This window comes from Macrobrachium rosenbergii, chromosome 43 (genome assembly GCF_040412425.1).
Source record: "Macrobrachium rosenbergii isolate ZJJX-2024 chromosome 43, ASM4041242v1, whole genome shotgun sequence".
Classification (NCBI taxonomy): Eukaryota; Metazoa; Arthropoda; class Malacostraca; order Decapoda; family Palaemonidae; genus Macrobrachium; species Macrobrachium rosenbergii.
Window position 1 is genome coordinate 43567437 of NC_089783.1, and position 129188 is coordinate 43696624.

Below are 129188 nucleotides of genomic sequence, written 5' to 3' on the forward strand. Positions count from 1 at the left end.
CTTTTCTTGGTAATGTTAGCATTGGCCAAGATGTTACATATGCACAACTCAGGAATGCCTATCATGCTGTTGTCTTGGTTAGTATTATTGCTTGATTTCCTTTCTTTTCCTTATTGTAGATGGCATTAGTATTGCAGTGTCTAAGTTTTCATTTAATCATGTACTGTCATTGATAATTTTAATGGTACAGGTATTTGACTTGATTTCCTTATTGCTGTACAAAACCTGTACATGGTAAAGAAAAAGTTTATTGAATTTTCTTAAGTCTTTTTTACTGGTGGCGACTCTAATGGTTTCATCTTTGTTTTTTACCACATTTTTTCAGCTGCCAGATGATGAATGAGTACATAAAGTAAGGTATATGTTACCGTGTACAGTATTTTTATTTACATTTCAGGCATATGGTAGTGCTCAAGACAGGAAGCTCAATATTTCAGGTGAATCACTTTCAAACGTTTGCTCTGCAAGACGCTTTGTGGGTTGGTACAATGGTTTGCCTGAAGATGCTGATCTAAAACTTAACTTGGATGTAGAATCTGCAGCTGTAATTGGTCAGGGCAATGTTGCTGTGGATGTGGCCAGGATATTGCTAAGTCCTATTGATATTTTAAGAGTAAGTAGCAAGAAAACATGAAACCTTTTGCTTTTTTCCTATTTCTGTTGTGCCCAAGTCAGAAGTGGATGGTATGAATACCATTCAATAGAATGTATTAGTAAAAGCATGAAGTGTAAACCCCTTTTATATTTCTTATGATATAGTGTTAGCCCCTGAATGTTTAGATGTAGAAATCATTGGATAAAAGAAACCTTAAGTTACTATCTCTGGTGAATATTTTATGACTACAGGAAGCCCCTGCTAATGTATCATAAACCTCATTTGAGCTCTTCAGATTTGATTGCATTTATAAGTGTCAGGATGTGCATGCAACATACCGGTCATCTTTTATGTACTGAGCTTAAAGGTGTTGGTACAAGACAAAGTGGAAAATAAGGCCTACCACTTTTATGAAGCCTACTAATATCTTACATAGGTTCATATCATTATCGAGGATAAGATGAATTTCACAAGGTGAAAGGTCAGAACAGATAAAAGGCTAAGTTTATGATGTTGTTGGAGAATCTTCAAAAAAATTTTTGAGGAGGACAGTAGGGCATTGAAAAGTAGTGAGGCTGGAAAAGGAAATGAGACTGTTGTAGCTGATGTTGTTGAAGAATATGAGAGAATTTTAGTAATCATTGAAATACAAGGAATTTGTCATCCCTACCAAGAGAGCTTGGTTTCACAAAGACTTAGAAGAGATTCAGCTCACCGAAAATGAGGACTGAACCAAGACTTCCCTGAGTCAACAAGGAGAGGTCCTTGTTGATGTGCTGGATATACACTAGTAACAACCCATGTTTACCCCTTAGCTCCTCACCCTTCTAGACCCCCATCTCAGATGAGTTAAAAGTGATTGGTTGCTCTACCTATGTCCACTACCCACTTCCTGGGATGAGGGTTCTTGCCAAGGCGACTACCTTTTCATTATTATAAATGCTTCTCAGAGATGCTTGTGATGTTCAGTTGGCAGGAGTGGGTTTGGGAATCTCTAATACTCACCTCTCCTGAGGCTCATCCAACAACTTGGACAAGGTTTGGTGTTTCATTGCATTCTCAGGAAGAGCCTCCATACTCCATTTCTAAGAGACTTTTTACCTGATTGATTATTTACCCCCTCTCCAACTCCATTTTCAGGAAGAGGGATGCTTTCCCTCAAGCCATTCCATCCTGTTGTCTTCTGCTGACATCCAGGAATTCACGTCTGCCAATTTCATTGTGCCCCATCTCTTTCCTGCCAGCCTTATGAAGTAACTCACCGAGAAGTCAGGCTTTACTAACCTATGACATCTTCATTGCAACCATAACAGAAGAGGAAAATTATGAAATGTACCACACAGTGAAGCAAAAAAAATCTTAACTGCAGGTACTTCCAAATTTTATGGTTACATAGGACAATGTCAGCAATGTCATAGTCATATAGGAAAATATCTGCTGTGCTCATCCCAAAGATGAACCAAGTCACTGTCAAATACTTAATAACTGCAGAATTCACTCTTTTATCACTTACTGAGAGCACTGAAGTGAAAAAGGCCTAAAAGGAATGCTGATAATTTTGAAAAAAATGAAGATGTATTACTCACAAACAGTGGAATAGATAAGGATTATCCACAAGGACAGGAATAGCAGTCTTTGATGCAAGTACTTGGGAAACAGGAGTAAGGGCTGTTTTCAACACTAGCTTAAGAAAAGTGAGGTTATTGACTGAGACAGAAAGGATCCACAGGTTACATGCATAATAAGACTACTGTTATTTGTTTATCTGACAAATGATTGTTAAACCTTAGAATTCTTGCAGAATACAAATATAATATTCATATTATTGGGCAACCAGTAGGTATGTGACATATGTTTTAATTATGTTTATTTAAATATGAGTTTTGTTATACCCATTTGCAGAAAACAGACATACCTGAAAGTGTGTTAGACAGTCTAAGTAAAAGCCGCATAAAACGAGTAGTACTGATTGGTCGCCGTGGTCCAGAACATGTTGCTTTGACCATAAAAGAATTGCGAGAGATGATAAAGCTTGAGCAGTGTCGGCCCAACCTCATACCACAAGATTATCAACATCTGAAAGCACTTTTACCAAGTGAGTAGGATATTCATCATTCATTATGTAATGATAGCTAATTTCTAAGTTATTCTCTTAGTAGATTTTACTGGTTTTCCAGGAAAATTCATAACTTGTGTTACTACTTGTTTATAGTAAACAAACTGCTGTACTGTAATGTTCACTTAGGGAATGTTGGGGTTTAGACATTTTTATGTACTGATACAGATTATTATTGCTGTGCAGTTACACTAGGACTCACTAATCTCACTAATGCCCCTGAAATATTAATTAATTGTTGAATTTTTATCATCGGATTGTTTGCAGTGTCAGTCTCTTACAAAGTTAGAACATTGATGTTCACAGGAAGCCTCAGAAAATAGTACAGTAGATGAGTTTTTAGCCTAGTAGCTATTAGTGCAAATGATGATGTTACAGTCAGATAAATTCACTAAAATAGAGTACTGTATTGAGCAGATTTGGGTAGCTTTATAGCTTTAAATGTGAAACCTCTAGTCAGAATGTTAGTGGAAGTTGAGAATAATGGAAAAGTTGCTTATACTGTTAGTATATTGAAGAGTTCATTTTAAAAGGCAAACAACTAAAGTTTATATGTAAAATGACAAATTTTTAATTAATTTGTATTTTTCATAGCTAACAAACCTGAGGTCTTAGCATTAGGATGAATCTTGTGGCGCCAGCTGGAAACTGGTTTAAAAACAATAAAAAATTGTATATGCAAGGAATCTGTGGCATCTGGTATGCAAATGAGGTGGAAGCAGGTCAGAGACCCAGCTGGAACCTCATTCACATTCAGGCTTTCTTCCAATCTGGGATAATATATAAGAGGGGTGGTTAAGACCTCAGGTTTGTCAGCTATGAAAAATACAAAGTAATTAAAAATTTGTCATTTGTTCATATGTGGAACAAACCTTCGGTCTTAACATTAGGATAGACTCACACCTGGAGGGAGGTATGAGAGTCCTGAACCGACTGGACTGCCTTGAACCTCTCTATCCTCTGGTCTGACAGGAAAACTCTCGACGAGGCTGTGTCTATCACCATTCCTAAGCACAGAATCCTCTGGCTGGGAAGAAGATTGGACTTTTCCAGATTTATCACAATACTTAGGTTGTGACAAAACTGGAGAAGACGTTCCCTGTCCCGAATCAGCCTTTCCTTGAAACTTGCTAAGACCAAACAATCTTAGAGATATTTCAACAGGCGAATCCCCTGAGCATGGACCCATGCCAATAATAGGGTAAAGACTCTTGTGAACACTTGTGGAGCTGTTGTCAATCTGAAGCAAAGGACCTTGAACCGGAACACTTGCTCCCCAAGACTGAAGCAGAGGAATTTCCTGGACAAAGGGTGGATAGGGATCTGAAAGTAGGTGTCTGCCTAGTCTATGGTTAACATGAAGTCGTCATCCCTTATGGCTGCTAAGACTGTGCGGGGAGTCTCCATTCTGAACTTCGTCTTTCTGACGAAAAGGTTCAGAGTTGAGAGATCTATCACTGGTCTCCAATTGCCAAGGCTTTCGGTACCAGGAAAACTCGACAGTAGAACCCCGGAGGAGGACGAACTACCTTTTCCACCACCCCTTTGTCCATCATCTTCCTCATTTCCTCTTGTAGAGCTTGGTGCTTCGGAGAGCCTTGGGTCTTGGGTGTAAATCAGGTGCAGGAGAGGTTGATCGGAGAGAGGAGGAGGGAAGTCAAAGGAAGTAGATACCCTACCCAAAGGACATCTACTACCCATAGTTCCGCTCCGTGCATCTGCCACGTAGCCCAGTGGCTCACCAGGCATCCCCCCACCAGTGACAACGGGTGGGGGGTGGTGCCCAATCTATCGATGTCCTCCCCTGTCCTTGCCCCTACTCCCCCTCCCTGGTTTCAAAGGATGAGATTGAAAGGGACATTGCTGAGGCTGCTTCCTTGGTGCTGGAGTCAGCTGAGAAACCTTGGTCGAAGCCGCAGGTCTTGTAGACTCTTTGGGAGGAGACTGCCTATTCTGTCTTGGAGCGGAAGGGCGAGACTGAAGGAGGAATATCCCCTCCCAAGAGAGACGGGGTACCATGATACATTAAATCACCTTGACCAACTCCCGATGCTTCCAAAGACGAATCAATGGAAGAAAATGAAGGAGAAAAGGCATCAGTGGATGATGAAGCAGATGGAATAGGCCTGGAAGAAGGGGGAGTAGAAGCGTCCACTTGAGGAGGAGGAAATCCTTCCCAAGATGGAAGCTTCGACTTCCTTTCGTGTTCCCTCTTCTTGTAGAGCTTCTTCCACTGCACAGCAGGCCAGGAATGACATCCTGGGGATGGACTGGTGACATTACAAAAATTAGAACTGCACCTACTGCAAGAAGAATGGGGATCTATCTCTGAAGAAACCAGGAAGCTGGAACATAGAAACCCTCGCACACCGGGACACATCGTTGGCGCTCACAGGGCTTCTTAGATTGATTAGTGGAAAGCATGATAACACCAAAAACACCCACAGACACCCAAAAACACAACACAACGGGTAGGAAGGTATCACAGTCTTAGGACAAAAACCAGCTTGGGGAAGGGAGAGCAAAAGTGAACATCCACTCTTCAAGGTGGTTGAAGAAAGACTGAATGAGTCATGAGGTTCCAGCTGGGTCTCTGACCAGCTTCCACCTCATCTGCATATCAGATGCCAGAGATTCCTTGCATGTACGATTTTTTATTGTTTTTAAACTGGTTTCCAGCTGGCGCCAGAAGATTTATCCTAATGTTGAGACCGAAGGTTTGTTCCGCGTATGAACAACTTACAGTTTATAAAAGAATTTCAAGTTTAAAGCTAAGATAACAAAAAATAATTTATTTAACCTTCAGTAGACCACTGTAATACTACATATAATTATTATTTCTTTTTCAAAATTATTTTCTTTGTGCTTTTATCAAAATTTGGGGTTTCCAGCTGTACCAAGATCTCGCAAGAGGTTGATTGAGCTTCTTGCAAAAACTGGCTTAGATGATCCAGACCCAAAACTGGCTTCTGCTCATGCCAGAGCAGAGAGGGAATGGCAGCTACGATTTCTGTTAAGTCCTGTAGAAATTTTACCTACAGAAGATGGCCAAGCTGTAGCGGGTATAAAGTTAGCCAAAAACAGGTTTGTCAACCATTTGAATGATTTTGTTTGTTAGTAAAATTCAACATGAATAAAAGTAGTCACTTCACAAAAACATTACTCTTTTCTCTGTCTTTCTCACTTGTTTAAAGTATAGTACAACTGATAATCAAAACTAATGCAGTGAAGTGAAGCTGATGAAAAGATGTGATAGTCTTAAATACTAAAATTTATTAAGCAAAGTAAGAAATGATACAGTGCTTTATTTTAATATTGCACAATAATGCTGCATCTCAAATAAACAGAATTACATTAACAGTCACTGTATTACTGTTATAATGTTTTTTAGGTAGATGATTCAAAAGTCTTAATTCTTCTTTGACTTTGACCAGCTGCTTACAGATTTTAATTTTTCAGGTTAGAAGGTGAGGGGCTAAACCAAAGAGCTGTGCAAACTGAAGAACATGAAGTCTTGGAATGCGGTCTTATTCTCCGAAGTATTGGTTACAAGGGTGTTAGTATTGACCCATCTCTGCCCTTTGATGAAAAAACCGGAACCATAGCCAATGAAAATGGAAAAGTTGTTGGCCAGAAAGGTATTTTCAGTAATGTTTTGACTTAGTTTGGCACACTGCACCAAGAAGCTGTTAATGTTTTCATCCCCTTATTATCTCTTGAAACTTTGATGATTGCTTTCTTTACAACTATCTTCAATATTATCATTGTAAGCTGAGAGGTCTTGCTGAATTAATCTCACCACTTTTGGAAGGTAATGCTGAGACATGAATTGGTAAATTTCACATTCATAATTCTCATTAGCTTGATGTAAAGACTTAGATAAAAGATGATCACATTAACAATTTTTTTTGCAATAAGACTTAAAAAAATGAGTTGTTTTCTGGTTAATTATTTTTGCTGGCAAATAGCTGGTGTTGAAAAGTTTAAGAGAGACAGTAAAATGTCTTAAAAATTTTTAATTAAAAACTCCAAAGTCTAGTTATGTTAATAGCATATTACTGTACTATACTGTAACAAAAAATTCAGATCTTTGATTCCTAAAACCATTTACTTTGACTAGGTTTGTATGCAAGTGGTTGGATAAGCACTGGACCAATAGGAGTCATTCTTTCAACAATGACAAGTGGATTTAATACAGGCAAGATTATAGTATCTGACATAGAGTCTGGAGAGCTTGATACTTCAGAACCAAAAAGTGGAAAGGTTGAAATCCTTAAGATGTTAGCTGAGAAAGGTAAGTTCAAAAGTAATGTAAACCCTTCTTCAGAAAATTGGTACCAGCACATTTATTTCTATTAACCCTCACTGGACAGGCATGATCATGTGAGGCATAATAATAGCTCTAGAGTGAGGAGCAGACTGCCTCTGGTTAGAATCAATATTTTGCACCATACAGTTTGAATGAATTTTGCAGGAAAAATGTTCAAATCACTTCAGTGGGCCATAAATGACTTACGGCAACTCTTGCAGCAACACTGGTAGCTCAGTACAGGATAGAGGGAAGTCAGTGTGACTTGAGATTTCATGGGGGGAATGTACTGCACCTCCCCGACTGCACCTCCCGATCCCAGGACGTTTTTTTTATACATTTGCTCATAAATATACCCAGAGATTGCTGTTGGTTTTAGTTCTTATCTTTTATGATAGTATGCCAGCTATACTGTAATTGTAATTTTGCAAACTAAAGTGCTGTACAAAGAAATATTGGAGAAAACATGCATACTTCACTAAAAGGTACTGCATCATCCCATCTCAGTACATCTCACAAATATTTTACCATAAATATATTCAGAATTTGTTACTGATTTTAGGTCTTGTCTGTTATAATACTGCATGAGCTGTAATTATAATTTTACAAAATAAAATTTTAAAAATTATTAGGAAAAATCATGTTTAACTTGGTAAAATTAGCATATTTTTACAAGTGTCTTGGAAAAAGGCCTTCAGAAAATTTTTTTTAATTTTATTTCTTATACCATGTGCATTTACATATCTTCCTCTTGCCTTGTTTTGAGTCACATAATTACTCCAGAAGTGTCTCCCTTACCCATAAGAGATCTTGGGTTTGCACTTTCTCAAGTGGTAACTGCATGCCAAACTGTGATTCTTCTGTAATAGTGAGGCATTTATGTGATTTTTTCAACCTTGAGGTTAATGACAGAGTCGCACATCTCAAGGAATTTTGCATACCAAGGATTTGAACTCATTACATCTGTCATTTCTGGACAATTTGTTGGTAAGGCAATTTTCACAGATAGCCAATGATACATGATTATGGTGTTTGTGTTTCCAATATCATCATTCTTATTCCATACTAAGGATAAAGAATGCCTTCTCTTCCCTGCCAGAATATTTCATCTGTACTTTTAGGGACCGCATCCAAAGGAAGTACTTCTAGATTTTTCCTGTCTAAGAAATGAACCATGAAGTAGGAAACCTAATTCCATCACCCTCTGACTCATCCTCATAATGGATTTCTACTAATGTCAAACAGTCATATTATTTGGTCATGAAATTACAACTCTGATATCTCTACTCTTTGAATACAATTTCTGTTTGAATATTTTTTCTGGCAGTCACATGCGAATTTCATGCAGAGTTGATGAGCTAGTATCTCAGGGAATGTGATGCACAAGTGGTTGGACTCAACTCTTGCATCCTATGGTAGCAGTAGGACATAAAATCCATATTTAAGATAAGGTATGGAACTCTCTTTCTCTCTCTTGCCTTGAAAGCAGGTGGCACAAAGACTGATTTTGATAAGTGTTAGGGACCTGATGCCACATGTGGACTGTAGCATCCAAGACAATATTTTAACCATGAAATGGGCCAATTGTACAATGGTTTAGTATTAAAAAAATTTGTAGTTAAATTTTTCAGTCTTTATTCCTGGTTTTATTATTATTATATTATATTATGTATTTTTACAGGGTTACTGCCTGTGACTTTTGATGACTGGACTCGTTTAGATGATTATGAAATAAAAGCTGGAACTGACCTTGGAAAACCTCGTGAAAAAGTCACAGAAGTGAGAAAAATGTTGGATTTGCTCAAAAAATAACAATTTAGCAATGCTCAGAGTCCTTTGATTGTCTTAAATTATTTGCGAAGAATTATTTCTTAACTTCTTTTTTTTTGACATTTTTCCTAATTCATCAACAGCATTTTTTAGAGATATTAGATATACTTCTAGTTCCTTCAGTTTAAGGACTGTAATACTAATGTTCAACGATTTTATCATATTTGCTGTAAATATTTTTATTAAAAATTATGAAAACCAGTTGTATAATTTATCCTCGTTTCATTGACCACATTTTTTACTAAATTATGAACTAATTACAAATACCTGCACCAGATGAAACTCGATTCCATAGGTACAGTACATAATTTAGAAATGGGTAACAAGCAAGAAACTGAAAAGCCAGTTTGTTGTGACATTCACTTCTGTCTTACTTTTTCCTTCCTTTTATTCACCCTTTGGAACATTTACTAAATTTATCTATTTACTAACATATTATACTAGTCATATAAGAGGTAGTTCCTTTGAATGGAATTGTATCTGGGCATTTTCAAACATAAAGTAAACTTAGTACACTTAACCAGACCAGCTGCTGATGAGACACAACAGAACAAGTTGACAGGTCCTTCAGGGATGATTGTATTGCAAAAAATACCACTACAATCAGTGATAAATGAATGCCATGTTCATTGACTTCCTTTATAATGCAAAAATTACAGAAGTTAGACTTCTAGGACTTCACATCAAAACTACTAGGACTTCTTTAAAAATGCACAAGTGAAGAGTTTAAAGGGGTCCTACAAAGACCTTTAAAAGGCAATGCTTGACAATGGATTCCTTCAAGAATCTAAAATCAGGCCATGAGTCTCAAATGCTTCACAACAGTTCATTGATACAATGGTTTCCAAACAGCAATGTAATAATTTGAACACAAGAATTACCTCGGTTACACTCCAAGAAACATGAGAAAATTATTTATATAAGGTTGATTGCCACCACACACTTAACTCTCAAAAATTGTGTACTTCCACGTTACTGACGGAGTGCACTCAAGTTACTCCCCCACACATAATTTATGTAACACCTATGTACAGTATTGGCTTTCTTTACTCAACTTGGCTGTGCTTCTGTGCATGCCTTGTTTATTATCTTTGCTGTGGTTTCATCGACATCAAATTTCTCAACATTGGAAACATAGGTTGGTAGGGAGTGCTGTCTCAGGTCCTCAAGCTGTAAAAGGAGCAGCAAAGGGCACCTTGAGGAATTAGTCTTTCTTGTTCTGCTTTCCAAACAGCTATTGACAGTCATGTCACATGCCCACTTGCCTTAGGCCTATTTAAACAACAGTGAAGGACTAAGGAAATCAGGACGGCCATTGGTCACTTTCGTAAAGAAGGGCATGTAGGCCCATGTGAGGTATGAGTCCTTGGTTGGATCCAGAGGGTCATCCCATCATAGATGGTATTTAGTCTTTGATGTTATGTCATTGAGCATTTTGTGGGAGAGAAGGAACCAGTCACCACGTGATAACTGGAGAAAGTCTGCAGGTGTGAGCTGTTTTTGGCTCCAAGTTTCTTGATGACCCATCCACCACAATTATTACAGTGGAGGTCCACATCTGTCATCTCTCATTCTTAAGGAATATCTGTGGAAAGAACGTGGGGAAACAATGGAGGTGTTTCTTGAAGGGATTAGAAAGGGACAGAGAGCAAGACTAAAGGAGTCAGTTGCTGAAGAAGAAAGGCTTTGTTCTCCAAGGGGAATCAACACCTTTTGGTTAATTAAAAAGACTTTGTAGGGGGATAGTTTTGTCGGTGCACCTCGCAGTGCGCTGTAGGCCTTACTTCAAGTTCTTTGCAGCATCCCTTCGGCCCCTAGCTGCCGCCAAATTGAATTTTTAAAAACTGTGGTAGGTATTAATTCTTTTTCATCTTCTAGACAATAAATGGTTCCTGTCAGGTTGGAGTTGTGTGTGTGTGTGTGTGTGTGTGTGTGTCTAGCCAGGGCATGGTTTAGAGATCCTGCCAAAGAGGGAATGGTTGTTCATCGATTGAAAGGCTAAAGTATTGTTACAAATAAAGATAATATAGAGTTCAGAATGTGGCAAATTTACTTTTTATTAGTATATCATCTTCAAAGAGCTTCTTTAATTGGATGTGATTTTTGTTTCATAGGTGATAATTTTAGAAAATTATAAAAAAAAAAACTAATTTTTTGCAAATTCTTATCATCTTGGTATATTTTTTTAACCACTTACAAATGCGAACCGTTTGTCAGTATGTGATTGTATATATATTTATATAAATAATAAAGAAGTACGTATTTCAGTTTCCTTCCTGTTATATAAAAGCAATTCTAGTTTGTTTATGAGAAACATTTCCTAATTGTAGTAGGTAGATATTATTCTAGAGGGTGCTATATAGATAGCTTAACATTGTGTGTGCATATTGCAGAGTACTTGGCTAAATGTTGCTTCAGGCAATTCTCCTAAATTATCCTTATTCTAGCGCCTGTCCTATAATGCCATACTAACCAATCCTTTTCCCCATTCCCTCGCTTACTTTAAAGTATTACTAAAGGTCAGTGTAATCTGGTAAGTCTGTACTATGTACATTCGTTAGTCTATATAATGTTATATTAAATTACCCTATGTAACCACTTACCGGTGTTACTTGAAACCTCTGGTTGCTGTCCAACGAGTGGCAGCAGACTAATCACCCAGGGGAGCGTGTACTAAGACATAATATATCCCTAACTGTTCCCTTCCACAAAGTGATCAACAGTATCAATATAACCTAAGTAACCTCGTAAATTTTAAGTAATGCTTGTCGGCCAAGTCATTACACCTACGATACTTTATTATTATTATTATTATTATTATTATTATTATTCTCGATGTAATATTGGCTGCTCTAAGAAAGGAGGAACGCATATTAAACGAAGTTAAATATGTCTGTAAATGACTAATCAGTATGCTGTAACTCCCAAGATTATAATTATATATATATATATATATATATATATATATATATATATATATATATATATATATATATATATATATATATATATATATTTTGGATCATCTCCCCTAAGTTGATCTCATTTTCCCAGTTTAAATATAAGTGGAATGTGAAAATTATGACTATTGGCAGGACATTCTGACTGAAACAGAAGACTTGATTATTATGTTCCAGAGGTAATATACTTCAAGGCACGTGGTCTTCACTGACCAAGACCCATGAAAGGATTTTACAAGGATCGGTGGAAAGTGTTCTGTGACCTTGAATGGTGTTTAGGGTAATTGAGAGGATATCTACCAGCCATTCACATCCTGCAAGATCGCTCATGCGTGGTCAATGAATGTTAGGCATGAGTATGATTCTGGTGTGCTGAATCCCTTTCCTTCTCTGATCTATGGAAGTCTCAAACTTGCTTCGGCCAGTTTGGGACACGAAGGCAGTGTTGCCACATTTCCACACCACTGACTTCCACGCTCGCCTAAATTTTAAATTCATTCCACCTTCAGTAAAACCTAACGTATGTAAAACGATATATGCTTTCCCTCACAGTCTAAAAATAATTTTCCTTAGACTCCCCTTATTAAGTTAATCAAAATCACTTTTTACATTTATTAAAACAATTTTACATAGATTTAAGTTAAATTAATTAGATGGAAACCTAAAGCTGTCACCTGATGTCTGCATTCGGCCTATCAATCAAGACATTCCTCGATCAACTTCTGTTGCTTTATGATTGGCGTAAACAACCATTCTTTGATGGCTCTTTATTCACACATTATTACATAAGCATTTATAAATATGCAAATGACCGAGAATATAAGAATATATATAAAAAATAATATATCTGACCACAATAAACCCCTGAGTGTGGAAATTTTTTCCATAGTGCGAGAGACGTAAAATGAAGACCCCACTTCTGCACCCCATTTATCTTGTGCATCAAAACTTCCACACTGAAGGCCACATTTCCACGTTTCGGCATCATTGCACGAGGAATCACTGCCACCACCGGACAGGAGTTCTAGCATGACAGACTGAATTGCTTAAATATCATCACGGTAGCTAAGCTTGGCAGATCGTTACTTTCGCTAAGATGACCTTCAGTTGAGAACATCAAATAAGTTCTTAAAAATATAAATACTAATTTGCTTTCATCATGGACCTAAATCAATGGATAGAATTCACGTTATTTTCTGTGCTACAACAGCACATGATGGTAAAAATACCAGATAGCAAAAGAATATTGACGCATGAGTTCAAACAATGGCCTCTAAGAAATACATTTAACACAAGTGAAAGACATGATGATCTCAATCCAGCAACTGAATTGAGTTGATCGCGAACATTAGTAGAGAAATCTATAAAAGGATACAACTAAGGATACTGTGACTACCAGTTAAATAGGATATAATAAATACAATACTGATTTGTATTACATGCGAGAACTTCAGCAAGATCTCGCGTAAGTTACTGCGCTAGTTTTGTGTTTACAGGTACAGTACCACTTTATCATTGCCATTTAATTCACTTGAGTCTAGAAGAGCCAGTTAGATCAGCACATTTGGGATGATGATTTTCAAAATACGTTGAACGTTTTACACTTTCCTCTTTAAAATAACTGTTCGTCTATGAAAAAAGTCGCATTTTACCGTGTGTTTTGAACAGCGATCGTTTGTCCTTTATCCATAACCTCTTTTGCCGAATAGCAGTCAATCAGAAGGTTGTAAAAGAACTTGAAACAGTTCCGTTCATTCCAGACTTTCTGGAAACTTCTCAGTCTCCAGCTCCCGGAATGCAAATGCATGGAATAGATAACCGCTAGTAGTTCTTATTTTTTGTTTTAAAATAGATCTTTGTTTTAAAATATATAAATATATATCGTTTAAGCTATAAATTTTTATGCCTTAACGTTATATTAAAATTTCCTCGGCAAAGAAGGCCGAGATATACCGACATTATCACTAACCACATTTTTCGGCTGTGGTGGCAAATTAAAGAGAAATCAAGTAAATATATCATAGATGTACGTTATATTAGTATAGGAATTCATTGCTGACGTTTTAATCAGAAAAAAATCTTGATCTACAATACATTTTGCAAAAATTATCAGCATCGAACCGACGTTTGTTTTCATTTTCTTATGGTTCTATTTGACAACACGTTGCGCGCACTGCGTGACAATTCCAGAGCCTCTCTACGGTTGTTACCGAGTTATACGAAAGAAAATACGGAAGATTTAGTATTACTGCCTTTCGTGATATAGTGCGTACATTGTTACGTTAAAGACCTGACTGTTGGAAGTGATATATCCTAAATATCTGCTAGTTCCTGGCATCTGTAAGTTCAGACACCTCATCATAGGGTAGGCCTAATCAGCCTTGTCTAGAGTAGGCTATTTGAAGTCCGAGTTTAAATAAGTTCTGTAGGGAATATAGGTTAGGTTAGAGGGCGTATGAATTATGAATTAGGCGTTTTACCAATAAAACCAGGAAGGTTTGACTGTTAAACTCTTCAAGGACGAGGACCTTATGTCTAAGAATTAGGCTGGCTTTATTAAATTGCATCTGGAGGTCACCTGGATGCGTACCCATAGGCCTATTTCTAGAAGGATGGTTGATCCCAGCCTAACCTTGGTAGAACTATGGGTAATTCTGTATATATTACCTTTGTGCCTGTTTTTACCTTTTCAACTTGTTTTTTTTTTACACTTTTAGGGGTTCTGATACTGGCGGTGCATCTGTTTGTTGTCGGCCAAGTGGAATGCCCCTTTGCCGTGTTTAGTACTAGCCTGGGGGATGTTGGGTACCCATATGTTAACAAGTTATTGCACTTGCCGGACGGGATATGAACCGTCCGAAACAGACGTAGCTGTGCTGTGTCTTGCGAAGATCGCGTATGGAAACCCCTTGTTGGATGGACTTCAGGACTTAATTACAGGTTAATTACACTCGAGCGCCAAAAATTAAAGGTAAATTCATAATTAGCAACCAAAAAACTGTAGAAAAAGTTAAGTTAGAAGGCAGTCGCCGGTGCGGAGCTACTATATAGTTCAACCATTTTGTTTCTTAGCCTATCAAGAGTTTACCGTTATTTTTTGGCGGTCGACTCTAGGCTAATTAACCTGTAATTAACCTCAGAACTGGTGTGTTATTGTATGCTGGTGATCCTGGAATGTGCAGTGGTAAAGGGACCTTTGGCAAAAAGTGGAGTTTCATGGCCTACTAGGCTAGGTTAGGTTAGGGTACATTGGGTTAGTGTAGTTCCTTTTATAATAGGTTAGGTTTTCTTAGCCAATCCATTCTTGAACATTTGGCTCCCATATCCCTTGCATGGGCACGGAACCATTCCAGGTTGACCATCATAACAATAACGTGTCTGTTCCCTCTGTGTTTTACCCCACCCAAAACCCTCCCTCCCTGCTCCCAAAGGGACCCCGATAGAGATGTGAGGTTATTAATAATAATTCACCTCCAATAAACAACACCACCTCCTTCATTAGCAACAATAAAAGTATACTGAAACTCATTTTCCAAGTTGAAAAGCCGTGCGGAGTTCTATAGTTTTACCCTAACCTTAGGCTGTATATGGTGCTGTGCGCTGATCTGGCCTGGGGCTTCTCCCCCTTTAGAACCCCCCCCCAGGTGACATAGTCCATAGGCCTAGAACATGGTCCGAACTACATATTGCCTTAATGATTAATGTATTGGCAATTTGGCTGCAAGATGAACTTTGGCCAAAGTAGGCTAGATGTAGTCAGTTATTGGGATTGGGACCTTAAGGTATGGAATACCTTAAAGTAAAGGAATGAAAAGGTGGTGTGCTGTAGGCTAGGTGATTTTGGAGGGGGTAAAACTTAACTTTAGTAGCGCAGCCTGAGTCCCACAAGTCGCCACCCAGGACAGGTTACAACCATTTTTGGGGGTCCATGTGGGACAACCCCTCCCCCTCCCATGACCCCGTAAGTTAGGTTAGTTAGGTAAGATCTGGTTAGGTCAGGACCTAGCATTATAGGAAAGGTTATGCCTATTTATGTATGAGGAACCTGTCCTGGTCGATGACTGGCGGGGATCAGGCCGTGCAACTAAAGAAAAGGGAGGGTCTGTGTCTCTTAAGGTCAAACATCCATCTCTCTTCCCTTACGGATAAGGACTTAGAACTTTAGGTTGGGTTAGGCTAGGTTATATTCTTTTATGTTAAGGGGTCTAGACCCCCATCCCCAAACATGTAAAGACCTGTTGGTGTAAGTTGATTTAGGTTAACCCTAACAATCTGGGCTAAAATATACATTAAGCACACCCTCGAGACTGGTCTAAATTTAAGGATGGCCAATTTAGAAAAAGCACATCAGTGGAAAGAGGAAGATATGCAAATGCACATGGTTTAAGAAAAAAATTCTAAAAGAATTTCTGTACCTCTGTGAGAATTTAAAAGTAAATATTTCCAAGACAGTCGTAAAAAATATGCTAATTTTACCAAGTTATAAATGTTTTTTCTAATACAGTTTGTTTGTATTTTATTTTGTAAAATTATAATTACAGCTCACAATATTATAACAGATAAGAACTAAAATCAGTAACAAATTTGAGTATATTTATTGTAAAATATTTAGGAGTCATCCTGGGATGGGGAGCTGCAGTACATTCCCCCCCATTCTCTATCCTGTACCAACTCCGTTAGAGTTATTATAAGAGTTGCCATGAATCAATTTTAGCCTATGGAAGTGATTTGAACACTTTTTCCACAAAATTCGTTCAGACAGTATGGCGTGAAATACTGATCGTCAGAGGATGATAGCCGGACTTTACTCTAAAGCTATAAATAGTTGTCATTTGACGATGCCTGCTCTCAAAGGGTTAAAATACATGTGTGCAACTGCCCATGCTTCATTTTCATGTTATGTAATTTTTGTTTGATAATTGTTATGGTTGATTGGCATGAACTATCTATATTTTTACTGAATATGTTGTGATTTATGCATTTCCTACCTTTCTAACTAGAGCATTATATTCATTATTATTGGTTTTCCTTTGGCCAGAAACCCTTGTTTCTAGTTTGGGTGGGGGAGAGAGAGAAATAGTATACTAATCTTCACACACTAATGTATATTTATGTCAACCATTTATTTCTTTTTTAAGGTAGTGTATCAAGTTAACGTTTAAATGAAATTTAACTTTAATTTCATTTAAAAGCTAGTTTGATACTGAATTTCGATCATTTGATATGTAACGTAAGAATACCTCTCTCTCTGATCTCTGAATCTTCTCTCTCTCTCTCTGATCTCTCTCTCTCTCTCTCTCTCTCTCTCTCTCTCTAATTCATAAATAATTTAATTTGATATTTCAAGTAAGGACAATATCTCTCTCTCTCTCTCTCTCTCTCTCTCTCTCTCTCTCTCTCTCTCTCTCTCTCTCTCTCTCTCTCCGTAATAATTGATAAATTATTTCACTCTCTAAGGAAGGACAACCTCTATCTCTCTCTCTCTCTCTCTCTCTCTCTCTCTCTCATAGTTAGCACTCTGACATTTTTACAACTTATTATTTCTCTGTATGTCTTTACCTGTACAATAGATAGTTTAAATTGATCTAATTTTACCTGTACTGTCTGCAGAGTGTAAATGCGCTAGTGTGGCAAATATGTTCTAAAATATAAGAGACATAATAACTAAGAGTTGTATTAGTCAAAATAAAAAACACTTGTTTGATTCATGAAAAAGCATTTCAGAACAAAGAGAAAGAGACGCAGAATAAAGAAGTTATTAAAAATAGGTTGAGAAGACTTCTAAAAATAGATCGGTCAGAAAGGGAGAGAGAGAGAAATTCTCTTCCAACTCTCTGTTTTTATGCCAACCATTTATTTCTTTTTTAAGGGTAATGTATTAAGCTAACTTTTAAATGAAATTACAGTAACTTTTATTTCATTTAAAAGTTAGCTTAATAACTTGGGAGCATGATTAGGGTCATATTTAGTGTTTAAACTTTAGAAATAAGCATTTATTAGCATGTTTAGAGACCATGCCAAACTTATGCAAAATTCGCCTTGCGCGAGGGGTTCTGGAACCTAACCTTCATAAGTTTGGGGTATGACTGTAATATTGTTTTTAAATTTAATGTTCAGCTATTCAGCTCGGTTATGTAAGAGACCAAAATGTAGTAAGGATTAAAGATCTTTATATTTAAGTTTGATAACTATTATGTATTTCAACAGATAAGAGTAACCAATGACTCACTTCACAATATTGAGAGAAGCAGCAGACCCTAAGGAATTTTTTACGTTAAGTTTATGTGATAAATGTGGCGATGGCTGTCATCCTACAAGAAGCCATTACCATTGTCCTCTTTGCTCTCCATCAAAATTCAAGTCAAAATTGGCAGAGGATTTGGTTAAAAAACATTTAGATGACCATTTTGGTGGAAAGAAAGTTATTCACATTAAAGGTAAGATTTAAAAAAAAAATTTTTGTATGTTACTTACCCAGTAATTATATTGCTGTAGTTTCCACTCGCACGGCAGCTGGAATTTCAAAATTTGCGGTAACACTTCTTCTTCTCGCTAGAGTAGAGTAGGTGACTAGACCCCGCCCACTTTCTGGGGAAGGAAAGGAACAACTTAGCAACTGGCCTCAATTTGTTTCTGCCATCCTAGGTCTACACACGGTTGTAGGAGCGCAGTTTGGTTTCGGATTTGCTTGTTACCTTCCCATTTTGGTGAAGTATTTTGCTTATCGTTGCCTTCGGCAAGGTTATTGGTTAGGGTTATTCATTTATCTTACTATTCTGAGCTTTGGTTTGACTTTTTCTAGTCATAGACTGAAAGAGTGAGACCTTGAGTAGACTGGCTTTTTCTTCAACGAGAATTGCCAATCATTAGATGTTTGTGTTGTTCAATTGTTCTCTAATGAGAATTACCGACTGTATTGTTTTTCTAGGACTTGTATTTTCTCTGCGTATTTGTAAATTGATTGATTTTTTATGATATCTGATTCTAGCTCGTCTAGTTTTCGGTGTTGCAGCAAAGGCTGCAATACCAGGTTAATTGAAGCTTTGTATGACTCTCACTCTGTTTGCACTTCTTGTAGAGGACAGGTTTGCAGCATTAATCTCATTAACATACATATGGAAGCGAGGCGGCACTCACTTATTTTCTCTTTGCCGGACAGCTAGAGACCTTCTACTATGGGCAGATCAAAATTAAGCGAATCTAGTCACTTGATTTATTCAGGGCAAACTAAATATTCTGGTGGATGAACTGAGCCGCTGGAAGTAGGTCCTTCCCACCAAGTGGTCATGGGATCCCTTGGTCTATCGGAATCTGTGAAACTATGGGGCAGGCCGACATTGGACCTGTTTGCCACTTGAAGAAACCATCCCCTTTCTCTCTTTTGTTCTCTGGCCCCAGACCCTCTAGCTTGGGCAACAGACACCAGCCTGCAGGATTGGTCCTACTTGGATCTCTACGCCTTTCTGCCCTTCAGCATGGTCAGGAAGAGCTGAACAAGTTTGGGCTCATCACAACGTTTCGATGACTGTCATAGCCCCGTTCTGGCCCATGAAAGAATGGTTCCAGGACCTGCTATGATTGTGGGAGAACTTTCCGAGACTCCTTCCCCAAAAACAGTGTCTACTCAGACAACCTCACCTTAAGAGATACCAAAGGGTTGTCCGTTCTTGCCCTGACAGGCTGCAGACTGTCCAGAAGCCTGTCAGAGCATAAGGGTTTTCAAGATGCGCTGCAGAGGCTATTGCAAGATACAGGCATCAATTTCCTAGCCACGTCTTCCAGGCTAAGTGGGCGATTTTCTGAAGATGGCGTCAGCAACACTGTCTCTTCTTCTGAGATGTCTGTGACCCAAATTGCAGATTTCCTTCTTTATCAGAGGAGATCTAGGAATCTCTCATCTTCATCATTAAGGGGTATTGAGCTTTGTTTAGCTTGGTGTTTAAGCACAGTAGTCCTGAATCTTGTGTCAATTCCAGGTCTTAACGACGTCATCAAGTCCTTTCATACGTCTGAGCAAGAAAGGAAGATCTGGTCTCCTGGAACCTTGATGTAGTGTTGAAGTGGCTGACAGGTCCCTCGTATGAACCCCTTAGTTCCTCTTCTCGGAGAAACCTTACTCGGAAGACTGTCTTCCTCATGGCCTTTGCTAACATATTATTGAGTTCCAAGCCATCGATAAAGGGTTGGTTTTTTCACAAGGAGATGCAGTTTGCTACTTTCCTCTTGGATTTTTAGCCAAGAACGAGGACCCTTCCAAGCCCTAGCCCTGTTCTTTCTCCATTAAGTCCTTAACGGATGCCTTGGCTCTGAAGAAGAGAGAGTTCTTTGTCATGCTAGGGCTTTAAGTTACAGTAAACCCCTGCATTCGCATTCTTACAATGCGTGGACTCATGTATTTGCGGATTTTTCTGTGGAACGTATCTACCTGTTATTCGCGGAAAATTCTCCCATTCACCGTATTTTTCACTGAGAAATATTCACTAATTACTGTATTTTCATATTTTCATGACTAAATGCACTTTTTGGGATAAAACTATTAAAATACTCGGGTATAAGCATTTTTAGAGGGTTTTCTTGCATTTAAACTATCAAAATAGGCAGTTATAATTTTTTTAGAGGGGTTTTAATTATTCGCGGATTTTAGCTATTCGTGGGGGTTTACTGTATTACCTTAGCAGGACCAAGATCAGAGGACCATCCAGTAACCTCTGGTGCTCTGTCAAGAACTCGGCGCGCCCTCTGACTAAGAATGCATTGTCCTTCTTTGTCAAAAGCTTAATTTCTGAGGCGCACTCTCAGATTCAGGAGGACATTTTGCTCACTTTTTACCACGTTAGGAAACGACAAGCACTATTTCAATGCTAGTAAACTTTTCTATTTCAAATTCACTACCATTACTTAATGCTTTGGAATACAGGTATTCCCCTACTTACGATGGGGTTAGGTTCCAAAAAACCCATCGTTTGTTGAAAAAATCGTAACTCGAATATGGCCTAGCCTACACTAGGGTAATCAGTACCATCTATATATATATGGTAGCCTAGCCTACACTACACAGTATACTTTATACATATATGGTATAATTATTAGTGTCAGCTAATTCTGCAGGTTCAATGCAGACTGACATGATAAGTCAGTATAAAGAGAAATTGAATAACAAACAAGGCCTGGCCTGCACTTTCGTATATCATATACGGTATCCTAGCCAACATTATAATGTATTCTATTTTCACATAACACCGCTGTATTATACAAACATCAAAATAACGAATGTGCATCTTTTCCATGGATCTTTTAAAAAGTTATGCTTTACTACACTGTATCCAATCATAAATATTCTTATACTGCTTTTGCATTATAAATTCCGATCATAGCGATCAAATGTTTTAGTTTTGGAATCAATCACGCAGTCTTTATTTCGATGCATTTAACTCGGTTCAGAGGGCATTTCTTGCTTCTAGTAAGCGTAAATGAATCTCTAGATACTTTATTTATAAGGGACATATGTATTTTTCGTTATACGAAATGTTTTTATGTCGAAATATAACTTAAATATGTCTCGTTGTGAAATTATTTTAGCCAATTTTTTTCGTTAGTAGATGACGTTGGCGGCTGGCCCTTTGTTTTGTGTAAACAAAAAAAATCAAGATTCCGTTCGCTATTTTCTCTTGATTTCATCATCATACCACGAGCTTTTGGTATGTATCTTTTATCGGCGTGAAAACAGCAGTAATATGTGTTCTTTCATGTCCAGTAGTTTTGATTAAAATACTTTCCAATTTTATTTGCGGTCGAGTTTCATCCATGTCGCCAGTGTACGATAATTTATAGTCATTAGCAGCTTGAACATTCTTTCCTCAGCGTCAGCTACAACTTGCAGCTTAATTTTACTGCAGCAGTATATTTCCTTGCCGATCTTTTCTCCAAAGCGGATAAGGGTAGTGTAAAAACATATCAGTACTTAACGTCATTTTTAACATAACTACGATAATTGTTTAACCGTACAGTGGTTGAAATACAAGCAAAACAGTTGTTATCCGATTCGGTTATTAGCAAAACAACAGAGTCTCGTTCGGTTGTTTATGGCTGTACGCATTTTCGCAAGAGTATAAGGTTACTAACAATGCTTTTATTATTCTCTTACTTTTTAACTAGAAGATGGAATAAAGAGATGGAGAAAAAGAAGTTGGTCTATTGTAAGTTGGTCTTTCTTGCTGCCTGATTCTACGGCAATTGTAGTGTACGCTGTTGCTTGTGCGCTACGTCGAAATTTAAAAATATTTTCTAAATATTGTCGCATCGGTATTAATTGCTAACTCCATCGTGAAACTCGAATTATCGTAAGATGAATTATCGCCACTGCACTACCTGTATTCACAAACGCACAAAAATTGCAAACGAACACTGACCTATTTTAACTTCCGACACAACGAGGGCAAGTGAGGTCAGCTCATTGAATTAATGTACCTATTCCAGCCTCTCGGCCAACGTATCGCATAATCGTGACGCTGCCTGATTGTACGTTGTTGCCTGCGCCAGTCGCCCGCAAAATTTAAAAATACGTATTTTCAAAATATTGTCATATCGATATTAATTGCTAATCCCATCGTAAAAAGCGAATTATCATAAGTCGAATTATCGTAACTCGAGCACTACCTGAATATGTCCATGTATCCCACCTGTCAATGTGGGTTTCAGCCATGTAATTACTTGGTAAGTTACTTAAATGAAAATGTTATGTTCATGATAAAATTAAGTTTCATATATACTTACCAAGTGATTACAGAATTGTAGCCCACCCTCCTCACCTTTCATGGACATAAGGGCACAAACATAATGAGGTTTTCTGCTAAGTAGCTTCCAGTACTCCCGTTAGTGGGCAGGGCTTGTCACCTACACTTAACTATTGAAGTGCTACAGTAAACCCCCCATATTTGCAGGGAATGTGTTCCAGACCCCCCCTGCGAATAGTTAATATCTGTGAATACTTAGAAACCACCCCCCCCTCTAAAAATGCTTATGATTATCTATCTGGAAAGTTCAGATACCAAGTGTATACTTGAAGTATCATCCTACATCAGATATACCTTAATTTATTTTTGTATTACTGTATTAATCTTTGAAATTATAGTATTAATAACATCATTTCAAAGTCATCTTAAACATTAGTATCCTTAAGAATATATACATATGTACTTCTAACCCTTCCAGTCAAATATACCTTAAATTATTTTTGTATTACTGTATTAATCTTTGGTATTAATAATGTCATTTCAAAGTCATCTTAAACATTAGTACCCTTACAAATGTGTACATACATACCTCTAATCCTTCCAGCCAAAACAGAGAGAGAGAGAGAGAGAGAGAGTTACCACTAATTTATATTAGTACGTAAAGGTAATACATCTTTGGAAGACAAAAAACGAACAAATTTTTGTTGTTGTCAGTCAATTAAAGAGAAATGGATTAACATTCCTTGAGAGAATAAAGAGATAAACTCTCTCAAACAGTGGGCAATTAAAGAGAAATGGATTAACATTCCTTGAGAGAATAAAGAGATAAACTCTCTGAAACAGTGTGCATATGTGCTAATACCAGTTGGCTAAAGAGACTCAAATTAGCAGTAACTTTTCCTGAGAGAGAGAGAGAGAGAGAGAGAGAGGGCTGAACTAAGTATCTGTTTATCTATCTATCTATTTATTTCTTATATTCTACCCTTTGGTGAGAGAGGAAGGAAGGAAGAATAAAGAGAAATTGATTTGATCGCTTTATGGCAACATTTACTCTTGGTTAGAAATGTCGAGCAATTTGACATATTTGACAGGTTCACCCTCCCCCCTGAGCTCCAAGACTCAGGAAAAGATCGGGCTTGAAATTTGTTTGTTTAAAATTTTTATATAGAAATGTATAAATGTTTAATTACAGTATATTATTATTATTATTATTATTATTATTATTATTATTATTATTATTATTATTTGAAAGTTAGTATTAGTTAAATCATTTATTTATCATATAAAACAAGTAAACATACCGTAAAAATTCTCGTATCTCAGTAAGAGAAAGAGTGAGAGAGAGAGAGAAGTGAGATAAGAAGGGAGAAAGATTTAAACAGGTTCCCTGAATGGAGGGGAGGAAACCCCTGTTTCTTACCATCTTTTTCTCTTTGTCTTTGAGTTCCGTATTATTTCATCTTATTACATATTTAATCTTACAGTATTATTAATATTCTTAATAATCCTAATAATATTTGAAAATTAGTTAATCATTTTTTTATCATAAAAAATGTATTTAGTCATGAAAATAGTATCAAAATACACTAATTAGTGAATATTTCTTGACGAAAAAGTCCGCGCATTGCTGAATTTTTCGCAAATAATTTATAGATATGTTCCACAGAAAATCCTGCGAATCGGTGAGTGCAAATCGTGAGAACTCGAATATGGGGTTTAGTGTACCGTGATTTTTTAAATTAAGGTTACTGTGTGAGTTGAAACTATAGCTATGTAATTACTAGGTAAGTATATATGAAACTTGAAGATAAAATCCACGAAGGAAACAGAAACACTGGTCTTTTGCTGTATTTATAATATTATTATTTGAAAATTAGTAAATAATTTTTTTATCATAAAAAATGTATTTAGTCACAAAAATAACATGACAATACCATAATTAGTGAATATTTCTCGATGAAAAAATCTGCGAATTACCAAATTTTCTACTTTTTATTGAAAAGTGCATTCTGCAGAAAAATCGCACATAACTGAATCCGCGAATGCCGAACTGCAAATAAGGGGGTGTCCTCTGTATACTCTCTGTCCAAAGGGAGTGGAGAGGGCATTTGAGCATGTACAGTTGGGAAGATGAGTGATTTTCTTGCATTCTTGTCTGGTGGTGAGTCAGATATTTGTGCTGGGTTCTCCCTAAGTAAGGCTTTGGCACATGCTTCACCAGTACCACTTACTCCCTACTATGTCATCAGCTCGGGAGATAATTTCGTTTTGAGACTTTCAGAGGATGTGGCTTTCCCTTGGTATTCTGAGCAGCTCATGTTTTTCAGCATTCCTTGACCACTTATCGTTGGTTAATTGGGAGGATCTGCACGTGCTTGTGCTGCCCTATAAAGGAGCTCAGTGCTGTTTAGCCTCCAGTAGTGGTCATCATTCCCATGAGATATTCCCCAGTGGCATCAACTATGGCTGCTGCTTCATTGTCTTTATCCAACAAATTCTCCTGCTCTTGAAGAGAGTAAGACATAAATAAGGAGGGAGTTGAAGAACAAAGACATTTTTCTTCTCTCTGTCATTAACCTCTTCCTCTTCCTCTTTGTCATCAAGCCCTTCCTCACTCTCCTCCCTCTCCTCCCTCTTGTGCTTTCTCTTCCCCTCATGGGAAAAAATCCAGGAAGCCCTCTCACAAGTCTCACTGGGCTTTGAGTTAGGGCCTTCCCCATTCTAGAGGGGTAACAATGGTAGTTGTTCGCCTCTTTATACTACATCTACTGTAGGTAGAGTATGGACAAGCTGTTGGGTCGTTGAATGTAAAGGTGCTTGCTGAGTTATGATGGTGTTATGTTCCAATAAGCCTGTTGTGTGGTGAAAATACCATAAGTAGACCTACTGTAAACATGCATAGAAGACTTATGTTAGTCTACATTTGGGCTAACTCCTTAACACTGAGCTTATTTATAATAGTGTTTAATGTATACAGGTAAAAGCACACTGGGCCAAAAAAAAATGCTTGAAGAATTATGTGATAAATTTAATTGCTTGATGGTGAGAAAGATAATCAGTTAAATTTAATTACTGGGTGGTGAGAAAGATAATCAGTTACTCTCTTCTTAAGAGACTCGGGAATAGCTGTTGGGAGTTACTGTGATATCAACAGGTTTCTTTAGGAAGATGTAAACTTTAGATTGTGCAGTATGTTCCTCCCTTATATTATAATTTTTTTTAATGGGCAGCAGTATAAAGAATCTGCATGTCAGTCTCATGCAAACCTCTTATAATTGACCCCCATCCCTTTTAACATCTGCACCCCCTGGAGATAGCAAACTCCACAGCCAATTTCTTTGCTGCAAACTTATTTGGTGCCTCAGGTACTATAACTTCTTTCTCTGCCCATGCCTATTTCTTTCTCGTTTCCTCTGTTTTGATAAGCTTCTCATTTGAAAACTTTAGCCTTAATGCCCACAGTCTCATGGATGTCATCTTCATCAATGTACAGTTAGAGCTGTATCCCAAGCACTAGTAACTTGTTAGTGATTTCATCAACAGCAGAATCTTGGTAAAGTGTTTTCTCATATGTCTTCATAATCTTCTTGCAGATGCCATTCATGCATTACTGTGTTACTTCATCCTGCACTCCACTGATGTTCCAGATACTGTTGACAATGTTAAATTCCTTCAGAAACTTCAAGCATTTAAGGAAATTCAGTTTCTTCAACGGGCTACGCAAATGTATGGCATAAATAGTAGGCTATGAATGCACACATCACTCCTTGGTTCAGGGGTTGAATAAGTTAAGTTGTGTTTGGCATCATGTAAATAATGTTCACACTGGGGTTCATGTTGTCAGTGTGCTGTGGATGGATTGCTGCATTATCTAAAATTCAGAAGAATCTTGGATTGGATAGTCTTTTTTGCCTGTGGAATAAAAGTTAAAAATCCATTACTCAGAGAATGTCAGTGTCATCCTTGCTTTCCCATTATATTGATGGAAAATGGGAAGCAAATACTTGCTCACATTCTTGAATGTTCCAGGGCTCTTTATGTCAGTATGCTCTGGCATAACTTCCATAATCAGCTTGTTTCATCAGCATAAGATAATTCTAGAAACTTCTTTCTGTATGGACAAGCACTTTCATATGTAAAAGTGCTTTTCCATATAGAAAAAAGATTCTGGAATCAACCCTCTATCCATCTAAGACAAAAATGTAAAGTGTGATTAATAAGGAAGGGAGATCTAGTGGCCTGTAAAATAAAAGTCCTGATTTTCCGAAAGAAGATGTTTCAGTTCAAATTGTGAACTCATAAGAGAAAATTCAAGTACAAGTACTGCAATTTTGAAGTTTTTAAAATCCAAATGGTAGTTTGGATGTAGAGATATTTTATCTATGAAGAGACAGTGGTACATACACCTACTGTAGTGTGGTGTTTAATGGTCCTCATAAACCCAGTGGTAGGCTGAGTACTAAATACCATACATCCATTCTTCTTGTTTCAGTGTTAAAAATTTTATAGTTTTCTTTAATAAGCACTGGTAGGGATATTATGTGACTTTCATGTACATTTTCATGCAATAGAGGCCCTCAGTTGGAAAGTTGGCACTTAGATAAAAATTTTCTCCAAATCTCTTTAATCAATATAGAGTATGCTGAAACAAATCCTGTTTTATTCCTTTACAAGCTTGGAATTTAATCTTGCTAATCATTTAATATTGATGTTCCTATGATTATTCTTGTGCACAGAACGTAATAAAATATTTTGTAGTGTAATAAAGTGTATTGTTAGTAATTTCTGTTTGTCTTGAATATACAGTATATTTTTACTTTTAAATGATTATTCATTTTTTTATAAACGTTTCTTTCAGGTTATAAAATTGCAATTTGCTCTCTGCCTTGTTCAGGCCAAGATTCTTTAGAGGGGCAGAACCACTTTCATTGTCCTTTCTGTCCAGAGCTCCTCAGAGGAAGAAAAGGGTGTATTTCACATATTGAGGGACATTCCCCTTCAACACCCAGTTCTTGCAAAAAAGAAAAACCACCCACTCGTCAAAAAACCAGAAGAGAAGTACAATTTTATGACGAAATATCCAGGTAAGGTATCCTAGAATCATGTTTATGATTTGATATCTTGAGGTGTCGCCTTTAGAAAAACAGTGGGACCACAGACATAAATCTGAACATGGACTTTAGGCTGAAAAGAAGCTGAAATGAAGGATATTGAATACTGTGTAGAAATTCAGTGAACAAAAGATAGAAATGTAGAGTTGTTGTATGAAGAGAATGCTCTCTGTTGATGCAGTAGTCAGAAGAGGTGAAGAATGTGGAGGATAGAAGAGAGGCATTTTCATATGATGCTAGAGTGAAAGTGGCTAGTGTTAAGTTGAGAATGTTTGTCAAAATGACTCTTGAGGATGTGAGGAGGCCAAATAATTGGGTTACAAGTTACATTCTGCAATATGGTGTTGTAACAGTGTGACTGAGTGGCTAATTAAGGTGTAAAAAATGTGCAAAAAATGTCTGGAATATGTTAGGGGTTTTTATTTAAACTATATTCATCAGAATATAGAATTATTGTAGCAGTTTGGTAGGATTTTGATTGGGAAATTAGAACAAGTTCCAGGAAGCAGAAAATTTTGCATTAAATAACGAGGGGTGTCTTGATGTAGGGCTTGCTATGAAATGGTAGCTCTTCTTTGGGTGAGTCGGTAGAGCTGTGGACTGGCACTCGCTAGACTGGAGTTCGATTCCCCGGCCGGCTGATGAAGAGTTAGAGGGATTTATTTCTGGTGATAGAAATTCATTTCTCGCTACAGTGTGGTTCGGATTCCATAATAAGCTGTAGGTCCCGTTGCTAAGTAACCAATTGGTTCTTAGCCACGTAAAATAAGTCTAATCCTTCGGGCCAGCCCTAGGAGAGCTGTTAATCAGCTCAGTGGTCCGGTAAAACTAAGGTATACTTAACTTTTTTGCTATGAAACAGTAATGTTAGAACTTCATAGGCAGTAATGTGGGAACTTTAAGAGTACAGTAACTCACCGAGGTAATGGATTAAAGTGTCTGAGCCTACTCCACTATAAAAGAAACACCGATATTTTGTATATATACGTTGAATGCGTGTGTTTGCTATAAAGTACAGGTATATGTATACCCTGTACCCCTTAAACTACTGTCAAATAATTATAACTGCCTATTTTAACAGTTCACTGCCTAATTTGATAGTTCAAACAAAAATATACCATAAATTATCATACTAAAACAATTTAAAATCATTTCAAACAAAAATACACCCCAAACCATCCCAAAACACCCAAGTCATCATATATTAGCAACTAATTAAGTTAACCCTTTATACGCAAGCATGGCCTTTTTGTTTCAAAGTACCGTTTTGTTTCTTTTTTGCAATAAGCGTTTACTATTTTTATAAAAAGTACCCGTCAAGTAAGATAAAACCTTATTGTGAATATGAACTGCAGGACACTAAAAGCTTTAGCATAATTTTTAGAGTTGAAAGCAACGTAAATTAATAAAGAAACGGTAACAGAAACAGCTTTACCTAGCTGTACAATAAATATGGAAAATATATCGGTAAAATAACAAATAAAAGTTACTGTATATACTCGTGATTTTATCATGTATATCTTGTACTAACCTCTTTTCCTCCATCTCTTTATCCATCTTCTAGTTAAATAAGTTAGAGGTAAAAGAGAATGATGATGGTATTGTTAGTAGCATTGTACTCATTGCATAAACACATACAACCATCAACAACTGAAGGAGAAACTGCTGTTTTGCTAAGAACAGCCGAATCGGATAACAACAACTGTTTTCCCTGCTTTTCAACCATTGTATGATATTAAACAATTACTGTAGTTATGTTATAAATGACATTAAATAGAATAGGAGTGATATATTTTTACATTTATTCCTTATTTGCTGTGGAGAAAAGATTGGCAAGGAAATATATGTGTACTACTAAATTAAGGCTGCAAGTTGTAGCTGAAGCTGAGGAAACAAGGTTCAACCTGCTAATGACTATAAATTATCGTGCATCAGCAACATGGATGAAATTCCCTTAAACTTCGATATGCCATCAGACTCAACCGTAAATAAAAATGGAGAAAAGTATTTTAATCAAAACTACAGGGCATGAAAGAACACATTTTACTGTTGTTTTCACGCCAATGAAAGATAAATACATAAAGCTTGTAAATATGTGATGAAATCAAGTGAAAATAGAAAAGGGAATCTGTTGATATTTTTACACAATCATCCATAAGCTGATTTCAGACCAAAACATTGATCGCTTTGTTTGTATTTTATAATACAAGAGTAATATGAGATACATACAATATTATTGGATACGGTGAAGTAAAGCATAAGTTTTTAAAAGAGCCATGGAAAAGATGCATATTTGTTTCATTTGTATTTTATAATATGATACTAATATGTGAATATTACATAGGCCAATTTTATATCTTGAGTCGCATGATAAGCGAGTATATACAGTAGTGAAATTAGCCTAGGCCTAGGCTATTTTATAATGGCTGTACTCACTTTGAAAGTGGAATGAAGATCTTAGGTCACTCTACAGTAGTGGCAGGTGAAGGACAAATTCCCATGTGGTAGTGGCAGGCAAAAGGCTGTGATTTATTCAGAATCACTGCCCTCAGAGTACCTGAAGCGTTTCAGAGAGGGCCTCACATCTTCTTGGGTAGCAGCCATTGCACAAAGCACTATAAATCACAAAAAAGCTAACAAACACCACTTGCTACACACAAAGGGTTGAGATAAAGCGAGTGCAAGTCAGACGTGTTAACACAAGGGATGCTGGCAAGCGAGTGACCCATTGAGAGCGTGGTTGATGTGCTTTCTCCCTCACTCCAACTCCCAGTATTCATTTTGGCATGTAATTTGAAAAAAAGAGTTTGGTGCTCAATCCGGAAGCGAAACTCCTCAAATTGACATCTCCATTTTGCACCGATATATCCAGACTGTAAATGGGGATAACTCTAATATTGTGTCAGTGAATGTAAACATATGATATGATAGAATTGATTGTGATGTAATGAGGAGGGTGAAGAGGATGCATGGTGTAAAGGATAATTTTGTTGAGATAAAGAAGTTTTTATGGTGAAAATGAATCGTTTATTAAAATATGATGTGAATTTGACTGATATGATGTAAAAGTTTAAAATAAGATTGTGCTATTTATTTATGGATGGCATAATGAAATTAGAGAAAAACCAGGAGATAAGATGCAAAGGTATAAGGTCGTGAATAGAGTGGAGCGGCTGATAATACAGTGGTAAATGGTTATTATGAAGAGGGCCAGAATTTAAAAGTATTTGTAAGGAAAATATGAAAGTGAATGTTATGAAGAGTAAGGTAACTGATAAATGGGAGCCAGGAAGACTTAAATGATTGTCAAAATGTTTTATGTAGGTTGTTGAATTATATGTTTTGCACTATGAATTTGATTTGCTTAACATTTTTATCGTAATGATGTCCATGTTTTGATTTTGTTTTTTCAGATTAAATGATTCGAAAGTAAACATCGTGGAAGATCCTCCTTCACAAAATATCACACTTAATATATCCAGTAAGCAAGATGTTTGCCAGGTTGTCAGTGAATATAAAAGGACTGGTATCTCCAAAGTTTTTGAAGAGATATTTGGATTGCTTTCCAAGGAAGGGGATTTTACAGCAAAGATGGCCTGGATAACTGGAATGACAGAATGTGTAAAATTGCTCGATAGGAAAGCAGATAAAATTGTTATAACATTTATGGTAAGTTTCAAAACGATCATGCATTTTACATGTATGTAGATTTTAGCTGATGTCCTGTGTATGGTGTGTGGACTTGGCTTTTGTTAACATTTATCACACACTTATTCACCATTAAATAGCCTTTAACTGTTAGGAACACATTCAGGTGTATGAAGCCAGTGTTTCTGAAAGAAACAGTTCCATTGCAGGTGGCAGATGCACAAACTGATTTTGTATGCTGCTGCTGAAGTTGAAATTCCAGCACAATTTTAAATCATGGACATTTGTATCTGAAAGTTTTGAATTTGAAGGTTCCTTTGTAGGGGACTTACTTTATAGTCCATGGAGCCTTCAGTTTAAGATCTTACATTATAAGCAGTGTTTAATTCACTTGTCTTCATGGCTAGGATTACTTCTTTGCTTTCCCTTTTGCATATTCATGATGTTATTACTTCTCAGCTGATGTGATTGATGAGCAATCTTCCCAGATAACATATCATCAGGTCAGTTGACTATGCTGCAGACATAGGTGTCAGATTACGAGTGTGTGGTTCATCTGCTTCTCACACCCCTTGAGATCTTCATTCTTTCTCCATCAGCTTTCACTGTAGCTTGGATATTGCCTGTCTTCTTGAAGTAGGACTTGTTCTACTGAAGCCCTTCATTGTTCAGGATACCAGTTTCCTAACTGTGATTGATAATATTTCCAGACAGAGCAGCAAAGATTTTTCTCAGATTGTTTCCTCAGTGGGTCAGTGTGCTAAGCTCTTAATGTTCGACTTCTTTGCCTTGATGAATCTGTTGCCAACATTGTCTACAGTTCAGCAATTCACTGCTGCTGCATCTTGCTTCATCTGTAGTGTCTGCACATTATTTTTCAAGGTGAGCTGCAGACTTTCATGTTTGAAAATGCTGCTTATCAGATCTAAGAAGTCAGCAGCATGAGTTTGGTCAGTGTTCCTAAATTATTTTTCTGACCCTTTGCTTCTGTATTTGCTCTGGTATCTTAGCTCCATTGCTATCACACGCCTTAAGCCACCCCCATATGTCCAGCCATTCCAGTTTGGTTTTCTGCTTCAGTCACTGCAATCAGTACTCAGTTTTTGAAGCCATGTGGGTCCTCTTTCATGGCCTCAAATCTTTTTGTATTCCTGACCTTGTTGCTTTCCACTTTTGTTGCAGCAAGTGATGCTCACTCCTGCCACTCATTTTTGGTTTTCTGTGTCCACAGCTTCATGGACTTCCATGTCCTCGGCCTTCTTAGTGGCTATTTCTACCTGTACTGCTGTGCCTCTAGGGCTGTCTTGCCCATGCCTTCCATGATTTTGACTCCAACTTTTATCCCCTGCCCATCAGTCTGCTTGACTTAGGCATGCCTCTGTAAGGGTGTCCTCAAACCACAGTATGGGCTTCATCCTCCCTTTCATCTTAGATGACACCTTGCCTCTATCCCACAGTTCCACCCTTCCTTGCTGGCTTCCTTTGTTATATTCAGACAACACCAAAAGTGATGGTGCCTGTGGATCCAGATGGTGCTTGCACAGGTGCTCCACCTCTTCTGTCAGTAAGATAAAATTAAAAATTATAGTTTCTGGGTCTTTAGAATTGAGTACTGTAATAGGTTTCACTGGTACTGCTTAGCTCAAGAGAGCCCAGCCAATAAGAGAATTTCATATTTTGTAAGGTACAGCATAAATTTGATGTTTGGTCATTCATATTAATGCTTGTGACAGTGCACTTATGTGTATTTAAGATTGATGGTACATTTTTTTTTACCATTTTGTTTTCTATTTCAGTTTTAACACTTTGGTGTACTACATTTGATACTAATATATATATATATTTTTTTTTTTTTCAGAAAATGTCTTTGTTCTCATGTCAAGAACTGGCTAATGCCACCTACAATTTCATTCGTACTCTAGTTGCCCAGCACAATTATTATGCACATCATGTTCTGAAGATCCTGTTCCAACACTTGGTACCACGTAAGTCTTGTATCATTTCAGTCTTTGTTGAAGGCTATACTGAGTTTTTCAAGTGATGTAAAAACTATTTTTTTGTTGCGTTATCTTCTCCAGTGTGGTGTTGTGTTAGATAGGGAATAAGTTCTCATTGTAATAAAAATATCTAGTCTTTCTTTGTTTAGCATTCCCACCACTGTAGAATCTCTCGGTGATGAACTGAGTGGATATATATATTTATTTATCACACACAAGTATACATATTCCTGTCCTGTAATTTAGCTAGATTCTTTTTTGTTTTTCATCTTAGAGATATTTTACCTTTAACCACTGAGATAAACAAAATTATGGAATATAAAACCAGTAATGCTAGTGAAGAGTAGGCTAGTGCAAATTAGAAAAGGTATGATAATATTGCTTATTGTGCAGTATTATTGTTTACACTGTCTCATTTGCAAGTACAGTCATACCTCAGTTAATAGACATTACCCATTCCAGAAGGCTGTCCTTTAAGAGATTTGCTCTTATACTGAACTAACCTATTTTACAAGAAATAGTGGGAATTGGATTGAATTATTTCAGGCCCCCACAAATAAGCAAATAAAAGCATTTTAACACTGACTTCACAAGCCTGACGTGGAAATCATACAGTAGATATAAAAAAATGAATAGATGAAGTAAATTTGTTCTCACTTTACCTATAAAAAAATGAATAGATGAAGTAAATTTGTTCTCACTTTACCTGTAATTTGGAGAGTTGATGGCCTATGTGTTAGGTGGTGAAAAAGTGAAGAGGAGGTTATTTTGTGGAAGTGGAATGCCTTCCTCAAAAATGATAAGCAACTATGCATCTGAGGTAGTTTCCTTTTTTGTCTGTTTCTGCTGTTTTACTCTTGAGAGTCACTTTCTCACTAAATATCTTTCCAGTGATATTTGTTTTTGCATGTTTCAAAATATTCCTAAAGAGAGAAACAGAATTGCCATTCAGCAGGGTTATAACAGTTATTTAGTTTTGTCAGGGTGATTTTCAAGAGAACTTTGCTTTCCCCCCTCCCCTCTCACTTTGCACACATTTCTTTTATTATAGTACTAGGGACATCTTCCATTCCCTCAACGTAGTACTTTGAAGAGCAGTTTCTCCACTCTTGTTTGTTGCTGCTTTCTCAGAAGGTCCTGGAGTTCTTCATTGGTGAGCTCTGAATTGTGCTCCTCCACTAACCATATATCAGCATCACTGACCTCCAAGCCCATGTACTTGGCCAGAGACACAATATCCTCCATAACAGGCTCAGCCTTGCTGGCATTTCTAGCCTTCTTAGGAGTAATGATGACTTGCTGACTGTATAATTACTTTGCAGTAGAATTGCAAATATGCAAAGACACAGGAGACAGTTTAGCAAAGATGAGCACTGAATAAGACTCACACGTGCACTGAACCCTTCCCTTTGTTTCAGCTGGGAACTACACACAGATGATTCACCCAGTCCCATACATGTTTTACCTAATTATCTTTGTACAAAATTTCATTAAAGGGGTGAATTTTTCCTAGGACAAAACATCCTTGACAGAATTTTCCATTAGAGGAGATGTCCGTTAACCAAGGTATTATTTTACTATAATTTTAATTGTTAAGACCCGTAATGTTAATGGCCAGAAGTATTAATTTTATTAATGTATTTTTGATGTTTCAACAGAAATTGAGGAAAAGCATCAAGATGATTTGCTTGGTACTGGTGGATGTATTAGCAAAGAGGAATCTACTGTTTACAACCGAGTTATTTGTGCTATCATAATGATAAATTCTGACATTCCAATGTAAGTAGAAGAGCTTTATGTCCTGTGTTAACCTGTCTGCCATATCTGTAGATAGAAATATATATGCAGTATGTTCTTGTTTGCAAGAATTAGTTTTTTCATCAATAATCATGTCATAATTTACCTACAAACACAGTCACCAAGTGCCCCAGAAGCAGTCTTCTCTGAGAGAAGTGGTATGGTAATCTAACAATACATACACCATCTGTAGTCAACAAAATAAATAAAAGAATAAAACATTCCACAATGAAATTCAACATGAAAGATGAACAAGATCATGTCACTACAGCGACGCACAGCTGACTTGAGATAGCAGGAGAGAGCATTAAACTGTTGAGGAGAGAAGAAGAGACAGTAAAAACAGACTTGAGATAGAGGGAGGGAGTATTGATACTGTTGAGGAGAGAAGGAGAAGAGACAGTAGAAACATTACTGTATGTACGTAAAAGCAGTAATAATTCACATAAAAAAATAAAAAGGGAACTCCACAATAAATTTAACATAATGATACAATATAAAAACAATCAAATGATACAGTAACAATAAAAAATCGAAAGTGGGTCATACTTGAGTGAGTGTTGGGAACTGCACTGAGTGAGTTATTAGAGAGGAGAGGGAGGGGATGGTGGTGGGTTATTGGGTGGGAGACAGGGGTCCACTGACTCCCAGCTGTACCACTGGAGCCGGGCTCAAGTGATTGTTTTCTTTCACTACATTTCTCCCGTTTCCTTCACTTACACTCAATTCACTCAAATAATTTCTTTTTGTTATGGTAAAATATCTATAGAATGATGATTTTTACAATTTTTAGCACTGTAAAAGTAACTTATCCTCACATCATGAAACATGCTGCAATCATGCTTCTGCACATCTTGGATTGTTTGTTTAAACGACTTCCACATGAAAAGTTATTTGATCTCTCTTTCCTTTTCTTGCATTCTTTACTTATTACTTATTTGTTTGCAAAATCCTCATGTTTATTAGATTATAATTTAAATTCTGCTTTTTGCTAACAGTAAGTTGATGGTTTGTGGCATAATTAATCTCCTTCTTGCACTAAAGATCCAAATGTAAAAAAACATTTCAACAAGTATACTGTATACATGTGAGGGATTGTTTTCACATCTGCCGGACACTGATCTCTCTCTCTCTCTACACGCACACAGACAGACAGTCAGACCACACACAGTATTCCTTTGATTATCCTTGCAAAATGTGAATAAAATTGGTTTGTTATCAACCTTTGCCTACTGTGACCATTTCAGTTTCCTTGAGGGGATCCCATCTCTCCTCCCTCAATTCAGCCGGCCACGTGCCATTTTCCACCAAACAGTTTGTAAATAGAATATTTAGCTTGTACACGGAAAGAAAATTTTTCAAAAATTTTACTTTGTATAATGAAAATAGGAATATTGAATCATTGGTATGTCTAGGAACCACTTTATTACAAAAGTTCACTGTGTTAGCATTCTACATTTCCTTTTGTCTGATGGTTCATTGTGTGTTTCAAATTATTTTCTTAAATTTCCAGGACTCAGGAGAACTTGTTAATCCTAGCTAGGAAGAGTGTACCCTATTTCCAAGCTCATGTCCACAAACATGCAGTCTACACTCGCAATCTTCTCCTCCTCGCCAGTTATTTACCACATTTGCGACTTTCTGTCCTGGAAGTCATTATTGCCAAGTAAGTATTATTTTTTGTTATACACAGATACCTCAGCTTAATGAATGGACTACAACTTGACAGGTTTTTAATACTTTTTTGATATGTGCGAGTCTGGTATTATTTTGTACCTATGAGATATTCTGGAAAGTTTGCTAAATTAATAGATGCTCAGATGAATGAAACTAATGGTTTCCTGTAAAGCATTGGTTCTCTGTTCCCATAAGATTACAGAGTTACTGTACAATATGTATGCATCACTATTTTTGGTAGTTGCTGTGTGTCCTCCAGGAATGAACTGTTTTTGGTAGATGCTAAGTCATCCAAGAATGAAGTATTTTTGGTAGATGCTGTGAGTCCTCCAAGAATGAACTATTTCTGGTAGATGCTTTGATTCCAACAAGAATTAACTATTTTTTACTATTTTTGGGAGATATTATTAGTCCTTCAAGAAGGTGCCATTATGGTCTTGCTTGGGGCTCCTTACGGCAGACCAACCAGTATCAAGAATTCTCTGATAGCTGTCATGGTTGGTCCTTGCCAGAATAGTTCCTATTGACACAGGAAGGTGCTTCATGCCAGCTTTGACTACCTGGTATTTCCTATTCACCTTTCTTACACAACTTTTGCAACATTGCTTAGTTTGGCCATTTTCAGCACTTTCTACTTTGTCTGTGAAAGAAACCACCCACCTCAATTGTTGTCAGGGAAAGTGGCTTGGTTTGAGGACTCGCAGAAGCTACCAAAATAGGTTTTTCCTATGCCCAAACCTGCTTTTCTATAGCATAGCACAGTATACTGAATGAAAGAGGAAAGGGTGATGATGATATGAATACAAGACAACCCTTGAGGAAATTGATGAAGTATACAAAGAATCTTTTGAGAATTGAACAGGTTCAAAAACAGTACAAAAGGGAACCATTTCTGTGAAACCCAGGAAATGATTAGGGGATGCTGTTTGTTGGTTGTGTTTTGACTACTTGCTTAACTACTTTTCCTGTGGATGAAATGGGGTCATCTGAGGCATTGAATAGGCCACAAGTGGGGTAAATTATAAAACAAATGTGTTTGCTGTGAAACAATAGAAATTTGTTAGACAAGATGAAAGATCAAACCCTTCATACACCATGCCAATGAGAGCCAAAAATTTTCTTGCGAGTGGTCAGGTTGTACTGTATAATGACGCTATATTGTAATTAAATACTCCTGTCACATTAGTGGAGTTAAGTTTAAATATGTTAAAATACTTCTCTACTAAGCTAAAATGGTTTGTACAATGGTAATTAGGTTCATCATATACAAAATAAGTCTTAATAAAAAAATCTAATGCTATACTGTGTTTCTATTTTGCATCACACTGTAAAGATATATGTATTAATAAATTCTCCATGTTATACTCAAAATTTTTCTTGCTGGCATGTGTAAAATATGTTTTTGTTTTTCAGTATGATCACCATTGATGTTCATGCACCAAGGTCAGAACTGGCAGAAGAAGATGGCGATGAAGACCTAATGGATTCAAGTGATGATGAAGATGTATTTGATATGGTACTATATACAATTCTTTATTTTGGTATTAATTCATTTGTGATATTTATTAAAAAATGGGAGCATCGTTTAGTTTAGTTTAATTATATTTAGTTATATGATTTTTATATCATGCAGTTTGCTTATTTCACTTTTTGACTCCAGTTTGCCTTGGAATTACAGGAAGTGGAGGATTCTGAAGGTAGGCAACGAGGTTCTGCAAAGAAATCAGTTGATGACAATTGTCCACTTGATAGCTGTCAAGTTCCAAAGCCAATGACACACAAAGCAGGCAACACACTGGATGTTCTGATGTCTATAATGTTGCAGTATGTTCATGATGTCTCACATGGTATTCATAAACCTAAGACTCCTGAACACCTTCGAGAAATTGAAATGGAAGCTAATGAGAAAGAGGAATTAGATTGTTGTAGACCAGGAATTTTAGGTTCTCCAGATTTTGATCCAAAGCGAATGGGAAGATGTGAATGTGATGGACACAGACAAGATGTTGATTCTGTCAAGAAGTTGTACAACGACCTTAAAGTTGTTTTTTCAAATCTTATATTGCGAACCCATGCTTCCTCACATGTGCAGTTTCTCTTATTTTATATTATATCACTTCGACCTGGACTTTTACCATTTTTTGCAGATTTTCTAATTAATAACAAGTTTAAAGACATCAATACCTCAGTATGTATACGGAAGAATGCTATGGCCTACATTGGTAGTCTGCTTGCTAGAGGAAACCACATTACTCTTCTAGATGTACATGCGTGTTTAGAATCTATAAGGGATTGGTGCAACGAATACCTAGATGCTCAGGTATGTATAATTATGATAATTTAATAGTCAGGTCAGATTTTTGGGATATTTTCCTGTAAATACATTGGATGCTACCTTATTCTTGTCTTTAGGAAGGGGCATTACATTTCATATGTGTGATCTCAAGAGAAGGCTCAGACGTATAATACTGTAGTTATTTAATTTTTCATAACTCTTCTAAATGACAGTAATCTGGTTTAAGCTGTATACAGTAATTTTAATTTGTTCTTACTTGAATACAAACCATTAGTCTTTACATGGGAATTACCTTCAGCGCAAGCTGGAGCGGGTTATTCTACACAACAAGGTTGTCCGGTAGTTGCACTACCGATGGAAGAGGCAAGAGGTACCCTCACCACCTCCTTTCTCAAAACTTACTTTTTTCAAAACTAAATACTTATTTCTCCAAGAAGACTGAAGCAAATTCAATGAAACTTATAAGTCATCGGGAAAATAATTTTGAGCGCAAATTTTTTTTGCATGTTATTTTTGAAAAGTGATGCCATAAATTTTTTTCAACTGCATATAAATGAACTTAGAGGTTGAATTTCTAAATTTCCCCTTGAGAGAATTTTCTTTATTAGTTGTAGAATAAGTGGTGAAAATTTGAGACGAATCCCTTCAGTCATGAGGGAGAAACAGTTATTTACTTTATAATGGGGCCTTATGGCGTAGGCGCTTAAAGCATTATTGTTTTAGATATGTGTCACTAAGTATAACATTGGAATCTTAATAGGCTATGGCACTTCTATTACTGCATCTCACAAAGTGCCTCTCATTCTTCTTGTTTGTGGTGAGTAAGCCAGCCAATGATTTGTCTTAGGCTGATTGTGGTCTTTATAACCTACAGGCTGTATTCCAGGCGTTAGTATTTCAGTACTACAGCCCTTTCTTTCATACATATAAATCAGTCTGGTACTATATGATTGTGAATTTTTTTCAGGAAAGATTGCCAGATTGGAATTATGAGGATGATTGTAAATTTTTTTTTTCAGGAAAGATTGCCAGAACGGAATTATGAGGACTTGATGCTTCATGGTGCTTTTTATTCTGCTTGCCAAACAATGTTTTATGTTTTCACCTTTAGATATAAACAGTATACCGAAAGTAAAAAGGGTAAGCACAGGTCACTGCAAAAAGCAGATGGTGCTATTGATGAAAAGATATTTGTTAATATATTGTATTTAGTGTATGTTTTGTGATAAACAGTATAAGAAAGTAATCCCTGTGAATAACATGGAAATCAGACAAATTAGGGTGAGGCATACCTTCCTGCCCTGTTAGGTGAATGTAAATACTGTATCATTAATGAATTGATGTCACTGATTGTAATTCTTCTTTTTCAGCACTGTCTCTTGCAAGAAGCCTCAACTTTGATAGAATTATTCATAGTAAATTAAATCCCTGAATGTTTGTGCTCCAGCTGTTGTAAACAACTTTGCAGCAGTGGCTCACCATTTTCAGGTTGTCTACTGTTATTCGGTTATTGAAAATAACAAACGTCTCCAAATCCCAGTTGCTAGAGTTGACGAATACTTAGAACCAGTCACAGTACTTGAATCATTTTTCCCATTCGACCCTTACTTACTGAACAGGTTAGTAATGCCCAAAGAGTTTTAGTCTTGAATATTGAATTACCTAGACTTTCTTTTTAACAAGGTTTAACCAGAGGAAACAGTTATTGTTAAGGAGCAATACACTAGAGGGCACTAAAGATTCTTAAGAATCCCTTGGCATCCAACTGGGTTAAATTCCTCCTTTTACTTTTTATCCAGTCACTTTGCTCCATTGTCATGTCTTATTTCAAACCATGTCCATGGGGCAAACCTTAAGTGAGCCTACAGCTGTGACTCTGTGGTCTTGTTAAACTAATTTATGATATTCGTAACTGTAACCAGTGAGTAGGATGAAAAGTTAATTACACCATCAGCCTCCCTTGCTTTTCGAGAGCTCTCAGAAGTTAGGGGCATGGATCTGCCTTTTGTTTTTGGGAAGAGCTTTTAGGTTTTGAGGTAATAAGGGCAGGTGTATGGCATAGTCAGACTACCTTTACTTTATGCTGTTGGAGTGAGATCACTGTCAAGTCCCTAGACACACTCCCTGGGACCTTTGGTGCCTACACAACAGGTTGTGTAGGCACCTGAGCTCCATTTCCTCGAGGGATACAAACATGTATCTTGAATGCTGATGCATACACCTCCATGTTTTGAAAATTATGTTATGGAAGAGTAATATCACAAGTTTAATGAAGCTTTCTGGTGGACATCGTATTGCACGTTTATTTATTATCACCTATGGTCTTTCAAGATCCCAAAAAATATTTGGCATAATATTTCCCCCCCCCCGCATGTTTATCGTATAGTTACTTAATTTTAAAAGCTGCTTCTGTAGTTGATTTTTATGGTATGTAGCCCAACTGACAGTCATTAACAGTTTTTTTTATGCCTTTACCCTACAACGTTTCCAGTTTTTCATAGCTTGCTCAAGCGGCCATATTCCTCTATCATTTTCATGTTGTAATTCCCCCTTTTCTTTTTCGTATAGTTATTGTTAGGCTCCTTTTCCTTAATAATGAGCAGCATGTACAGTATCTAGGCTTTACCAATTATATAATGCAGTCTGGGGTACTGCTATTGCATGACTTACAGATGATGTTAAGGCATTTTCTGATAATGATAGAGTTTTTGGATACCTTTTGAATTCTGAGATATTCCATGATATTGAGAAAACTTCATTGAACAAGGAGGCTTCCAATAACAGAGTTGTCCTCCTTGAATTGTTTTCAGTCATGTTGGAAGTTTTGCTTTTTGCAAGTCAAGCCCATTAATTGTTTTTCCATGCTAGAAACAGGTTGAGTCAGGATCAGAAACTTAGTCCAGATAGTCTGAAATGATGGAAGATGTTATGCATGTAAAGTTGACTTTCCCTAGGAGATCCTTTTCTACAGATATTATTTGTAAAGTATTTTTCATAGCTGATGTTCCAGAGGAAAGCTATGGTTGTACCTTGCACAAGGGAATTATTTTTCTTTGTTTTCAAATGTAAAGATTAAAGGCAATGAACAAGCCATTCTTACTTTAGAATCATGAGCCATTCAGTTTGTTTTAAAGTGTTCACCTTCTATTCCAAGTGACAGGTTATTTTCTAGTATTGAAGTAGATGCTGTCATGCTGCCACTGTTTATTTGATGGCCAGATTGTGCCAAATTGGATTTTAACCAACAAAGCTCCTGAGAAAACACCTTTGTAAACGATAGGGTAAGATAAATATCTGCTTATCTTGATATCCTGAAAATGAATTATGTTCAGGTTGCTTTATCTGATGTACATTAGTACCTCATTTATTGAATGTTGCTAATGCTGAACATTCCTTTTTTGACTGAAATTTTCTAAGAAATTTTGTGTTGTTTGTTGAACAAATACTTGTAATTCAACTTGACCGATTGTCTTGTTTACACTTGTACTTGATGTACTTCTGTGTCCTACAAGAAAAACAAAGGCGATAACCCACATGCTTTTTCCTTCACAGGTATGCACATAAAGTGCAAGCACAATATGTAGTTTAATGATAACCATATTCAACCAAACAAATGAAAGAATAAAGCATTTCACAATAAAATTTAACATAAAAGATGACCAAAATCATATGTCACTGTACTGGCGCACAGCTGACGTGAAATGGAGGGAGCATTTATAATGTTGAGGAGGAGGAGGAGGAGAAAAGACAGTATAATCATTACTGTATGTATTTAAAAGCAGTAACAACACACACAAAAAAAAATAAAAGGGAGTTTCACAATAAATTTAACATAATGATACAATATAAAAGTAATCAAATGCAATACAGTAACAATGAAAAATCAAGACTCTTACTTGAGTGAGTGTTTGGGACTGTGCTGAGTGAGATGGTAGAGAGGAGAGGGAGGGGATGGTGGTGGGTTATTGGTGGGAGACAGTGGTCTGCTTCCCATAGATTTCCCGGCTGTACCACTTGGACCAGGCTCTGATGATTTTTCTCTTTCACGGTAAAATACCTATGGAGTGACACCTGTGTTTTACAACTTTTCAGCACTGAAAAAGTAACTCATCCACACATCGTGAAACACACTGGCGCCACGTTCAGCTTCTGCGCGCCTTGGATTGTTTGTTTAAATGACTTCCATGTGAAAAGTTTCTTACTGGCATTCTTTAATTATTTGTTTGTTGGAAAATCCGTATGTTTGTTGGATTATAATTTCAAATTCCATCGTTTGCCGGCAGTAAGTTGATGTGTTGTGGCATAATTAATCTCTATACACTCAAGATTCAAGTGCAAAAAAATACATTGACAATCATACACGCATCAGGGATTGTTTTCACATTTGCCGGACACTGATTACTCTCTCTCTCTCTCTCTCTCTCTCTCCCTCTCAACATGCACACACACAGACACACAATCAAACACTCTCTCTCTCTCTCTCTATATATAACTTTTGTACATGATTCATTTACCACACATTACCACAGGTTTCCTTGGGGGATACTGTCTCTCCTCCCGCAATCTTGGCCAGCCGTGTGCCATTTTCACCAAACAGTTCGTAAATTGAATTTTTAGCTCATACACAGAAACAAAATTTTTCAAAACTTTTACTTCATGTAACATACTATTTTATTACTGTTTTAACTTTGAACACATTAATAATAGAGAAAATTTTAAAAAGGGGATCTTTTCTGGCGGGCTGGAACGAATATTCTGATTCCCTTTATTTCTTATGGGGAAATTTGTTTCATACTTCGAACAAATTGCATTTTGACTAGCCTTCCGGAATGGATTAAGTTTGTAGTCCGAGGTACTACTGTACTGTATCTGCAAAATCAAGTTGGTTTGCTTTTTAAGCCTTCATCTGCCAGGGTATTTAAAGAGAAATTTGATTCTTGGATTCATGGTCTGCGCAGGATCTTCCTGCCTCCAGAGTGGCCTAGAGGACAGTTAAGGTGCATATCACTTACTGCTCAAGGTGATTTTATAACACCCATACTCAGTACTAAGTGCTCTAGTTTCTTTGTAAGTTGATGGGCATAACTGGTAATGTTTGAATTTTTTTTTAATTACCAAGAAAACTCAGGCAGAACTGTGAGGCGGCTACTGGTTATCTTGTGGAGCTAATTCAAGCCAAGGACATTCCTCAAGAATTGTCTTTTACAGAACCCAAATCCTTTAGGCTGTGTTTCTACTTTATTACCTCATCCAGTTTGTTTTTGGATGAACATAGGTCATTAGATTGCAAGGTATTTCAGTGTAACTAGAATTTTAAACTGGAATACTATGTGGTAAATCCTGTATGTTGGGGAATGTTTAGGACACAGATATGGTTATATATATGAAATTAGCTGAATGAAAAATCAAAAAAACTGTTTAGTTTACGTTTTTTGTCATGTTGCCAACTTCAGATTATTGAGAATAGGAAAAGTATATTGTCGCAAACTTTGTAAAGGCCACTGACATACTGGATAATACATTATCTAGAGTTAATTTTTTATAGCATTAAAAAAGGCTAAACTATTAAAACAACTAGTGTTACTTCTGTCTTCAGAGAATGTGCTCGTATATTAAAAATGTTATCTTAAAAGTTCCCTGAAGAAATTTTGAGTTGTATCTTTTTCCTTGATTTTCAGTCGTAAGTATATTGAAACCAGTTCCATTTATCAAGTTGGTAGTTTTAATAGATATTAACAATTTCAGTAAATGAAAAAGAGTTTGTTCTTCATAATCTTCAGCATAATATTTGTACAACATATAATGAAATATTGTTATTGTTACTGATATTGGAACTTCCATTACAGGTCAAAGCTTTATATACAAAACCATTATAGAGAATTTGAAGGTATGCCAGAGAATATGTGTAACAATGAGGGCATGGATATAGATGCAGATGGACCAAGGATCATGTCACCAGAATCTTATGATAGTTTATGTGGCATTTCTCCTGGATTTGTAAGGTTCTCAAGATTTAATGAAGGCGATTTATCTAGTTGAAACTGTACTATGGTAGGTATATAATTTAATAACACCTGTGATCTATCAAATTTTTGTGGTATATATTCCATGTGTACAAACCTTATTTATTATGTGAGAATTTCATGCTTTTATGTTGAATTACACTTCCAAGTATAAAATGTGCTTGCTAATAATTTTACTTTGACTCCAGTCACTAAAGATTTTGTAAATATGAATTAAGGTTCCATTTGAGATACAAAAAATGAGTTTGTGTAGTCTAAGAGTGATCAGAGTTGTCAGTATGCTCATGTGTGAGGTATTCATCTGTAAATTTTTATAACTAACTAAAGATGAGAGGACATGAGATGAAGAATAATTATTTAAGCAAAATTTTACAAAATGGAAAATGCAAGAGTGCAAGAAAGGAAGTAAAATTTGTTTTAAACAAAAATTCATTAGTGCATACAAAGTGATACAGGTAGCAAGGGGTAGAGATTCAAATTGATGACAAATACTTGCAGACAGACCTGTATTTAAAACCAGGTTGAAGGTCAGGGGCTTTACAAGCACTTGCCTTCTTCACCTCATGCATTCTAAGCTTTTTATATGCTGGTAGGTCAGAAAAGCAAGGACTATGATGAACTGCCATGTGCAATAGAGAACTGGTGCTTGCTGTTACCTTCCATCATTGTGCTTGCTTTTGTGGCTAATAGGCAGTAACCCAAGGGACATGGTAAAACAAAAAACAGTGATTGCAGTACTACGATGATGAATATGAAGTGTAATGACACATTTACTTACAGTATTACAGTAGCCTAATACCTCTTGTTACATCATTTTGCTTTCAAGTGTTTTAGACTTTACAGCGATTTTATTGAAAATAAAAATAGATATACATCACTTTTTGCAACTTGATGTCATTTGGTAGTAATTTTACACCATAAAAATACCAAAATTAATTTAAAATTGCAAAATCACAGAAGTAAATGTTAAATTATATTAAATGTTTAATGTATAATATTTTAAAGCTTAAAAATTTGTATTGTCGTATTTACATGATGTTCAGCTATGTGGCAACAAGTGGTTCTGGGCAGTATATGCAAACTTGCATACATTTTATTCACAGTTTCATTTGCATTGAATTTATGACCTTAATACTATTTGTTCCCATGGTTTCAAAGGAAGTCCATACTGCTGAGTGCCAATGGTACCAAACATCTCGCTACACTTGGAAAGAAAGGTGGCTACGTTAGAACGTCATGAAAAGGTAAAAAGGTTTTTGACATACTTTGTTCTTTTGAGTTGACTCTACCAACACTATCAACAGTTGTTCATGATATGGCACAGATTTTAGACCATGTCAAAGATAATACTCCAGGAATGAGGGACACAGTCATCAACAAGAAAAGAGGCAAGAACTACCTAGAGTTGGAGCATCTTTCTCTTGAGATGAATGACAGACTAGCTAGCCTATTCCCATAAGCCAGCGGCTGATTCAGGAGCAAGCACTGTTAGAAGTTTCCTGTTGAGAAAGACAGAGAATTCAAGGGAAGTCGAGATGGTTTTTGCAGTTCAAGCAGTGATACAATCTTCACAACATGAAGGCAATGAGTATCAGCATCACAAAGAGGAATGTGAACCAGAGCCACTACACTTCACTGTCAACAAGATGTAGCGGGTCTTGCATGATATGAGATGTGGATCCCAGTGCTGAATCCTTTGCCAAGATTGTGGCGCATATCAAAATTCAGTTGTTCCATGAAGGATGCATTTGGATGAAAAGAAGAGCAATAAAGTTAGAGCATTCTTGACCAGTTCTTACAGTGACCCACAAATCCGAAAGAAGATTCAGCCTTTAACATCAGTGTAATTCCACTGGCCCATCGAGCATGTCGATATCACCCATGTAAATATTGTTTTTGTTTTTTTACTTTCTTTACAAATTATAAATAAGTTTTTGAAAACAGTAAAAATGTTGATTTACTGAACAACTTAATGTATTAATGATGTTATGGGAATGCTTAAAGGGTTCAAAGGGTGACTTGATCATTTTTTAAGAAGGTTATTAAATTTGAGTCTCAAGCCTCGAAGCAAATTAATGATGCAAAGTGAGGTATTACTAAAGTAAATGCTCATTATATTTAATGTACAAGTATTTCACAAAGCACACTCCAGTATTCCTCAGGAATAAGTGTATAACTTATTTATACATAAATAATTTTTACATTATATACTTGCATTAGTTTGAAGGATATCTAAACTCATTACATATACTAAATCAAATCATAAAAGTGGAATAGATATTCAAGTTCTTTTGCAAATTTAAATATAGCTTATGTGTTTTCCTATATTCAGATTTAATACATTCTTGATGCCATTTTTAAAAAGCTTTGGTTAAATTTCTTTGAAGTTTTGGTTAAATATAGTTCTTTCCTGTTCAAATATTAACCAATCTGTAAAATAACAAGCAGATTACACCTGATGTCATGCTAGCTGGTTTATTAAGAGGAAAAGCTATACGTCCTAGTACGTATATCAAAATTAAAATTCTTTGTTATTGTTACCTTATAGTAAAATCCCTAAAAAAGTGTATTCCTACTTGCAATTCATAATGGCTCTTGTTACCATAAAATGTGTTCAGTCCAATCATTGGAAATTGGTCTTGCTATTTTTATTAATTTTTTTAATTTAACAGAATTGGCTTTTATTTAATAATCTTAGACCCAGATTCCATTGAATTGGATTAATCATATTTCCTGTACATAGACTGTATACACTTTTGTACAATGAACCATTGTTTTAAAAAGTAAAGAAATGCTTCAGAATTCCAAGTTAGGACACTAGTGTGTTTGATGGGAAATGACAAATCAGAATTCCCATTAGGAAGCTTTTATTGCTAATTAATGTTAGATTGTTTCTGACAGAGCTAGTTGTATAGCTTTATTTGAAAAACCATTGTTATTGAATAGTGAGGTCAGTAGTTCAATACTTTTTTTATGTATGGTGTGTGACACTTCATTTTTGTGTTCTACCTCTGCTCCTTTATTATTTATTGAGTAATGTTTTTGCATGTAATGTACTGTATTGTTATAAAACAGTTTATTATAAAGACAAAGTACTTGAAATAGTATATACTATTCAAGTATTATTGATTGCTAGGGGGGTAAAAAGATGTAAATTTAATTTATTTCAGTGCACCATGAGTTTTCTCATTTTTACCTTCTATGTTCTGCTGTTTCAAATTTCAAAAGGAACTCTTTTATCAGAAGGCTCTACATACTTGAAAATTTCCCCCTTTAAGTATAGTATATTATGTCTAATCACAAGAATAGTCATTAATAATGATCACATTGTGTTAACTGTCACTTCACGAGTTATGTATAAAGCAGGCATGCACATCCTATCATTACTAAAGGTTATTCATATTATCAAGGATTACATTTATTTTTGAGGTTGACTGTTGTATTATTGAACAAAATTGTGTGCAGAAAATCATATTTTGGGGGAATCCACTTGTCAAAATATAGGATTAAATTTTACATTTGTATTGCTGAATAAATTACTTTTGTTAAAATTGTTTTTTACTAATCTTGATTTTAAAATTTACTTGTAAACTGATTTCACTGGAACTTGATCCTGTTACTGGTAAAATGTCCAAGGGAAAATGTAAAAAAAAAAAAAAAAAAAGGCAGAGAAATGAAAATACTAGTAACATAGACAATAAGGCTATGGGTAATTACATGAAATTAAAGATAGAGTTTTACCCATAGGTATACAAACCAAGAGCCTTTCAAGCCTTTCATATATGGAGAAACCGTCAGTGCAGCTGGATAGTCACTGACCTTGTAAACAAGAGAGCTAAAATGGTGAAGATAGGGGTAGCGGGGGTTACCCAAATTCTCTCTCACACGCCATTCCACTTTCCTTCAGCCATCAGGATAGAGCAGGGTGGTTGAGGTGGGTATAGCCTATACAAAGGCTCTGGTTTGTATACCTAGGACAAATACATATTACTTTAAAAATGTGTTTTGTTACTACAGGGATACAACTATTAGCTTTTTGTATATGGAGACACCCTTTTTGGTGGGGGGGTAAGTCTCAGGTCAAAGAAGACCAAGTCCCACCAAGAACATAAATTTGGAACAAGTTGTATTTTTTTATGTATATAAACCAGAGCCTTTCATTTAGGAGTATCTTTCAGTGTGAGCTGGAAACTCATCAAAACTTCGTAACAAGCTGGTTAATAGGAGATGGGGGTTGAATGGAGGAGTATCCCTCACTAACTGATCTTAGCACTCACTTTCCCTATGTCTTGAGGGACCAAGCCGTTCCCTATTTCTTGAGGGACCAAGCCAGGCATTTGAGGTGGGACTACATTTGAAAGGCTCTGGTTTACATACCTAAGAAAAATACAAAGTGTTATTCAAAATTTATTTGTTCCTAGGGGCATACAAACCATTGCCATTTATATAGGCAACTTAATCCTTACCTGAGAGGTCAGTCTCCTTGAACGGACTGAGTTGAGAACCACCAAGGAATTGTCATGATCCTAGTTACGTTGCAAGCAAGGTAGGTCATGACTCCTGAACCCCTACTGGTCTGGATTGGCCTCAGTGGTAGTGCCATGGGTCTGAGTGCCCCTTCTAAGGTGGGAAGGGGTTATTCTAAGGAACCATACGGAGAACTATAATGTTTCCTATAGGGGACTTCATGTGGAAGGCAGTTCAATCCCAGTAAAACCCAGAAGTGGGTGTTGGATTAAATTTTACATAGTCCCCTCTCCTTGTTATAAGAAAGAAAATGGGAGATGTCCCAGTCATTGACTGGGAGAGGATGCCCATAGTGCGATCACCTATACCCTGCCTGACTCCAGTGTACTTCAGTAAAGATGTTGCTCTCCGAAGAGGGAATGAGGGTGGAATGAAATCCAGTCATTTCGAAATACTTCCACCTCTAGACTTAAACCAGGCTTAGGTACTTCGGACAAGGTACTGCCCTCATCCACAAAGGAGCTTGGGTGATTACACATGTCTTCCATCACAGGTCCTGAAGAAAATGTGTTCAGCACTTGAGTGACATCCATCAGGTAGAATGAGGAACAGGGAGTCTGTGAGGAACAGGGAGTCTGATGTGTCAGACATTTGCCCTCATTACCAAGAAACCTTAAATGTACAACTAAACACTGAGGAACAGGCTGATGCCCTTGACTTCAAGAACCCTCCCTCCCATGGAAAGGGAAGCAACCTCATCCTCAAAGGAGGTGATCATCCAAAGAACTGATAGGAAGCAAAAGAAAGTTCCTAGACAACTTGTTCCATTGCTAAAGATAACTTCAAAATTAGTACTGAAGAGCACAGTTTAGCAAAGCAGTTTCTTATCTGGATCTCCACCTTAGATTTGAGGGTAAGAACTGAAGAGAGACTCAACCTATTGTCAAAAGAGGCAAGACTTGAGTCACCATTCCTACTGAGGAATGATGTAAAGAGAGTGGTCCTTGCCTACTGAAAGCTGAATGCCTTACAGAAAGCCATAGACTTCCCCAGTTACACTGAGGCCAGGAGGGAACAGTCTTAAGTGTAACACTAACAGCAAGAGTCTTAAAAGGTACAATCATAATGCCTAAAACAGAACATTCTCAGGACTGAAGTTCCTGAGATACAAAGACTGTTCAAGACTTAAGTAGAGGCAACTCCACTGAAGAGAAGAGGTCTAACCCAATCAGCAAAAGACTGTAAAAGCAAACCCTAGCCTTTACATCACATACTGAGAGGGGACCTGACTCAGATAAGGTAAATGGGAGAGTCAGCTATCTGCTGAGCATAAGCTCTCAGCAGAGAGATTCCCCCATTCTATGATACTAGTCATATTAGATGCTCCTCCCTGTGATGCATGCTCGCAAGGAAAGTTAAAAGGTACACTAATCCATTCCTTGCTACCCTGGGAAAAAAATCATTCTCTCGGCAGCCACTGGCAGTTACTGTTATAACCCCCATGCCTCAAGATCTGTAAAAACAGGAGAAAAACAAGCCCTGGCACTGCTCCTTCAAACCCCTATCATATCATGCCCAAGAAAGGTGGAAAAATAATTTCGAAGAACTCTCCTTGGAGAAGAATTGCTCAAATCATACACACTCCAGAGAACTTGAATGTTTTGCGCACAGAAACAATGCAGGTTCACCCACACACTCATGAAGAAGGCTGGGAAGAACCTTCCCTGCTGCAAGCGCAAAACCCAATCTGTAGACCAAGTACGCTACTAGTGAGATCTTTCACATTCACAATCGATTCCTGATCCCCTTCTGCTGAGAGGAACCAGGTTCACTGAACAGCAGCGGCAATATGCAATAAATGTGCCTTGCTGTTGAACTTCTCAGTTCCAGAGGTCCTTTATTCCTCACACAATTGGACTGTGGAACAGCCTCCCAGAGGATGTCATGCAATTGACAATAATGATAATACTGTAATAATAGTGTACAGGTCGTGATAACCCTACAACAAACTGGCTAGTAAACCTGTGTGTGTGACCCTGACAATTCCAGGTGAGAAGATTCACTTTGCTCCCCTGTACACCACAATCATCCTTCTATGGATGGACTGAGAGAGCAAAGTACCCCGTTGCTAGCATTAAATCTGATCCACAGATCAGGTGCAGGTTTAGGAAATGGGCACAAACCACTCAAACAGTGGATCACACAAACCCTTCCCTATGCAAACCCAAGGAATTGCGGTGAGAAGAGCCACCTGCTTACCTGTCCACCACCACTGTACAACAATGGATAGGCTGAGAGAGTAATATATCCCTTGCTAGTGGTGAACCCAATCCACAAACCAGGTAAGTGAGAAAATAGGTCATGCAAGTCCTTCAATGAGTGGGCCACAAAACTCAGAAGACGGTGAGAGGTAGGATGACTCATGCACCAGGCAAACAAGCCAAACAGCCTCAGCTTGATGAGAGCTTGAGAGCTCACTTGAGACACGAAATGAGCTGGCAATGCAGTGCAAACCCTACTTGGGGAAAGCTGATCACTGCTGGTGACCAGTAACCGTGCCTTCCGCTGAGGTGAGAGTGCGCAAAAGCAGTCTATCAAGCCTTTGTACATGAGGAGTAGACTTTTCCTTTCTCAATGTCCACCTGCGATGGAAAGAGCATGGTCGAGGTGGAGGTAGATGTAAAAGGGCGCTAATGGCTCTCCTACTCTTCCCTCCGCTGTCCTTACTCACCTCACACTGCAGGGCTGGTCGAGTCAGCAGTCAATAAAGCTGAGCCCATCAGTAACCACTTTGTAGAGATCATGAAGGCTTTCTTCGTTCACCAGGTTAAATCAGGAAGGCCACGAAGGACTAACTAATCCTAGGTAGATCAAGCTTCTGCAGGAATTTCCATAACTACTAAGTCTTACAGACACCTGAAAAGTCAATGTGATTAGTATGGAAGTCAGAGAAAGACGCAGCTGCTCTTAAACTCTTCATTACAAGCTGCTATGTTCCCAGAAAATTCCAGGCAACTTTTAGCAAGATGCCTTTAACAGGAAAGTCCCTTGCAACAAAATGAATCAGTAAAGTTATTACCAGAGACAACTGCTGACAAAGGCAGTCACATGGTGTAAGTTTTTATTTTATAAGAATACAAAAACCAATAAGCTACAAGAAATGTCATTAAGCAAAAAAGAATGGCAAAGAAAGAATACTCCTTTTTACCAAGTTCTGACTGATTTCCAGCTCATGCTGAAAGATACTCCTAGGTAAAAGGTGATGGTTTATATTCCCTTAGGAACAAACTAAAGTTTTCCAGTTGCCTATGTAAGAAGAGATCAGAACAACCTCCTACTCCTCTGATGTAAAAGAGACCAGAGGGGTAGGGCCCTGAGCCTAAGTTCCCCAAAGGGAGTAAGAACTTCGGTATGAAAGAAAGTATGGAGAACCAAGCTGACCCCACAGAACTGTTAAACTGGCAGGCAGCCTTTTCCTGGCTAATTAAATGTGATGGGTTAGCAAAAAGCTCTACCTTTTTCCTATTCTTCTTTGTTACAGGAGAGACAGAGGGAAACACATTCTAAAGTAAAAGAACAGGTGCTTGTAGTGCTCTTACCCTAATCTCATTTGGTTCCAGTGTCTACATCGGCCCAGGTGCACTCAGGAAGGGAAAAAAAATAACTTCTCAGGGGACTGATAGTGGAGTAAAGAAAATTATCCATACAGCAAGACAAATTGATGGCAAGGGAGTCATACATATGATGGAGGAAGATATGAAAGATCATATTGAAGAACATCTTGAATTTCTGATGAACAAGGAGTTTTAAGACTTCTTCAAGCCATCGAAGGAGGAAGAGGAAAAAGAAACTGAAGCTGAACCAGCAACTGGATATTGAAAAGATGGGCAAAGTGCTTCACTGGACACACCATAAAGGAGAAGATAATAGCTATGACCCCAAGAAGGAATGCAGACTTAAATCAACATGTATGATAACAAAAGTGTTTAAATTTCTCTTGCTCATACTTGAAAAAAAAAGTTTCCAGTATTGGCAATCCCCAGCCACAAAATTGTTTTCTTCTGATATCATCCAGCCATCTTCATCTTTGTCTGCTTTGCCTTTTCCAGTTGTTCATATGCGGAACAAACCTTTGGTCTTAACATTAGGATAAATCTTCTGGTGCCAGCTGGAAACCAGTTTAAAAACAACAAAAAATCATATATGCAAGGAATCTGTGGCATCTGGCATCTGATACACAGGTGAGGTGGAAGCGGGTCAGAGGCCCAGCTAGAACATCAAGACACATTCAGTCTTTCTTCAACCGCCCTGGAGAGCGGACGTTCGCTTTTGCTCTCCTTTTCCCAAGCTGGTTTTTGTCCTAAGCCTGTGATACCTTCCTATTGGTTGTGTTTTAATTTTGGGTGTTTGTGTGTGTTTCGTGATGTTATCATGGTTTCCACTAATCAACCTAAGAAGGCCCGTGAGCGCCAGCGCATGTGTCCCGGCATTCTAGGGTTCCCATGTCCCCACTTCCTGGATTCTTCTGAGATAGACCCCCATTCTTCTTGCAGTAGGTGTCGTTCTAATTTTTGTAGCATCACCAATCCATGCCCAGACAGTTGTTCCTGGCCTGTTGTGCAGTGGAAGAAGTTCTACAAGAAGGAACACAAAAGGAAGTCGGAGCCTCCATCTTGCGAAGGATTTCCTCCTCCTCAATGGACACTTCTGCTCCCCCTTCTTCCAGACCTATTCCATCTGCTTCATCATCCACTGATGCCTTTTCTCCTTCCTTTTCTTCCATTGATTCATCTTTGGAAGCATCAGGAGTTGGTCAAGGTGATTTTATGTATCATGCTACCCCATCTATCTTGGGGGGGGGGGATATTTCCCCTTCAGGGAGAGAGGAGGTAGCACCATCTTGTTCCTTTGTTTTAGATTCTGATGCACAAAAGATGTCGTCTATTTGGGATTCCTTAGCCCTACCCAGGGTACCCTCTCTGGATGGCCTTGTTGTCGCATTTCGTCTCTTCACGCTTAACAGTGTCGGCTCCCCTGGAAATCCCCCCAACTCCTGACCTCCACTTCTTTGGTTCTTGCGTGATGCCACCTAGTGGGACACCTTCGATACTAACTATGCATCATCCTGGGTCGACTTTACCCTCAGCAATTCCATCGACTCTGGGTCAGACTCCTGCGCCCATGGTGTCACACCCTGCATAGTCTCTCCCTGTGATGGAAGTATCCGTGACATCATTTCCTCCAACTGCTCCATGACATCACAACTGTCTAGTGCCTTGATACCATCTTCTGCAGTTGGCGATCCTTCAGAGGTGTTTGTACAGATTGTGTTGGACAGACTGGACTCTGTTTTTCGACAGAGGTACATCAGTTCTTCTGTCAAGAAAACGCGTAGGCTTCCGTCTACATCATCTTTGTGGTCATCATTGTCTTCATCTCCTCCTACTTGTGTTGAGTGAGATGTTAGAGGATTAAAGACTTTGTCGCTTTGCCTTCTAAGAAGCCAAGGACTGTTTCGTCGGCTTCTTTCCACGGACGTGTATCTCCAATTCGCGTAAACGGACGTAGTTGCATCCATGTTCCTGTGGATGGTGTTTGTTGTTCTGCAGCCCTTCAGAAGTCAGCATTCATTCTTCTCCTCATTCTGTGCAAGTTTGGCGGAAAGATGATAAAGCTCTGATTAAGAAGTCGAAAGTGGTGGATCCCCCTATCAGAAGCCCAGTTGTTCTGAGGCCTACAAGACGTTCTCCTTCAAGGATCTCCTGATCGTATCATCTGCAGACGTGTTCTTAGCCACGTACACGATGATGGGAACGGATGTTTAGCTTAAAGGAGTTTTGGTCCCCAGCAGGAGACTCCCCTCAGCTCCAGGTCCCTCTGTCGGCAGAGGTAAGAAGCGACCTCCTGTGGTGGTTGGACGACCAGAACCTGACAGTGGGAGTTCCTCTTCATTCACCCCCTCCGGATCTTCTCCTGTTCACGGACACATCCTCTGAAGGTTTGGGTGCTCATCTGGAAGAGCTCCTGACTTCGGGGGTGTGGAGCTCACAGGACAAGCAGCTCCAGATCAACATGTTGGAGTTGAAACCTGCCTTTCTGGGTCTTCAGAAGTTTCAGGAGAGGGTAGTAGGTCACTCCATCGTTCTGATGTCAGACAACACTACGGTGGTAATGTATGTCAATAAACGGGGCTGGTGTCATGCCAACTTCACTTGCTGATGGTCGAATTGCACCAGTGGGCGATCAGCAACTCGGTGGAGCTCATGGCCAGGTACATTCCAGGCGAAAGGAATATAATGGCCGACAAGCTAAGTTGTCAGGGACAAGTTCTAGGTACGGAGTGGTCTCTGCATCAGGACATAGCGGACAGGCTGTTTCGTCTGTGGGGAAGACCCATGTTGGTCCTCTTCGCTAAAAAGTTCAACAGAAAGCTAGAGGTCTATTGTCAGTGGTCCCGGATCCGTTCACTGTGCAGAGGACGCCCTTCAACATCCTTGGGACAACCTGGAAGTTTACGCCTTCCTTGCATTTTGCCTGATCCATCATGTCCTGAACAGAATACAGTAATGAATTCCAAGAATCTCAGGATGACCCTAGTAGCTCCTTTGTGGCCCCAAGCAGAGTGGTTCCCAAATCTTCTGTCTCTGCTCTCAGCAGTGCTGAGAGAGATTCCCCCTTGGCATAATCTTCTCTGCCAACCTCACATAGAGAGGTGCCACCAATCAGTAGGGTCCCTGTCTCTTCATGGCTGGAGGTTATCCAGTATCTCTTACGAGTGAGAGGTTTTTCTTGCAGAGCAGCAACTCAGATGTCCAGCTACCTCAGGAGATCTTCGTCAGCCATGTATCAGGGCAAGTGGGACGTCTACTGTCATTGGTGTCGCTGACAGGGTCTCTCCACTCGGAACTTCTGTTCAACAGATAGCAGACTTCCTAATCTATCTCAGAACAGGGAATGGCTTTCTGTTTCTGCTGTCAAGGGATACAGGGCTGCTTTAGGATTAGTTCTCCGTCTGAAAGACGTGGACATCTCTTCATCTTGGGAAATCTCTTATGTTATTCAAGAGCTTTGAGCAGTCTTGTTCTCCAAGGGAACTCAAGCCTCTTATATGGGGCCTAACTCTGGTGCTGAGTAGTCTCACTTAAGTTCCATTCGAGCCACTGTGTCAATCGTCAGACAGGGATCTGACTTTGAAAATAGTTTTCCTCCTGGCCTTTCCTTCCTCGAAGAGAGTTGGTGAGCCCCATGGTCAAGATTATGATGTTCAACAAACCAGGGGTTGGGGGTCTGTGGCTTTCAAATTTGTCCCTCAGTTCATGATAACAGGTTTGCCTTGTTTTCCATTCCTTCTCTTGGGGATTTTGTTAACGACAATCCTCAGGAGTTACTGCTTTGCCCCATCAGGGCACTGCATTGCTATCTGACAAGGACTCATCACCTAAGAATTAGGTGCCGTAGACTTTTTGTTAGCAGAGGCCAAGCCAAGAGAGAAGTGTCCAAGAATACCATTTCGTTTTGGGTGCACGAGGTAATTAGGCAAGCCTATGCCTCAGCATAAAGTTCTGTCTCCAATACCATGCATGCTAAGGCACATGACATCAGACAAATAAGTTCTTATCCGGCATTTAAGAAGAACTTGTCTGTTTATAGGACTTTGAATGCTGGTTCTTGGCTCCGTCAGACCACTTTCACCTCCTTCTACCTGAAGGACATTGCCCACAAGTCTTTGGACACTTTTCCCTTGGGTCTGATGGTGGTTGCTCAACAAGTTGTGTAGCTCATCCAGTGCCCTGGCAGGAATGTTTGTATCTTGTGTAAGATGAATCTTACATGCTGCATTGTATTTTAACCCAGTGGACTGGGTGTTAGATACCCACTTATCTAGCAACTCAGAGGCTTAGGTCCCTTTCCTTAGAACCCTTATTTCTAGGAAGAGTGATCAGGTGTGCCAAACCAGCTGATTCAGGATTCTCATACCTCCCTCCAAGTGTGAGTCTATCCTAATGTTAAGACCGAAGGTTTGCTCCGTGTATAAACAAGTGACAAATTTTTAATTAATTTGTATTTTTCATAGCTATCAAACCTGAGGCCTTAACATAGACTGCCTACCTCTAGCCACCCCTCTTATGTCTTGTCCTGGGTTGGAAGAAAACCTGAATGCGTCACGAGGTTCTGGCTGGGTCTTTGACCGGCTTCCACCTCACCTGCATATCAGAAGCCACAGATTCCTTGCATATACGATTTTTTATTGTTTTTCAACCGGTTTCCAGCTGGCGCTAGAAAATTTACCCTAATGTTAAGACCTCAGGTATGTTAGCTTTGTAAAATACAAATTAATTAAAAATTTGACATTTTTTAAAGATAATGATCCTGATGATCACTCTAGCATTTTGTAGGAAAGATATTAGCCTAGCACATCATCATGATGCCTACACAATCACTCAACTATCATCTAATCATCACCATAAGCACAGTAACAAATCATCATACATCATCATGGATCATTCCAGCAACAATGAAGAAGGGGAAAGCTAGTGAGTACATACAGTAGGCAAAGGCATTTATAAACAAATTTTTAAGACTTTCTAATTTCGTTCAGGTATACATACAGTATAACACAATATTTTTCATCTGAAAGTACATAATAGTTGAGTATTTTTTCTTGGTTCTTTTGTCTTTAGAGTAACTAAACTGTTCCTTTTTCATTGCTTTCAAGCCTCACTGGGATTATGGTTAAACATCAGTATCCCCGTCATTAGATAGAGGAAGGAAACATTTTGTAGAATACTATATTATAATGTAAATTGTTCTTTATTAGTTGAGTATATCAATTAAGCTTTAGTACATACAGTACAATATTTGTTTATACACTAATATTATGTTACATATAAGGTCTGTGTATGGTTCACTATATACATGGGTAATGCAGTGGGTCTGTAATGAAAGAACTTTTATGTACTTTCAATACAAACCCATAACTTTTAACCTAATTTGACTACCTCCAATGAAACTGGTCTGTTTCAGTTGCTCAGATTACACACGTGAGACATTAGCTACTGCGGAGCTTGGGGAAACCATATGGCAAGCACCAACCTACTGGGAGTGAAGTTCTCTTTTATTGTACGGGGGGTGTCTGAGTCTTGTGCAGACCTTTGAATATGCTATGTTAAAAGTAAGGTATATACATTGAAAGCTTGTATATACTGAAAGTTTTAAAATCAAATGTTAAAATAACTAACACTTACATTTAGACTTGGGTAAAACAAGGGTTATATTCATATATGAATATCAGATAGGTTATAAACATGTAAGTAACCAAATTTTGATTTTATTTAAATGTGTTCCATGAGATACTGTATTATGCAAACAATATACATTTCAATTTCTAATTTTTCTGCTAAACACTTAGATACCACAATGTATAAGAAAGTTAAGTTGTACTTCCATAAGAAATCTATACAAAGTTTAACTAAATAATTAAAAACTGTATCTCTCATATTACAGCGTTTTATCACAGCTCTGATAATCAAGTTCTACAGACATTCAAACAGACAAATCAAAATAAGTTACTAATTTCTCATATAGCTTGAGATGAATGCAATCCATCCAACTTTCATTTCTAAGACTTAAAATGCCTACCTTGACCAAAATAAAAACAACAGGTTAAAAATACTCCTGTCTATATGTATAAATACTGGTATGAATACTATATATCCGGCTAAAGCTAATATACAGAACTGCAAAAACCTTATATTAACATTAACTGTAGCTAATTAACAGACCTATTATAGTAATGTAACAATGGAAGGAACATAAAAATAAGATACAATCAGTGAGATAAGTTTAGTGACAATGATAATACTGTAATACATTATGTGAATGAGGTAATATAAGAAAAAAAAGCCTGTGGAGAGACATAAACATGACTACTAGCAGTGCTGAGAAAAATTATAATAGGTCTGAAAAAGTACTGGTGTCAATTTTAATTATGAAAAGTAAGCTATCTCTACATGTGTAGGTTGGCTTTGAGAGGTAAGGTATAAAAACAGTTTTAAATAAGAGAAGTTTTTCACAAGTGATAAAACTGATCAAATCTTGTGCTTGGGTCTTAATTCAATGCTACCTAGTTGTCAGAACAACACTTTAAAATTCACTACAATGGGTGGGTCATTGCATAATTTGTCTTTTTATTTTTTTTAATAAAGTCTTAGGAATTTTTAGAAAAAAGTTTCACTAAAGTTTTCCTTAATTTTTGCATTAACATCACGGGTCTTTTCTTTCAATATGGTTTAATCATAGTGAAAACTTACAACTGAGTCTGAAAAAAAAAAAAAACAATGAACAAACCAGTGGCCCTACTTTGCAAGTATTTGTTGTTCATCTGTTGTCGATTAAAGTTTGTCATGACCTAATGAGTGCATGCATAAGGGACCTCATCACTGAGAAATACCAGGAATTACCACATTTCCCAATGTCAAACACTTTTTTCTTAAAATAAAACAGAAATTTGCCCGTGCATCCTAGAGGCTAAAGTTTATGTTTTCCATCGGCCTAATCCAAGGGGAAGTTTATCTTTGCCAGAGAGTAATCAGAACTTCTGTATATAACCTCTCAATGAAGTGCATAAATCATTCTTAGTTAAAATAGTAAATTAATAAAAGTACTGTATCATAAGAAAATAAAATACTATATACACAGTCACAAAGATTCCTTTTCATGTTGCCAGATTACAGTTATCTAGTTAACAGCCGAGTAGTAACCTAATTATTATATATCAATATTACCAGTATTTTCCATTTCTCCAGTGTCCCTGACTTTAAGGAAACTTTACTAATTGACAGAAGTACAACTGCGACATGTTACAAGGGCTTATGGGTAAATTTTACTTTGGCAAGAATATCATAATCAAAGTGGAAATTTTGTAATGCTTGCTATTCTATGATAGTTTCTTCAAAAATTCACTCTTTTATACTTGGAAACAATGTGTAAAATATTTTTACGTTTTAGAAATTAAAATTTCCTTTATTTTTTTATAGTATTTATATTGGCAGGATTTTAGTCTTTATTCTATTTTTATTTTGTTTTGCAGTTTCATATTTGTGCCATGTTTTAACAAAGTGAAACCTTGCAACAAAATGTTATTCCACATTTCTAATATTTCCTATTGCATGAACTGAGACACCGTTGGTTAAGAAATTTCTGATGCAACACGAATGCGCAGCTCATATCCTTTATGTTCTTTGTAAATCTGTTCAAGGTTTTCACTTTCTGGGCTTGCCAATCTTCAGAAAAGCTTGTTTAATATTAAAGTCAATGAACTTGAAAAAACATAAAACAAAGTATTTTTTAAATAAATAATAAAACTACGGCACTGTAAACAACATGCTATACTGGTCATGGTTTTTCAATGCTCTGAGAAAATCAAATGTGTACAGCACACCAATCAAATCAAAGCCATCATCTCATGTTGCCATATTTTTGTTCTTTATTTTTTAAATTTTGCTGGTCAGAAGCAGGGTGCGTCTTCAAGGTTGAAGCATCCCGGTGCATCCCGATGCTAGGAAATATAACAAATTAAATAGAAATTTTTTATTTTTCATAACATAGGAACCTACACCACATATTGGAGATATTCCCATACACTTCATGTGATTGGCTGACTGTGAACTCGTTTTACTGAAAACCACTAGCTTCCTGAACCTGGTCTGGTCTAGTCGCCCAAGTATAAGACCGTGCTTAGTTGTAGAAGAAGGGAGCGAGATCAATTTCAGAAGGGTGGAACAAGGAGGGCAAATTTAACTATATGAAGGTATAGGTTTGTATGTCAGGAAAAATACAAACTTTATTTTTAATTTGTTATTTATTCCAATACGAATACTCCCTACAACTTCATATATTGGAGACTCACAATTAGGAAGGAGGTAGACCTCTCAAACAATACAGTTTAGTAAAAATTTTAAATGAAATTATGCTGAAAAAGAATTAACTGAGAATAGTACTCACTCCTAGACATCCAAAGCTGGATGAAGACAGTCTCAAAATAGTGGAGCTAAGGTCCTGCTCTACATCTATCACAGAGCTTAGGATCTGCTTTATGCCTTATACTACCAACTGTGCTGCCACAACTGGGCCTAAGGTGAAAGTGTCGAAGGGTTCATTTGCTAACTCCTTAAGGCAGAAAGAGGTAAAGGTTGTTTGCCTCTTCCAAATTCCTGCTTGCAGGATTTGTCCCACAGCGTAGTTCTTGAAGGCTATAGAGGAACCCATACCTCCAATATCATGAGCCTTGATTCTGGTAAGGACAGGACTAGCACTACCTCCCAGACTGTAGGCTCTTCTTATCACCTCTCTCAACCAGGAGAGTGTGTTTTTGGATACCTCATTCTTTATTCGACTTGTACTGATGAACAGCCTACATTTTACAAGTCTAAAAGGAGCGGTTCATTTCAGGTATACTCTGACACCCTTAACAAGACATAGTAACATTTCATCTTGATCATCTCCCACGAAGTCCTTGAGAGAGGGACTGGAACAGCCACTGAATCTTGGGTCATATGAGGATGGATTCTGAATTTTTGCTACAAACTCTGGAAAAAAGGTGAAGCCTAGTTCCGTCTAACCACGGGTATGGGTAACCTCAGGGGAAATGCCATGTAACACTCCAATCCTCTTCGCAGAAGCTAATGCCAATAGGAACACAGTCTTCAACATTAAGTCTTGGTCCAAAGAAGTCTTGATAGGCTCATATGGGGACTTTGTCAAAGAAGAAAGGACTTTGATGACATCCCACTCTGGGGTGTCAAAACTCTGGGCGAGCAACTTTTCTCAAAATGTTTCACCAAGTCAGACAATTCCCAAGACATAAACAAGTCTATGCTACTTGTTTTAAACACTTTAAACAGGGCAGCTCTATAGCCCTTAATTGCTGAAACAGAGATTCTTCTTGTGTCTTAGGTAAAGGAGGAAATCTGCTACATCCTTTACAGCTGTTTTGAGGGGATGTATCTTCCTCTCATTACACCAACCCAGGAAAATTTTCCTTTTTCCCTGGTATAGGTTGAGAGGACTGTCTGAGCTGGCAATGACTGTTGAAGCTTTTCTTGAAAAACCACTCATTCTGAGCAGTTGCTTGACAGCCTCCATGCGTGTAGTTGGAGGGAGGCTACTGCTTGATGTACTCGGCTGCTGTATTATTGTCTTAGGAGATTCTTTATTAGTGGAAGTCTTGGAAAACCTAGCAGCAAGTGGAGAAGATCTGCATACCACTCTACCTGTGGCCACTTTGGAGCTACCATGTCACCCTGAGGTCTTGGGAAATGAACAACCTGTTTAAGACTCTTCTGATTTGACTGAATGGGGAAACATGTAGACATCCATGTTGTCACAGTGATGCTGAAAGGCGTCCTGGAGAACGGCTCTTTTGTCTTGGACTGGAGAGCATTACAAGGATAGTCTGTGATTCACTAAAGTGACGAACAAATCCAGAGTGGGACCCTCCCACAATTTGAAGAGTATGTTCGCTACTGCTTGACCCAATGACCATTCTGTCCCCACTACCTGGTCTGGCCTGGTCAAAGTGTCTGCAAGAATTTTGTTCTTCCCTGGAATGTACCTGACCCTCAGTATTAGTCCCTTGGGCTCTGAACATTCATGTATCCTTACTGCCAGAAGACTTAGTACACAAGAAATCGTCCCTCCTTGTTTGTTCAAGTAAGAGACAACTGAAGTGTTGTTGCTCATTACTATTGTGATCTTGCCCAAAAGAGTCTTCTGGAACAACTGTAGAGCTCACCAAGCTGCTTTCATCTCCAAGACATCTATGTGTTGTCGATATTCCTTTCCAAACCACTTGCCTGGGACAATCTTCCCTTTTAGGTGGGCACCCCAACTCCTTCGAGATGCATCTGTGAAAAGAAGAACTCCAGGGCTGGTTGGCTGAGTCAAAGTCCTCACAGATGATTCTGTGGTTCTCTCCACCACTGTAGATCTAGAATGTTCTTTGACACTGGTATTAGGTCTTTCACTGACTTTGTTTGACTCTTGCTCTCCTCTTTTAACTTCCACTGCAAGGAACGAATGTGAGTTCTGCCCCTTGGAAGCAGTTTCTCTAAGGATACAAGGTGTCCTAAAAAATCTGCCATTTCTTTTTTGATTGTAGAGGTTTTGGAGAGGAACTGGCTGAAGATTTCTAGGAACTTGGTTATTCTCTCTTGAGATGGATAGGCCATAGCCCTCTGGGTGTTGACTATTATTCCCAGGTATCTTTGGTGTTGATTATTATTCCCAGGTATCTCATCTCTTGAGTCAGAATAAGGTCCAACTTTTTTGAGCCTGACTAGGATTCCCAGAGTTTTGCATAAATTTAAAATTAAGTCTCTGTGCTTGAGGGCATGCTCTGCTGCCTGAGCAAAAATGAGGCAATTGTCTAATTATCTCCATGGACGAATCCCCCTTCTGTGGGTCCATTCTGAGATTAGTTGAAAGACTCTGGTAAAGACCTGGGGAGCTGTCGCTAGGCCGAAGCAGAGAGCCCTGAACTGGTAGGTGATGTTTTCTGAGATGAACCTGAGAAACTTCCTGGAGGAATGATGTATCAGGATGTGGAGATACGCATCTTGAAGATCTAGGGAGACCATGAAGTCTCTAGGTTTAGGTAAGTGTTCAAAGCTGACTGGTCTAAAAGAGGTCTCCAACCTCCCGATACTTTATCTACCAGGAAGAGGTGGCTGTAAAAACCTGGTAATTTGTCTCTGACTATTTCCATAGCACCTTTGCTTAGCATGCCTCTCACCTCTTGCTGTAAGGCTCTCTGTTTGGCAGTCTTTCTTGTAGGATGGGAACTTGAGTGGGGTGGATGACAAAAGTGGTTTGTTACTGAAGGGGAGGATATACCCTTTCCTGGGAGTTTGAACTGTCCAATCCTCTGCTCCTCTGTTTTGCCAATCTTCCCACTTGTTCCCTAGACAGTCCCCCAACCCTGGTCTGAAAATGTTGAGGGGGGAGCCTCTCCATCTCATCTACTTCCTCCTCTCTTTCCTGCTCCAGAACATCTGCCTGACCAGAGGGGAAAAGAGGAATGGTAAGGTTGTCTTCCTTCTTCTTTAGTTCTTCCGCTGAAAGACTGGGAGCCCTGGCAAAATTTATGCTGAAAAGGCTGTCTGCCAGATCTCGTCTGTCTGTTCTGAGGGTAGGGTTGTCTTCTAGGGACTGACTTACAAGGGTTGAGGATAGCCTGTCCTTGGCCTCTTCTCTTCTGTCTGCAGCAGTTTGTTCAAAGGTTCTGGGAGAAAGCAAGTTGGGACTTTAGACAAAGGGCTATTTCTCAAATTCAGCAAAGAATCTGAGATTTGTCTCTGGGCTAATGACAGGAATGAGTCCCTTCTCTTAGGAGAATATTCGCCCATATATTGGAAATGTGTTACGTGACGTATCTTAAAGCCCTACCAGATGGGGCAAAGAAACCTTTAATTGCCAGCCAAGACTCAGGGGGAACTACTTCTTTAATCTGTCTGTGCACAGCCCCTTGGCAATTGTCTAACCACAAGACAGCCCTCAATGCCCTTCCCAAGACCACTTCAAAGTTAATCACTGCAGCACTGGAGAATTTAGAGCTTACTTGTCTCAAGGTCTCTCAAAATCCTGGGAAGAGGCAAATTCTCAGTGACAGAATTTTGCCTGCCATGTTAGAGGAGGTGGTAGTAACTTCAGAGATCTGGAAGAGGCTAGTGAACCTTCTTCCCCTGCAATAAGTTTGTCCAAGTCTTTTAAGGCAGACTTTACCATAGGAGACCAAGGCAGACAGAAGGAGTGTTTGTCTCTGGAATGATCTCCACTACTTGTTCCATAAAAGAGATGTTGGTGATGTCTTCAGCGATTCCCTCTCAGGTTCAGGAAGATTTAAGTCCTCTCTAATTTTTAAATTAAAATCCATAAAACTCAGATCTTCTTCAGGCAGATCTTGGAGGGCTCAATCCAATTCATACATCTCAAGGGTCTAACAGGCTTGAAGGACCGGGTCTGTTCCATTCCTCGCTATGATGATGGGACCGGTTATCTTGTCTCCATTGGCTGATTGGCTCATCCAAGGGAGAAAGAACTCTTGTTCTCCATCGGAGTCCCCACACAAAGAACAGTGCATTAACTGCTGTCAGGAACAAAGTGTTGCCCTGCGGATCTTCTCTCTGTACCACTTAAAGTTCAAGGGAGTAGCGTGCTGTGTTACTCTTCTAGAACGTGAGGGGGAAGCATTCTCCGAACATCACCAAGAGGAACAGCTCTTCTCTGTATGTCGTTCAAGTTTCACGGCATCATGCTTCTGGAACGTGAGCGGGAGGTGTGACTGGAAGGGAACGGAGACAGAGGAGTGGCAGACCAGTGTACTGAATGATGTCGAGAGCGATGGCTTTGGTCTCCAAGTCTCTCATACTTTGAGGAGGCACCGTGCCGCGTTACTCTTCTAGAACACATGCGGGAGGTGTCCTCGGGAGGGTATGAAGATTGACAATCCTGGAGTTTCTTGCTCCATCTGGGACCCATTTCAGTAATGGAATGGTGAGCTTTCTTCTGAAGAATCTTCTTCCCAGAGGGTGAATCAGTCAGACAATGTTTCTGCTGAGTTGGGTGCATAGGAGAATCTGGATCTGCCGGGGTTGTCCTACGTCTCTTCTGTTGAAGACCATTAGGTCTTCAAAATCTCCAAACGAGCTACCCAGTTGCATCTTTACTGACTTGGTACCAGTTACAATACCATCCTGAAATTCTTTATTAAGAGTTTGCCAAAGGGATAACAAAATCTTCCGTGGAAATTCCTTTGGAGCGGAGTACAAAGACTGAGAGAAAACGGTCCTCTGGGAGCGATGGGAAGTGGAGAAGGGGTGAGGATGGGTAGTGTCAGAGACAGAGATGGGATGCAGGTGATGAAGGGTGAAGTTTCTATCAAGACCGGTGTCATCTTCTTTCTTTGCCTTTTAGTTTTCTGGTAAAGAAAGCTATTGGGATGGCTTTGTCTGTCCATCTGCACTTTTTCTGTCTGCCCTCAGATCTTAAAAACTGGTGAGCCTAGAGGGCTGGTATGTTAATCATCCACCCTCCAATCATCATACATACCAAATTGCAGCCCTCTAGCCTCACTAGTTTTTATTTTATTTAAGGTTAAAGTTAGCCATAATCATGCATCTAGCAATGCTATAGGACAGGCCACCATCAGGCTGTGGTTGAAAGTTTCATGGGCCGCAGCTCGTACAGAAAACTCAGTTGTGCCGAAGAAACTTTGGTGCAGTTTTTACTTGTTTTCATATTTCTCCTACTGAGACGGCCACTCTTTAAACTCACTACAAGTAATTTCATGAGAGCATTCAAAACCGCTGCACGATACTATACACACCGTATGGGGATCTACTGTCACCGAAGACATAAACTTCCCACAAGATTTGTTTTTTCCCGTACAACAGCATGATTCGTGTTTTCCCATATCTTCCATAATGAAAAAGTAAACACAAAAATCATTGGAAGATCTGGAAAAACAAATAATAACAACTCAATATTAAACAAAGTTCCGTCTAAAGCACGGACCAAAAGGTTCATCGATCAATGAGCAAGACTGAACAAGCACACCCACTCTAACTCTAGATCACAAGAGCAAGTCAGTGAGTATGGCTCAAAAAAGTTAAAATCTGAATCTGGAAGCTAGAAACAACACCAAGTTTCATCAATACAAACAACAAAAGTTCAGTAAGTAGTAACGGGTAACGAATAAACCTACAAAAATTGCTCAAAATTAATTGCAACACTACGAACCACAGAGAGAGACAAAGTGCGTCTTAGACGATGATGATTGGGAAACAATTGAGGAGATAAGATAGGTTCAGACTAGACCAGACTGGGCAGAGGAAGCTAGTGGTTTCCAGTAAAACGAGTCTACAGTCAGCCGATCACGTGAAGCGTATGGGAATGTCTCCAATATATGAAGGTGTAGGGAGTATTCGTACCAGAATAAATGCTGGGCTTAGAACACATGTTATGTATACAGTGACTTTACTGTCCTTTGGTAACTGCTAGGAACTTGCAGACGAACTTTTCTTGAAATATCATATCCTTTTTTCCTCATCTTGAACTCTGATATCCATTCTCAGAAGTTTACACTTGTACTACCTGTTTCCAAGAAGGGCGATTGATTTAATCCGACCTATTGTTTTCCTACTGTTCTTGATGTTATCAGAGCTGAAATCTCTAATATTCAATTCAGTGCTCACCTTCTTAAATAACTAAAAATTTACAGCCTTCTCTTTTTTACCAGTGCAGATATGGTAAAGAAAAATCAATTAGAGATTTTTTTACTTCTGGACTTCCTCTCGGGAAATATTGGAAATCACATCACTTCTCATGACAGGATTTGCAATAAAGTTATCATTTCACTATTCATTCTATAAACTCATTCTAAGCTGTTCAACAAGCTGGTTTGTTTGTTGAAAGTGTAAGGTCATACATCTATCCTCGCCCCTACCTCCAGTGTAAGATATGTTTTCTCAGTATTTTTCCTTCTCTTTATCAATGACCTCCTCCATAAAACTTCCTTTACCCAATCAGGTGTAGATGCTTCTTGGCATCTACTCACCAGAAAGCCTACTCAACAATTTACATTTCTCTCAAAAGCTGCATCTCAATCTGTTAATAGTGTTATGACATAAATTCATATCTGTGGAGAATTTCTTAATGGGCTAATGAAACTTTGTTTTGTTGCTTTTACAACCAATTTCTTTTAATCTCTCATCATTTCTTTCTGCTACATTTTACTAAGGTTTGAGATTTTGGAAAGAGACACCCCACAGATCCATCACTATTTTAGCTACAGGAGTAAAAAGTACCAGTATATCCCAGGGGCTCATCTCAGTGGCCTGGTTTGGTCTGCCTTCAAGAAGCTCCATGTACTCTAGATAAAATCCATATACTTCTCCCTTGAGCAGTTCCTTCAGAATTATGTAGAGCCCCTCTGCCCTTCCATGAAGTACTGCTCTCACATCTTGTAAGACCTTTCAAAAATTGTTGTCTATGATAGAGTTGAATAAAAGAAATGTCTTGGCTCTTAATTTCCAATATAATTTTTTTCAACTCAATCAAAAAGTATCAACTTCCTTGTTATACAAAGGTATTAGGGGACAGAGCTCAAAGCAACTGATTGTATGTAAAATTCATTCCTTACTGTTCTTGCGCAATTTCCATTTTTAATGTGGAACTCTTAACCACCCACTGTGTTTTTAGACATTTAAATGTCAAAAAGTATTAACTTCCTTGTTTTGACTTCCTTGTAACATCAAGGTGTTAGTGGGCAATGCTCAAAGTAACTTATTGATTGTAAGTAAAATTCGTTCCTCACTGATCATACACACAGTTTCCATTCCTAAATGTGGAACTCTAAACCACCCACTGTGTTTTTAGACATTGAAACATGTCTCTCTCTCTGATGCCCATCTTGGTCTTATCAACATAAAATAACTACTTACCCCATATATCAAGGACAGATAATTAGCATCACATACACACACTGTAAAAACACTATTTTAAAACATCCTTTTGCAAGACTAAGGTTCTTTTAGGAATTCATAACCTGCATGACAAAACAAAAATAATATCAGTTAAATGCATGTAACTGTAGCTTCATAAAAAGGCATTTTTAACCCTCTCTACATTTTTATTTTCATGTTCCCATTGTTGCCAGATATTAAGTTTATCCATAATTTCTTTTGATCTGTTTCATAAAAATACTCATATTAGGGGAAATACCTGATTGAAGACCTAAGCACATTTTTTTGTTGGGAGAATCAAGATTCAAATAAAATTAAGAGGAAAATAGAAATTCAATTGCAGATTTCCAAAAAATAACTGTGGATTCTCAAGAACAAGTAAGTGATACTCAAAAGCCAAGAAAGTGAGATACTATAATGTATAACCTACTTATATAAAAAGAGAAAAGAATCTAATTCACAAAAGTATTATGCCTTATACAATATATCATAATGCCCAGGTCTATATAAAAGGTGAATGATTGGCTCTTTGTCTTCAGGGAAATCATGTGTTGCAACAGTTGCACCCTCTCCTCTATCTAGGTACATGACTCGAACACCCACACCTAGGGCAGCAGTTAGAGCAACTATATGAAGGTGATCACACTCCCTGTACATTGGTTCCACCTCCTGAAAAGACATTTTAAATACTTCGTACAAACAATGACAAATGTTTAAATTAATTTGTACTTTTCATAGCTAACAAACCTGTGGTCTTAACATTAGGATAAATCTTCTGGCGCCAGCTGGAAACCGGTAAAAAACGACAGGAATTGTATGCAAGGAACTGATGGCATCTGGCATCAGCCATGGGAATGAGGGAGGAAGCGGGCAACGACCTAATCTCCAACCCCGTGACATATTTAGTTTTCCTCATACCACCTTCAGAGGAGGACATACTTTTTGCTCTCCTCCCTAAAGCCGGTTTTTCTTTCTTGCCCATGTTTTGATGTTTTTATCACAGATTAAATATTTCATACAACACCCATTAATTATAAAAATGGTATTTTCATAATAAACCAAGTTTCATATATACTTACCAAGTAATTACATAGCTATACTATTCCACTTGCGCAGCAGTTAAAAATTTGATGTTCGCTGTAGCGATTTGTTTGTTTATAGTGTAGGTCACTAATTTCGTGCTTCATGTCCATCAGAGGGGAAGAGGGAGGGCTCTGATCTTGTAATTACTTGGTAAGTATATATGAAACAATTTTATTATGAAAATACAATTTTCATATATGTAACTTACCAAGTAATTACATAGCTGAATCCCACATTGATAGATGGTGGGATGAATGGACATATTCAGTTCCAAAAACAATCAGATATGAGGATGAATTTGCAACATAAAAATCTGTTAGCATTGATAAAATGCTTGTTGTAACCTTACGTGGTAAGACAGCTGCAGTAGAAAATTACTACCTTGGTTTTTGCTCATCTGGACCTGTAGCGACTTAGTGGAACGGCCATGGTAAGTCCCTACTTTTGAGAGGGGGGGGCCTTAGAGTGAAGGAGCCTTCTGAACACCCATAAAGCAATATACAAAAAACTGCCCTTGCCCTGGGCACAGTACCAAAATACAATAGACCAATGAAAATAGCTACCCACACCAACAACAATAAAGATTAAAAACCATCATACCACTACCACAGACTGATGGGCACTCTGGGTACAAGTAACCCCAGGCTCCCCCCAAAAAACACTCAACACCCAAAAATTCAAGGTGGAGAAGTTACAGATAGGAAGGGTTGCTTCCCATACTTCCTCCCCAATACTGAGCCAGCCACCGATAATGAACCTAAGGTACTGCAATTTTCGTACATCGTTTCAATTTCTTAAGATGGTGTGAGGCAGAAACGGAATTGCATTTCCGGTATGTTGACTGGAGGATAGTCGAGAGCAACATACTATGCCTAAAGGCATACGAAGTGGCGACAGCTCTTAATATCGTGCACTCTGATCTTAAAGGAAGGTAAGACATCTTTTATTTGAGAGTGTGCCTCGATGATCAGACTTCTAAGAAAAAATGACAGAGCTTTCTCAGAAACAGTTTCGAAAGGTTCTTGACGGAACACCAGAGGTTACTGGCAGGGCCTCTGATTCTCTCTGTCCTGTCTAAGTAATACCTCAGCGTGCCCTCACTGGGCAAAGGACCCTTTCCTCCTCCTCTGGTCCTAGAATGTCCATGAGACTTTTAATAGAGAACAAGCATGGCCAGGGATTAGACGAGGACTCGTTCTTAGCCAGGAAGCCTAGTATGAAGGTGCAGACATCTCCCTTCAAGACACCGATACACTTGTCAATAGCCTGCAACTCGCTTACTCTCTTGGCAGTGGCCAAGGCTGCAAGAAAAAGTCTTCTTAGTTAAATTCTTGAATGAAATGGTAAGGAGAGGCTCAAAAGAAGGACCCATTAACCATTCAAGTACAACATCCAGGTTCCATAACACGGAGTTGCCCTTCACCTGTTTAGAAGTCTCAAAAGACTTAATCAGATCCGTCAGGTCTTTATTGGAGGCCAAGTCTACTCCTCTATGCTTGAAGACTGATCCCAGCATAGCCCTATAGCCCTTAATAGTCGATGGGAGAGTCCTTTGGACGTCCTGAGAAAGAGAAGAAAGTCTGCTATTTGGCTTACGGTGGTTTTAGCAGACGAGATATTATTGCTGCTGCACCACCTGCGGAAGATAGCCCACTTGGCCTGGTAGACTCGGCTGGTAGACTTACGTCTACAGTACATCTAGAAATGGTTCCACAGCTTGCTTTGAAAAGCCATTTGCTCTGATGAGTCTCCGGATAGTCTGAAACCTGTCAGAGCTAGAGCAGATAGTCCTTGATGGAACTTCCAGAGATGAGGCTGTTTGAGAAGATGTGGACTTTGAAGCAGTAACCTTGAGAAGTCCACAAGAATCTTGGGAAGGTCCAGAACCATTCTTTGAGAGGCCAAAAGGGCGCTATCAGGGTCATTGGTATGTTTCTGAGACTCTTCAACTTGTTGAGAACCCCCCCTCACCATGTTGAATAGAGGAAAGGCATAGAGGTCCAGGTTTGACCAGAGTATCAGCATGGCGTCTGTCACCCATGCCTGAGGATCCAGGACTGGCGAACAAAATAGTAGACGGTAATTCTTCGATGTGGCAAACAGGTCCACTATCAGCCTGGCCCACAACTTCCAGAGGCTGTCCGCAGACACTCTAGTGCAGGGTCCACTTCCGACTAGTGCAGGGTCCACTCTGTTGGAAGGACCTGACCTCGTTGACTTAACCTGGCCGCCAAGATGTTCATCTTTCCCTGGATGAATCTGGTGATAAGTCTGATCTGATTCTGGTCTGCCCAAATTAGCAGTTCCTTCACTGTCTGACAAAGGGAGAACGAGTGGGTTCAGCCGATTCTTGATACAGGAGAGAGCCGTGGTGTTGTTGGAATGTACCACCACGGTTCTGTTTGCTAATGCTTTCACAAGATGCTTCAGGCCGAGGTGAATGGCAGATAACTCCTTGGCGTTTATATGTAGCTTCTTCTGATCCGCAGACCAAATGCCGGAAGCTTCCCGAGTGCCCAAACGAGCTCCCCACCCCTGGTCTGAGGCGTCTGCACAGAAGGAGAAGTTGGGTCTTGGAAGTTGCAGAGACTTTCCCTCTGAAAGTCTCTCCCTGGATGTCCACCACCGGAGATCCTCCTTTCTCTCGTTCATAACTGGGAACGTCACTGTGTCTGGTTGCTGTCTTTTATTCCAGCTTGCTTGTAGAAAGAACTGAAGGGGCCTCATATGAAGTCTTTCTAGCTTCACAAACTGTTCTATGGATGAGAGGGTTCAAGACTAATCCATTGATTCTCTGAGCAAACCGGAAGCAAAAGAAGGTCCTGTACTGACTGAAGACAGGATTCTATCCTCTTTGGGGAGGGGGAAAAGCCCAAAAACTCAGGAGTTGATCCTCATTCCCAAATAAAGAATCTCCTGAGTTGAGGCTAGTTGGGACTTCTCTTAATTTATTAAAAGTCTGAGGTCCTCTGCAAGAAGAAGGGTAGTCTGCAGATCCATCATGCACTGTTCCTCAGACTGGGAGCGGAGAAGCCAGCCGTCTAGGTATAGATTTATGTTGATACCTGGGAGGTGAAGTCATCTCGGGAGGGGTGATAGGACTCGTGTGAATACTTGTGGGACAGTGGAGAGACCGAAACAAAGGGCTTGAAGCTGGAAGACTGCCCCCAAAGACAAATCTCAGGTAACCTCTATGGTCTTTTTCCTTAGGAAAGAAGACATCTTCCTCCATGAGAGCTATGAACTTCTCGGAGCCCTCCGAGTGTGCTGTCAATGCGATATACGAATTCACAAGAGGAGGGTACTCTAAGAATGGGATCGAGTAACCCTCTTTGAGAACTCTGATCGTCCAAGGCTCCGCGCCTCTTGCACTCCACCTCTGCCAGAAGAGGGAGTCTGGCTCCCATGGGTGCAAGAAGGATGGAAGAGTCACATTTTGGAAGAGGTTTTGGCTGAAGTCCTCTTGATGGATTTAGCAGAGAAACGCACCTTGGAGCGGGGTCTCGAGAAACCCTGTCTGCCTCCATGAAAGGGATGCTGCTGCAGAGGAGAGACAGACTTGGCAGAAAAGGCAATAAGATCCTCGAAGTCTGTGCAAGAAGGTCTTGAGTTGATTTCTTCTGCAAATTGGTGGCAATCTCCTTCACCGTTGATTGAGGGAACAAATAATGCTTATCCAAGGGAGAGTATATAAGTGCAGACTTCTGAACAGACATCCCTCCTTTCATGGCAAAGGAGCACCACAACTCCCTCTTCTTCAAAACTCCTGTGGCGAAAAGACCCACTACTTCGGAGGAGCCATCCCTCACTGCCTTATCTGCACAGGATAACATTCCCAGCCAATCGCAGCCAAGTCGGACGCTAAAACGTTGTGATCTTCTATATTCCTGGTGAGAGTTCCTATCGACCAGTCCAGAAAGCTGAAGACTTCCAGTACTTTAAACAAGTGCTTCACAAGGTAGCCAAACTCCGAAGAAGCAAAGAAAACTTTAGCAGAAGAAAAAGCTGAGTGGCGAGCCAAGTCTGTCAAGCCTGAGAAGTCACCTTGGGAAGAGGCAGCACCTCCCAAGGATGGAACTTCTCCAGTCGAATAAGAGACATCTCCTGGGCATCAATCTAGCAGGAGGAAAGGCAAAAGCGACTTTCCCTTGTTCCCTCTTAACCGACAACCAATCCTCTATCTCTTTAAGCGCCTTTCTTTCTCATCAGAAACGTGGAGGTGGGCAACACTGGAGCAGCTGGTTAGAAGTGAGAGGGGAAGGTTGCCGAAAAATATCTCATCAGGGATGCATACATTGTAGGAGGGTGGTCTGGTACTACTTCCTCCACTGAAGAAACAGGAGGCAAAGTAAGGTCTTGAGAAGGCTTATGTGAAGGGGGAGCCTTATGCAGAAGGCCCAGTACATCTTCCGACTGCTTCTTGATACGCGAAAAAGAAGGATCTTCAGGCACAAGAGTGGGACATGATGAAGTAAGTGTGTGTTCAGTAGAAACTGGCCACCTGGTTGGCTCTGAGCACTTAGTGGGAGCCACGCTGGCTCGAGGCAGGTGCTCGAAGAATGGGAGGCAGTCTGGCGAACACTCTGGACACTCATATGGGTGCCCAGAAGAAGATAAGCGTTTCTCAGAAGTGCGTTTATGAGCTGAGTGATGAAGTTCAGCATGTGAACGCTCGGGTGAAGGGCAAACGGGGTTGCACCACGTACTGCAATTCGGTTGTGGGCTGGCGGAACGGCCTCCAGCATGCTTCGAACAAAAAGGAGAGGCGTCTCTACCATGACGTCTCTTCAAGGGACAAGATTCACCTGGGAAGTCCCAAAAACGCCTCTTATTGGCACTAGAGTCACTATTGGAGTCAGATGATAACTGGTAGGCAATCACTGTGACACATTTCCAATTGCTGTAAGAACTACAAAGCACTGAATCGGATGAGGGGGAGACTGCCCATGGGCAAACCCTGCTAACCTCCTTTGGACCTCCGGTATGTCTGCTCACAGGTTCAGGGGAGTGTGACAGTGACCTTTGTCTGGGAGCGTCAGTGGTACAGACAGCCACCTCCTCCACTGGCACTGACACTTGTTTAATACTCTGCACTTCGTCCATAAGGACTAAGTGATTCACCCAACTCACAGTACTAACTATGAGATCGAATTTACGATCGAACTTACTCTCGAGTCTGGCTGCTGTACCAAGATCAAGATCAGAAGCATACGAGCCAAGAACAGGGGTTGATGGAGAATTATTAGGAGGACTAAGGATGGGGGATGAAGCAAGGGCAGGAGAGGAAGGAATGTTACAGTCAATGAGTTGAATGTTAGTGACAGGTTCTACACTCTGAGCTCTACTCTCAGCTCTAACAGCCACATTCCTCTTCCTATCTCTATCTAACTTATCCAAATGAGACCTAAGAACCTTCCATTTCTTCTCACCCTATCCAACACATTCATCACAAGTGAGATCTGTTGAACATTCTTGTCCTCTACATTTTGCATAATTCATGTGACTATCGTAGGTTACTTTGGTCATTCAGGTCTTGCAACCCTCCCTATAATACCTAATACTTGATGAACTGGAATTGGACATCATAAATAAACTGTACAAAATCCACTAGGCTAAGCTGAAAAGCTACCAAAACAATGAGTACTTCACCAAATCCTTGGGAAAAGTGAAGAAAAAACCTCAAATTCAACCACCAAACCATTCAATATTGACAGTAAAGGCGGCAGAAAAGTAGTGATGATCGCTGTTATGTTGTACCTATTGTTCCCCAGTAGAGGGCGGGGTAGTTACCTACATTATAAGCAAATGAATCACTACTGCGAACTTCAAATTTTTAACTGCCGCGTGAGTGGAACAGTATAGCTATGTAATTACTTGGCAAGTTACATATATCACATTTCTTATTTTCTACACAACTTGTTGCACTGTAGGCATTACTCAAGGTTGTTTGCACCACCCCTTCAGCCCCTACCTACATTCACTTTTTTAGCCTTCTATTTTATCTCCATTCCTGCTTCCTTTCTTCCATCTTCCTATCCAGCCACTATAAGTTGCTACTCAATCTACTGGTTAATTCTGAGCTCTGGCAAATCCTTCATGGATATCTCCAAATATAGCCTGCTTGAGCCAGGACAATGTGTTCCTAGAAACTAGGGACTATTTACTCCTGTGCTCAAGATCATCCTGGACACTCGCTGATGCCACAGATATGGCCAGTATCACAAAGGGGAGAATCGTAACACTGCTTGGCCCACTTTCTGGATCTTTACCTCAAAGCTGTAAGTACAGAATGGTCACAACGTCTTACGAGGGATGTAGCGTGCTCATTTTGCAATGATGCCTGGACTGGCAGGAATGCAGTCTTTACTGTTGTATCTAGGAGAAGGGCCTGGGCCTGGCCGAGAGGATTGTGAGATGGCCTTGTTAAACTCTTCACAACCAGTACCAGGTCCCAGCTGGGTGGTCTGCCTACCAATCTAGGAGTGAACTGGCTAAGTCTGACAAGTCCATGTTTACTTTTTTCTTTGTGCCAAATCACCAGTACCTACAAGAGATCACACCTGCTGTTGTCTTTAAAAACATGGTATCTAAAAGAGAAATAGCATTACGAAGAGTTGTACATAATGAAGCAATGGTAAATTCATGTTTAACAATTATCCTCTGTGATAAACAAACTTTGATAAATAGATACATAATTTCCTTTGCAGACAAACAAACAACAGATTAATCACAGATAGTTGAACAAGCTGAGTATCAGTATACCAAATTTTCTTAATCCTAAGGAGATAGTTTTTAGCCTTTCTGACTAAGAAATATCCAAGAGAAGTGTGCAAGTGTACCTTTTGCATTCAGGTTTGGATTTTTGCATGCCCAACTACCATCCAAACTATAGCCATTTATTTTTCCTATTTGAATTCCTTTACCAAAGACTTTGCCAACTTCCTTTTCCTACAGAAATTAGTATATTCCAATGAAATTTAAACCATGTTGCTCCCAAAATGTTCTCCACTTTAAAAAGCAATTGGTCTCCCTTCCTCAGGAGAGATGATTATAATGTGCTGAAGAATTTAGCCATAAAATCCTGATCTCATCACAACTAGACTGGACAAAGGTAAAGGCACTGTATTGCTGGATAAAGAAAATTATACAGAAAAGATTAACCATGTCCTAAATGATCTTACTAAATTTACTGAACAAATTTCTCCAGGGTTTTGTCCTATTTTCAAAATGGAAGGCATAATTAACAGTAATTTAAAAGCCCTGAAGGATAATAGCATCATATATGAACAGGTGTACTTTGACCTCTTTTCTTTTGGTTCTTCATATGGTACATGTTTTGCAATGTTTATTTAAAATTCATGAGGAAAATATTCTATTCAGACCTATTTTAGCAGCTTCCAACTATAACCTAATTTTCACAGTCAAATTTCTTCTGCCTCACACAGAAAAGTACTAATTCACAACACAAAAGGCAAAACAAAGAAGGTAAATGGGCAAGAAAAACACCGGCTTCTGGAAGGAAGGGCAGCAGCACGTCCTTCTAGTAATGCAGTAAGGATGAAACTGGATGTGCCACCATGCTCTCGGGTTAAGGGATGCCGGCTGATGCCTCCTATCTCATCTGACTGGCCGAACCCCGTTGCCACCAATACCTTGTTCTACAATTTTTCATGTTTTTTACCGGTTTCCAACTGGCACTGGAAGAGTTATCCTTATGCTAAGACCGCAGGTTTGTTAGCTATGGAAAATACAATTTCATTAAAAATTTGTCATTTTTTATGCCTCAGTACCATTTACTGATGTGCGAAATATAGAAAGGAATTTAAGAATGAATTTAAGAATGTCATTTTGAAAATCTTCAAAGTTTGGATTTGAAATATAATTTTAAGAATCCCTTGACCATAGAAGAAAAATGATTCATTGTTGATTAGGTGTGATTTAACACCAGGCTCACGAATAATGACATGTTTCCACCACAGGGAGTTCCCCATGAACCCTGATGCATATTCAAGAGAGGAAGAATAGTGAACTCTTCTTTTAATGAGGAAGAATAGTGAACTCTTCTTTTAATGAGGAAGAATAGTGAACTCTTCTTTTAATGGGATATGTTTGGATGTTGTCATTACCACTAATAAGGTTAAAATAAATCAATAGGTTTTAGTGTTGAACACCAGGATTTTTCCTAGTTTTTATACAGATACAGTGCACTGTATGGTATTTTTAACTTACTGCATTTTTTGTCTTTCAGTTATAAAAATATAAAAGGTTTGTCATTTAATTTTCCATTCAAAAATGACATTTTTATAATAAAATAAGTTTTATATATACTTGCCAATTAATTACATAGCTAATGTTTCTAGTATTGGCAGCTAAAATTTGAAAGTCGTGGTAGCGATTCTTTTGTTTTGGTGTAAGTATCTAACCCTGGCCACTTTCAAAGAAGAAGAGGAACAACTGAGCAAATGGTATCAATTTGTTTTTGTCATTATGTCCATGTGAGGGGAGGAGGGAGGGCTCTCATTCTGTAAGTACTTGGTAAGTATGTATAAAACTTTATTTTATTATAAAAATGTCATTTTTATATAAGTGACCTACCAAGTAATTACATAGCTGATTCCACACTGACAGGAGGTGGGATACATGGACTACTCTACCCCAAAACATTATTTACCCTTAAGGGAAGGGTTAATTATAATATTTTGCAACTCCCCAGACCATGCAAACTTTAAGGTTGGCCAATTTAAGATAAAACACATCAATGGAAAGTGGAAGATATGCAAATGCACTTGGTGTAAGAAGAAAAATTCTAAAAAATTTTCCCCACCTTCCACAGGAAGTTGAAAGTGACTATTTACAACCCTGTGTGGGCCTCTTTACAAGACACTTGTAAATTTTACCAAGTTATACATGTTTTTTCTACTAATTTATTTTATTTTATTTTGTATAATCATAATTACAGCTCACACAATATCATAACAGCTAAGAACTAAAATCAGTAGCAAATTCTGAGTATATCTGTTGTAAAATATTTACCTAAGTTTACTGAGATCAGGGGATGCAGTAACTTTTTGGAGGTATACATGTTTTTTTTAACATTTCTTTGCAAAATTACAGTTGTAACTACATCATATCATAAAAGATAAGAACCAAACAAACAGCAATCCCTGGGTATATTTATGAACAAATAAATAAAAAGACATCATGGGAGAGAGAAGAGCAAGACATCCTCCCATCAAGTCAAGAACAATACTGATCTCCCTGAGACACTCACTGATTGAGCTGAGCTGAATTCTAAAGTTGTAACCATTCATTTATGGGCCCTAGAACTCAACACCATAGATCAAAGTGATGAGAAAGGATGGAAGGCATGCTTCCTACATTCCCTCCCCCAACACTGTGCCAGAAAAAAGAGAGAGAATTCTTTGTAAGAGGATATGAAGGATCTTTGACTGAAGTCCACAAATTACTGGAGGGTCCCCATAATTTCTCGGTCCTTTTCAGGTAAAAATTTAAAGCCCTTAAAGGTCCTAGTATTTCTCCCAAATTCTTGACCTTAAAAGAACAAGGTAAGGGTTTAGATGGATTCTCATTCTCTGCGAGATAATCTGAGTGCATAGGAACAGATTGAATTTCCTCCAGTGAAACCAGTCCTTCTATCTATAGCCTGTATCTCACTAACATCTCAGCTGTGGCGAAGGCTACCGGAAAGAGGGTCTTCTTAGTCAGATTCCTGAGAGAAGAGGTGCTGATAGGTTCGAAAGGTGGTCAAGACAACCGTTTTGGGACCACGTCTAGGTTCCAAGATACTGGTTCTATCCTCTTTTGCTTACTTGTATCAAAGGATTTTATTAAATCAGAGAGGTCCTGATCTGAGGATAAGTCAAGGCTTCTGTGCCTGAAGACTGAGCAAAGCCAAACCTGAGAATTTCCACTACCCATTGTTCTGCCCCTTTCTCCTTCCAAATCTCCCAAAAGAGAAGGAGCCTGAACCTACTGCGGCACGGAGGACACTTGGTTTATTTCTTAGCTGAAGACTTTCAATGACGATTTCTGGAACACACATTCATACGACCTCTTGGTTGAGCCCTTCACTTGTTCCCATGAACAGGAAAGGGCTGCAGAGGAGAGGATGTCTTGGAGCTAAATGGTATAAGCTCCTTAGGATGCTTTGAGGAATGTACCAAAAGATCTTTCTTCAACTTCTTTTGTAAAGCCGAAGCAATATTATTCACCACTGCCTGCGGGAACAAAAACTCACATACCAGAAGGGAGAAGAGAAGGGCGGATTTTTGAGCTGTGATGACTCCCTTCAAAGTGTATCAGCAGCAAAGTTCCCTCTTCTTTAAAATTCCCAAGGCGTAGTGAGAGGCCAATTAATGAAAGCTGTCTCCAATCACCTTAACCACACAGAAGAGAACTCCAAGAAGATCTGAAGATAAATCCCACAGTGCTGTAGGGTGTTCCTGAAACTTATGCTCTAGAGCGCCCAATGTCCAGTCTAAAAAACTGACCACTTCAAAAATCTTAAACATGTTCTTCAGCAAATGGTTGAGTTTGGCTGCGGAGAACATTATCTTGCCTGCTGAAAAGGCTGACCTATGGGGTGAGTCAATCAAACCGGAGAAGTCCCCCTGGGAGGAGGCAGGGATCAACCCCCCAAAAGGAAGGAGCTTCTCCGGTGGCATAATACCAATACCTTTTGTTCAACAGCCTTGTAGGGGGTCAACTGAAACAAGCCTTCCCTTTCTCCATTTTGTCCGAAAGCCAAGTCTCAACTTCGTTCAGGGCTTTCCTTTCAGAGGTGGATAGCACCATCCTAGGTAACTTAGAAGACTCGCTCGGAAGACCACTCATCTGAAAGGCTGATGCAGGCAAAGACGGAGCAGCCAGAGAGAAAAAGGTGGGAAAGCTGCGTAGAAGAAACTGGAATAGTGCAGCATAAGCAGAAGGAGGGGAATCTTCTTCTGGCTCCTTATCCATATCCTCCTCAACCGAAGAGACTGGAGACAATGACAACTCTTTAGCAGGTTTCACAGATGAGGAGGGTTTCTTTAAAAATCCTAAAATATCATCTAGAATGGGAGCAAGAGACGGATCCAAACACAATGACGTCAAAACTTGCTGCAGAAGAGGAGGCGCTGTTACTGAATGGCCTGGCGCCAGGTGCTTAGAAGAAGAGTCAGGATAATCGGAATACACCACATGGTGAAGATTCTCCAAGCGAGTGGGCACTAATGGGTGCTCGGAAGCTTGTGGCTGCTTGGCAGTCACTGGTCGCTCGAGAGACGCTGAGCACTTGACAGCCACTGACTGCTTTGGCGCCAAAGAACGCTTGGACGCAAAAGGAAGCTCAGGAGTTACTGGAACCTCGGAAGCTGATTGGTGCTCGGGAGCTGCTGCGCTAACTGGCGTCAGTGGGCGCTTGCACCTTGAAGCGTCGGGAGAAGGAGCAGGAAAAAACACTCTGCTGTGCCAACTGGCACAACTAGATGCTTGCATCTAGAAACATCAGGAGAAGGTTCAGGAGACAAGCACTCTGACACTGCTGCGCTACCTGGCACCACTGGGTGCTTGCGACGGTGAATGTCGGGAGAAGGATCAGGGGAAAGCGCTCTGGGCTACCCCAAATACTGCAAGACGGGCGAGACTCCTTCACCTTCTTGCATGGCACCTGAGGCAAGCGAGACACATCCGCTGCGGACCTTTTCAGTGGTCTTGACACGTCACTGAAGCACCATTGGCACCTCTGTTTAGGGCTGGAAGCCTCTGAACTAGAAAGATGGTGAGCCTCCGAAAAATGCCCTTCCAATGGCTGTCATGCACTGTTGTCACCTGGGACTTTACAACAGGTGTGACTGAGGGGCCGACTACCCATGGGCAGACCCCACCGACCTCTCTTGGGCCTCCGGTATGGCTTCTCCCAGGTTTTGGGGAGTATGCCAAGGACCTTCGCCTAGGAAAATCGGCTGGGACGAGCAGCCAGCTCCTCCACCAACACTTCACTTTTATCACTACCTTTATATACTTCACTTTTATCACTACCTTTATATTCCATCAAAGAATGCACTACAGCCCCTAACTGAGCCACTGTGTTCACTAGTAACTCGAACTTAGAGTTGGGTAAAGGATCAGAGGTGGGAATGGGAGAAAATACAGGCAAAGATACAATAGGTACCACAGAAGACCTAGCAGATTCCTGACTAGCTACAGTCTTGTCATCATTAATGGTCGCTTTTCTCTTCCTATACCTCACTAGCTTTGATAGGTGAGAACTCAAAATTTTCCACTGTTTTGGATCCCAACCCTCACACTCAGTACATGGTTTATCTATTGAACAAGCCTGCTCCCTGCAAGTTGTGCACAAAGTATGAGAATCATATTTAGCAAAGGTTAATCTTGTATTACAGCCTTTGCTGCAATACCAAGTACTAGTCGTACTTGTGTCTGACATCATCGCTAAGCAAGTCAAGAATTAAAGTACAAAGTCACAATCAAGAAGGCATATCCGTGAAATTCTAAGGTTTTAATAAAAAACCTATATACCTAATTGCTGAAAGGCTACCGAAAGCAAAAAATACTTCACTGATCAAGATACAACCAGAAACCAGCAAAGTGTTGAGTTCCAAATCCAGCTGCTGCTCACAACCTGTGCTGTAAGCCGGCAGAAACAAATTGATACCATTTGCTCAGTTCTTCTTCCACAAAAGTGGGCGGGGTTAGACACCGACACCAAAACAAAAGACTCGCTACTGCGAGTTTCAAATTTTAGCTGCCAATACTAGAAACGTTAGCTATGTAATTACTTGGTAAGTCACTTACATAAAATCAAGCCGTTTCATAAGTAAAAGAATATATCCAATTTACATCATTTAAGTTCAACATAGTGAAGGCCCACATACAAACTAAACTCTGTATGCAACATACCTGTTTACAAAATTCTTCTACTGTTCTACCACCTTCAATAAAAAAACTAAAGAACTCTGCATTCTTCTGCAAATGAGCAGAGATTAGAAGGCGGAGGTAAACCACAAGATAATCTGATGTGCCAGCATCATTGATAATGGCTTCAACTCTCCCAACACTGCCACTCCCCTCTAAGTCATTAACAACTTGCATGAACTGGAGGAAAAACCAAAATTTGAGCATCAAAATTTAATCCTTTTTCCCACAAAGCTGGGTAATATTACCAAGTTCCCATTAAAAATTGCAATCAGGTTACTGGAAAAATTATTTACCGCTAAGTAAACCTACTTTTAATTCTTAATTCCATATCTACTGTTTGATTTGGCATTTCAGTAATTTAATTCCTTATCAGCCATCAATTCTGACTCAAGTTTTTATTTTGCTTTATTATTAAATGTATTTATAGCTAAACTTCTGGAAAATATGGAAAGTTTGTTTTAAAAACTACTCACTGTTTAGTTAATATTTAGTTTAATTTAAATTTATAATAATGTTCTCAAGCATCAAACAAAAGAGCAACACACCAGAAGCATAATGAGCCAACAGCTGGACAATAAAGTGGTCAGCTACTACCATAATCCTTCCATTAAAAAAACATGTCAGCTCAAGAAAAATAAACCTAGCTCGTTATACTTACCATATCATGAAAATCTTCTGTTGTGAATTCTGGAAAGCCCATTTTAAAAAGTTCATCCTTGCTTCCCTCAAGGTATTTCTTGAATCTGGAAGTTATACATATGAATAAATTGGGATTGCAGTTACATATATTGTAAATACAAGTATCATCAATATTACAATCATATAAACTAAAATATAGTAACCTTAGAGACTTATATTAGCTGACTGGAAACTAGTTACCTCAATGGATTGTATGATAAGCCACATATATATAGGACAAAAATTCTTAACATAAAAAATTCTTAAAAGTGATAGAAATGGGAAACAGGCATGATATGAGTAAAGATGGATAAAAAAAAAATAAAATGACAAAGGAAAAATATAGGGCCAGACATGGATTTTTTGGCTCATGCTCAAAGGAATGGCTGGATTTATGGCACAAGGACTGATCTCCTTACTTGCCAGTTGAGCTGTTGTAAGAAACTGCTAAAGGATATCTCATGCAGAACCCAAAGATTCTAAGACAAGATGTATCCCAACCTTCCTGAGCATGTCTATAAGAAAATTATCCCAAAGACTAAGGTGAGGTTTTATGAAATGACACCAACTCTTTTATACATATGATCCACTGGAAAGACGAAACTGTCTCAAGAGGATCCCTGGCATACTGAACAACCACAAACATAACGATATACCAAGCACTATAATAAAAGCTTCAAAACCAAGGAGAGTTGCATGACCACAGCAGCAAAAGAGACATCTTGATTAAGCGGTAGCTGAAATAAAAGTACAGATAAAAGTCAGGTGACTGGGAAGTGTCTCACAGTTCACCTACCTGCCAACAATTAACTACTGTACTTTATTACCAAGCTTCAACAATTGAACCAACATCTGCTGAAGGTATAGTCATACAAAGAAAACGGTTTATATCCTTGTAGAATCAAACAGATGCACATACACTATGAACTTCAAGCATGACAAACCTTACCTTTCTAATTCATCTCTGTGATAAATGCAATATTCTAAATATGCAAAAATAAAACCTCGGAGGAAGCAGTTCCCATCTGGTCGTGTTCGGCGGACATTTGAGAATTTTGGCAGCAATGTTACTACCTGTGCAAAACAGAACATAATTAATAAATTATATACTATAGTTTTACATCAGATGACATTATTTCCATTATTTTCCATAACACCTTTAAGAAAAACCCTCTATATATCTTAAGTGACAAACAAGGTAAAGGTGCTGGGTAATATCCACTTAAAGGAAAAAAGAAGTTTCTATCTATGAAATGGGTCCATTCCCAGAACTGCAAAGATCTCATCCTGGCAAAAGGTGTACCTAGCATGTCAATAAATGGTCCTATAGCATGTGACCTAAGTTAAAAAAAAAAAAAAAAAAAAAAAACTTAACCCAAATTAACTAAGAAAACAACTGAGGCCACCTAAACACCCCATAATTCCACTGATAGTGTTGTAACTGAAATACAAAAATCCTTTTGATAATTTGACCTTTTTTTCCAGTCTTTTGATAATTCGATCTTTTGCAGCCTTTTTAATGAAAACACAGCAGAATAATCAAAACCATCAAAAATCAATCCTGAGCACCCTATAAACAACCAATAATAAAGCTAATAATGACCCTGGCTGACATAAACTACAGTAAACCAATGCAAGAGTCTTATTTTCGCTGATCATTAGTTAACAAAAAACTACAGTCAAGTTGACAACAACTTAACTTGTTACGACTTAAGGCAAAGCATAACTCTACAGATGTTTACTTACATAAATTCATGAGGATAGTTTGACCAACTTCTGAAACTCTAAATCCATCCACCTAAATGGATATAACAATCCACACATGCAGACATTTTACTGATTTTTGGGGTCAACTTTTGGTTACATTTGATTTCTAAAGTTCTGTAAATGCTTGACCCATTAAAATGTCTGGAGGCACAAGCAAGGTTAAGAATAAAAACACAAGCGCCACTTAGTAGTAAAAGGAGGAGTATCTCAACTGGATGCTGGAGAGTGGCAAAGAAAGCAAGATGTGACAAGTCTGAGAAGCCAATGACAAGAAAACAGTAGACAGCTGCAGCCTCTGAAACACCAGAAAACCCCTGGAACTGGCAGGAGAGAAGCTCTGGTTCTGGGAGGCCACTAGCATCAGAAGAGGGCAGAGATAAAAAGAATATTTCAAGAGAGAAAGCGCACCTTCAACGCTCAAGAGAGATGACAATCCTTCTTGCCGGAACATGTATAGAAGGCAAATGGAAGATTCTTTAAAATGCAATGCAGGTTATTCCCAAGTTTCTAGTGCAAAGTGAAAAATAAAGTCCTTCAGTTAATCCATAAGCCAGGAACTGAAGAGTGAAAGATGAAGGGGTAGTGGGTCACCGTTGCATAGGGCAGTAGTACAGGAAGGTAATTGCTCTTTTACTACAAATGGCTCATCCAATACAGGGACAGAACCCAAAAATGCTTGAGAAGCCAAAAGGACACAACATTCCTTAAAGAACTGTCATAGGATTTTTATGAAACATCCTGGTAAATTGCAAAGAAGACCAATCTTCACATACATCACAAGCTATTTGAGGAAGCACAACTGACATCGACAAGCACTACAAAGATTATATAAAGTTCTGTAAACATCTGCCATGAAATTGCAACATAGTTTACCAGGCACGCCTATGCATCTACATTGCTGCAGAGAGTATTTCACCTTACACTCTTGTCAAGCAGCTGAGACATATTGAAATAGCACAGTGAACCCACCGTATTCGCGGGGCATGCGTCCCACACACCCCCCCCACCACCGCAAATAGGACAAATCCGCGAATACTTAAAACATGCATACAGTGAAACCCCCCGTATTCACGGGGGATGCGTCCCACACCCCACCGCGAATAGGTCAAATCCGCGAATGCTTAAAACCCCTCTAAAAACACTTAGAACTGCCCATTTTGATAGCTTAAACCAAGAAAAACCCTGTAAAAATGCTTATACCTGAGTATTTTAATAGTTTTATCGCAAAAAGTGCATTTATTCATGAAAATACAGTAATTAGGGAATATTTCTCAGTGAAAAATGACTAGATATGTTCCACAGAGAAACCCGCGAATGCGTGAGTCCACCAACCATGAGAACGCAAATATGGGGGCTTTACTGTATACCTGAGTATTTTAATAGTTTTATCACAAAAAGTGCATTTATCCATGAAAATTATATGAAAATACAGTAGTGAATATTTCTCAGTGAAAAATACCGCAAATGGGCGAATTTTCCGCGAATAATGGCTAGATATGTTCCACAGAGAAACCCACAAATGCATGAGTCCGCGAATCATGAGAACGCGAATACAGGGGGTTTACTGTACAACATACTGTACAGTACTGTATTCATAAAAATCACTTAAGCAAGATACACCAAAAATAACAATATTAACAATATATTTTTAATCCCAGACAATAACACTAATAATAACAAGTAAAATTACTAATTCATATATAAAAGCTGAAACAGTTAAGGAAGGGATTACTTTCATTCAATACTTATGGTAACATGAAAGTGTAATAAGTCAGAGGTACTTACAATGTGTACTATGTATATAACTACCACTGAACCAGTATAGGAAAAACTTCTCCACTCTGTTATTTCAATACAAGGAAATACAGTATAATTGTCCTTTAAAAGACTTTGCCTGAACAATAATTGCATGGAAATATTTACATTGAAATCATTCACACAGAAAAAGAATGAAGTAGAGAAAACCAAACCAGGTAAGAGAGAGAGAGAGAGAGAGAGAGCTTCTCTCTCTCCTGAATGCATGGCTAAGCATGATAATAGGCAAATACGATATTAATTTCTTTGTACTACATACACTACTAGTGATGATGAAAGTTACCAACCTTACTAGAATATACTGGATCATTAGAATATTCTTTTTCAAGAGAAGATAATCCTTCTAGAGCTCCAACCATGGCAATGTTGGCTTTTATCTGTAACACAAGAATATTAGTTAAAAGACATCTTTTTCAAATGTATTTAATTTTGTTACACACACACACACACACCAATTATCTCATGGTAACCTAATCTAATACAGCGGTGGTCATTCTCTGGGTATTCTTAACCAACTGAGGCTTGGAGGGGTCGGGAGGAGAGCAAAGTTTTTTGTAGTGTTTTGTATATAAAAATTATCTAATTTTTAAAAAAATTATATTTCAACAACAACCCTTACACTCTTAGCATGAAAGAAGTCTCGGAAATTTACTGTGCATCATAGAGACTGAAAATTACATTTTTCCTGGGCTATTTTAAATCCCAATGAAGGTTATCTTTGCTAGACAGTAATCTGTATGATGTGATCTCTGAATGAAGTGTATGATTTATACTTGAGGTGATCTCTGAATGAAGTGTATGATTTGTACTTAATGTGATCTCTAAATGAAGTGTATGAATTATACTTAGTTAAAATCATAATTTTTTAAAGTAAATGTATTTTTCCTAACCATACAAACCTGAGGTCCTTTACATTAGGAATTACTTTCAGCAAAGCTGGAAACAGCTGTTGAACTTTCGAACAAGGTGGTCAGGCAGTTAACTATCATCCAGGAGGCAGGAGTACTGTAATGCCTACCCGGATGTAAACATTCCAATTTGCCTTTCAGCCCAGGTGTCACATTGAGGGGTGGCATGAGGTGGACATGAAATGTAATGTAAAGGACCTCAGGTTTGTATAGTTAGGAAAAATACAATTTACTTTAAAAAATTGTGATTTGTTCCGACACAATATGCAAACCGTCGGTCCTTCAGATTAGGAAGACTCACTGGTTGGAGGGAGGAATCTGAGTGAGTCTCTATGAACTGACTGGAGTTTGCCACACCTTGTGTTCCCTTCCTGGTAGAAAGAGTGAGGAAGGGAAAACTGCCTCTGACAAAATGATCAATTGTCAGACTTCTGGGTCCCTTTGCATGAATGAAGAAACGTTAATTCAGGCAAAGTAGGCTAGGAAGAATTTGAAAGTCGGTGACAATAAGGCAAGTACAAGCATTGGGTTTGTCTTACTGTCATGGTCTCCTTCCTCCCCTTGCTAGAAGAAGTATATAAGTAACTTACCAAGTAATTGCATTGCTGATTCCCACATTAATAGGAGGTGAGAGGCATCAACATATCTACCCCAAAACATTAATAACTGTAATGGATTTGAGAATAGAAAAGATTGCTAACACTAAAATAATGTCTGTTGAATCCTCACCTGATAAGAGAGCTGCTACAGGAAGATACTGCCTCTGGATGGCGCTCATCTTATCGTAGAGTGGCACAGCGATATAGCCGAGAGTCACCTACTATTTTAGTGGGTACCTTGCAGCAAGGGACAATTCCGACTGCTTCACAAAGATACAAAGTTGCCCCTGCCCTGGGCACAGTACAAAATATATATATAACCAGAGAAATCACAGTCACCAACACCACCATAAAAACACCATTACCCAACCACAAATGACTGGAAGGTACTCTGGGCACGTCATGCCCCCAGGCTTCCTCAAAAAACTCAAAACCCTTGTTTCAAGGCGAAGCTTAGTATGAAGGATTGCTTCCTCCCCAACACACATACACCAGCCACCAAAAACAGACCAAATGTACTGCAGTTTTCATATACAGTCTCTATCTCCTTTAAATAATGTGAAGCGAATGCTGAATGACACTTCCAGAAAGCAGCTTGCAATATAGAAGACAAATTATGCTTGAAGGCTAAGGAAGTTGCTACTGCTCTAATTTCATGTGCCTTCACTTTACACAAGGGGAGGGCTTATCTCCAATTGAGGAATGAGCTTCCTTGATTAGGTGTCTGTGGAAGAATGCCAGGGCATTCTTTGACAGTGGGCGCAAGGGGTTCTTGGCTGAACACTATAAATCACTAGACGAACCATGTACTCCTTTTGTTCTGTCAATATAGTACTTCAGCGCCCTCACAGGACACAAAACTCTCTCTTCATCATTAGGACCAACAATCTCTGATAGACTTTTCATGGAAAAAGAACAAGCCCACGGATTGGACAAGGATTCATTTTTAGCCCCAAGGAATGGGGGCAGACAGCACTACCTAGAGAGAAGCCCACTCTTCTATCCATCACATGGATCTCACTGATTCGTTTGGCTGTTGCTAAGGCTACAAGAAACAGTGTCTTCCTAATCAAATGATTTGATAAGTCTGACAAATCATGGTTTGAAGAGAGATCTATCCCTCTATGTTGGAATACTGAGCCCAACATGGCTCTGTATCCTTTAATCATCGGACTAGAAAGGCCTCTGTCGGTCCTCAAGTATAGCATAAAATCTGCTACTTCTGCCACAAATGTTTCAGAAGAGGAAACTCTGCAGCTTTTGCACCAATCTCAAAATATCACCCACTTTCATGGATAAACTCTGTCTGAGCACTGAAGTCTGCATTTGGCAATAGCTTGTGATGCTGCTCCTCAAAAGCCTTTCTTCTGCAGGACTTTCCTGACAGTTTGTAGCATTAGGACCAGAGAAGACAATCCCTGATGAAACTGCCAAAAGTGGGATTGTTTGAGTAGATGAAGCTTTTGAGGAAGAAGCCTCGGGAAGTCCGATGGAAGTTCGAGAAGGTCCAGAAACCACTCTTTCATTGGCCAAAACGGAGCTACTAGGATCATTTCTACATTCTGGTGCATCTGAAATTTGTTTAAAACTTGCCTCACCATACTTAAGAGGTGGGAAGCCATAGAGGAACTTGTTGGACCAGTTCTGAACCATAGCATCTATTGCCCATGCTAAAGGATCCGGAACTGGCGAGCAAAACAGAGGAAGATGGTGGTTTCTGGAAGTCACAAAAGGTCAAGAATTGGGGTCCCCAAAAGTTTCCATAGATCCAGACATACATGCTGATCTAGCATCCATTTTGTGGGCAGCACCTGTTTCTGGCAACTCAATTCGTCCACCAGAACATTTGACTTCCCTTGTATGAAGTGTGTTAAAAGGTTTGTCTGGTTTTGATCCACCCAAAAGTAGAAGCTCCCTTGCTATCTCGCAAAGAGAGAAGGAGTGAGTTCCCCCTTGATTCTTTATTATATAAGATAGGGCAGTCGTGTTGTCTGAATGTACCACTACTGTTTTTTCACATACTTCCCAGCTGAAGAACTGGAGTCCCAGATGTGCCACTCTCAGTTCCCTGGCATTTATATGCCACCCTCTCTGTTCCGTGGACCATGTCCCTGAAACTTCCTTGCTCCCTAAAAGAGCTCCCCAACCTAGATCCAACGCATCAGAATAAAAGTCTAGGCTGGGGCTCAACAGATGAAAAGACTTTCCTTCCGCTAACCTGCTTTCTGAATTCCACCAGTGCAGGCCCTCCTTGATCTCGGTTGAAATAGGGAAAATGAAGGTGTCTGGATAAACCTTCCTGTCCCAGCTGATCCTTAGGTAAAATTGCAGAAGGCTCATCTTTTCTTAGAAGCCTCCATTTAGAAGGCATTCACAACACCAAACATAGAAAAAGTAACATAAAATTTTGACTGGCAGTCAGGCAGAACATAGCAAGAAACTAAGCTACATCCACTTAACTATGGTATCTTATTGTCAAGTTTCAACAACCAATTCTAGGTCACCCTGAGGAATACTACCATTTAAAATTGATATAAAAGTGATGGACTTGTATTCCTGTAACAGTACAGTACTCTCTTTCTATCTCTAACCTTACACAGTTGATAGTGTTCTGTACAGTACTGTACAAGAGAAAAGGTATATTTGTACAGCAACTCCTGTATTGTTTATAATAAACTCATCATCATGAGTGTTTTAACATCACCTTTTCCCTTTGTGTGGCTGGATGTTGAATAATAAATTGTTTGCAATAAAAAATGATAGTTTGTGGCCAACATATACACTGCATTAGGGCTCAAGGTTTGGGGGCAGCAAGAGTTACTGTTTGGGGCCAACACCATTAATACCCATGGAAAAACTAGTGTGCTGTACTTAAAATTACAATAGCAGCTATCCATCACAGGTACTGTGCACCTCTGCTGGGAATAACTAAAACTGTCTATCACTGCCCTAAAACCCTTGTCTCTATTCATGGTACTGTACTTCAAATACATATTCAAACTGAATCTAAAATGGTGCCTTGCAGATGATTATAAAAGATTACAGATCAAAGACAATTTCCTTAGTTTTCTTTTCTGGTCCGGCTAATCTGTAATTAAGACTAAACATCTTCCAAAAATCGGTGCTCAACATGAGGCTCTTATCATGGAGATTTTTTATCAATGAAGTTGGACAAATATATAATCAATTACAGTACTTTAATATGATCTGATCACATAAAATACCTATTGTAGCAAACTGGAAAAAATTCAAAAAAATTCAACTACCTAAACCCTACAAATTTCAAAGAACATGTAAGGTCAAACATATTTACAAGAAGCCTGAATTCAAATATTCTATACTTAAAGGAATGCAGTTCCATGTTACACCTCTACATCCTGCATCTCTATAACTGAAGCTTATTCTCTCTAAAATCTTGACTTGGTTGAAATTTTCACTGATCGTACCCAATTCCAAACTAGGTTTTATCTAGAGAGAGAATCAATATAGTACATACCTCCTCTGCTATCTGTTTTTCTTGTGCCATGATGAGTTCGTCTTGATTAACATCTGAAATCATGAAAACAGTTTTAGAAAAAAATTTTAAATAGAAAATTAAAATTTTTAAAAGTAAATTGTCTTTTTCCTAACTACAAACCTGAGGTCCTTTACATTGGGAACTACTTACAGCGCAGCTGGAAATGGCTGTTGAACTTTCAAACGAGGTGGTTAGGCAGTTAACTACCATCCAGGAGGCGGGAGTCCCACCTGTCTGGATGTAAGCATTCCAATTTGCCTTTCGGCCCAGGTGTCAGATTGAGGGGTGGCATGAGGTGGGCATGAAAATGTAATGTAAAGGACCTCAGGTTTGTATAGTTTGGAAAAATACAGTTTACTTTAAAAACTGTTATTTGTTCCAACACAATATACAAACCATTGGTCCTCTACATTAGGAAGACTCACTGGTTGGAGGGAGGAATCTGGGTGAGTCTCTATGAACTGACTGGAGTTTGCCAAACCTGGGGTTCCCTTCCTGGTCAACAGAGCAAGGAAGGGAAACCTGCCTCTGACAAATTGATTAAGTAATAGTAAACGCAAGATCAATTGTCAGTCTTCTGGGCTTTTTATATGAGTGAGGAAGGTTTCATTTCATACAAAAGTAGGCTAGGATGAACCTTACAAAGTCAGTGACAATAAGGCAAATACAAGTATTGGATTTGTCTTGCCAGGGTCTCCTTCCTCCCCTTGCTAAGGGAAGGAGCAGGTTTGCTTCTATAATACTGAAAGGAAATAGAACGGAAGCTTGAAGTGTATGCTTTCCTGCATGACCGCCAGATCCAGCATGTAACGGCTCGAATCCACTCACTGCCCGCAGGAAGAGAGCCAGGATAAAGAGAAGGAGAGGCCAGTCACTCCTACATTCACTCTTGCATCCACAACCACACACCTTAGGCAAGATGCAACCCTGTCCTGTTAGAGGAGCCAGGTAAGCTGCACAACTTGTTGAGCAGCCACCATAGGTCCCAAGAACAAGGTGCCCAAGGACTTGTGGGCAATATGTCAAAAGTAGAAAGAAGTGAAGGTGGTCTGTTGAAACCACACCCCCACCTTCAATACCTGAAGGACTGAGAGGTTCTTCTGGAATGCAAGGTTGGACTAATGCTCCGGACTTTGTGAGCTCTCACACGGAAGGTACCAGTGTCATCTTCTCCAGCAGCAGAGTATGCTCTCCTAATCGTCTCACGAAGCCAAAAATAAATTGTGTTCTTGGACATCTCCTTCTTGGTTGAGCCAGCACTAACAAAGAGTCGTCAACACTCAGGCTGGAGATGACGAGTTCTCTTCAGATAATGCTGCAGTACTCTAACAGGACACAGACACAGTCGCATCTCATCTGGGTCATTACCTACAAAGTCCTCTAGGGAGGGGATCGTGAAGGACTCGAACCAAGCATCGGGGACCGATGGTTCTGAGTCTTCGCTTATGAAGTTCTGGGAAGAAATTGGGCATAACTGATCCCCATCCCCTCGAATGTTTAACATCTAAGGAAAGTCTGTGAAGTTCTCCTACTCTCTTCACCGATGCCAGGGCAAGCATTAAGATGGTCTTGAGGGTCAGATCCCTGTCTGATGACTCTCATAAAGGCTCATACGGTGAACGAGTCAGGGTCCTTAGAACGAAAGTCACATCCCACACAGGGAGCCTGAGGTCCCTGGGTGGGCAAGACCTCTCGAAGCTTCTCATCAGTAGAGAAATCTTGAAAGAAAAGGAGAGATCTAACCCCTTCAGCCACAAGACTAGCTCTGCCTGTTAGCCTTTTACGTGAAATGGAGAGAAGCTGCTGCAAAGAAAGATGAGGAAGACTGCTGACCAGTACTTCGTGGAGAGATAACCAGCCAACCACAGAAGACTTTCCCTGGTATACTGCTGCAGATGACTGCCTGAGGTGTCCAGCCATCTCAGTTGCTGTCAATGCGAAAAGCCTCTCAATAACCACCAGCCGTGAACACACAGGGACTGCACTGCCTGGTGGTACCGCTCTACATGGGGTTGACACAGCAGGTTGGGCCAGGAAGGAATCTCTCTCGGTGCCTTAGAAAGAAGAGCTAGCAGGTTGGGATACCAAACAGCCTGGGGCCATATGGGAGCCTCCAGAATCATCCTGAGATTTGGGGTGATCATCACTTGGCTGATCACCCTGCGAATCAGACAAAATGGAGGAAGGGCATAGAAATCAAGGTTGTCCCAAGGGTGTTGGAACATGTCCTCTGCAGCGGCCCATGGGTCCGGTACGACCGAACAGAAGACCTGAAGTTTCCTGTTGTGCTGGGTGGCAAACAGATCTATAACTGGACACCCCCACAGATTGAACAACCTCTCTGTGATGTCTGGGTGAAGGGACCACTCTGTCCCCATCACCTGATTCTGGCAGCTGATCTTGCCTGCCACTACATTCCTCTTGATTGGAATGTACCTGGCTGACAGCTCTACTGAGTGGGCCAGAGCCCATTCGTGCACCTGCATTGTCAACTGATGAAGCAGAAGGCACACCAGGTACCCTTGCTTGTTGAGGTATGCCACTACCTTGGTGTTGTCGCTCATCAACACCACGGAGTGTCCCATCACTCGATCCTGAAACTCTTGGAGAGCCAGGAAAGCCGCCTTGAGCTCCAGGACGTTGATGTGAAGGTGATTGTCTTCTCAGTCCCACACTCCCAAAGTCAGCAACTCCCCAGGTTTGCATCCCATCCCTCGGTTGATGTGTCCAAGAACAGAAGCATGTCCAGAGGGGGACATACTCCTATTAAGAGGTTCCTGTTGTCCATCCACTAGTCTAGGTCCTCTCTCACCTCCCCTGGAAGAGGGATGAGAAAGGACTAGGGGTCTCGAGACTGGGACCAGTACTCCTTCAGTTGCCACTGCAGGGACCGAAGGTGCAGACACTGGTGAGGGACCGGCTTCTCCAACAACGACAGGTGACCGATGATGACTTGCCATTGCTGAGCTGGCCATTCCTGTTGAGACGGGAACAGCTGTGCTGCCTTCTAGAACCTGCTGATACAAGAGTCCAAGGGGAAGACTCTTGCTGCTAATCTTTCTGCTACCATATCTATCAGCATGCCCAGGTACTTTATCTTCTGCTTGGGGGTGAGATCTGATTTCTTGAGATTTACTATGATCCCGAGATCGCAGCAAAACTCGAGGAGCTGCTCCCTGTCCTGAAGCAACTTGCAAGCAGGAGCTCGCCAGGACCAGCCAATTGTCAAGATATAGACGTATCCCGTGCTAATGGTCCCAAGCTGGCGTGGGTCACTACCAGGGTGCGAGAGAGATGGTATGCCAGGGAGGCCCAGGTGAAGCCAGGTGGAAGCGAGATCTGGAGCCTGCCCCCTGCGAGAAGCCTTTACTGCCATACCTGAAGACAAAGCCAGGTTAGGGGAGGGAGACTCCACTCGCTTCATGGGAAAAATTTCCCCCACGCAGTGAGGAGAGGCCCCCAAGAAGAGGTTGTCCTGATCGTCTGCTCCCCCACATCGTTCCACACCCGATGAAGCGAGCAAAGAAGACAAAGGGGAGTCCTCTCCCAAAGGAGAGGCAGCCAGAAGGGGAAGCTTGCCAGGAGAGAGAAACGATCCCAAAGGGTTAGCCACCAAGGGAGTCATCGGGGGCATGTAATCCTCGGATGATGCCTTGGAAGGCATCCTCTGGTACTGTTTCCTCCCTTCAAACCCCGCCCACTGCTCAGCTGACCAGGAGCAACACTCAGAACAAGGAGAAACATGGGAACACGCACACCTCCTGCAAGAAGAGAAAGGGTGTGCAGGTCCACATCAACTTTAGAACAAAAACTAATACTGTACATCTCTTCCCGCCAACCCCAGGACACACATGCTGGGGGAAGGCAGGTTTTAGGGGTTTATTTCCCTCACGAGCTTCCATGATAAAGAAATGAAAACACAAAGCACTCAACAAACAGAAAAGATAGCACCAGGAAAACAGCTCAACGGAAGTCCGGGCAGAGAGCGAAGAAAACACGTTTATACCACACAATGGCCAAAAGAAAATTGGAATGTTTACATCCGGGCACATGGGACTCCCGCCTACTGGACAGTAGTTAACTGCCTAACCGCATTGTTCGAAAGTTCAACAGCCGTTTCCAGCTTCACTGAAAGTAATTCCTAATGTAAAGGACTGATGGTTTGTATATCGTGTCAGAACAAAGCCATCTCCCACATGGGCCCTTATAACAGTAAAATACATGGGAATGGGGAAACAAAAATTAGGGATATGCCCAATCATTGTTACAACAAGATGAAAAAAATTTCACACTTCTGATGATAAATCATTTTTCCATACTACTGATGTCTCTATATGGGTGATAATTGAAAACTACGATAGTATCACAACTGTGTTAGCTACAACCTAACCCAAGTTAATCTTGAATGCGGTAGCCTCAACAGGACCCTTACAGCAACCAAAGCACAACCCGGGTAAAAATCTAAATGCTATGATCAAACATGTACACGATTTTGCAAAAATGAATATGCTTTTTAAAAATACTGTACAGTATGTAAGAATGTGCAAATTATTTTACTGTAACAAATAAAATAATTTGCACATCTTACACACTGCACATTTTCAAAAGCTTACTCATTTTTGCTAAATCTAGAAAGTAAATTTTATCTAATAAACTTTTTTGACCCTTCATCTGGAAATTACAGTAATGTCCCTGAATATCTTAAAGGCCTATGAATGTATACAAGTTACAGATTGCTGCACTTCCATTATCTGCAACGCTCCTAATGTTGTACAAGTGAAGCCATATTTTTGCAATTGGACTAGTTCATGTTTTTTTGGTAAATAACATGCTAGACTGCATAACATTAACTAGCTGTGATATAATAATGTAACAGTAACAATGACAATGCACATAATTCTGTATCAAATTATAATAATGATTAGGATAATAATTGCAAAGTGGTCCATATCAGTTATTCTCCAAGTTACAGATGGTCTGCACTCTGTGCCCTCCCCTCTTTGCAGCAGGCCAGCCTAAGCTGATTGCTGGGTAAACCCACAGACTACAAACGTAACCCCCTCCTTCAGTAGGTGCCTGTTCAGATGCAAAATGGGCGCCAGGTTTAGTACCAGCCCCATGGGGATGACGGTGAAAACAAGCAAAAGACAATAAATAGCCTATCACATACACAAACATAAGATATAAACAAGAGGCAGCCAATATTCTGCTCAGACACTGAGGGGAACCAGGCCGCGGTAGCAGTCTTCAGTTTTACCGAGGGGCAATCACATGGAAGAAGGCCTAACAGATTCACTTTCACTAAAGCTCACATAGGCCTAAGCTTGAAGCTCCGGCCTAGTTTGACAGGCTCTGAGGGAGCCTTGCCAATCAATCCCACGACTTCGAGTGTTTCCAACCGGTATACTGATCAATGGTCATCCTTATCACACTAGACAAATGACTCTCGACCGTTATTCCTTACCTTTAGGCCTACAGTGATCTGCACCTACGTTGGTCGTGCTAAACTTAGGCCTATTTCGACGACAAGGTACCGCAGTTCGCAGGCGCCTTTTAAAGACAACTCTTTACTAGAAATAATCATTAAGAATCAGCTTTAACTGATTAAGCCCGGAATGCCACGGCATTACGAGGTCACGCCTACTGAAGATAGCAACCAATCGTTAGGCTACTACGCTAAACAGGCCTACACTACAAGTAGCCCGGGGTAAGCATGCTTGAAGATCTCTGCTTCCATGAATATTTTTACAGTACAATTAATATTCTACGGTGTGTAATGTTTTAATATCATTATATAGGAATATATTAACTTACTAGGATCATATTCACAGGGTTTTGTCTCTGATTCAGGACTTTGGTTGTTATCCATAACGAAGCGTCAAGGGGTGCTGCTGCAGACACTAGTTTTGTTTACCTTACATTGGATACCATGGTGTCCGAATCGCTTTTATTTGTCTTTCGTTTTTACGTTTGGCCTTTGAAAATGTCTTCATAAAAGTCCCCTCATTATTTACAGGAAGAATAATTGAAATATGTATACATTCATAAAGGTTTTCCTAACATGAAAATCAATTCTCCACTCAAGTATTTTTTTTGCGAAGCGGAAGCCTAAAGAAAGGAAATGAACAGTGTGCTTGAATGCAGGAATTCTATGTTCAAAATAACTCTTTCCGGTAATTCCATTTTCGTGTCCCAACATAATCGTCAGGAATATAATGCATGAAATAAATGAGGTCATAGCACAGCATACTTGTTAGGTAATAGTCATAATCGTGATCAGCTGTGATGGGTGTGTTCCCTATAATAAAAAAAATATATCAATAATTTCTCGTAACTCTGTAATCACAAACCCATATAAGACAGCAGACAAAAATTCTGAGTAATTGGTAATGCCAAATTATATCTGGAATCATATCAAAGTAGATAAATGCTAAAATGACTGTTTTTAGGTTATTCATATGACTAACAGTGTTGTTTGTTCCCTGCAGTACAAGGTAAAGTTAAGGTGGTAATTTGACAAATCGCTCAGCATCGTGAGTTACTTTAGATGTATTTATTACGTCATTGCGTAGTGCAATTTTCATTTTCATTGCCATATGGTAAATCAAACAAATACCGTTCATTGCCTCATCTGCATGTCATTTTTTTTCAGTGCAGCACACTGTATGATCAGTTTTATAATTAACTTTATACATTCTGAACATTTAATTGATATGTATCTTGGTCGTTACTTCACTAATATTCAAGCAAAGATCTTTAAATCAGTCTCTATTTTTAAAAAATATAATTTGAAATATCTAAAGCGAACGAGACTAATTCTATTGGGTTCTCGAATGCACCTTGGGATGCTAGGGTACGATAAAGGAAGCGATATACGTAATAATGAAGTAGCCAGCACAAATGCAAATAACCCAGCAACGGAGGGGCTGTTTAATAAGCAAGAGCACGTGCACATGAAAGTTTTTATTTGGCAGACAATAGAAATAGCCCATAAGGGTGCCATCCATCTTGCTGTATAACAGGCATCCTTATGTTGTGAAAGGGGTAATAAATATTTCAAACTGGATAATACATTTAATGTGAAAAAGGTGGTCCAATTAATTAAAGTACGCAACAGTTCGTGCGTATACTGAACTCATCTATTTTTAAAAAATGCGGTGTTAGGGCAGTTCTCAAAGAGTTAACATACAAGTAATTTTTATATAAAAAAATTATTTCATTGGTTCGCTAATTCATCTTACAGACAAACATGTGATTTTAATTTTGAGCTTTGATAAGCTCTGTCTGTTTTTTTGTAGTGAGTGAAAATCAGGCAAAATTCCGATTCTAAAATTTACTCTGATTTATTGATCTTTTTCTAGGCAGATTCTTTCTTTGTGCGAATTACTTTTCTAAACCGATTCAATACACTACAAAAGGGTCATCATTAGCGTCTGAGAGAATTAGTTATACGTCATTTGGATTAGATATAAATAAAAGATAGGGTTTTGCCATTCATACGCTTGAAGACGCACAGACAAATTTAATCTACAGTTCACATCTTTTACACAACTTTATAACTTTAAAAAATAACTTTAAAGCCTATTTTTTCTGATGCAAATTATCACTGCACAGAATGCTTTATTTTGATTATTTGTAAATGCTAGACTGAGGTGTTCTAAAATGGTTATACCACGAAGTGTTAATGTAGAATTGGGATATTCATTTTTGCTGGCCAACCTGCTTGTTAACAGCTCTTCTGGTTTCTGTTTATTTTTATCTTTATTATTATCATTTGTATATTCGTTTAACATGTTTTCAAAGAACGCGATGAAGAATGGTTACTCATTGTGACTGTTTAAAGAGACATTAATGCTTTTATATGTATGTACATTTTCGAGTTAGTGTACAATGCCACCTACATAGAACGTCCGTAAATTATACGGATTTTCTCATATAAAACGTATTTCAAATTAATCTGGTATATGCACGTATTTTGAAAACCACTCGTACATGTATGCAACTAGTGTGTGAATAATATTTCAAACACTATTAATAGCGTTATTTCCTGTGGTTTATAGATCCTAAGGATTTCTTACGAATGTATTGACGTTTCCAGGGGCGACAGACTCCTGCAGTGGGTTAAATTCTTCGATGCAATATTATGGTCATCCAAATTCAGTACATGTAAACGCGTTTACATGTACTGAATTTGCTGAGGTCTAGGTTTGACCATAAACTCTCAGAAACTTTTGTGACACGACATAGTGAAATAAGATTCAGATAACATTTACAGGTCAACGAGACAGTCAAAGGCTTTCCCTGTTGATTTGCCTCTTGTTAGCTCTCTCTCTCTCTCTCTCTCTCTCTCTCTCTCTCTCTCTCTCTCTCTCTCTCTCTCTCTCTCTCTCACGTTTACGAAAAGGGCAGCGAAAGCTTGTATACCACAAATTTTATATGTACATGAAAACATGTGTTTGCCTTCCAAAAAGATACACAAATCTTAAAAGTTGTTTTTTATCACATATTCCAAAAAGACTTACAATAGTAATACATAGTATTCTACGAAAGACCGAAAATATACCTTATAATGTAATTGTAATAGCCACAATGCCCTCTTAACTTCTAGAAATGAACCTCAAATTCAGGTATTTTTACATAAAGTCATTTTCATGAGGAGGCTTGCTTTGCAGATTTATGCTAGCCTAAGACAGTTCCATGTAAATTTGTGTAAAATTTGAATAAAAATTATTATTATTATTATTATTATTATTATTATTATTATTATTATTATTATTATTATTATTATTATTATTAAATGTAGATATATAGTAGTTAATAATATATATATATATATGTAAATATATATATATATATATACATACATATATATATATATATATATATATATATATATATATATATATATATATATATATATATATATATACAGACGAGCAGGTTCTGGAAAGCTCTCATTTGTATCAATATTTCTACTATATACTTACATTTACACCACTGGATTTCTTCACCTTTTAATTACTCATGTTATTATTATTATTATTATTATTATTATTATTATTATTATTATTATTATTATTATTATTATTATTACGAGGTACAACCAAACCAAGCAGACGTCGGTTTTCATACGATTCCATACTCGTATAGTAACTGTAACGAAATTTACGTTGGGGAGACATGTAGAGCCTTCTCATAAAGATTAAAAGATCAGTACGACATACTTCAGAGAGTTTTGGGCTTTTCAAACATATGACGGACACTGGCCATACGGTAAATTGGAGTGCAGCCTCGCTGGTTTTCAAAAGTAGTTGCCCGTACAAGGGAAGATTCTGGAATCCGCCATCGTCAGTCAATCTAACAATATGAACTTGTCAGGAAGACACTGGAAATCGGTTTTCACCGACTATTCTCAAGCAGACGTTCCAGCTGATGTAGCTACTAGATTCGACACTTGCGGGACCCAGCGAAGACCAAAACACAAGGGAATGAACTCTTTTCATCCCAGATCGACAATTTTCTACATACCACCAACGTCATATTGCCACACCTGCATATGCCATGTAAATGCTCTTGTCTCTTACCAATTGTTCACATTTCACCAGCGGTCAGGGATACTGTTTTGGTTTTCGAAATATATGGTTGCAGCGTATATATATTTTTATGGGCCTTTTTATCTTCATTGACAAACAGCTTTTATCTGACAGTAAATGGGGGAAATTTATATATTAAGATTATCGAAAGCATAAACAGGTGTTTCAAAGGGAGAGAGGAATTCTCTACGCTCATGGTGAGAGAAAGAAAAGATCCAAAATTCATGATAATTTTAAGGCTTGCGTTTAATTACATCAGATTAGGAGTTTATCCATAAAAACATCGAAATTTCCTTGTGTCTGCTTAAATCGCGTGTCTAAAGGTCTGCAATTAATAACATTGTAACGTTTTTCCATTGTATACATATGTAAGAGCTCTTTTAAATCAAGGTACGAAAGTCTTCGATGACTCACTAGAGTATTCGGCTGCTGTCATTGCGAGCAACAAAACAAATCAGTAGGCGAAGAAGCTTGTCGTGTCACCTGAGATTTTATCGTGAATCATCGAATGTCTGCTTACTGATCAGTGCTTTTAATTCTCTCATATTCAAGTACAACTTCTAAATAGTCGAAATGTCTGCCAAAAGTGCTGTCCCCAGTATGAAGGTACCGAGTAAATCCGAGTTTAAGGACAAGGAGAAACCCGCCCAGATACGAAGCAGTAACATAGTTGCCGCAAAAGGTACAGTGAGGAAGATATTTTTAGTTCCAGAACGTGATGTTATCGTCTTCTTGTATGGACATGATGTCACTATATTATATTGTAGTATAATTAAAGAGTAATTGGTTAAGGAATGATTACATAAAGTGAGATTTGATTTATAATCTTACGGAAACCAATACTGCTTCGGGATCATTCCGTCGACAGTATCATGAACCACCGGTGACACTTTATGCCGCCGTATAATAGACACAAGGGCTAACGTGCTAATGCAACTTGCTTTATATGTTGTAACTTAGGTCCAAAGGGCAGGGAAGCTTCATGGGGGTGGGGGGCTGGTGTTCAGGCTATTTTGACCCGAGATGTAACCCTTTCAGGCTTATCTGCGGCAAATACTGATGCACTCAAGTACCTAGACGATGATTAATACAACGATAACTTTATTTCCTCCCACTCTGGTTCCTCGTTACTTACAACTCAAGTGTCCCGGTACACTAGGCTAAGCTCTCTGCTTTAATATGGACGCAAAGCTTAATTACGCTCTTTGAAACCATCGTAACTTACAGTATTTCCTGTTCTGAGTCATTCCTCTTCATTTCTAGAAGTTACTGTATCTTGGATTAACATTATAAAAGAGACAAAAATCTTTATTTAGTAGGCTAAAGAGGTCTTTTGCCGCTCCTCCCACATAGGCCTAACACAACCTGAATGCTTATACTTCTTAAACCTTTGTTATTCAACTGTCAAATTGTATTGAGACCATTTTTTACTTTATAAGTTACGTTAGTGTCTGGCTCCCAGTTTACAAGACCACAGCAGGTTGTGGTCTTTAACACTTCATCCAGGCTTTGACCTATTTATTTTCCTATAAAGTTTGCTTTTAAATCAGTCATGTTTTAAACAGTTTTCATGGCAAGTATAACCTCTTTTGTATTCATGGCTTATATTAGACTATGGACCTGTACCTTCAATAAAATTAATTTTCATCCCCTTTTATTGTTTCCGTGGTGGTGCAGTAGTAAGCTTCTTGACCTACTAGTTGAGAGGACCGGGGTTCAAATCATGCCACTCACTGGTGGCTTGGGGATGGCACCATTGCATAAACCCAGTGGGTTAGTAAGAAAGTAGGTACCATCCCTCGGGTGGGGTGTTAAACAGTGGCCCTAGCGACACACTGGCCATGTGTCTTAGGCAACATCACTTCTCCCCCACTGGCTGTCAGCCTAAGAAACCGGGGTTCAATGCCAGCCCTATGAGCCTTGCAAGGCCCAGGAGAACTTTAACCTTTGTTTCCTCTAGATTTTTTATAATTCTAGGCTATGTAATTTCTTTTCAGGACATTTTTCTCGTAATTTCTTATGTCCTCTATTCTTAATAGTCCAGCTGTACCTCTGAACAGAAGCGTCTTTCATGTTTCCGATAGTTAGTGTTGGGGGGATTCTAGGGGGACAAAGGGGACCTAACAGCCCAAGGGACACAGCATTCTAGAAAAAGTGATGTCCATTGTTGGCATTTGATCTAACATTTTGTTTGAGTTTGATATGATGAAATAGCTGTACAGTACTGTATTTTCTAACATTGTATTGTATAGGACATGTTTGTGCAAACCTCTAGTTTTTGGTTTCCCCCATCCCCATATATATATTTTGTCAGGGAAAGGTTGTTGTTGGGTGCTGAACCAGAAAAGACAAAATTGCACCAACAGGACTGTTCAAAAGTGAATAAACTATGAGACAAACAGTCAAAAAATGCATGGCTCAAGTCCTTGATCAATATCTTCCACAAAACACAAAGGATAAAGATGTCATAGGGTTAATAACTGGGATGCATTCTAACTGTACCTTCCATAATCAAGAAGGCATTGTAAATGCATAGAGCTGCCAGCGCACCTCTGTGGTACACGATACTTATTACTAGTGTGTGTTTGATCACGCACCAGATTGTTTGTGGAAAACAGGATTGAAATGTGAGGCTATAAAGAAATATCAAGAGTTGATAGTTCTAGAAACAGTTTAATGTTTTTTAAATAAAATTGTATACCTATGAAGAAACAGATTGTTCAAATGGGGTAAACATTCAACTGATTATTATCTGCAATACATTACTTGAAATTTAGTTTTATTTGGAGGTACTGGTGAAAGGTTTATCAAAGGATTTATGAACTTTTAGAACAGACATTCTAAAACAGTAAGTATTACTTGCCTGTACACATTATTTCTCTCTGACATTTGTGTTAATTTTATTTACAGCTGTGTCAGATGCCATCAAGACCTCCCTAGGGCCACGGGGTATGGACAAAATGATCCAAGATAGTAAAGGAGAAGTTACAATTACAAACGATGGGGCAACCATCTTGAAGCAGATGAAGGTGCTCCACCCAGCTGCAAAAATGCTCGTGGAACTCTCCCAGGCTCAGGATGCAGAAGCTGGTGATGGCACCACCAGTGTTGTCATTTTAGCAGGTATGATTACATTTTTTTAGGACAGCATCAGGTACAGATGACTTACGATGCAAAAAGGCATTTGAAACTGGTGGGTAAGTGTTGAGTGTTTTTATTAAATTGAGAGCCATTATAGGAGGTGATGATACTGTTGCTAAACATGGAGTAAATTTAGGTGTATTGTTAAGGCTTTTGGTTCTTCGTTTTGACTGTAAGTCAAAGGCTGTAACATCCAAACTGGCAAACGGCCAAAATGGGTGTATATAATACTTTGATCCCCGAGGGGCTAGTACTAAACACGGCATCCCAAGGAGCTTCCGCCATGTCATATGGCCTAAAGTTGTGACAGCCTAACAGGTTCATGGCTGAATATAATATGGCCTAATCGTCCCAAACTCATTTCTTATACCTTTATAAACAGAACACAGTCCATTAATATACTGTATTTCCAAACTGACTGTATATGTGCCATATATTTATTATTAATTGTAAGTAGTAGTAGGTTAACTAACTCATTTTTTCAAAATGTTAAGGTTATTGACGGACAGAAATGATGGTGAGAGATCACCACTGATCAATTCAGATTCTGGGTATATGTTGGGTAGAAGTGAATTCAGTATTTGTTCCTCATCACATATTTTGCTAATTTGTAATATTAATGTTATTATGTGCTACTTGTAATTACCCAACCATCCTGGTGTTCTGTCATTATTATATTCATTCTTCTGCCTGGCCCCGGCATTGTAATTAGATCCTTCCAGTGTAGGCATCTGTTTAGGATAGTTGTGGGTGCTCATCTTGCACTCCTTTTAAATTTCTGTATAATGGTAGAGTACCCATGATACCAGCTAGTGCAGTTTGGTTACCTCAGGGTATGATGGATAATTCCTACCTTTTATGTACAGCAATTGATATTTTTACTGTGTCAAAGCTTTCTGTGGTTAAATGAACACAAGGGGGCACACTTTAATTTTGAAGTGATCTTATTTTGTTTAATTTTACTTCTCTAGTGTAAATTTCACTACAGTCATTTTAATTTTCAAATTGTACAGTCATTCTGTTATGTCAAGTTTCCCTGTCAGGTGAAAGGCATTTAGCACATTCATGAAGAAAACTGAACATTGTGAAAAATAGAAAAATTTCTTTGGTATGCAGATAATTATAAACCCTTTGTTACAACTGTAACCAGCTCCATTAGGTGCTGTCAGTGCACCTTGTCCGGGGCACATTAGGCATTGCTTAAGGTTCTTTGCAGCATGCCTTTGGCCCCTAGCTGCAACCCCTTTTGTTTCTTTTACTGTGCCTCGTTTCATATTCTCTTTCTTTCATCTTACTTTCCACCCTTTCTTAACAGTTAATTCTTAGTGCAACTACAGGGTTTTACTCCTGTTACACCTTTCAAACCTTGTACTGTCAATTTCTGTTTCAGCACTGAATGACCTCATAGGTCCCAGTGCTTGGCCTTTGGCCTAAATTCTATATTCAGTTCAGTCCATTAGCTTTCCTTGGTTAGAAATGTATTCCAATCTTCATAACTCCTTGGAGGGTTGTTGATAGTGGTCTTGTACAGTGTACTAAATGTTCTTTGCAGTGTCCTTTGTGCATCAGATGTTTTGCTGTTTGTGTTTTAACTTTTTATCTGTTCCCTTAACTCTGCTGTATTCCAGTTGACACCCCATCAGAACAATCCTTCAGGTGAGACATGATAAACTAATATGTAATAATAGTAATCTTTGTACAAAGGAAAGTTCTTTGCATAGTCTTCATGTTAGGGAAAGCTCTTTCCATTCTGAGTGGTAGGTTTTACCAATGTTGAAGGTTGTTATGCCTCGGCAGTGTTATAACCATTACCTAAAGTCAGCCAGCTTGTATTATTTTCTTCCTAGTATCATTTACTTTACCTGCATCTAGTAATGTGTATCACTTCCTGTGAAGAAGCTTGCTTTAGTTGTAAGCTGTGGCAGATTTGTAGTACTGACCATAGTTTAAATATGAGGATTATGAGTTACATTTCATTCACTGACCTTACCCCATATTGCAGTACAGATTTATTTTATTTTTATTACTAGTATTAGATAGGTGCGAAACCATACAGCATTGACTTCTCTTTGATCCCCACAGATGTATTCTAAATTCCTGAACTATTGAAAGGATGTTAATATGTCTTCAATCTCTCCTGTGTGAATTGTAATTAAAAGTCCTGTTAATGATTTTGTCTATGTTTGTTTCCACAAAAGTTGGCAATGCTTGCAGAAATAACTCTGCTTGGAAAACAGGCAGGCACTTTGTTTTAACTGGCTTCCTCTTATTTCTGAGGCTTTTCCTTAAATTTGTTAGATTTTGTTTTCCATTGTGACCCAGAATTTTCTAGGTAAGCAAAAGTTAAGACATGGACTTGTTCTAGAAGTGCAAGCAGTTTTGCAGTTAGAAAGTCTACATTGTATATCTTTTAAATAACCAAAACTGTGTGATGTGGGTGTGCATTTGTTCAGATTTATTGTAGTGCTACATCAGGTTTAGTCAACCATAATGTTTTGTCCAGAAACTTGTATGCTAGTTGTTGATAGAGTACAGAGATTGGTTTTACTTTATTACCAAGAGTTCCATGCTAAGTCTTTATTCTGTTTGGGTGCCTGTGTAAATTGGGACCACTATCGTATAGATAACATTTTATAGATTGTCATTATTTAAATTGGTTGCTATTTGGCTAGTGTTAGTGTTAAAAACATTTTATAGATTGTCATTATTTAAATCTGTTGCTATTTGGCTAGTGTTAGTTTATATAGGGTAAAAATGATTTCTGTATTCTCTTTCAGGTGCTATGTTGGAAACTGCTCAAAAGTTGTTAATCAAAGGCTTTCATCCATCCAACATTTCTGATTCACTTCTTCATTTCGCAACAAAAGCTGTAGAAGTTCTTGAGTCCATGGCCATTCCAGTTGACCTATCAGATCGTTCTTCTCTTCTGAAGAGTGCAAATACCTCTCTTAATTCCAAGGTACAGCTGAGTAAAATATTTACCATTAAGCCATGAATAGAGTAAATAATCTACCTTAAAATTATGAGTTGTAATTAATACTGTAAATGGTTTTTAGAGTTTGGAAGTTTGCAGTAATAGAAAGTCATACTGCACAGTACTTGAAAAATCATTGCATGCTCTGTTTTAGGATGTTAATGTATTTGTTCCATTCTGTAACAGTTTTCAAAGGTTATCGGTGAAAGGTCATAGTTGACGTTGGTGTGTTGTGTGAAAGGCAACAGAGTATATAAATGTACTCAGTGCTTAGTATACACATTAGATAGTGATTTTCTAAATAACCTAATAACTGTACCTGGCATCAGTCATCTTGGCTTGGTATGATATGGGCTTTGCATTTTAGGCATATATATGCAGTTGCTGTCATAATACTGATTTTTTGTAATAATGGTTATAGTGAAAGTATATAAGAATCACTGCAGTTAAAGCAGCATCTATTTCAAGATTTGCTCTGTCAGTCTTCATTATGCATTCTAAAAAAAAAAATTGGGAATTATGTGATAAACACTAGTATGTTGGATGATTTATTTAGTTGTTTTTTTTTCAGTCTTGTGTAAACAGTTGTTTAGTGGGGATGAACACTTGCCATTTTTTGTTCAATATATTGTTTACAGTTTTGATATTCTCGTAGCAAACTTTTGTTGGCTGCAGAAATTCTGTGGGTTGTACTGTTGTGAAGTCCAGACTAGTGCAGAAATAAGGTCTTGGACATATAGCTTTATAACAATTGGCCATTTGTTTATTGGTTTTATAATAATATAAATGTACGGAAATATTCATGGAACATTGTTATGGATAAGATTAGCAAACTGTGTGAGCTGGTGTTTGGAGATTTTCAAAATTTGTTGCTTTTAATCCAGTTTTTCAAGTTGGTCTATTTTTTTTATTGGGTATAATACATGGTGTAGGGTTTGAGAACTTTTCTGTTATAAGAGGCCTTTGTATTTTTGTCTTTGTGGTTCCAAAGGTATATGAAGAATTGTAAGTTTTATTTAATAATTGTGCATTTTTAATTTGGACAGAAAATTCACAATTTCTCTTTCTTTCAGGTTGTTCACGAACATTCAGGCATGTTAGCCCCAATGGCTGTGGATGCAGTTCTCAAAATTGTAGATCCAAGCAAAGACACAAATGTTGACCTTAAAGACATTCGCATCATCAAGAAACTCGGTGAAACTGTGGAGGACTCACAATTGGTTGATGGCATTGTTTTCACACAAAAGACTCAGGGCTATGGAGGACCTAACAAAATGGAGAAGGCTAAGATTGGTCTGATTCAGTTTTGCATCTCACCTCCTAAAACTGATGTAAGTTTAGGTACACCTATTAATTGTACTTGGTATAACACATTTGAAGAAATCTTGAACTTGTGTTTTTAGTACTGTATGCCTTTATTTACATGTAATAAATAGTTTGTGAATAATGAATAGAGTGAAAAGTTTAGCCCATCTTTGTGCACAGCTATGGCCAATGGTATTTCAGTTTTTGGCACTTACATAGTGAATTCATGCAAAGAATGGCAATTTACGGAATCTTTTGTGTTATATGATTTTATGGGATTTATTTTTGGGTAGTATTTTTTCCAGGATATGATTTTATGGGATTTATTTTTGGGTAGTGTTTTTTCCAGGAGGTCTAATGATGCTTACATAGCTTGACAGATTTAATTATATGGATATGAAATAGTGTTCATTCCAAGTAAATTTGTTGGTGCATCCAAAGGATCATAATTTGGTAAAAAAGGCCATCCATTGGTTATGGTAAATGTAGGGTAATTTTATGTTGCAAATATCTGTTGGCTTGCCTTCTCATTAACAGGAAACCATCTATTTCTTAGAGGAGGCTTAGGATAAATACCCTGCTGTATAAAGTACAGTACATGAATTTCTGATAGATTCATAAAGTCCATTAGACATTAGGTGTGTTTGTGGTTTTTTGTTCATTATGATCATAAAATGTTTTTGTGCTGTTTTATATTTTAAGTTAAATATTGAAAATCTTTGAGAATGCTAAAAAGGAAAATTTTATTAATATACAGGTTGAGAAAAACATACAGTATTAGTATTGAGGTAAATAAATTCCTATATTGAGCTACATTCCAAGATTCAAAGGACTTCTCTGGTAATATTCTTAAATGAGAAGTGAGAACGTGTAGATTCAAAGGGCCTGGCACAAAATGATGTGAAATTTTAGCAAGATTTAAAGGGCTAGCACAAAGGACATTTTCTTAATGAGAAGTGAAAGTATGACGAGAGATACGGAAATTTTGGACAGATAGAAGGAAAGAGACAAGGAAAATGAATGAAAACTGCAGATGGAGAGTGTAGTTCAGGATTTAGTTGAAGGTTGTTACAAAATATTTTGACTACACTTCTGACTTAGTTTTTTTTTTTAGCTCACAGGGCGGCAGGCCCAAAGATTTCTGTATTAATAACATGGCTTTGATTTCAATGCTTGAGTTACCACTCCAATTTTATATAAAATAATTGTGTTAATTGAAAATGAAGATTCTGACGGTTTCTTGTAATTGGTATGCCTCCTAACTTCATTGTTGAGTATATTTTGGACATTTTCACGAAAAATGTTTAACTCTTAGTGTCATTCTACAACATGTACAAATAGGGCTTTGATCTTGATGGCTGTTTTCATCAAATATTCATGGGTCAAAGGAGTGACAAATTTTAAGATGAGTTAGAATTACTTATGTCATATTCCAACAATGGGCTTGAGTTGTTTTATTTATTACTATCTTGCTCTTTGTTCCTTCTGTGCTGCCATTTATTGATTTCAGTGGGTTTGTTTGTTGTTACATAATCAGTTGGTCTTTTCTTATACTCTTGCCCACGCACAGATCTCTCTGGCGAGGCTTTTAAAGATCTGCCCTGTTGCCAGTTTTACGAAAACAGGCTACTGACACGTGTGTGACAGACCTTTAAATGTCTTGAGACAAACCCTGAGGCTATACTTATAAGATTTTTGGGGCTTTTGATTTACAGGTACTTTAATCTCCTTCCTACTCCGCCCTGCTCTCTCTCTCTCTCTTTTCTAAATCTTACGGCTTTTTTTTTTTTTTACATATGATCACCTTATCTATTTTGTCAGTACTTGTAGATAGATGTACATTTATCGTTATTACACAATTAGATACTTAAAAGTATTTAATTAATGCTATAGAAATAGGTGATATATTTCTTGTTCATTTTTCGAAATACAAATTAAAATAAACTTCTTTGTCGCCTATATATTATCTATAAACGAGGAAACTGATCATCTTAAGGTTTAAAAGACTACTTTTTTTCAATCAAACTTTTTTCCACACCACCACTGAGGTAAAAGTCAAGGTCGTTTTGTTTTTCGAGAGAGGTTTCCCCTATAGGCCTAATCCTCTCTTTTTATAGATAATTTATTCAGAAAACTAGTCATCAGAGCTATCAGCTATGTTGATGACAAAACTGTCAACCAACTTGTCTACAGCCACATCTTGCCGGGCATCCTCTTTTTGAATTTTCTTTTTGCATTCTTCCAGTTTTCCCATGCGACATTGTTCGATGCTTCTTGCACTAAAATTTTAAGGTCTGCCAGTTTGAACGTATTCTTTTTCGCCATATAAGACTTTCCCAGTGTAATTTTGATTGACCCAAGTTTCGCACGAATTTCTGCCCTGACTCCTTATGACGTTCATCTCTCTCAAAAATCTTGACCGAGCTACAGTTACATCTTGCCTTTCCAAGAGAAATTTGATCAACCTTCTTAAAGAGAGAGACAGACAGATCTGTCTGTATACGAATGTTTATTTTCTCTTGCCAAACTTACTGTTATGATTTCATATTTCCTTGCTTACCAATTTATTCTTTACCTCTTATGTTAAGAAATCAAGGTATATGTAGAAACGAGAAATGCCTCCAGACATAATAATACCGTGATGACCGTGACCACCGAAAGTGCTCCCTAGAGAAAATCTAAGCTGCTTACCCGTGGATTTAAACGCACGTGGATCCGTGTGTGAGGTACTGGCAACACCACCAAAATGAGATGCCATATTGATAGGAACTCTGATTCCGTTTCTTGTAATTGAAAAACATTATCAATCGTGAACCTATGTAATAGACTTGGAATTCTTAATATCTGTAATGGGAGAAATGATTTTATCTCGCTGTTGTTGTTATACATTTGGCATATATGCCTTACCTGCGAAGACCCAGACAACCACGCCAGAGAGATCTATACATTTTGGAAAGGGTATAGTAGTTGCAACTTGGCTGCTTTGTACTTCATTTCCCTAATACCTAGATAGGCAGAAATTGAACATATGTACTACATTTTTACCAACTTCATACAATTGGTGAAGTGAAACTGGAGAACATAAAGTTAAATAAGTTTGAATTTTCTTTTGGGAATGAAGACATCTTTCCTGCTGCAGAGTGAGAGCAAAATATTGATAATGATTTTTTTCCTCTTAATAGATGGATAACACAGTGTTAATTCGAGACTATGCTGCCATGGACCGTGTCTTGAGGGAAGAGAGACAGTATATTCTTAATATAACAAAGAAAATCAAAGCTGCAGGTTGCAATGTTCTTTTGATTCAAAAATCTATTCTCAGGTAAGAGTATTGAATATTGTATGTACAGATGTCAACATGGAATTTATACTGAAGATACATTGTAATATATATTTTCCAATTTGGCTATAAAACTAGGCATGATAGTGGAGAGGCTATTGTGTGCATTCTTTTGCCAGTGTTATATCCACTGTTGTCCTTGGTTTCACTATATCGTCTTGCTTTCACTGCGTATTCATGTAGAGGCTGATGCAGTAGAATTTGTGTTGAAGATGATTCTGCAAAGGTGTGAAGCCAGTGCTGGTTCTTCTTTTTTTATCTGGTTGTTTGCTGTATTGTTTGTTAATAAATTACTAATGTTCCTCTATTCTGCATCTGCTTGATATGTATCCTCAACTGTTCTTTAATCTCATATTCTTTTATTATTTAAAAATATATATGCATTTAGAATGTTTTTAGATAACTGAAAATTAGTGGATGTTGTGGTAAGTAATGTTCTTAGTTAAAATATTTGAAATATAGTTTGGAGCCTCTTTATTTAGGGTGTTTGCTTTAACTGCAGTAGTTTTAGGTTTTAGAAATTAATTTTGTGAGAGGTTTGCTTTCACTTATAAAATTACATATTTGTTTTGCAGGGATGCAGTCAGTGATCTTGCACTTCATCTGCTAGCTAAACAAAAGATTATGGTTGTGAAGGATATTGAAAGAGAAGACATCGAGTTTGTTTGCAAAACTCTTGGTTGCCGACCTGTTGCATCTCTAGATCACTTCACACCTGAGTGCATGGGGTCTGCAGAATTGGCAGAAGAGATACAGGCTGGTGGCAGCAAATTTGTGAAGATTACAGGTGTACAGAACCCTGGCAGAACAGTGTCCATTTTACTCAGAGGCAGTAACAAACAGGTAATGATTGCTTTCAGTATTTGCATGATTACTACATATATATTTGTTCCCTTTTTTTTCTTTGCATATTTGGTGTCACAACCTAACAGACTTTATCTCAACAGATATTGTTTTATATTGGGTATGTCCAAGTCCGAAAAAATGAAATAATATAAGCTTAAAATATGTATCTATTAGAAGTAGGTACTGCCTTTGGAAATTAAGAGACTTCTTGTGAGAGATACAGAAGCTAATAATGCCTAAATGTACTTCCTAAAATACCAGTGCTCAGGCATTCTGTACCAACTTGATCCAAATGCCTAAAATGCCAGCGCTCAGGCATTCTGTACCAACTTCCAAATGCTAGATAAGCCTCCATGTATTCAAGACTACTGTTAAAGTAGGATCCATCTGGCTCTGGGAAAGAAAGAAAATCTGCACTCAAAGACACTATATTAAGTCTGCAGTAAAGGAATTAGTTATGTCAACTGGTGAATGTTGTTCCTTTCACTAAACCAATTACAGAATTTGCTCCACTGGACCTTAGCTGTTTCCTCAGAAACTCATCTTCTGATACTTATATAGTCTCTGAGCATTGGGCTGTAACATCTCGAGGTTTCCAGGCATCTGTTTGGAAATGTGGCTGGCAAAGAAACTTCCAGACAAGACCTTCCTAGGTCTTGTCTATCAGCATGGAGAGGAGGTTGAAGAACTCACTCTGCTGTATTGCAATCAGTCATTTTTACATTCATGGATGCTGAAAATTTGTTTAGTGCATACTTAATGAGTGAATGGATGTAAGATGTACTAGTTCAGGTTGTCCCTTCACATATCCCTCAGGCTCCACGGTGCTATTGGACTGAGCACTATTCAGGGAGTTTGGAGTTCAGGGTCATTTCAAACAGATCCACTAACAATGTGTTATTGCAAACAGATCCACTATAGTATACTGAATTGTTGCTAAGAATCTTAGTAGATTTTTGGATGCAGCGGCCATTCTGATACAGGTACTATATTTGCCCCTTACTGGAATGAGCCTTGCTACTATCTAGATATACTTTGTCTTGAAAGCTGTGGTCATCAGGTGCTTATCTTCACACTTGTAACCTACCTGCCAAGAGCCAAGCAAATACTTGGACTGCTTGTTACATAGTAAGTTGTGTTGCTTTCCTGTCTTGCAAAGTTCTTGTTTCCTGATGGTCAAATATATGTACTCCTTAACCTCACTCCACACATTAGTAAAACATCAGTATCTCCAGGGATGGAGAGAACTAGTGGAATTCTTATTAAAAGATGATCCTACCGTCATAGGAACTTCAAGACTTTTTAATAACTGGCTTGTGGAAACTGTGAAACAGCCATGGGGAACCAGCTTTTCCAGAGACAAGGTGCTTGATCATATGTTACCGCATCTTACGGAGGATCTAGGCTGTGCTATAAATCTTGGGTCAAAACAGCACACACCTGACTTTGTACTCTGTAGGAAAAAAGTAAGCAGCATGGAAATTGATGTTCTTACCCATCAGTAGCACTAAAGCCAACTTCTTCAGTTAGTGTGAAGGTCCAGACATTGGCAAGTTTAAAGCAAAAGGCCCAGATGTTCTTATAGTTCCACTGCAAATGCTACCATCACCAATCAGTTGTCCCAGTGCCTTCTAAACATGTGGTTTTGTGGTGCTACTGGTATCATGGTCTGAGAAGACCGGCCTTGAAAAGAAATCTTTTCTGCCCTGAAGATATTTCTTTGAAGTCAGATGCATTGGGATATAGAAATAAATTCCTTATGGTCCAAGAATGCCTGTAAGTCCCCCTTCCTGTTGAAACAATGAAATAAAACCCTTATTTCCATATAGCTTCCCCTCTAAGTTGAGGTTGATCATCAGTTGCCATTGTTTTGATAACTTTGTAACCAAAAACTGACAACTCACCAAAATTTACTATGGGAAATACTCTGGATTGTTGCTAAAAACTGGGAAAAATGCAGTGTTCCTAAAAGTAAATGGTACAGTTACAATACTCTGAACTTGAATCTAGCAATCGGTAAGACAAAACCCAGTGATGGATAACTATCTAGTAAGGTGTAGAAATCACACAAGATAACAATCTTCATGTTGAGGAAAGAGCCTTGGGAATTTATTTTAACAGATCAGTAGCTCTGTACACATAATTGAGTCAGTAATTAACGTCCCTGAGGCACCAGGTGGTGTATATAATGTGCTACTGCTGATTTTTTTCTTAGACAAAATTGCCATGTGGGGAGCAAAGACCACAAATGCTGTCATTTACTAGTTGTGGAATGGGTGTGATGAAGCAGTACTAAAATATTAAATTTTAAATATTTTGATTTGAGCATAATACAAGGTCATGATATGCATGTCTGTTTTGAGTTGTAGTTTTTAAGTCACATTTTTCTCTCAATTTTCATTTTCAGGTATTGGAAGAAGCTGATAGATCACTCCATGATGCCTTGTGTGTTATTCGTTGTTTAGTAAAGAAAAGGTTCCTTATTCCTGGTGGTGGAGCTCCAGAAGCAGAGCTATCAGTTAAACTTACTCAGTATGCACATTCTCTAACTGGTATGGATGCCTATTGTTTTAGGTGAGTATAATATTGTGTGACATTACTAATTTGTTTCATGATTTCAGTGACGGCGGGGTGGGGGCACTAGCCATCATTAATTTTTTCAAATTTTTGCATTGTTGATGGGTGTAATTGTGCTGATGTTTTTGAAATGCCATATTCAAGTTGCCATGTTCAGGGAAGTGACCAGATAATCAGTGTTCTCAAATGGCAGTCTTTTTATCAGTTCTTGTATCCGTTGGCTATCAATTTATTGCTTTAAAATATTTAGCTATATGTTTCTTTCATCAACCTGTCACAGTTTTATTCCTACCATCTGTTTTTATTCTCTTCACATCTCTGTTGCTGGTATGCATATTAGTACATTTCAATGTATATGACACAGCACAAGATTGGTAATAATTATGAAGACTTTAGTTATATAAGACTTGTTTATAATAACCAAATTGTTTTACAGGGCTTTTGCTGAAGCTCTAGAAGTAATTCCTGCCATTCTGGCAGAAAATGCTGGTCTCAGTCCTATCTCAACTGTCACAGAACTGCGCAACAGACATGCACGTGGGGAGACCCATGCTGGTGTTAATGTGCGAAAGGTGAGTAATAGTTTCTCTCAGTGTATTTACTTTACTTAGAATAATTTAATAGAAATTTTTCCCAATTTTATTATTTTAAAGCAAGATGCAGATGTAATAACATACAAAATCAATTGTTCAAGTGAATGGTAAATTTTACTTTGATGGTGGGGATGAGCTTGAAGTCTAGTATGTTTGCTGGATGGTAGTTTGTTCTTGCTGTACATGTGCAATATATATATTTCTGCAAATTTTATGTTATTTTGTGATATAGTAAACTGCTTGTAAAATAATTTTGTTTCATGTGTTTTTGCTTTAACAGCTTATTCCTTTTTTCTTATGTCCTTTCACTTAAAATGTTTATTTTTACATTAATATAAATATACATGAACATGGTAAGTATTCAGACATAGACAATTTACAGAATTATTTGTTTTGTACTTACAGGGTAGCATTTCTAATATTATTGATGAGAATGTATTGCAACCCTTGTTGGTGTCTACCTCTGCCATTACTCTGTCAGCCGAGTGTGTGCGGTCCATTCTCAAAATTGATGACATTGTAAGTACAATTTGGTTGGTTATAATGTAAATGAAATTTCTATTTCTTTTTGTAATTTTGTTTTCATTTAAGTAGAATTATTTTTGCTTACATGTCTTTTTAATAAAGGAACCATGTCTTAATTTAAAAATATAGCTCTGAAATGTGGCGGATTATTAGTTGACCACATTTTCAAAACACTCTAACTACAGAGGAGATGCAGAATAATTATGTACTGAGTGTAGTATTATCTATCATTCCTCTAGTCTCATACCTTTCAGATGGGGAAGTTTCAGATGGGGAAGTTTATCCACAGGTAATGAGAGTTTTGTTGTGAATAAAAATTGATTTCTGTAGTATCTTCAGTGCTGTCATTTTGTCTGTAAATTGTGGGAATTATATTTCAAGTTAATTTTGTTTCTTCCTCTGTTCATGCTGTTATCGGTTGTAAAACTTGCTTTTTCCTTGAAGATTGAGAGAAAAAAAATTGCTTGCACTCATACTTTGAAATTTTCTTTTGGTCCTGTTCTCGTTTTGCCTTTGACTTGAAAAGATATAGATATTACTCAGTGTGGTAATTACTATTCAGATCATAATTTGCTTCAGGTTCTGTTTCAGTTCTTACTTTTAATCTTTGGAGCTCAGGACCATAACTTTTAATTTCAAGAAGAAACCGGTTTTTTTTTTATTATTATTATTAATACTACCTTGATGCTCTCCAGGTAGTAATTTTTAAGACTGCTTAACTTATTTTCTGGGTTATATCTATTATTTAACTAAACCTCTTAGCTTGTATATGTAAGTAATATACAGTAAAAGATTGCTTCTGGGATTTTCAGTTTCCATGTTAAGAGTACTGACCTAGTACATTTTGCACTTTCTTGCAAAACCTATTGTTTATTTTGGTCTGTCTACCTGTAGGAAATAGGTATCCTGCATTTATAGGGTTTTAAACATGTACTCATGTATTTTTATGTTAATTATGATAATGCAATTTGGTTTTCAGGTGAATGTGATTCGTTGAAAGCAAGGATCTGGTTTTTGATACTACCCAAGTGCTTTAAGAGTGCAGACGTCACCCTACTAATTTTCTGCTGCTTTGCCTCACCTCTACAGTGTATAATTGTGAACAAATTTAGGTCACCTGAATAATTAAATTAATCTCAACAATAAAATATATGAACTAAGTCAGTTTCTGTAAGCCATGAATAGCGTAAGTTAGATGATTTTTCTTGCATAGAAAATCTTTTGAGTACATTATCATACCCATAGATCACTGGAATTCACAATACAAGTTTTTTTCATCTCTACTTCGGTGCCTTTTGCTTGGTTGTCCAACTTCTGATTTATATGCTTAAATTTTTAGTCCTTATTTTGGGAGGAAGTAAATAGATAATGAAAATGACTGTCTTCGCCAAAAGTGTGGAGACCTGAGAATGTTGTAATGGTTGAAGTGCTATAGTCACTGGGTGCATATTAGTGGACATTTTCACTGATGTGTTGAATCTGAGGGTATGGTTTCAGAGGAAGAAGCATACTGAACACACAAATGTGACTGTACCTGGCAGAAGATAACCATATTACAGTAGAAAAACAAACATTTACATATGATGATGAAAATAATGTGCAATAAAAAATAAAGCATTTGTATAAAAGCGAGGTTGGCCAAACAGAATAACTACCATTGCTTGATTGATAGTGGATTTAAGAAGGTAAATATGCAATGGAGAACAAAAAGAGGGAACAGAAATAGTTGGATTATGAATGTCAGCGAACCAGTGAAAGAAGGAATGCAAAAAGCAGATTAAAAAACTTTAGTTTGAAAGGGTTAAAGGGCGAAATCATATGGTGGTGGAAACAACTAAAAGGCATTTTAAGAATCTGATGGGGCTTGAGGCTCCGCCAGGAATTTTGATGGCCGTAATTAGTGAGAAAATAGAGAATAAATGACTTAACACAGCAAGGTAAGGGAAAATTCTCTTGAGTAGTTGAGTGGAACAATAACTTGGCTAAATATATAACACTTACATTAAAAGAATTCAAATAAAAACACGATTTCATGACGGACCAATAGGGAATGTAATTTGAAAGGTTAGGGTGAAGAATATTAGGCTCTGGAAGCATAACAAACATCACATAATTCTTTGCAGTACCTGATATTTCTTCATAAAAGAGCTGCTCAGAATAAAAAAGGGGAGAAATATTATACATTAATCGGAGAAATGTAGAGGAATAAGATTGTAGAAGTATTTTATGGAAGTACTGTACATTACAGAAGTGTCTTAAGGTGAAAAAAGTCAGTCTGGCTTTGGACTTGAAAATTCACCATAGGCAAAGGCAAATATGTGGGAAATTTAGAAAGATGGATTTATGAATATAGCGTTAATGGATCTAGATAAGCATTGCACGGAGTTAATGAAATAAGGTTCCCCATGGAGGAGACAAAAATTAGAAATATTAAGTGTATCAAATTTATTCCTGAGCTGGACAGTAGTATAGTATTACTGTATTTGCAACTTCACTGGGTAATCTAAGGCTCTTCCGTGTGAGCAAGCTTTTCACTTCCAATTTCCTTGTACTGAATGGAAATTTAACTTTTGGTGGCATGTATGTTTCTCTCATTTGAGGCTTTTCCACAAAATGTAAATTTAAGTTGTAGCCCAATTTTTACACCTAAGATGTCTGCTTGGAATCAATTTGATTGCTCGTGCTGGATTGCAAGGCTGAATTTTTGTAAAAAAAAAAAAAAAGAAAAATGCCACTGGTGAATTGGAAGCTTTCCCTTGACAAATGGAACAACATTTCAAAAGGTAAAAGTTTTAAATGAATATTATAGCGACATTTCTAAACATTGAAATGGTAAGTAATGTGTACTATGAACATTTAATTATGTTATAGAAAGTGTTCGTAACTTATTGTATGTAGAAAGTTTTAGCAAAAATGAATATAAGATAAGGGAAAGTGATGCCTTGTGGGCTCTAGGGCCAGTTCATAGGCTTAGACTGGATAATCCAGTGTAATCCATGGTAAATCCAACGAGAGGACTAATGGAGCCCCGACTGTATCACTGTTTTATTTTTTATTGTATTCGATATATTTTTGCAGCTCGAAGAGTCGTTATTTAAACCACGGCGTGCTTTTGTACGTGTGCTACGTAAAGTTGCACAGTACATGTTTTTTTCAGTAAATGGATGCGCTACGGTCAGTATAAAAAATGGCTATATTTTATCCATTCCATCACGAGGGCTTAAAACCACAATATCAGGGTCAGTTTCATAGCCTCGGTTGTAGAATGTCTATGAACTATCATGATGCTCCCAATTACCAACCCCCGCCCTCTCTCTCGTAAACCCACTACATCGTAGGGTCAGTTTGGTAGCCACGGTTGTGGAGTATCTATAATGTTTAAACATTTACCCTCTCTCTCTCTCTCTCTCTCTGACACTCATAATTCTGAAATATAATGATTAGATATACTCTGTCAATACAGCGGAACAGGTATTACCTCTTACTGGTGGAGATTATCCTTTTTAAAAATAAGCTGCTGAGATTTCCTTTTGAAGTTACGTGAATATCGGTGTATAATCTAAGTGAAGATAGTTTTAATATCGTTCCCGTGTATGTACAGTATACATTTACAAGAACTCTCAGTGCATTGTAAAGGTCCAATATATCGTATAAATAATTACATTTATGCATTAATGTATTGTTCTACACAGTTTTAAAGTAATTATTTGTCGTTATGTAAAATACATGGTGAATTTCCACTCAAGATACAGGATCTGCTGTCGGAATTAATCCACTTGGAATATAATTTTGTTATTTACAAATAATTTCGAAAGCATAAAAGATCAGGTAAACTGATTTCAGTCTAACTATTTGATCTAATATGAATGATATGACAAAATTTGTTTTGCCAAAGTTTACTTTGCAGAAATACCACCGATCAATCTTTTCGTTATTGTCTAGTCAGCGTCCTGAAAACAGTCAAAACATTGTTAGGTTTTGCCATTCCAAACAAAGTTTTTATTCATCAGACTGAGCGTGATGATGTATTTTACCGTGAAAACGAAGGAAAAACAGAAGGAGAATGGAAATCTGGTCTTAAGTCCGAACAGTTTAGTCCATATCAAGCCTCAACCGGCATGATTGCCAATCTTCCTAAAGTAAGTCGAAGCTGTTGGAACAAAATCAGACCAGTCCTGCGTCTCCTCTGCCTTTTCTCTTTAGTTTTCATGGGGAAGTATATTATCATATTTTATCTTTCGAGACCAATAAGGATACCCTCAAGAGGTTTCCCCAACAGTTTATGTTTATTTCCAGCTCACGGCCATACATTCACAGGATGGAGAAAAAAGTACAGGAAGAATTAGAAAAAGGATGAACCGCTGCCCTCTTGACACTGTTGATAATAAAGTTAAAGTAATAATAATAATTCATATGGTAAACATATCCCTATAGTGATTGGTTTAGCGAACGTTAATGAAAAACATCCACAGTAAAGTGGCTACCAATGTTTAAAGGATATTAATTAGACCTGGCGACAATATTACACAAGCGAAAACTTCCTGCAGCAAACACCGTCTCCCTCAGTTTCGTCTAGTTAACGCCGTTCCAATTTCACTGATCATTGCTTGACGAAATACACCACAGGATGAAATTGTAAAGGAAACTCATTATCCAGGGAAATCTACTGTATGCTCTTGTTTACATTCAGTCAAGGCCTGGATTGTGTGCTAAATACACGTGTCTTTGTCATCTGATGACAACAATGGCAGTGCAGTGGAGAACTGAAGCAGAACTATCCTTGATTGAAAAAGATAAGGGGGAATCCAGTTCTGTGGGACCCCAAGCATACTCCGTATTCAAAAAAAAGTTATTGAAGAAGCATCTAAATGCTTATGTTGCCCAGGAGCTGACGGAAGCATTTCCAGTGACAGCTGGAATTGGTGCAGGTATGTGTAATACTGTAATTATGGTAGTATTTATGTTACGCTATAGTCCTGTGATCTTATGTTAATTATAGTTCTGTAGTATTCTATTCACGTGGTCAGTAAACGGGCAGTCTAGATTTAGAAAGATTAGGTCGGGATGAATCCATGTATTTTAATCTGTAATTTATGATTTAACCTAGATTAGGCCTAGGCCTAGGTTAGTTTGGAGGTGCGTCAATAGCCTAGGTTAAGGGGTCATTGTCCCTTCCCGTAGGTCAGGCAGGTCCCAGCAGCTTCGGTTAGAATGCATCCACGGGTAATTCTAAGCCGGCTGTCCGCGGTGAGCTAGACTATGGCAATTGACGTTTTTCTATGTTATTTTACTTGCTTTACAAGAATTTAAAGTAATATTTTGTCGGCCGGCTGTAACTAAGCTGTCATTGACCTTTGAAGACTACGCGACTTGAATTGCCTAACGCAGGGTAGGTCTAAGCCAGCATTCCGCGGCAAGCCCCCCACCCCTCCATAGCTAATACGGCAAAATTGTAACCAGTAAACACCCCTAAAAATACCAACATAACGTACCCTAGAGGTGTTTACTGGTTACAATTTTGCCGTATTAGCTATGGAGGTTGGGGGCGGGCTTGCCGCGGAATGCCGGCTTAGACCTACCCTGCGTTAGGTAATTCAAGTCATGTAGTCTTCAAAGGTCAATCACAGTTTAGTTACAACCGGGCGACAAAATATTACTTTAAATTCTTGTAAAGCAAGTAAAATAACATAGAAAAACGCCAATTGCCACAGTCTAGCTCTCAATTGACAGCACTCCAAGGCACGTTAGGCATGGCCAGGACCCACTAAGACTTAGTGGGTCCTTATGGCAGGAGGTGCCCAGTCAGGTGAGACTTGCCATTCTGGCTAGGTTAGTTAAGGCTGGGGACTCAAGTCTGGGTAGATGGGGGCTCGTTAGCACTTCCAGATGGAAAAGTTGTTGCTTTACTGTTAAATTTGCCCTAGGTGCTGGCACTTCTTAAACTGAATACATTGGGTTTTGAAAACATAGAAGCCTTAATTCTGGGGACTTCACGAAGAGTTGTCAAGTTTTTATTAACGAAAAAAAACAAACATATTTTAGATATGCAATTTTACAGTGTAAAGAACTGAACAAGTGGAAAAATATTAAGATCACGTAGCTTACAAGGGTAAGAATAATGTTCTGGAGTTATTTTTAATCGAAGTTAGAGTTGGTTTACATCAAGGATCGGCAGTGGGCCATTTCGGATTGTACTGGTTATGGACGTATTGAGTGAAGGGATTAGGAGTGAAAATCTTTGGGAATTATTATTTTGTCGATGATCTGGTGATTATGACAAGAGGCCGAAGAATAATTGCAAAGGATATAGAGTGGCAGGATTCTCTTAAATTGGGTGGTATGAATGTAAATATTGATAAAAGTGAGGTTATGGTGTCAAGCAAGCAGGGAGGGGATGAGCTATTTGTACAAGACAGAAGAGGCCCAGATTTAAAACAGGTCAAGAATTTCAAGTACAATAGGCCTAAACATCATTGTAGGATTTCGTCTCATTGCAAACCCAACAAGTACATAGAGTCTACTTTAAGCTAGGACGGATGATGTGAAGATGAGGTTGAAAGCAGGATAAAATCAGTTTGGATGAAATGGAGGGAGGTGGCAAGGGTAGTGTGTGACGAAAAAAAAATAGCAAATAAAGTGAAAGTAGAGATAAAATGGACTGCAATCAGACCAGTGATGTATGGTTCAGAAAAAAGGTTATTAAGAAGGGAGGAAGATCAAAAGTTCAAGCAAACAGAAATGAGGATGCCGAGTTGAATTTTGAGGATCTCGCTGTGCGAGAGGCTGGAAAACAAAAAAATGAGAAAGTGCTGGGGTAGGAAAGATTGGTGATATGATAAGAGAGTCGAGATTTATATGGTTTGGTCATTTGGTAAGAATGGGAGAGGAGAAAGGAGTTTAGAGGGCTTGGGTAGAACCTGTTAGGGGTAGAAGGTCAAAAGGGAGGCAGATGATTATATGGAGTGGTAAAGGGAAGGAGAATTTGTGAAAGAATGGTTTAGTGGAGGAAGTTGATCTCGATAGGAATAGTTGGAGAAGATTTATCAAGGCAACCGACTCTTTTGCACAGAGGGGTGAAGAAGAAGACGAAAGGGAACAATTCTGTTCACTGTTTAGGCTACACGAAAACCCAGTTACTTTCGCGGCATTTCGGGTCAAGTTTTGACAAGTATGGTATTTATTTGGACATCTTATTAATAACCCGTTGGTTTAGAGAACCTTAGTGCCAGTAATAGATTTAAACTAACGTTTTTGTAATTTCCACACATCCAACCCTGATTACGAAAGAAGAGGCACACAGTTACTTATAGTATTGACGGTAAAGCATAGAGAATATAATAATAAATGTAAAACATATCAACGAAATTTTTCCACACTTGGTTATGGGACAGCCTTATTATTATTTTTTTTTTGGGGGGGGTTAATTAGAATCAGAATGTTGTCTATATGGAAGGAAAACAATTGCAATACACTAAGAGAATTATGTAAGATCAAGGTCGATATATAAATACACAAACACAAACACACACACATATATATGTATGTGTGCGCGTGCGTGCGTGTGTGTTTACGATAAAGTTGGATGTCGATGCTGGAAACGGAACAGTACAATGATAAAAGTGTTATGATCACCATGGGGCCAATTCGATGGCTCCGTCCTATATATTTTGGTTGTTATTATATTATAATAATAATTTCAGGGGACTTGATTTAGTCAAAAGAATCGGAAATTGAATAACATTTTCATTAAATTTTATAATAGAAAAGGAGAAAGAAAGAAATAGTTCTACATTCGTTGTACAACCGCAAAATTTCTCTCTCTCTCTCTCTCTCTCTCTCTCTCTCTCTCTCTCTCTCTCTCTCTCTCTCTCTCGTTCTCTCTCTCTCTCGTTCTCTCTCTCTCTCTCACTCATATGTATATTGGATTACTTTAATCTACTCTCTCATCCATCGTTTTGACAGAAAATTGCAGGGGACATTTTGACAGGGCGTTATTGTGAACGTTTTGATTGCTTAGCGTTCTACTTCAGCATCTTTTTATGATTTGCATTTCCTTTCAATCCCTTCAGGTCCGTGGCGGAATCGATTTGTAACTTAGGCGTGGATGTTTTAAGAAAAATTTCCTCTAGGTGTAACTATTTCAGTAGTTTTTCTTCAGTATCGGCGAAGGTAGAAATATCGTTTATAGGCCTAGTCAAGGGTTACCAACAAATTCTAAATCCTTTCATCGCGTTTTCCGTCACGTACGATTCAAGTGTTTTAAAAATGGATTGCAATAATATGCATCTGTATAAAATTAAATTTTCTAATAATATTGGAAGCTCAGTCGACTCATCCATAGAATGACCTCGTCACTCCCTCGACTTGCATGTAGTTATGCTTGCTTTCATTTCAAATCACTTGGACAGTGAAAATAATGGATATTTAAATCATAGGCCTTCATCTACCGTTTCCTGCTCGATTTTGTAAGATTTGTGCGTTAGTGAGTGAATATCAGAATTTCACCCTTTCTTTTTCCGAGACGACATTGCTGAATTTGTCAGTCAGCGTGTTACATGTGTGAGTTCATCTTGAAGTCAAAAGACTGAGTGATATTAACTAAGAGTGATAATAATTTTCTTCTGGTTGAAGGCTGACTGTACTGTTATTTGAAATGTCAAACATGAGTGGGAAAAAGGGAGAGAGAACAAACGGTGGGTCTCAACCAATAGAGAAATGAGGCTCGCCTGGAATAGAATTTAGGACATTTAAATTGCAAAGAGGTTTGCAGAGCTTCCCAGCAGAAGAAAGGCTGGAATGTAGCAATAATGTAGGAATAGGCTATGCAGCCTGCGCACTGTAGTCTTTTCTGCAATCTCGTATCAGTTATTTTGGCCCCAGCGTAATATTTTGGCCCGCGATCTTTAAAATGCTGTCAGGCAACAGTGTCTCGAGATCTCTTGTGTATTGATGCATTGATTACTCTCCACCGAACACTTGTCCCCCCGACACGCTCGGTCATCCATTGTTCAGCCATCGCTCATCCATCTTCGTTTACGTCTGTTTGGAAATGAATTTTAGTCTGTCAGATCTGCACAAGGAATAATACTTTGCTCAACATGACTAACTCCGTGTAATTGGAATGTTCGTGTCAGTCCGTATAGATACATTTGATTGTGTAGTTGTCCCCCAAAGGCTGCTGTCGGTTTTGCTGCATTGGTATCTCGTGTTGTTGATGTTCACTTATCTGAAATGGTGTTTGTCCGTTGGATGAATTAGGACGAATGAGCTAAAGTAAATTTCTTAAATTTATATAAATACATGATTGTTTTCTTATTTAACTATTATCGTGTCTGTTTACTGTAGTGCGTTGAGTAGATATTCTGGGTATTTGTGGCTCACGTAAGCTTGCAAATGTCCCTCACTTAGTGTTCAAGAAATTATGCTGTGAATTTTATTATAGAAATATATCTGAATCTTTCTCTACGCCTGAAAGATCATTCCTGACGCTAATGACATAAAAGAAAGCATAAAGAGAATTACGGTCTTGTCAACTGATAAAAAAAAAGGTTACAGTTTTCACTATCGATATCGGTGATTACGGTCAGTGAATGATTATTTTGATTATCTGATCATTACTGTCAAGAAGTGAAATATCGTTATATCACTGTATATTTGCAATGTTTCGTATTGTTTCCTCAAAAATGGGTTTGTGGGTCCCGACATGGGGAGTCTCTCAGTGGGCTAGAACACAATTGATGTCTCATAGTTCAGTATTAGAGAAGTCAAAATTTGAGACATTCCCGCCAACTTTAATTTTTGTTAAAATAAAGCGGGCATTAGGTGGCGATGAAAAATGGTAAATGTTATGTTGAAAAACTAAAAATAATGAAAATGAAATTGGTTAGTTGTGAATTAGTGAAATGTCATTGCTGTATAGCAGTAAAAATTAAGGACGGCGCTCGCGCTCTTTTCTTGTGGCCAAAATCCTTTATTGTTTAAAACCGCAAAGTAGTTAAAAAATTTCTTTCTTTTCGTAAATACTGCCGTTTGCTTTGTCAACTTTGTTTTTTTTTTTTTTTTTTTTTTTAGAGCACTGAGACGTTTCATAAAATTTAGTAGTTTCGTTCGGTCAGAATCAGTTATTTTAGATAAGTCAAAAGCACAAGTGTTATTAAATTTGGAAAAACCGAAAAACCATTACCTTTCATTCAAACAAGAATTCCACATTTAATTCAGTTCCGATTAGTTGATCTGGAACTTCCAGGGTGACAAACCATGAAAAGCACCTCATGCGGCGCACTGTAGGCGTTACTTGAGGATCTTTGCAGTAGGCCTTCGGCCCCTAGCTGCAACCCCATTCGTTCCTTTTACTGTATCTCCTTTCATATTATCTTTCCTCCATCTTACTCTCCACCCTCTCCTAACAATCGATTCATAGTGCAACTGGGAGGTTTTCCTCCTCCTACACCATTCAGACCTTTTACTGTCAATTTCAATTTCAATGCCGAATGACTTCATAGGTCCCAGTGCTTGGCCCTTGGCCTAAATTCTATATTCATTTCAATTCAATTCATCCAAATCCTTAAACAGTCGAGCATACGGAAAGGTTCATCCAGTGCCTACTTCCACCAAGTGCCATCTAAACCAGTTTATCTTTCATTGGAATATTGTGTTAGCACAGAATATTTGATCTGGGTTGTGAGTGTCAGAGGTTCAGGCTTTAATTCTTATTTTCCAAGGGTGTGTAAAGACACCTTGGCCTTTCCTCCGGGGTTAAATTCAGATAATCATTCTTTATACTGGTGAATGTGATAGCAATACAGTAACCATATAATTTATTATATGGTTGTTTATTAAACAAAAGATTCTTAAAAAGAAAAAATCGTAGGCCGCTTCCTTGATAGTCATGGTATCTTGATTGTCAGTGGAAGAATACGATTACCCACTTTCATCGAAATCCGTTTATCCATTCTCAAGATCTTTTTTCTAAATACAGAGGCAGATAGATAGGCATGGTGTACAACATTTCACCTTTCAAGATTACGTAATTTTTAAGGTTAAATTGGGAGTCGGTTATTCATTAAAACGACAAAATATCGAGTGAAAAATGTTTAACTGTAGCCTTTTTGAAACACCGATTTCCTCGAAAATCTCTTTATAACGCAATGGAGGATTGTTTCTATGGCGACAGATTTTCCAGTCTTTATTGATATCCTCCAAACATTAATCCTCTGTAGCGAAATCTCCCAATCAAAGAAATCACCTGGTTTCATCAAAACCCTTTCACAGGTGGCCTTCGTTGGCGGAGGTAACAAGTGCTTCAGTAAATTTGTTGCTTATGCGGCTTTATGGTTTTTCATGGGTTAAGAGGCAACTTTGTTACTACCTGAGGAGAGGAGTCAGTTATCGCAACGTTTCGTCGTTACGAAAAGACAGTTTTCGTTTAGAATGAGCGAAAGCAAAATGTGATAGGGCATTTTGTAGCAAGGTTAATATCATAAACATGAAAGAAAGGAAGAAAAAGAATGCGGTTTGATGAGCTCTTGGACGAAAAGAATACGCACATTTAAAGGAAAAAAATATATATACAGTATATATATGACTGTGAAATATTTTCTGTTAAAACAGAATTCCATCTGATAAAAATGAGGCCATAAAAACGCCAAAAGATAGAAAGTTAATGCTATATATTTCGGAGATCAGCTGTCTCCCTCGACAGGCAAGAGTGTTTCCCGAAATATATAGCATTAACTTCCTATCTTTTGGTGTTTTATGGTAATGATTATATATATATATATATATATATATATATATATATATATATATATATATATATATATATATATATATATATATATATATTATACACACACACACACACACACACACACACATACAAAGAGGGATCATTAATCATCAGAGCT

General features: G+C 38.4%; 4 protein-coding genes across 7 annotated transcripts in view; 3 read left to right on the forward strand and 1 right to left on the reverse strand.

Annotated features, from left to right (window-relative positions):
• The window catches only part of dare (NADPH:adrenodoxin oxidoreductase, mitochondrial), a 14827-nt gene extending 5767 nt beyond the window's left edge, over nt 1-9060 (forward strand). For both annotated transcript variants that reach the window (XM_067087086.1, XM_067087085.1), the window contains exons 4-10: nt 1-77; nt 398-613; nt 2498-2690; nt 5603-5795; nt 6171-6349; nt 6832-7005; nt 8702-9060. The exon at nt 1-77 is cut by the window's left edge and continues 142 nt beyond it. In XM_067087086.1, coding sequence (XP_066943187.1) covers nt 1-77; nt 398-613; nt 2498-2690; nt 5603-5795; nt 6171-6349; nt 6832-7005; nt 8702-8832 — 1163 coding nt within the window. In that variant the 3' untranslated portion in view covers nt 8833-9060. The remainder of the gene's footprint in view (nt 78-397; nt 614-2497; nt 2691-5602; nt 5796-6170; nt 6350-6831; nt 7006-8701) is intronic.
• A 4913-nt stretch (nt 9061-13973) lies between these two features.
• Nucleotides 13974-48643, forward strand: Tif-IA (RNA polymerase I-specific transcription initiation factor RRN3 homolog Tif-IA). Its single transcript, XM_067087104.1, is given in 15 exon segments — nt 13974-14150; nt 18018-18247; nt 26137-26269; nt 27402-27627; nt 31068-31323; nt 33161-33287; nt 34958-35078; nt 36610-36762; nt 38187-38289; nt 38452-39093; nt 40089-40209; nt 40440-40496; nt 40499-40688; nt 44916-45120; nt 46251-48643. Coding segments are annotated over 13 exon segments (2361 nt in total). The 5' UTR covers nt 13974-14150; nt 18018-18208; the 3' UTR covers nt 45109-45120; nt 46251-48643.
• Nucleotides 48644-58351: 9708 nt separating this feature from the next.
• Nucleotides 58352-98344, reverse strand: LOC136828838 (ubiquitin thioesterase otubain-like). 3 transcript variants are annotated; one of them, XM_067087107.1, is made up of 7 exons: nt 98203-98344; nt 92368-92420; nt 87652-87741; nt 84732-84856; nt 83763-83847; nt 83087-83281; nt 58352-69768 (listed from the first exon to the last, which is right to left on the reverse strand). In XM_067087107.1, the coding sequence occupies exons 1-7, from the start codon at nt 98255-98257 to the stop codon at nt 69706-69708; spliced, it is 666 nt and encodes a 221-aa protein (XP_066943208.1). In that variant the 5' UTR covers nt 98258-98344; the 3' UTR covers nt 58352-69705. The 3 variants fall into 3 exon arrangements, with proteins under 3 accessions (XP_066943208.1, XP_066943207.1, XP_066943206.1); XM_067087106.1 differs by having other exon boundaries at nt 58352-69748; nt 84732-84852; nt 87648-87741; XM_067087105.1 differs by having other exon boundaries at nt 58352-69748; nt 98203-98343.
• Nucleotides 98345-102378: 4034 nt separating this feature from the next.
• Nucleotides 102379-118442, forward strand: CCT4 (chaperonin containing TCP1 subunit 4). Its single transcript, XM_067087108.1, has 10 exons — nt 102379-102663; nt 104892-105104; nt 107900-108081; nt 109170-109427; nt 112584-112723; nt 113317-113584; nt 115995-116161; nt 116601-116736; nt 117163-117276; nt 118262-118442. Exons 1-10 carry the CDS (start codon nt 102555-102557, stop codon nt 118277-118279), a joined length of 1605 nt encoding a protein of 534 aa, XP_066943209.1. The 5' UTR covers nt 102379-102554; the 3' UTR covers nt 118280-118442.
• Nucleotides 118443-129188: the final 10746 nt, after the last annotated feature.

Coding starts and splice junctions, on each gene's coding strand:
- LOC136828838 (XM_067087106.1), bottom strand. CDS start 98,257: ATGGATAACAACCAAAGTCCTGAATCAGAGACAAAACCCTGTGAATAT. Junction 83,848..84,731: donor CACAGAGATGAATTAGAAAG/GTAAGGTTTGTC, acceptor TATAACTTCCAG/ATTCAAGAAATACCTTGAGG. Junction 83,282..83,762: donor CAGAAGATTTTCATGATATG/GTAAGTATAACG, acceptor TTTTTCCTCCAG/TTCATGCAAGTTGTTAATGA.
- CCT4 (XM_067087108.1), top strand. CDS start 102,555: ATGTCTGCCAAAAGTGCTGTCCCCAGTATGAAGGTACCGAGTAAATCC. Junction 102,664..104,891: donor TAACATAGTTGCCGCAAAAG/GTACAGTGAGGA, acceptor TTTTATTTACAG/CTGTGTCAGATGCCATCAAG. Junction 105,105..107,899: donor CAGTGTTGTCATTTTAGCAG/GTATGATTACAT, acceptor ATTCTCTTTCAG/GTGCTATGTTGGAAACTGCT.